General features: G+C 43.8%; 6 protein-coding genes across 10 annotated transcripts; all 6 read right to left on the bottom strand.

Moving 5' to 3' along the window:
- Positions 1–2,966: 2,966 nt before the first annotated feature.
- Positions 2,967–12,793, bottom strand: LOC136054897 (deleted in malignant brain tumors 1 protein-like). The gene is made up of 10 exons (XM_065746402.1): positions 12,725–12,793; positions 11,589–11,900; positions 10,962–10,985; positions 10,220–10,531; positions 8,884–8,907; positions 6,280–6,303; positions 5,177–5,488; positions 4,553–4,576; positions 3,903–4,214; positions 2,967–3,702 (listed from the first exon to the last, which is right to left on the bottom strand). Exons 1-10 carry the CDS (start codon positions 12,786–12,788, stop codon positions 3,689–3,691), a joined length of 1,422 nt encoding a protein of 473 aa, XP_065602474.1. The 5' UTR covers positions 12,789–12,793; the 3' UTR covers positions 2,967–3,688.
- Positions 12,794–16,935: 4,142 nt separating this feature from the next.
- Positions 16,936–23,651, bottom strand: LOC136054890 (deleted in malignant brain tumors 1 protein-like). The gene is made up of 10 exons (XM_065746390.1): positions 23,221–23,651; positions 22,817–22,903; positions 22,070–22,381; positions 21,909–21,938; positions 20,888–21,038; positions 20,392–20,603; positions 19,986–20,158; positions 19,146–19,534; positions 18,359–18,639; positions 16,936–17,689 (listed from the first exon to the last, which is right to left on the bottom strand). The coding sequence occupies exons 1-10, from the start codon at positions 23,381–23,383 to the stop codon at positions 17,529–17,531; spliced, it is 1,959 nt and encodes a 652-aa protein (XP_065602462.1). The 5' UTR covers positions 23,384–23,651; the 3' UTR covers positions 16,936–17,528.
- A 1,796-nt stretch (positions 23,652–25,447) lies between these two features.
- LOC136055030 (deleted in malignant brain tumors 1 protein-like) lies at positions 25,448–30,386 on the bottom strand. The gene is made up of 5 exons (XM_065746616.1): positions 30,323–30,386; positions 28,585–28,626; positions 27,084–27,395; positions 26,195–26,557; positions 25,448–25,917 (listed from the first exon to the last, which is right to left on the bottom strand). The coding sequence occupies exons 1-5, from the start codon at positions 30,375–30,377 to the stop codon at positions 25,448–25,450; spliced, it is 1,242 nt and encodes a 413-aa protein (XP_065602688.1). The 5' UTR covers positions 30,378–30,386.
- Positions 30,387–34,552: 4,166 nt separating this feature from the next.
- On the bottom strand, positions 34,553–47,429 carry LOC136054887 (deleted in malignant brain tumors 1 protein-like). Of its 2 annotated transcripts, XM_065746381.1 has the most exons (15): positions 47,369–47,429; positions 44,027–44,338; positions 43,723–43,767; positions 43,384–43,431; positions 42,118–42,429; positions 41,814–41,858; positions 41,475–41,522; positions 40,207–40,518; positions 39,906–39,947; positions 39,283–39,436; positions 38,862–39,070; positions 37,177–37,349; positions 36,394–36,788; positions 35,503–35,789; positions 34,553–34,788 (listed from the first exon to the last, which is right to left on the bottom strand). In XM_065746381.1, exons 1-15 carry the CDS (start codon positions 47,427–47,429, stop codon positions 34,616–34,618), a joined length of 2,616 nt encoding a protein of 871 aa, XP_065602453.1. In that variant the 3' UTR covers positions 34,553–34,615. The 2 variants fall into 2 exon arrangements, with proteins under 2 accessions (XP_065602453.1, XP_065602454.1); XM_065746382.1 differs by lacking the exons at positions 43,384–43,431; positions 43,723–43,767; positions 44,027–44,338.
- Positions 47,430–60,560: 13,131 nt separating this feature from the next.
- HTRA1 (HtrA serine peptidase 1) lies at positions 60,561–87,211 on the bottom strand. The gene is made up of 9 exons (XM_065746922.1): positions 86,755–87,211; positions 75,637–75,736; positions 75,128–75,332; positions 66,287–66,481; positions 65,596–65,628; positions 64,433–64,547; positions 64,251–64,308; positions 63,287–63,382; positions 60,561–61,268 (listed from the first exon to the last, which is right to left on the bottom strand). Exons 1-9 carry the CDS (start codon positions 87,209–87,211, stop codon positions 61,100–61,102), a joined length of 1,428 nt encoding a protein of 475 aa, XP_065602994.1. The 3' UTR covers positions 60,561–61,099.
- A 4,435-nt stretch (positions 87,212–91,646) lies between these two features.
- On the bottom strand, positions 91,647–117,250 carry PLEKHA1 (pleckstrin homology domain containing A1). 4 transcript variants are annotated; one of them, XM_065746403.1, is made up of 13 exons: positions 117,095–117,250; positions 105,494–105,654; positions 104,862–104,918; positions 103,547–103,592; positions 101,639–101,736; positions 99,978–100,109; positions 99,257–99,400; positions 98,397–98,465; positions 97,865–97,929; positions 97,032–97,095; positions 95,763–95,852; positions 94,612–94,686; positions 91,647–92,083 (listed from the first exon to the last, which is right to left on the bottom strand). In XM_065746403.1, exons 2-13 carry the CDS (start codon positions 105,632–105,634, stop codon positions 91,754–91,756), a joined length of 1,311 nt encoding a protein of 436 aa, XP_065602475.1. In that variant the 5' UTR covers positions 105,635–105,654; positions 117,095–117,250; the 3' UTR covers positions 91,647–91,753. The 4 variants fall into 4 exon arrangements, with proteins under 4 accessions (XP_065602475.1, XP_065602476.1, XP_065602477.1 ...); XM_065746404.1 differs by lacking the exon at positions 117,095–117,250 and adding an exon at positions 116,773–116,868; XM_065746406.1 differs by having other exon boundaries at positions 91,763–92,083; positions 94,612–94,652.
- Between the last annotated feature and the right edge of the window lie 19,009 nt (positions 117,251–136,259).

Below are 136,259 nucleotides of genomic sequence, written 5' to 3' on the forward strand. Positions count from 1 at the left end.
TCTTGTCTGGTGAAACTGGTCCCCACTGCAGGCTGTTTTGTACCATCTGAGGAGTAATGGTGGTCGGTACAGGTGGGAGCAAGGGCAGCCGATACAGCTGTACAGCTAATCCATAGCGTTTGGTGAGAAAGAGTGACCAGCCTCCACAATAAACACTGCAGCTCTTGCCACAGACATCGAAGACACCATTAAAAAGGAGGTGATGAGTCTTCAGTCAAAATCTAAGCAAGCAAACTAATCCTGCATGGCAGGAAGTAGCAGTGATGACAGTAGGGCTGACCTTTGTGGTCATGGAATAGCAATGCTGTTTCCCAGAAAATGTTCTTAAAGAAATCTATCAAAATTCACTCTGAAAACAAAGAGCATCTGTCTATAGTGAAATAGCTTTATGCTGGAGGGAGGGTGTTAAGCTCTCCTTGCAGAGTACTGGAGATTTGCTGCACCTACTCCTCCCTGCAAAGCTTTTTCCAGCTTTTTCAAATACATTCAATTTTCATGGAAATCTGTAGTGTCATACACTCTATAAAGATGGAGTTGGAGGGGCTGCAAGCAATCAGAAAATGCAGAGCTACTGCTGTGAGGCTGCTACCACTGGAGGGCAGCGAGGCACTGTCCTCAAGGAGTAAACACGTTATGGGAAACATGGTCTAACAACTCAAATCTTCTGTAGGGTCTGTAGAGGCCTTAAAGGTAGCAAACACTATAACAAGTAAGCAGAGGGTAAAATAAATGATGCATGAGACAGCTACAGACAGCAGGTAGGTTATTTGCATTCCTTTTCTGCCGAAGTCAGAGAGCCTGTTGGAGAATCTGGCCCTCCGGAGGCAACAACCCATTTCATCTTCCCTTCCAGCTCCTTATTCGTTACATCTTAGCGGCGTTGTAAACCATGACACATCATAGCTCTCATAACTAATATTTCTAGGGAATTTAGTTGAGATTTCTGTGACAGATAAACTAGCACTGTCTGCGTTGCTCCTAGATGTGTTGACTGCACAAATATTTAATTGTATTTCTTCTTCCCTGATTAAGAAAACACTACTGCGTGAGCCCATGGTACGATGCGTGGGTCTCCTTTTGTTTTGGGTCATGTCAATAAATTTTTGGGTCATTTCAGTTCACTCACAGATTGACAAAGATTTTCAGTTATTTCAATTTTTACATTTTTTCTCTGCCAGCCATTCTGCTAAATTCAACAAATTATGAAGTGCACTGAAGGATGTCTAGAGAAAATGGCAAAACTAGGGTGAAAAAAAATCACATCCTTGACAATATAACCTTCAAGTGGATTCTTCACAGTTATGTCAAATTCTTCATAAAACAAAATGGGATCTTTACATGGAAGCCCTTTTCTGTGGACAAAACTGAGTACTGAGTGCTGGTACAGCTTCCAGTTCCCAGAGACCTGTTGTGTTGGAATAAAGGTGTCACCATCCAGTCTCTGGAAGCCCCCCATCCAACCCTGTGAATCCTGTGAGAGAAAACCTTTGTCAGAGATGAAGGCTGTGCCAATGTAAATGAGTAGCAATGGCCTTGGCTCTGCATGTAGAACAACAGGTCATTTCATCCTGTTACCCAGATAATTTAATTGGCTACCACTCCCGGTAAACACAGGTTACTTATCTTGGCATGTGCCACATTCTTGCTGCTTTTCCTTCTTTTGATATTTACATGGTATACTTTTCTCAACATCTTTTTCAGCTTCAGAGAAAATCCATTTAAACTCAACAAGTGCCATCAGTAGGAATCACATAGGGTATCACCAGTGCCCTTTAAACATTTGTTATTAAGAATATGGAAGTGGTCATCTAGTGCATTGGGAGTGCCAGGGAGTGAAGTGTGACTGCAACTACTTATAGATTTCCTTTACTTAGATTTTGACAGTAGGTAAGATCAGTGCAATGAGATACGTGGACCGAAGTCCACAGTTAACTGACTCCTAAATTTGTCCAAGTTTGGTTCATTCTAGAAATAAGATCCATTTCTGAAGGTTATATTTCTACCGAGACCTTTATTTCCTGACTGTCTGGGGAGCTCTGAGTGATTTCTGTGGGTTTTGATTTGTATATATCTTTGAGTATGAATAATCATTACGTTACTGATTAAAAAAGCGAACAGAGGCAACACAAAAAGCAGCACATAAATAGCCAAACCCCAGCACGATCAACTCCCAGATTACATTCATCAACACTCAAATCATGGAATGATTGAGAGGAATATCATGGGTTGATGATTTCACTGATTTCCATTAATTGTCTACTTCTCATGAGTAGTAGTCAAATTAGAAAAAGTCATGATGAGGAAAGTTCCCAAGTTCTTCTCTGGAGAGAGCACTGGGAATTGTGACTGAAAAAAAATCAAGGTTTTTGTGCCATATTAAAGCTCTGAAAGAACTGACCTCACCTGCATCCTTGCAACATTCCTACTGTCCATCAGCCTCAGTGGCTCCCCCAAGGGAGCAAAGAAAATGGGTTTTGCATTTTGTTTTTCCCCTGGAAATTTGTGTAATGCTCTTGGTCTTGGTTATTACTGATTATGGTAGGTGCAGATACTATCAGTATCAATTTGTTACTGGAAATAATAATGTTGAAGAGACTGTCCTTGCTTCAAGTTGCACCAGGAGCGATTAGGTTGCTTTCCACAAGCACTGTGTGGAAAAGCAGATATCCTGTTTAACCGTGACATTTTGGACAAATGACGCAATCAGAGTCTTGGTATGGAAAAAAGAAGGATGAGCAGTAAGCAACGTCATGCAGTGAAAGAGTTTATTCCTTATTTATGATAACAGAATCTCACAGAACTGTAGGGGTTGGAAGGGACCTCCAGAGACCACCGAGTCCAACCCCCTGCCAAAGCAGCTCCCAGCCCAGGTTGCACAGGTAAGCATCCAGGCAGGTCTTGAACATCTCCAGGGAAGGAGACCCCAGCACCTCTCTGGGCAGCCTGAGCTAGTGCTCTGTCACTGCACTGTAAAGAACTCAATCACATTACTTGTTTGCCTTAGGTATGTAAGAAAAATAATTCTGTCTATCCTAAATGCATTTGTTAGTGATGGATGCTGACTCTCTATTTGTGAAAATATTTCTACTGGATCAGATTTTAGTCAGATGCAGTTTCAGTTGATTTGAAGATGTGAATGTTTACAAGCATGAGGAGAGCATTAAAGCTCAAGGATAAAGATGGATTATACAAATAAATTTTCTAAAGAGCGTTTTGTCCCAAATAAACAACACCGTTAGCAAATGTAAAAAGTGCATAAGGGTAGGAGCATTCAAACTGGAATTTGAGATTATTCTGGTTCAGCCAGCAGGCTGTTATGGGTGGGAATTGAACCATTTTTCTCTCTTCAAATTCAGGAGTTGGAGGCATGGAGTGGAGTATAACACAAGCACTGTTTCTTTGAGGAGCTTTGCTCTCATTTCTGCTACATGAACTAAAGTCCAAAAACATGAGTAACGAATACTCAGCCATGGGAATTTCAGGTAAGTTACAGATAAAATCACTGAGGCTTTGATTTCATAACAGATAAAAGTGATTGGAAAGAAGCTGTGCTCATTATTCCTCATTGAGAAATCTGGTTTTCATAGAGACTGCAGAGGGGTACAGTTAAAATGCCTGTTGAGATTTCTTGTCCATGGCTCAGCAATTTACCAGCCTTAAAGGTAATGGCTATCTTTATTTCCTCTGCTTATTCTGCAGGCCCTGTAAGAACAGACAGAGAGAAAAGTGATCAGATGAGCTCATAGTTATGAGATTCATATTTGTTAGGTCTTTAACAGCCCACAGCAGCGTAGAAAGACATGGTTTTGCATCATGGGCTCAGCTCCTGATGATTTTCAGCTATACTCCAAAATATATCTCAAGGGAAAATCTTGAAATGAAGAAAACAAAGCAGAACATACCTGAACAGACAACACTGGCATCTTCACTGTGACCACAGTTATGTCTTGACCAACCACTGTGGGAGCATTCCCATATATAAGCTTCGTTCCCTCTGCACTGCACATCATCCAGGAAAATAATCCCAGAGCCTTCCCCAAACTTTGCAGCTTCTGGTGCTGAGATGGGCTGCCCACAGCCCAGCTGCCTGCAGACAACTCGAGCATCGTTGATATCCCACCAGTCGTCGCAGACTGTTCCCCACTGCCCTTTGTAAAAAATTTCTACGCGTCCCTCACACCGGTTGCCACCATTCTCCAGCCGCAGAGCTACTTCTAGCAAAGACAGAGCAGAAATAAATGTCAAGAGGAATTTCTGAAAGTGTGTCCAAGGTTTTCCCTCCTTGCTATGTGTTGAGTAGCGACACAGACCGGTTTGCAATCAGTAACAAGTTACGAATTTACACACTTCACATTCTTCTTCAAAGTGGCTTCCTGACATTTGAGGCCTCCATAATCACCTATATCTTTTGAAATACTGCAGTGTGGAACTTGTCCATCCTCCTCAAATGTTATCTTTTTCCCCAAGACTTGGCATCAAACAGGAGCAAAATGTCCCTAACAGCAGATACCCGATTTTTAGAATGATCAGTTAAAGAAGTGATCAGACTTACCCGGTGTTCTGGCTCGCCTAGAAGCTGTGGATTAGGAATAAATATGAGAAACTTAATTTCAGCAGCTTCAGTTGTATTTCAGAAGAAATAATTGTCAACAGTAGCAGAACAAATACAGAACAAAACTTTGCATTATCTGGTGAGAATCTCTCTCATATTGTCTGACTTGTTCTAAAATTAAGTGACTTTTTATGCATTATCTTTAATTACCTTGATCAAGACAAACACTTAACTTGTGTTGAAAAGATAGAGTAAGATTTAATTGTTTAGGAATGACTTCTAAAAGTAAATTCTTGTGGGAGTGCTGTGCCCCTGTAGCCCAAAGTGTGATATGTCCACCAAGCCACCAAGTATTTCCTCCTCTGGTATCCTGCAGAGGACATAACACTCCTCTCTGCACTCATATCAGTGTCACTGACTGATCACCAGGAGCATCCCAGACCAGAAGACACATGGAAGAAAACAGAAAGAGGGGGCTGAGTTCTTGATTTCTGCCTCACCATACTTTTCATTTACAGCTCTACTGGCTTTGTTGCTATTAGCCTTGCCTCGGGCTGATGATTAGATACACAATTTACACAACGCAGAGTTTTACTTAAATAAATTGAACCATTCCACTTTTACCTGAGCAACGCACACTGGCATCTTCTCTGTGCCTACAGTTATGTGTGGCCCATCCTCTGTGAGAGCATTCCCACAGGTAGGATTCATTTCCATGGCACTGCACATCATCCAGGAAAATGTCCCCTGCCCCTGGACTGAAATGGGCTTTTCCCAGTGCAGAGAGAGCATCTCCACATCCCAGCTGCCTGCACACAACCTGAGCATCATTTATGTCCCAGAAATCATCGCAGACGGTCCCCCAGCTTCCCTTATAGTAGATTTCCACACGCCCTTCGCATCTGTTTCTGCCATCTATCAGCCTCATGGACACCTCTGTGAAAAAGAAGAGAGGAGATAAGACTCTGAAGGCTCCTGAACTGCAAAGTTAAAATTCTGGAGTAGTTCTGGAGCTGATTCAACATGTTCTTCTGGCTATTGTATTCTGTCGTGGCCTTTCCTCCCCAAGGAAGGTGAAGGCAGCACTGATAAGTGCCAGCTGACCTTGGGTCAACATGTTTGTACTCATGTGCCGTTTCCTGGTTCACCCTTGGAACCAAGGCTCATTGCTGGGCTTGGCAGTGTTTACAGTTGCCTAAATCAGGTTTTCATTCCCAGTTTAATTCCTGTTATGAGATTAATAGCAATGAAAGAAGTAACCTGCATTAGATAAACACTAGTGGGCATTATCTCTCAATTTATTAACAACAGAGTGTTACAAGAATCAAAGTTTTCCTCATAGAAATGGAGCTGTCCAAGATGAGGTTAATCAAGTCAAAGCAGCACAGTGGGGCCATGACTTTCTATTAACTAAATTATCTATTCTCCAAGAGCTTTAATGGCACTTACTGGGTTCTGAGTTTTATTAAAACATGGAAAAAAAGGTCTTTCTGTGTGTGTGTGTGTTTGTGTGTGTTCTGTACCTCCATCCAACAGATGGAATATTAAAAATACTGATTAATGGGATACCTTTTCTTTTATATAACCATGGATTTAAAGCAACCTAGTCCAGTGAAGACTTTTTACACTCCTAAAGTCCAAATCAGAACATGTTCTGTAGTCATCTGTGGTCATGCTTTAGAAAATTACAGACAGAAACTATTGAATAAGTATGAAATTGAAATTACCGGGTATTTCAGTTCCTGTCGAAGCTGTGATGGGAAGAAACAGACAAAATGCACATTTCAGTCATCAATGTTTCCAAAAGTAATTAATTTTTAAGAGCTTCTTTTAAGAACTTTTGATGCTCCAACTTCGTTTACAATGTCTATTTCAGAAAGTGTTCAATGACTGGTTAAATAATCTGTTTCTGAAGATAATAAAAAATGGTGAGACATAAGATTGTAATATGATTTTCCTTGCCAGCAACTTGAAAATCGATAGGGATTAGGATAGAGCTTTGGAACTTCTTATACCATCTGACAGAGGCAGAAAGTTTCCAGGGTTAAACTTAGGTAAGGACCTAAGACTGCCAAAAGTCTAAGCTCATCTTTCTTCAGGGGGATCTAGCAAAACCCTGGTTCCTTCTCTTCCTTTCTTCCTGCCCCTAGACTTAAAGGGTTGTGACTCTACACTTTTAGTTAAGATCCTGATTATCTCACTCAAATAAATAAATTGCAGCACTCAATAGAAGCTTTGTCAAGGAGAGGCGTGTGGGATTAGTCCCTTAAGCTTGTGAGAAATTGCCTATGAGAAAGCTTGTTGGTTCTGTAAGGGCAGAAAGAGCCTCAGGATTATTTTCTGGTGCTCCTTGGTAGTCTGGTAGCAAGCAGAACTGGTTAATATGAATTACAAGTGATTAAAATAATGTGGTGGCAGCGCAGAAGTAGTGACTGAGTGACACTGATTAAAATGCTCTAAAAGTTTTTGAAGCTTTTCTGGGTGGAAGTTTGCAATAACAAATTTTGATCGTGTAAGAAAAGAGGGAAATCCTCTTTGTAGTAAAGGGTCTTGTTCCCAGCATCAGAACCACAGCTCTGTTGAGAAAATTTTTTGAGATCGGGGGAGCAATTTTCAATTTGACAAAATTTGAAATGAAACCCAATATTTCTCTTCTCGATAAAGCAAATATATCAGTGTGTACCTGAGCAAATGACGCTGGCATCGCGCCGGCTGTCACACTCCTCTCTATACCACCCCCTGTGAGAACACTCCCACAGGTAGTTCTCATTCCCACTGCACTGCACATCATCCATGACAATATATCTCGGGCCGTGAGTAAAGGTGACATTTCCTGAAGATGATACAGCATGTCCACAAGCCTGCTGGTTACAGACAACGTCTGCATCATTTATATCCCAGGAATCATCACAAATGGTCCCCCAGGCTCCTTTGTAAAGGATTTCAACACGCCCTTCACACTGGTTCCATCCATTCACCAACCTCACTGACATGTCTTTGAAAGAAAAAAGAGAGTTTCACTGAACCTTCATTGTAAGACAAAATCAGAGGCTCATAGGGGTCAGAAGGGACTTCAGAGATCTTGGGACTGGCCCCAGAGCAGGCTGTTCTAGGTCCTGTCTAAGGGAGTGTGGAGTATCTCTAAGGGTGGAGATCCCACAGCTTCTCACGGGCTCTGTTCTAGTGTTTGCCCATTTCATGGACAAAAAGTCATTCTTTTTGATCAAATTGGATTTTCTCCAATTCTGACGTGCTCCTGTTGTTCCCTCTTAACCTCCTGCTGTGCACCATCTTCTCTATAATTTCAGCTTATTGTAGACAGCAACAAAATGTCCCCTTCACAGTCTCAAGACTGAACAAACCCAAGTCCCTCAGCAACTCCTTGCACATCTAATTCTCCTTCCCCTCGACCATGTAACTGGCTTTGATGGGCTTGCTTATGATAGAACTAGATGATCTTGGTGGTCTTTTCCAGCCTTAATGGTTCTATGCTTCTACAGTTCTGTGCTCCAGGATGCCCTTGACTCTCTTGTACAGAGAAGCTGCACTCTTGCACTGGGCCTGAGGCTACAGGTGTGTCTCACCAGTGCTAAGCAGAGGGGAAGGACTGCCTCCCTTGAGCAGCTGCCAGCACTCAAAGGGCACAGTGCTGGCTCACAGTCAATTTCTTGTCTGCCAGGAAGCCCAGATCCTTCCTGGCAATGCTGTGGTCGACGCAGCTGGCTCTCCACCTGTAAGCTGCACTTCATAACCTCAGCTGACACATAATGTCAAAGACATTTTTTTGCTAAAGAGGAATTACGGTGGTACACAACAAAGACAGATTTCCGTGCCACGCTCATTTCACTAGTTAGGTGTGCACATTCATTTCCAACCTACCTAGAAACTCCTGTTTCTCAGAGTCCCTGGGGCAAAGCCATGCTCCTTAAGCCACTATATCTGAAGATAGTGACGTTCCTGAGTATTTCAAGCTCTGCAACACAGGATCCCAATGCTGATGATCTGAGCGAACTTTAGGTGTGAACTTTCGTGTAACTGTATATGCAAAGACAAGCCTTATTTGTCTGGAGTTAACATTTTGAGGGATATGAATTTGGCAAGTTCTTGACTTTATTCTGCATTTAACATTAACAGAACAAGACAGCTGAGCACATGTTCATTATGTGTGCAGTAGGGGTCTATTATTTTAAGGGGGGGCCCCAACCAACATGCAGAGAGCAATGGCCTGTCTTTTCAGTTAAAATCTATCATTGTTTTTAGCTGTACAAATTCAGTTCTAAAATATCAAAACGTTGACATTGAAGAGAATGACATAAATTTAGGACACCTACCTGTCACTTCAGATCCTGTGGAAGCTGCAAATGACAAAAAAAAAAAAAACAACCTCATTTTTAGGGAGTTTTCAGATACTAAATCTTTCTATGAAATGTCACATTGCACATGATGCTGAGAATAGTACTGAAGCAGTGCTATACAGATTAATTCTCTTTGTGTGGAGACTGTTACACAGGTCTACAACACAAGTTAGATCAGTTCTGAAATATATAAGCAAATGTCTTTGGGGGAAAACATGAATTATGAATTCACAAAGCTTTTTAGTGATAAAAATATGATAAAAGAGATAATGTAATCACTAGAAAAGAACCCCAAGATAAGCAAAGTAGAAACAAAGGAATTGATCTAAGTACTACAGAGGAAATTCTACTAGGAATTAGAAATACTCTGAGAAACTGAAGAGACCACTGATGGCTAACATTTCCCTTTCAATGGTTCCGTACTGGCTTTCAGAAAATTTGGGTTAATGGGGAAACTCATGCAAACAGTAGTGAGAAGAGAAAAACTGAAGGTCTAAGGTATTCTCTGAAGTGCATGACGAATCCCACGTCAAGGCCAAGGGTTTCTCATAGTGTATAAATTCAGAGTGCTGGCTTTCTGTAGGCCTGTTTCTAGCATGCATTTCAGTGCAGTCTGTGCTGCATGACTTCTATTAACTAGTGCAGGATGAGTGCAGAATGACACACAGAGTTGAGCTGATGGGTGATCAAACGGGCTGTTTGTTACTCATTGTGACAGTGAGGACCACTGTTTGTTCCACCTCCAACACAATGGCACCTTTGTGTTAAAGTCCACAAAGGCAAGCAGTGCCAGGTGCCACCAGCACCAGGCTGGACCTGTCCTCTGTTCCTACTCTGGCACTTCTCCCATAGGATGGCTCTGTTTGCTGACCTGCTGGTTACACATTAACCAACAGAGAAGGAACATCCGCAGCCCAAAGGGAGCAGGACATACTGACAGATGGACAGAAGCAGTTGGTAAATGGTTGTACTCCACCTGGTAGTTCTCTTGGAGTGTTATTCTGTTTTTGTGGAAAGACCAACCTAGCCTGATGTATCTATGGGGTGTACGTAGCAAGTTTTCAACTAATTTACAGATTTTTTTTGTAGTTAATTCCTGTAGAAATCATTAACACACAGTGCTGAATAATAAGAAAAAGCGAGTATTAAACAGAACTAATGTTATAGGTGAAAAAATAGCTTCAAACACGAAAGTTGTGCCTGTTTTTTGAGAAGCAGTCATGGTGAGGAGCATGGTGGCCAGGACAGGGCTGTTCCTCATGCTCTGACTGGCCATGGCATGGAGCACTGTGGGTGGGTACATGGAACACACCTGAGCAAACAACACCAGCATCTTCCACGTGTGCGCAGTTATGGACTGACCACCCTCTGCTGGGGCACTCCCAGAGGTAAGCCTCGTTCCCTCTGCACTGCACGTCGTCAAGCAAGATCTCTCCTGAGCCTTGGCTAAAATTGGCATTTCCTGGGGCAGAAACAGCCCTGCCACAGCCCAGCTGGCTGCAAACCACCTGGGCATCCTGCAGGTCCCACGAGTCATCACAGACAGTGCCCCAACTGCCCTGGTAATGGACTTCAACACGGCCCTCACATCGGTTCCTCCCATTCACCAGCCTCAGGGACACGTCTTTGGAAGGCCAAAAGTGAGAGAGTTAGTTATTTAGGAGGGATACTCACATACCACCAGGTTTTAAGTAGGTTATTACACATTTGAGACAATAGTATGTACTATCCAAAGAGAGTGGGCAATTGGCCAAAAATGTTTATCAGTCTTTTTTTTTTTTCGATGCAAAATTGTGGAGTTTAACTGATATGAACACATTAAACACTTGAAGACACAGCACATTCTTAACACAAGAGGTTGTGATTAATGTATGATATGGTTAAATCTTGTGGGGATGCATATTCAGAAATCTTTGATATACATACATCAAAATCATATCCTAACAAAGGTGCTTGGAAATACTCTTCTTCACAAACTGTACATACTGAGAGACTACAGTGGGTAAAATGACTTAGCCAGTAAACTGGGTAAAGAAGTATGAAATGAAAATTACCAGGAATTTCAGACATCAAAGAACCTGAAATAAAAGAAAGAACAGCGTGAGGAAGATCACTTTTTAAACAACCTTTCATGAAACAAAGTGAGCAGAAAAGATCCCTCTTTGTCTATACTGCTCTAAAAGGGAGCACAAAACCAACCCTCAGCACATTGGGATTTTGTCTTTATAAGCTAATCTATATTTTCAAATGTATGGTGCTATGTATTTTCACACTGAGTAATATGTCTCACGAAAGACCTGATTTCACACAACTTATGGAAATCAGTGGTTATTTTCTCAATCATCTTAGGAATAGTTGGCTGATTAATGCTTTAGTTAGGAAGCAATGGGAATGGCCAGATGGACAGGTCTTGGAATGGCATTATACTCTACAGAAAGAAGGAAACATAACTCACTAATTGAGCTAATTATTTGAAGATCTTGAATGTGAAAAATAATGGGTGGGTTATAGTACTCTCTTAAGAAGTATTTGCTGAAATGCAGAGGAATTGTTTGGGGATGCCCTATAGAGCTTGATGATGATTTTTGTAGTTCAGCTCCCTTTTGCTGAGCACCAGGACCTCATTCTGGCTTATACTTAGAACCACTATTGATCACTGATGTCAATAATTCTAAAGTTACCTGCACAGATGACACCGGCATCTTCCTGATGAAGGCAATTGGTGATGAGCCATCCACCATGGGAGCACTGCCAGAGGAGAGCTTCATTCCCTTGGCACTGCACTTCATCCAGCAGGATGTCCCCTGTGCCCTCACCAAACTGGGCTTTCCCCACAGCACTGGTGGCCCGGCCGCATCCGAGCTGGGCGCAGACCACGTCAGCATCATTCATATCCCAGGAGTCATCACAAACTGTTCCCCATGCTCCATTGTAAAATATTTCTACACGGCCCTGGCATTGGTTCTGCCCATTCACTAGCCTCAGGGACAGTTCTTTGGGAGACAAAAGGAAATTAGATCAACTGTTAGAGTGGTTGCTGTATCTTTGGGACCGTGAAGCTACCAGAGGAAATGCGCTACAGCAGCTTTCCAAGGAGCATGTAAGCAAGGAAAGAGTACTTTGTCCTATTCTGCTCACCAGACTTGAGTTCCTGAGATTGCAGACCTGATTTTAAAACATTATCCAAGGATGAGGCATTAGAGCATCCCTGTGGCAGTTACATTAGAGTTATATTGACACAAAGACATCCTCGTCTGGATGGGACTCCAGCATGGCAGACTGTGTTTCTCCTGATCATCAGTGAATGAAATAAGGAAGCCAGCACTCACAATGTAGTAGCAGAAGGTCACTGCCTACAGTATTTCACTTTTCAGCTTACTGTAAGGAACAGATCTGCCAGCCCTGGTGTGTCCAAAGCAATAATTTTGACCCAAGCTGTGTCAAACCTGCCACTTGTGTGCAGCTCACCATGCATTTACCAGAGCTTCTACCTGCTTGCTTGTGTCCTCTTTCAACGCTTCATATTTAGTCTAATTTCAGTGCAATGGAAAACAAAAATTACTTATCCTATGTATTTTCTCCAACAGTACATTAAAATACAACACAATATATGCTTTCTACATTGCATTAAAAACACACATAAGATATGAATGGAATCACCAGCCCTGAATGGCATCACCAGCCCTTCAGTCCCACTAACTCCCAAGATATCTGCCAGGTAGAGTGAGCTTTGCTACGAGCTGCAAAATGTTCAATATTGTTTTTAGAAGAAAACACGAGAGAGGAAGGTAGGGCTGAGCAGCATTAGGCACAGTACCTGACCCCTGCAGACGCCCTCCAAGCAGCAGTAGCATCCACACGATGGTCAGTGTGAAACCCATTTTGACTGGGATCCCTGTCATGCTTGTAAAACCTGATTCAGAATTTATAAGCATGTAGTTTTAAAGGGGTGTGTTCTGTAGCTTGACCAGACTGATTTTATTAAAGTAAATTAGTGCTTTCATACAATAGGGATACTTTTAACTTTTGAAAACATTCTCTAGATTTTTTTTGGCAGGACTTTGTTTATAATAGCTTGAATTTTCTATCACCTTATCATTTCAATCCCTTCTCTTCTCTGGACATACTGGCTAAACTCTCCCTTTCATGGGTCCAATGGCTCAAGAGGAACCAACTGTGTGCAGCCAGGGAGAAAATCAGTGAAACCAAGCAAAAAATGCTGGCAGATTTTCTTCACGTCTCCGTTTTTCCCCTGTCCTGAAGTTGAGGCAGGTGGCTGCTGCATTCCCATCCTCTCTCATCTGCACCAGATGGCCACAGCTGTGTGACTCCGCTTGGAGCACCATTGGAGGCTGTGCCCTCTATCCTCCTACAGTCTGCATTACTGCAGCAGTGGGCTGCATTATCTGCTGGAAAAAAGGCTTCTTTTTTTTTTTAATGCATTGTCCAACACCCATTCAGACTGTGTTTTAGTAGCTACTGGGCATTTAAACTATTAATTTTCTGTATGGTCTGTAAGATTCCTCCTGGCCTCCTGACTCAGCCTTTGGGAAGCTTTTCATGTGATTCCTAGATTAAACCCTTCAGGTTTGGTAGAGAGAAGAGCACTTGTCTTCCTCTGCATCATGTTCCTTAAAGACATCCAACAAACGCTTATGAAACAAAGAAGTCTTGTTCCACACTGGCACAGCTCACCCCAAATATTTACCTGACGTGCACTGGGACAGCTTCCAAAAGCATGCTTCCCAGGTGCCCAGGAGCTCAAAGAGAAAGAGGAGCAGCAGGTTTTGGCCATCCTGCATCTGGGGCCTCACAGTTGGATGACTACATCTGAGGACAACACAGCTAGAGGATGTCACTGGGCGAGTCTGCTATAGCCACCCAGCCAGGGTGATGGCACCAAAGAATTATTCTTTAAGGAACTAAGGAAAACCTCTGGATCAGACACCCTTGTCTTGCTGGTGACTTCAACTTGCCAGATATTAATGGGGAATACCACAGAGCTGATACAAACAGGTCCAGGAGATTCCTAAGATACCTTGATGATAAGTTCTTGGTGTGGATACTAGCTGAGCTAATTAGGAAAGCTTGTAAAAATAGATTCTTATGGGAGAAGTGACAACTATTGGCCATTTTGGCCACAGTGACCATGAAGTAGTTGAGTTTAAAATCTGCTGTGTCAGGTGGGGATTGGGGAAAGGCTCTGCACCAGGGGGTGTTGAGCACAGAACAGCTGCCCAGGGCAGTGGGCACAGTCCCAAGCTCCCAGAGCTCAGGGAGTACTGAGACACCACCCTCAGATATAGGGTTTGGGTGGTCCTGTGTGGAGCCAGGGTTGGGCTTGATGCTCACTGTGGGTCCCTTCCAACTTGGGATATTCTATGATTCAACTATTCCAGCCCTCATAAAGAAGGAGGAGGGAATAAGAAGACATAGAGAAGATACAGTTTCTGAAAAGTTAAAGAAAAAAAAAAAACAAGAGGAAGAAGACAACAGTTATTCAAACTTGTCTTCTTAAGAACAGTGCCAGTGCAATTCATTTCTACTTTGCAGCTTGGGACTAATTCACTTATTTGAGAAAGAACAAGGAAAAAGCTGCTTCGATGTGTACAAAGCAGTCCAGGGCAAAAGAGGTGATTCAAGTGTTATTCCAGCATATGAAAACAGATGTCACTTCCAGTGACCTAGCTGGGCTTCCTCAGCTTAGCATGACTTTGTAAAAATATGTTTTTCATGTCATAGTTCTTGAGCCTGAAATAGAAAATCTCCCAAAATACACAAACGACTGTGAGAATTTCAGTATTGCCTGGGTTTCTTTTCAGCAAGATAAAAAAAACTTGCCCAAATAAATAAATAAAAATAAAAAACAAGTTTTTATTGAAATAAAGAAGAACGAACAAATCAGGAAAACCAGCTATCCCTGCTATCCCAGCTATACCTGACTTGGAACCGTGAGATGAAATTTGAGTTTAATTCTGTATTTCTGGCCACTGTCAATTAATATCTGTGGGCTTGTGTGGTGAGGCATGGGGAGAGAGCAATGAAAACAAGAAAGACTGTGGTTCTCACCCATATTCTGCAAAATCATATTAGCTCTTCTAAGTCTCAATCTACAGAACTTGGGGATTTGTTACAAACAACTGGAAAGTGGATCTGTTTGTTAGCTATGGGACCAAAACAAAATAATGTTTATTTATACCCTTTTATAAATATTTTCATAATATGTTCCTGGGAAGAAGGCTTACAGAGTCGAATTCTCTGCTCCATAATCCAAAATTAGAATAGAAAGATAAACAGGAGAGTAAAGCACGGGAAATTTAGCATACAAACAAGCAAACAAGAGCAAGTTCCTGGGCTTTGCTTTAACCCCAGCACTGGACACATAGATTACATGATTGCACTTGGAAAATCACACTGGCAGAAAGCCAGACTGCTATGGCTCCATCCTCTCTCCACGAAACATCTCCAGATACCACCTTGGGGGGTTGTTGCATTCTTATCAGATCTACAAGCACTTCTAGTTTCATGGGATGTACATACATGGTACAGTTCATTAATTACCTTCTCTCAGCTCAGATCACGCTGCAGAGGCTGACACTCACATTTCAGCACAGTGCTGCAAAACGTTTAGTTGATGCTGGGGCAGTTGGTTGAGTGAATGAGATCAGACTGCATAGCTAAGTACATGCCACTGAATGACAAACACAAGGAAAAAATTAAGTAAACTAATACCAAAGTCAGACAGTTATTCAGAGCAAAGGCCTGCCAAGTGATGGTTGGTTGGTCTTCTCTGAAGGAGGAGCAAACTCCAGGGAGCTCATGTGAACAAAAGCAGCGCCGGATTTTGGTACCACTGACCCACACAAAGCAGATAACCCAACACCCCAAAGAGGTCAAATAAACAGTTTTAGTTTGCATTTTGGTTTTAATTCCCTGTATTTTCAGCTAGGACATAAAAGGCAGAAATCCAGAACCTTGCTTTTCATGTTTTTATGCACCAGTGGTAAATGCTTATGTGGGATTTGGTTGTTTCAGCATGTTTAAATCTGATTTATGAATGTATGTTACACACTCAGAAGGTCTGGGTAAGTTCTGACAAGTCAGACTCCTCACAACCACAAAGCAAAGCAAAGCTACTGTGAGGAGAAAAAAATGAAATAATGTTTTTTGTGATTGGCAACCAAAAGGGTTAAAAAATGAAGAAGGATATTTCTTCTGGAAAGGAGGTGTGAGATTTCTTTGGACAGTGAGATGACAGTTCGGTGAGACCCTAGAAATCCTCTGATTGAAGTTGAGTCTCTTGAATGAGATTTATAGTTTTACTTGGTTTAGGCTGTATCCAAAAGCTGCTGAGTCAGTGGGAAGGCTTCCAATTGATTTGACAAGATTTTAGATCAGATTGTGTAGTTCAAAAATTGCAAACAAAACACCTTCAACAGCTCAGTGTTTTTTAATTTGGATTTCTTTGATGTACTGAATAGAAAATTGAATGAAAAAGCATCAACAAAATGCACCTAAAGAAAAAAGGTGAGAATATTTTTTTCCCATGGCCAAGAAAGTGGGAGCAAGAACTAATGGGTTTGAACAGCAAGAAAGAAAAATGAGAGGTAGCATTTTGAAAAGGTTTTCAACAGTGATGTTAGTTTCATTTGTGGGCCTTGTTTAGCAAGAGGAGAGATTGCCTAGGCCAAATGGAGGTTCTGGAAGAGTTTGGCAAAATTTATTAGGAAGATATAGGGGTGGTGATGATGAGGGTAATACACAGAGACTAGGTCAGTCATCTGCTTTGGAGGCAACACTGGGATGAGGGTACCAACAGATAATTCCTCTGAAGGCCCCAGAACAATGTGAGTCACGTAGTGTTTATGTGCGACACTCAGGAGAAAGTACTGGAAAACCAAAAGAGAGGGCATTTCTACATCAGGCATCACCAGTCTGCTCTCTGGCTTCCTAAGGGCAGAAATTGTCTGTCAATTTGCACATGCTTGGCAAGTTTTCATCCAACAGACCACACTTCTCAGCAGAGCAAAGTATTCATTTGTATTTTAATCACATGGACATTCATTTGAAACCAAAAGAGTGAATTATTGCTTTGTAAACATTCCTTCCTTTGATTTTAGATGACACTCCTCATGCAACAGAATTCTTCAGCTTGAAAATCTCTCCATTTATAAATAAGCACAGATCTATTATTGTTCCAGTTAATTTTTTAGCATTAAAAACAAGCTTCACACAACTAGAGTATAGCTACACCACCAAATGGCCTATTTCTTCACCCAGAGCTAGGTCTTCCTCTCTTTTAATAAACCTTGAAATACTTGTTAGTGTTTCATTTGTGTTTTTTTCTCCAGCTGACAGCATTTTAAGGTGTTCTTAGGAAGACGTGAGAAGATAACTAAAGAGAAATATTATATAATGGCTGCACCAAGCAGCTTGTGAAATGATTGTTGAAACTATTCCTAAATCATTTAAGAGGAGTTAGGATTACAGTTATTTTGCAGCTTGTAACAGGCTAGGATTCATTCCATCACAGCTTCTTACAAATGGCACATATGTGATCGTTGTCAATGAAGAACTTTGGTGGCTCACGTGATGCGATTGTCTTCTAATTGGCCTTTGTTTCATATTATTCTCTGCAAAAGTGGTTTCTTCACTGCACGCTTGAGCAGAAAGCCAGCAAGAACAAAGACAATGACGGCCAGGATGGCAACAGCAGCCGTGAGAGGTCCGAGCACATTAACAGCAATGGGAACCTTGGGAGGAGGCACGGAGGCATCCAGCTCTGTGAGGGAAGAGAGAAGCATTTGGTCTTGTGGTGCTAAGGAGGAGGGCACAAAGAGCTGCTGTGCTATAAATGATGTTTCCTAGATCACAGTCGGAAGGTAAGTTCTAATTTCATTGCCCTTTGGACAGGCTTTTTGATAGCAAGGATGGCAACTAAGCAAGCATCATGAGCAGAAGACTACTGAAGGAATTAAACTTTCTGAAGAAATCTGTGAATGTAATTCTCAGGAGCAGAGCTGGTAATAGGCTCACACAACCAGACTGGAGCTAATTAGTCCAGTGGAATTATGGCATTACACTGGGTTACTGTTTTGGGACATCCAAAGCAGTTCTCATTTTTTCATGCATGGAGGTGAAAATAGTTTGCAAGGTGTTGAAAGAAGAAGGATCTTGTAGACAGAGATCTATGTTCTTGACTCAACAACTCTGCTCATGGCAGAGGGGTTGAAAATGGATAGTCTTCCAACCCAACCCATTCTTTGATTCTACGATTCTGTGATTCTGTGACATTTGAGGTAAACAATTATTTCCTGCTTATGGTGAAGTTAGCATAAGCAAATTTCAAGGACAGATGTCAGAAACAGACAGAAATATGTTGAGTTTGTTTTTTTTCATGAAGAACTACGTAGTGTTAGAGTAAATATGAGAGAAATTTAATTGACTTTACCAGTATTCCTGTTCTGAACATCTCCTTGTCGAAGCTTCAGGGGTCCGACAATGACATCTACTTTTTCCTGGGCAGAACTTGCCTCTCTCTCCTCCCTCTTGGAGCGGCTCAGACAGCCCTGGTAGCAGCGGGAGGAGTAGTCACCCAGCCGGCACACTGCCAGCTCGCACCGCAGGTAGACCGACGTGTGGCGGTGAATGAACTCAAAGGCATTAAACTTGAAGCGAGCAAAGTGGCTGTAGGGGGAGTAGTATGTGGCATAGGAAGAATCCCTGACACATCTGGAATGAAATAAAGAGAATTAGGCTTGATCGATTTACACGTGCATTCCTTCATACAGTAAATTAAAACAAAAGTAATGCTACTTTTAGACTACGTCTAAATATACTTAAGTCCTATGAAGAAGCTAGTGATGGAAGTGTGCCAAGTGATAGAGAGGGGAGAGTGGGCTCCTTGCTCCACGTCTGTTCTATATGAGGCACAACAAATGGGCCTGATACTTGACCTGGTTCTGCAGATTTTATTAAAATATGAACACCTATGACATTAGATTTCTGCTGCCAGGTTTTACCACCTCATCCATCTCACTGCTCACTACCTCACTGAGTTTTGCAAAGTCAGTGAAACAAAACTTTCGTAAGGTTTATATTTCATTTATTAGGTCTTGGTTGTAAAAATAAAAAAATCTAACAGTCCATTGATAATGAGACCCAAACCAATTCACACTCTCTATTCCTTTAAAATAAATGTAGAAAGAGTACACTTAATGACTTGAGAAAGCTCTTACCCATTCTTGATTATATCATAGGCCACAGTGCTAAAATCATGAGGATCAGGTGATGCCATACACGTGTCCACAAATATCATCAGATTTGGGTCAGAGCTGTGAAGATAAGCTTGAAGGTACAAATTTTGATTCAAGTCAATGTAGTATGGAGACTCACGCACTGGCCGCAAGAACGATGAGGAATCATAAAACGAAATGTTCACAGCGTATCTTCCAAACTGATTTTCATTTACATCTACAGTATCATCAGCAACATATGTCACTTGCAGCCATGTGTTCTGTAGCATTTTGCAACTGATATGTATCTGAAGGTCCTTTTTCCTCTTTATTATGTGACCAGAAGACGTAACTTTGATTATGTTGGAATAGTTGATTGTATCATTGCTTTCCTGTAATGTAATTTAAAATGAAGAATTGCATTTCTGACACATTCCATATTCTAAGCTTTGATAAAGTAATATGCAGTTAAAAGGGTAGTTTCATATTAAGTTCTTTGAGCTAAGCTTGATGTTGGTCTTTTCTGCTCAGATGTGAATAAACTTGCTGATATTTAATATAGCAGAAATTAGTGGAAAAGAACTTCTGAATTCATGACAGAGCCAACTTGTTGCACTTCTGTACAGCGACCATGTACAATCACCCCAAACTTGCATGGCACTTACAGTGATGATTTTCCTCCCTGGAAAGTCATTTCTATTAAGCTTAGGAATTCCATGAGGCTAGGAATGCTGAACCATTTAAACCTGCAGGTCTCATTGCACTTGCCACCAAGGACCACAACAGCCCTTTCCCAACTCATTTTGGTGTGCCCCACAGTTTGCTGTGGGGCTGTAAGCGTACCTCTCGTGTCATCCCACAGCTGTCATAGGGAATGTTGAACACGACCTCTTGTGACGTGAGTGTTGGTTCACAGCCAGTGTCGTTCAGGGTGACCCCCTCTGCAGAGTAGCCCTGGGACTGGAGATAGTCCCTGCTAACCACTGCGTGCATGTAGTCTGGGAAACATGTGAGGGCTGGTGAAAGAAGAAGATATGATATATTAATGAAATAAGCTGTTTAATGATCAAAGGGTGCCACTGAACCAAATGCTGATTTTTACTTAAAGCAGTTCCAACCCAGAATATGTTCCACACATCATTTCCTTTCCCTTATATCTTTAAATACATGCACATGCTTATTTTGCAAACAAAATCTATAACAGGCTTGCCTGTTGAATTGTGGTTTTCTGATCTGAATGGGAACTTACCGATGTTGTGGTCTGCTGGAATGGAGGAGTAGTGGGCCTGAAACCCTCTAGATGTGTATCTCGAATCGCTGTGAAAGTGAATGCTCATCAGGTTTGAAGATGACGTGTATGTGAGAAAGGAACCAGCACAAATTCTCCCAAGAAGCGGAGAAGAGTGTGGGGGCCCATCGTAGATTTCAATGTAGTCATACTGGCATCTGCTGCTCTGCATCCTGAGGAACAAACATCAGCACGTGTCACTGTGTACCAGAAGCTCGGACTGACCTGCCTAGCACTTGATAAAAGCCTTCAGCACTTTGAGCTTTTGAGGCAGAGGCTTTATTCATTCTGCATGTAGTTGCAAGCAGAAAACACCTCGCTCATCCAATCTGTTCAAGCTGGATGATACTGAGAACAATTTAAAGTTGGGAAGGTTGCCTGTCTCAAAGATACTTTCAAACTCTTTTAGTAAGTTTTGGCTCTGTTATCTGCCTACAGAATCGATGATTTTACTTACGCAATATCTCTAAATGTGAGCATAACACGGAAATTATTCTCTACTTGTATTTCCCACACACAGTCAGCGTTGTTTGGATAATTTTCAGGGTGGTTCGGGCTCTGCAGAATCCCAGAGGAATTTGAAATTAAGCCACCGCAAAAATAAGGTGCTGCAAAAAGAAGTGGTAGAGAATTTATTCACAGTAACCTCTACAAAATGGAAATTTTGCTTTATGTAACTGATCTGCAGCTGCTGAAAAGCAGTTCTCCTGCTGGCTTCAGGTCATATTCCGTATGTTCCAAATCAAAACAAATATTTGGTTTTGCTGAAGGTTTAATTCCACGTTGCTGGTTCGTTGTCACATCCGTGGTGTCAGACCACCACCTTCAGGCTGCTTTGGATAGAAATAAGCACTCCAGGCAGCTGGGCAAGCCCTTAAATGTAATACCTCTTGCTTTGCCTATGATGGTGACTGCAAAATGCCAGCATGAATGCATTCTTACATTAAACATTCATAATCCTAACGGCTTCCTTGTAAGAAGCCGAGCATAAGCTCTGAACTCAATTCCTGCAGCATGGGACATGCAAAGGCAATCCCCTATTTTGTGTTCGGTGAACACTCAAGTTCTGAATTCTGCTTCTCACTGCAAAAAGAGCAGAATGAAGCCATGGCAACTCTAAAGCCAAACAGGACCCATTGTATGACAGTTCACTGTTGAACTACTGCAAGTGTGAATGCAGATGGTGAACATTTCAACTAAAACTGTATCAATTTGAAAAATGCTTTACAAGCACAGTATAAAAATCATCACACTAAAGAAAGTGTACTACACACAAGCAATTAATGTCAGTAGAGTAACAGCGTGCATGCAGTCTTGGTGTGCCTTGATGACACCTCACTTTGGGTCATTAGTTCTGAGCAAAGGAACGTGAACACCTTGGCAATACAAATACATGCACTAAGGAGTTTGAAATTGAGAACATACTTCCTAAGGTGTGATCCAACCAAAGAGACACAGGAGAGCTTGGAGAGCCTTACCTGCTTCTGGCGCCGGGGTGCTCACGGCAGCTGTAGTGGGAGAATAGGCGACACAGTTGAGCAATGATACTGAGATGAAGGAGCACCAGGATGGGGTGTTGGATGGAGGGGATGGGACATGGTGAGGAGCTCACGGAGCCAGATCCTCACCACCCACGTACCTTGGCAGATGACGCTGGCATCCTCCATGTGGCCACAGTTGTGCACAGCCCAGCCCTCATGCTGGCAGTTCAGCAGGGAGGCCTCGTCCCCACGGCACTGCACATTGTCCAGCAGGATGCGACCTGTGCCAGCACCAAAGTGAGCACTGCCTGGGGCAGCGATGGCGGGCCCGCAGCCCAACTGGTGGCACACCACCTGTGCATCCCTCAGGCTCCAGAAGTCGTCACACACCGTGCCCCAGCGCTGCCCGTCCTGCACCTCCACGCGGCCCTCGCAGATGTGTCGGCCGTTGGCCAACCTCACACGGGCACCTGGGATGTGGCACAATGAACGCCATCAGGGTGTGCCAGAGCTCCCCAGCAGAGCCCATGTCCAGGGAGCTCCCATCCCGTGGCTCATCTCATCGTGCAGAGCAAGTCCACAAAATAATGATGGCGATATCCATGCATGAATTGAGAGGGCAAACACTCCATGACCCTCTGTTGCAGTGCCCCCAGCTGCCTTAAGAAGAGAACCCCCTACTAGCGGTTTCCTTGCCCAGTAGGTTCTGGCCCCAAGATACAACCTCCCAAACTGCTAGCTCCTCCCCATGTTCTGCTTGCATCCTCCCTGCAGACACTGCTGCCAGGACTGTTTAACTGGAATAGCCCAGGGCTGGGGCAGGGAGGACACCTCCATTGCTAACTGAAGTGAGAAGGGACGTCAGGGGTACAAGGGGCCCAGTGGGTGACATTGGGCACAGTTACCTGCTCGGCTGACATTCACTGGGGAGCTTGTCTTTGCCAAAGGTATTTCTGGTACTGGGGAATTTGTCTCTGTGGTGGAGGTCACTCCTACAAATACAGAAGATAATATTATCCAAAAGAGGGCAGACACTGTGATAAGAATAGGCTGCAGACCCAGTCTCCCAGGAATGAAGTCAGGACAAATTAGTCTTCCATTATATTCCACATTGGCACAAGTTAACAGAGAGAATGGAGGTCGGTAACAGCCTATTTAAAATTATTATTAAATTGAAAGTGGTATTTACAGATGGCGATGACAGAGAAGGGCACTACTGTGGCACCTGCCCTGAGGCATGGGACACCATGGACCAGGTGAGGCCGGGGCTCTCCCCTGCAGTCTTTGTAAAAGTGGATTGTTCCAGTACCTGAACAGACAACACCAGCATCTTCATAGTGGCGACAGTTGTGTCTCCCCCATCCATTGTGACCACAATGCTGCAAGGCCAGCTCATTTCCTTGGCACTGCACATTGTCCAGCAGGATGGTGCCTGAGCCTTGACCAAAGTAGGCACTGCCTGGAGCTGCCATGGCCTGCCCACATCCCAGCTGCCTGCACACAACCTGGGCATCAGCAAGGTCCCAGAAGTCATCACAGACCGTCCCCAGCTGGCCTTCATAATACAGCTCTACACGGCCCTCACATCTGTGCCTTCCATTGACCAGGTGGAAGTTGGTTCCTTTGGGAGAGAGGGAATAGAGCAAAAAGTTGGATGAGTTGTTTGGGAATGACCTGTAGAAGTTGCTTATTCCATTCTCCTTGCTCAGTGTACCTCCATTCCCAGTGTGGGCCTGTCTGGCCCAGTCTTAACCATCTGTGTGGACAGACATGGTGGACAGAGACCACATTTTTTCTTCCCAGAGCTGGGAGGTATCCTCCAGAGCAATTGAGTGTACAAAGTTAGATCGAGGGCATTTAGGTTCTTGGTGAGTGGCACTGGGCAGTGTTACCTGCTGTACTGTTTTCCACTGGGGAATTTGTCCATGTCAACAATATTTCGGGTACTGAGGAACTCGTCTCCACTGTGGAAGTGATAGGTGTGGAGGCACTCAGTCCTGCAAATAGAGAAGATAATACCACTCACACCAGGATTGGTTGTATAAAAGGTGTGTCTAATGCAGGCTACAGACTCCATTCCTCAGGAATGAAGTCAGGACAAATTAGTCTTCCATTATATTCCACATAGGCACAAGTTAACAGAGAGAATGGAGGTGGGTAATAGCCTATTTAAAATTATTATTAAATTGAAAGTGGTATTTACAGATGGCGATGGCAGAGAAGGGCACTAATGTGGCACCTGCCCTGAGGCATGGGACACCATGGACCAGGAGAGGCCGGGGCTCTCCCCTATAGATTTCTGCCCTGGAGCTGGGAGCTGTGGGTTTGTAGGCAGATGTAGGTCTTGTTCCCATTAAAACTACTGGAGCATTCCTGCAGCAACACAGCTCCTTCTGAGAAGCAGCTGGGTGCTGGTTGATGTGGAACGTGCTGCAGGGCCAGGGGTGCACAACACACCTACTGGATAGGGCCAATCCATAGAACTTAGTACAGATGTCGGGTAAGAAAAACATGTCACTTAGTACAGCTCTGAAGAATATGTGCATACAGAAATAGACATATCCCAGCAAGTCATATTACTGTCTTGGTGGAAGGATGCCAGAACAACAGTACACTTGAATGTATATATTGGGTATTCTTTATAGAAAAAGACTTTAGAATAGTATACTGTTCCAGTACCTGAACAGACAACACCAGCATCTTCATAGTGGCGACAGTTGTGTCTCCCCCATCCATTGTGACCACAATGCTGCAAGGCCAGCTCATTTCCTTGGCACTGCACATCGTCCAGCAGGATGGTCCCTGAGCCTTGACCAAAGTAGGCACTGCCTGGAGCTGCAATGGCCTGCCCACATCCCAGCTGCCTGCACACAACCTGGGCACTGGCAAGGTCCCAGAAGTCATCACAGACTGTCCCCAGCTGGCCTTCATAATACAGCTCTACACGGCCCTCACATCTGTGCCTTCCATTGACCAGGTGGATGTTGGTTCCTTTGGGTGAGAGGGAATAGAGCACAAAGTTTGGATGAGTTGTTTGGGAATGACCTGTAGAAGTTGCTTATTCCATTCTCCTTGCTCAGTGTACCTCCATTCCCCGTGTGGGCCTGTCTGGCCCAGTCTTAACCATCTGTGTGGACAGACATGGTGGACAGAGACCACATTTTTTCTTCCCAGAGCTGGGAGGTATCCTCCAGAGCAATTGAGTGTACAAAGTTAGATCGAGGGCATTTAGGTTCTTGATGAGTGGCACTGGGCAGTGTTACCTGCTGTACTGTTTTCCACTGGTGAGTTTGTCCATGCCAACAATATTTCAGGTACTGAGGAACTCGTCTCCACTGTGGAAGTGATAGGTGTGGAGGCACTCAGTCCTGCAAATAGAGAAGATAATACCACTCACACCAGGATTGGTTGTGTAAAAGGTGTGTCTAATGCAGGCTACAGACTCCATTCCTCAGGAATGAAGTCAGGACAAATTAGTCTTCCATTATATTCCACATTGGCACAAGTTAACAGAGAGAATGGAGGTGGGTAACAGCCTATTTAAAATTATTATTAAATTGAAAGTGGTATTTACAGATGGCGATGGCGGAGAAGGGCACTACTGTGGCACCTGCCCTGAGGCATGGGACACCATGGACCAGGTGAGGCTGGAGCTCTCTCCTACAGTCTTTGGAAAAGTAAATTGTTCCAGTACCTGAACAGATAACACCAGCATCTTCATGGTGTCGGCAGTTGTGTCTCCCCCATCCATTGTGACCACAGTGCTGCAAGGCCAGCTCATTTCCTTGGCACTGCACATCGTCCAGCAGGATGGTGCCTGAGCCTTGACCAAAGTAGGCACTGCCTGGAGCTACCATGGCCTGCCCACATCCCAGCTGCCTGCACACAACCTGGGCGTCGGCAAGGTCCCAGAAGTCATCACAGACTGTCCCCAGCTGGCCTTCATAATACAGCTCTACACGGCCCTCACATCTGTGCCTTCCATTGACCAGGTGGACGTTGGTTCCTTTGGGAGAGAGGGAATAGAGCACAAAGTTTGGATGAGTTGTTTGGGAATGACCTGTAGAAGTTGCTTATTCCGTCTTCCTTGCTCAGTGTACCTCCATTCCCCTTGTGGGCCTGTCTGGCCCAGTCTTAATCATCTGTGTGAACACACATAGTGGACGGAGAAGAGACCACATTTTTACTTCCCAGAATTGGAAGGTACCCTCCAGTGCAGTCAGGTGTGGGAAGGAAGACTGGGGGAAGGAGGTGGCTTGGTGAGTGGCATTGGGCAGTGTTACCTGGTGTGCTGATCTCCATGGGCAAACTCATCCCCAACACTCCACTTGTCCTTGCGGTGCTTTGTGCTCTGGAGGTTGTTGGCACTTCAGTACTTGTTTCCGGAGCGGTGGTAGGCTGTGCAGTGGTCGTCTCTACTGTAGCACTCAACTGTGACATGCTGGTTGCTATCAGTCCTGTGCTGGTTGTTGATGCTGTGGACATCCATTCTGTTGATGCAGAGGTCATGGGCCCTGAAGTTGTCAAATCCAGAGTGGATGTCATGGCTGCTGTGGTGGTCTCTATAACAGGGGACAGTTCTGAGGTGGGGTTTGTTTCTGACAACCAGATTGCTGGCAGTGGGGTGGGTTCTGTGGTGTTCCATTCTGTGAATACAAATGAAAGACACTTCCCCCATAAAGGACTGTGTTGGATTAATGAGTATGTCTGTATGCAAGCTTGAAACCCAGTTCCTCGGGAATGAAAGCGGGACAAGTTACTCTAGCAGCACACTCCATCTTGATAGAAATCAACAGAGAGAATGGAGGCAGCTAAGTCACGTTTTATAAAATTAATATTAAATTGAAAGGGGTATTTACAGATAGTGATGTCAGGGAAGGGCACTGCTGTGGCTCGTGCCCTGAGCTGTGGGACACCATGGGCCAGATGAGGGGAGACTGCAGCTCTCTTCCAAATACTCCTGCCAGCAACAGATACCATCTATCTGTCTGATAGATACACCTATCTGTCACTTACATATGCACTGACCGCAAAATACACAGAGAAATAGAGATATCACAGTATGTTTTTTTTGATATCTCAGAAGCATGTCTGAGTAATCCTCCACCCAAATGCCCATGTTGGATGCAATTTATAGGAAAAGAATTTGAAAAGGTAAAAATGTTCCAGTACCTGAACAGACAACACCAGCATCTTCGTGGTGTTGGCAGTTGTGTCTCCCCCATCCATTGTGACCACAGTGCTGCAAGGCCAGCTCACTTCCTTGGCAATGCACATCGTCCAGCAGGATGGTGCCTGAGCCTTGACCAAAGTAGGCACTGCCTGGAGCTGCCATGGCCTGCCCACATCCCAGCTGCCTGCACACAACCTGGGCATCAGCAAGGTCCCAGAAGTCATCACAGACTGTCCCCAGCTGGCCTTCATAATACAGCTCTACACGGCCCTCACATCTGTGCCTTCCATTGACCAGGTGGACGTTGGTTCCTTTGGGAGAGAGGGAATAGAGCACAAAGTTTGGATGAGTTGTCTGGGAATGCCCTGTAGAAGTTGCTTATTCCATTCTTCCTTGCTCAGTGTACCTCCATTCCCCGTGTGGGCCTGTCAGGCCCAGTCTTAACCATCTGTGTGGACAGAGAAATGATGGAGGAAGAGGACGTTTTCTTTTTCCTCTGTCAGATCAGAAAGACAGCTGTATGTATTTCATGTAAGATCTGTAGAAGACTTAGCAGGTTAAGAACAAACTATTTTTGTAAGAAAGGAAATTCTTTGATGGTAGGAGACACACAATAAGTCAGGAAAGGAAAGAATTTGAATATCAGAATTAAATCCAAGGAAAACATCCAATAGGAAAAAATATGTAGTATATGAAATAACACTGATTTTTTTTCTCTTTGTTTACATAAAGCAAATGGCATATTTTAGGAACATATGTGTGTGGGAACTGCTGATTCAAAGACTGAGCCACTGACCGAGCACCTGGAGAAAAGATGCAGTCAGCCCTGGGAGCACAGGTGAAGGCATTTCACCTGTGTGACTGGAGGACTTCATTTAAGGGCTGACTGCTCCTGAGAAAGGATCTCTCATTGGAGATCCCTTCTTTGTGAAGTTTTTTCTGTGAGCCTTGATCCTTTGAGGCAGGTAAGCATTCTTTGTTTTTGTAGCCTCTTCTCACTGTGCTAGTTGGTCTGCTATCTTAATGTGTTTATGTTTTTCTTCATTGCCATCTTAACAATTTCTGGTGAAGGATGTGGTGATGGAGTGATTTGCATTCAGTTGTAGGTTAATTTAGGAGGTATGGCATGGCTTTTCTTCCCCCAACCTGTGTTTTACTGGAGGTGTGTATATGTAGCATTTCAATATGATCCAGAAAGAGTTGTGAGCTAGTAGCAGATGCAAAGCAGAGCTGTGGCTCAAGGAATTTGCTGAGGTTTCAGGGATATGGCAAAATGCTGCAAGGACATCCAAGACCACTTCTTCCTAACCCTGTGCTCATGGGGTAGGCACAGCGGTGCTATATAACAGTTACCAGGCAGATAATTTGGAATTCATAAGCCATTCCACACCCTAAGGACACTAACCTGTGTAACACTTTGCTACAAATGACATTAAATGAGACCAAATTATTCATTCTGAAAAAAGATAGGATTTTAGAGGAAGCAATAGATTTTCTTACCTCTTCTCCCTGGTTTATGGAATTTAGATGGAATATGTCTTCCTGTAAAATTGTAAGAGAATTTAAAGATCTAGAGTCCATATATCACAACAAAATCATGTAGTTTTTAGGAGTGATTTTACAGGATTTCCACTAAATGGTCAAAATCTGGACGATGAATGCAATTGGGTTACAAGAATATCAGTAGGAATCCACTGTATTTTACTTTCTTAATAAAAACATGTTGGTGTTAGGCATAAAGAAAAGCTCAGTAACTTATCACGAACACACCTGATAGCATGAAACCTATTAGCTTTTCAGTTTGATATAGCTTTTTCATAATTGAGCCATTCTGCATAAAAAGCCTTAAAATATTGCTTTCTAGATCTATTTTTGGTGAGTTTATTAAAGTGTAAGAAAGTCACCACATAAATGCTGTGGTATAAGATCTCCAGGATTTATACTTTAGAGATCAAACAAGCAAGCTGCATTTGTCATGCTTTGCCTGTCAGTCGAGTAGATATTTTGCTTGTTATTAAGCTCTTTGGCATCCAAAGCAAAAGGCTCTTGATGTTATCAGCTCCAGGATTTCTTCACTTTATCTAATTCTCTGTTGTTGGACTAGAGAACCTATCAAGACAGTGCCCAAAGTAAATATTTCCCTATTTGTGCACTGCTAACTGTCACTTCAGAGTGAAGAGCCTCAAATTTGCCCCCTGGTTTATACGTATCCGAATTGTTTCTCCAAGTATGTACTTGGAGATGCACGTTTATAAACTATACCCACAGGATTTCTTGGAACTGGAGAAGCAAACTTTGGGTTAGGAAACTAAAACTGTTCTAAAACAGTTTTACTTTCACTCAAGCAAAGTAATTAGCTGGGCATGTAATTAGATAAGCAGGATGCAGCCTTACACTTCAGAGGTGCAACAAATGGGAAAGTCTTCAGTGCTACGAAGACAGCACTTACTGTGACCCAGGAAGCAGAGGCAGGACTGGGGAATGAAGGCAAGGGCACAGAGTGTGGAAAGAAAGTGAAAGATAACAAGAAGAGGACAGATGAGGAAAATTGGACTCAGCAGATGAGGGCAATACAAATAGCTACAATGATGCTTAAATAACTAGTTAGAAAAATCACCTTGAATTATTGTAGGATATGCACCATACTGTTTAGCTTAAAGGCTCCTAAGTTGCTTAGGAGACAGCAACTACCATGCAAGGAAAAAAGACCAAAAAAAGTTGAATGAAAATCATTTCATGCCTTTCATTATTTTATCTGTCACACAGTGATAGTTGATGGAAACTAACCTCTTTTATATTTCATTTAACTGCAAAAGATGAAGACGTATAATTTGAACAATATTTTACATGTAGCACATGAATTCACATATGTTCTGCAATAAGTATTTTAGTAACAAATGAATAAATTATTTTGTAATTCCTAGGTCAAGTTTCTGTAACTGGAAGAATCATGCATACATAATGTACTCATAGACACAATTCTAGCAATGATTCAAGGCACTGAAATAAGGACTGTCCATGGCTACAGAATGTATTCTGCTAAAAGCTTTAAATATTTTGCCATTTACTACAATTAAGCACAGTTTTGTTCTACTAGAATTATTGATATCAAGTTGCATTCAATTTGAAGTTTAATCTTCTGCCCAAATCAATACCAGCATGACTGTCATTTCTAATGGAATCAACAGCCTTTGTATTTCATTTTCTATGTGTCCTGGAACAAATCTAAGTGGTTTACCTCGTCTGGCTTCCAGAACTGCTGGACCAAGCAAAAGCAGGCACATCAATATCATAGTGGTACCCATCTCATCAACAGCTGTTGGTAGAAAGAACCATCAGGATATATAATCTCTATTTCTGAAGGGGAGTGGCTTTATAAATCTCTTCCTCCCCAGAATGACAGTAAAATAAGCATGGCATAATAGTCAGAAACAAAAATATTTTTGATTTGTTATTCAATATTTTGTCACATCCTGGTTTTGCTTGAAGATAATATCTCAAGATTAACATTTTCCACTGTTTGGAAGAAAATATTTATGCTACTATGGGTTGTACAATCACCTCACTGTTCAAACAAAATGAGTTCTTACTCCAAGATACCTCTTGATTCTGGCTGATGAATCTTATGTTTTTCTTTCGTGGTGACAATCCTTGGCAAGTCTGAGGAAGGTAGTGGGATCTTGAAATTCAGATGGGCTTACTGCCAAGGAGATTGTTAGAGAGCTTCATACCTTGGTTCCAGGTAGTGAGGCAAGCTCCCTGGAGAGTCATTCATGGGTACGGATTTCACATACTTTAAATGTGACAAAATAGCATCATGTTCAAGAATGACAGGGAGACTCTGAACATAATCCACCAGAAATGTAGCTGTTGCTAAATGTAAAGTGAAGATGATCAGCAGTCACCTCAGCTAGACACTTGGGTCCTATCAGTGTTGCTAGCTCCACCTCAACTTCAGTGTTTCCACCTTCTGCAGCAGAACTAACAAGGAGTGTGCTACACAAGTGCCTGCAGACTCTTGCTGGTCATAGGAGCCACTACAGGGGCAACAAGGTGGAGATATGTGGAAAGGAGATGGGGCAATCAGTGGTCATGGGCTGAGCTACCAGTTGCTAGGTGTAGGGAAACAGAGCAGACCTCAGAGAGGCATCAAGACTTGCTTGTTGGTTTACTTTCTTGAGCACCTCAGCCATAGAGACGCTCTCACACCACTGTGTGAGACATAATTCGCCATGCTATGTGGGCAACCTGCTCCAGATAATAAGAGAGGCTGCTCCAAGTCTTTTCAAGTGAATCACTGTGAGTTATGTGAAGAACTTTGTGGCTCCAGTATGAACATAATTCCCTTTTGATGTTATAAGTTCATGTCAAAATTCATACACTGTGAAACTGTTAATGGCAAGAAAATGTCAAGAGAATCAGGGTCAGCTGATAACTTCTTGTGACAGCCAAACAGGAAAAAAATCAGTGGATTCTAAGCATATTTAAGTAAATTAGGTTTCAAATTTCAGATCAAATTTAAGTTGTAAAGTATATCCAAAGCTTTTCCACAGCATGAAGTGGTGTTTTATTCATTGTTCTCTTATAAGAGGGGCTAGTAGCCTCACAACTACCCTAAGACTGAGGTGCCAAAATATCATTCTGCATCTGATTCTTACCTTTACAGTCATCAAGGCTTGGATGGCGTTATCAAGTCAGAATCTGTGGCACAGTTACTGTGATGTACAAATCTATTGCAACTGGGACAGAGATGGACACTGAAGTCAGGAGCCTGAGGGGAGAAAGGATGACTTAAAAGGTCTTGCCACAAAGGCCAGTGTTATTGGGATGGAAAAAGGAAGTGCAGAACACAAGAGGCCAAAGATAAGGTTGGAACCCTTGAAAGTAAACATAAGCGAAGAGTAAATATATTTATTCTTTATCCAAACAACCACATTCACGTGTAAATGAGGAAATGTACTCATTACTTGGTATTGGCTGTTCATATTCTTCTGTTCTTGATGCTTTGGCAAGAAGCAGGAAAAAATACAGTACACTTGACTGACCAATCCAATGCTGCAGTCAGTGAAGCAAGAGTAATTGATGGACAGCAATTCCCCAAACTCTTGTGATAACTGAAAAGGCGTAGGAGGAAGGGGAACACAGAAGTGATTACTATATGGCTCAATGGAAAAAAATACCCACTAAGCTGTTCAGGTAAAAGAACAACACTGTTTATCTACTTCATCATTAATTCTTTATGAGAAATGTCAAAGTTCTACTTATTTCTAGAGCTCTTAATCATTAGACAATCTGCATGGTAGAAATGGATTACTATGTTCAGATTAAATTGAATTCATTCATTCAGATACCATACAGAGGATGCTTTCAAGCTTCCCATTGGGTAGAAGGTCTCTTGCAAGCATGTATTTTTGCTCTCTAGGACTTTTTCTGGCATCTTTAAGTGTTTCTCAGCATACTACTCTGGGAAAAGCACTTTGAAAACACTTTGTCCTGATGCCTATTAGGAGATTTCTGTAGATGTTTTGGCTTTTGTGATGTTTGATCCCGTGTCCTTTTAGTTTTCATCCAATCAGCTTTCTTCCATGACTACCCAAGTACCTACACTGGAATGAGGGTGTCCACAGACTTCTGCACAAGGGGACAATTGTCTGAATGCCTGCATTATAATTGGATGAGGCAGCTTAGTCTAATTTATCCGGTCCCTTGATGGCCTCTTGAGCTCTGTTGCCTGTGTGACATGAAGTATGTCGATACAAATCAATTTGTTTGTTTTATGGTGAGGAGACAAGTGGATCAGAAAAGCTGTGAGTCACATCCATTGGATTTATCACTAGAAGAGCTCCTGAATGTGGTGGGGTAGGAGGTGAGAGGGGAAAGTACCTAACAGAAGGGCCATTCGCTGAGTACGTTTACTTCAGAATGTGATTATTTTTTTCTTCCTTACTAAGTCTCTCTCTATATATATTTTTAACTCCACAACTCTACAATACTTGTGGATCAAGAAAACTGTGGGGACATAGGGACAGTGATTTTTGGGACATCAAACAGTTGAGCAGTTCACTAGTGTTTTTTTCCACAGCAACTTTAATATGGAAACCTTGGTACTTATACTCTGTATTCTGGTACAACCTTGGTTTATCTTCATCTAGAACCTTTGACACAGATGTAGCATGAGAAAGCAGTCTGAAAAGCACAAGCATGTTGCTGGTTGGAGGCATAAACATCCTGGGCCTAAGATATTTCTTCTAGTCTGATTACAAAGATGCTCTGAGAATGTGAGATGTGGAAAAAGTGCCATCAGGCTATGTTCTGCGAAGTTATGGGGTAGTACAACAGAAGGAGCTGGTGCAGGAGAGAAAACAGTAAATGTGGGAAGAGCAGAGGATGGTCCTTTTCCTTGAATGCTCTGCCCTTCACATGTGGTTGTAGGGTGGTAGGTTGAGAAGGGGAGGACCCTCATTAGTCCTTGCTCCTCATGTATGGGTAACAAAATTCATTTCCACTCTCTGTGGGCATTGCCAGCCCATCCTTTTAAGGTCCCTTCTCCACAGCATGGGGTGGTGAGAAGATCCCTGGGGTCACCTAGAAAAGGCGGGAAGAAATGCTACCAGCTGTAATGACTATTTCTATCTACCCTCATCCTCCTCACCAGAACAAGATATGGCGTGGGGTATAAGTCACTACTTTGTCTCTGGCTCACTTCACAGGTAGTACTTTATGCTGTTCCTAACAAGCTTTCCTCTGTCATTACTTGCTAGAAAACAAAGTCAAAGTCTAAAGAGAAGTATTTTTCAACTAAATAGCAATGATCTTTTCCCTGTAGTAAGTGGATTCTTCTCAGCAGGTTCTTTCTTTATTAGTACAATTATTGTTTTGTTTTCACATGGAGATAGGAGGCTGGTCACACTTCCTTATGGTAACTGACGTACATTTCCCCTTGCTTGGTTTAGAAATGTGTAACAGCTAGAGTACAGATCATTGCTTGGCAAAGTCACTTTCTCAGAAACCATGTCCTTCAATCTGGTAGTGCATTAGCAGTGAGCTCAGACACACAGGCAATGTATTTGCAAGTATGGAGAAAAAATATTTCTCTACAAATGCTTTCCCCCCTGTATTTTTTAATCACACACTTAAATATAGTCAAACCTGTTATGTATCCTCTACACAAAGACTTATAAATAGGTACATTTTTCTCAGAGAAACATCTAAATGTGAAGAACCATGTCCCCCCAAGTAAGTAACATTGTACATGTACAATTCCTTATGTGCAACATCTGTGTATTTTATTTTGACTTATTATTGAGATACTTTTCTCTAAAAGAAATATTTTCCTTGGACTACTCTCTGGAGTATCTAATAACAATAAAACTCCGCACAAGGGTTTTATCTGTACAAAAACAATGGCAAAATCAGTTCTTCTTTCTTAAGCCATCAAAATCAGTCTCCTGAGACAACATCAAAGGAGTTCAGTTGAAACGCTCTGAAATGTCCAAATTTTACCCTCCACCTGTAGGGTCTTGATCACCTCTCACATTATCTGGTAGGGAATGGGTTCTTGCAGTTTGCGCTTCAGAAGAAGTCCTCCCACAGTGAGGACAGCAGCTGCCAGCACTGCAGCAGTCACAGCCAGAGGAATGTGGGAGCTGGCAGCAGGTTTGGGGCTCTCCACCTCCCCTCTCACTTGGGTGTCGGAGGCCAGCTCTGTGAATGAGAGGGAAAGAGGGGCTTACATTTGTTTCCTGAGCTAATTGAGTTCAAAGGTTAAAAAAAATCGATATAAAATGGATCTGATCAGGTCTGCAATGCTGATCTGAACAGAAAACAAATTATCACATCTTGTTTATGAAATGATTCTGTGGTCATACCAAACAAAGACTATGGCAAGAACTTAAAAAGTAGCTAAGAATGACTGAGCTGTAGTTGTCCTTGTTCACTGCAGGGAGTTGGACCAAATGGCTTTAAGGGTCCCTTTCAACTCAAATGTTTTCATGAACTTATAAGAATTGTACTTTATGACCAAAAGATGTAACACCAGTTACAGGGCAATGACATTCTCAAGGGAACCTACAGAGTGGTTGCTAATAAGAGAGATGCTTATCAGGTGAAGACAGCATTGAAAATCTAATACAAATGCAGTAGGTAGATGGGCAAGTCTCATTTCTTTTCTAGCAGAACTAAATAAATTGCTATTTGACATGTGCAGAACAAATAGTTGGTCTAACTATGATAAAATGGGAATTGTTTGTAAATATTATAGAACAAATATGTATATAATCTTTAAGGTTATTTAAATATATATAGTAAGGATATGAATAAGCCAAAGAAATATTTCAGAACTAGGTTCTTGAACCGATATGCAAACATGCAGCAATACACAGAGCCCTACTTTAATTCAAAGTGCAAATAAGCACTCACCAGCATTCCTGTTCTCAGTGGGAGCCTCCTGAAGCTGAACAGGTCGAAGCTGAACAGGTCCAATGACGGCACTCACTTTTCCCTGGGAGGATCCTACACTCCTCCTGAACCTGCTCATGCAGCCTTGATAGCAGCGGGAAGAGTAGTCCCCATCCCTGCACACCACCAGCTCGCACTGCAGGTAGACTGATGGGTATCGGTTGACAAAGGAAAATGCATTAAATGCAAACCGAATGACACTTGGAGATGGTGAGTAGTAAGAAGAGTAGGTAGGATCTTTAATACACCTAGAGAGAGAGAAAATTAACAGATGAGCTTTCATTGGGCTCATTTTCCTAATAAAGATCCGAGAGTTCTCACAGCTTATTTTATACTGCAATGATATCCTAACACCTATGATATTTACATAAGGATTTTACTGATTTTTAGATTTAGTAAATACACTTTCTTTTGACACAGTCATGTGTCAGATGAATAAAAATTAACTGGAAAAAGGACCAGAACCTATCTGACCCATGGCCTGCGTGAGCATCCTTTCTGTTTCTGCTTAATGAATAGTGTTTTAACAGACAGAATTGAAAGAAATCTCAACAAGAGGAAAACCTTCCTCATATTCACTAAACATGTAAAAGGGAGGACACTCATCTCACATTCAGATTCTACACTGCCTCCCAGAGTGAAATTAGAGCCTGGCTGCTACTTTTCAATGGTATTTCAACTGTCATATCTAATTTTATTTAGGCTTCACCAGAAAGTTTTTCTTAAAAGTATATTTGTATTGAGAATAGCAACCAACGCACATTGGTCCTAAATGATATCTTTCATAAAGGACTTGCTTTAAAAATCTCTGTATCCATGTACATTTAAAATCATTTCTAAGGAAATTCTTACCCACTTCTGATCAATTCATAGTTCACTGTTGTAAAATCGTTAGGGTCAGGTGATGCCACACATGTATCCAAAAACAGCACCAGATTTGTGTCGTTGCTGTGAAGAGAAGCTTGAAGGAACAAATTCTGATTCAGGTCAACGTAGTAAGGAAAGTCATATACTGGCAGAAGGAAAGAGGAGGAATTGTAGAATGCAAAGTCCACTTCATATCTGCCATACTGGGTTTCATCAATGTTAGCAACACCATTGTCATCAGCAATGTACATTACTTGGACCCAGGTTTTCTGGAGCATTTTGCAGTTCACGTGCAAGTAAAGGTCCTTTTTCCTCTTGATGATAGAATCAGTAGCAAATATTCTTATCACATTGGAATAGGTGATAGTCTCATTGTTGATCTGTTTGACACATTAGTGCAAGATTATTGCATGCAGTTATGTTCCCACTATGAAGTACAAACTTCTGTATTAGCATTATTAGTATTCTGACTAGTATTATTCAGAAAGAACATCACACTCAAAAACACAAAATATTCTGTATGTGATTGTTCACTCGGCTCTATCCTACGCTTTCTTCTCTAAAGCATCACTCTGAAATAAATACAGATATCATTTAAAATCTAAGACAATTAGGAATGTTTAATTAACCTTAGCCTCCAGAAACACATGCTGCTTCTGTGTGTTTTGAATACAGCAGTGCCCCATGTGATTCTTGACATTTTTTCAATGACCTATTAAGTTTCTGTGCCCAGAAATGAAGATCTCTCCAAAATACATTGACACTCACCTGTCTAAATGTACCACAGCTGTTGTACAGAATATTGAATATAAGCTGGGTTGATGTAATTTCTGGTCTACAAGAAGAGTCAGACAAGCTAGCGTTCCACACAGAGTAACCCTGTGACTGAAGATAGCTTCTCTGTACAACGGCACGCATGTGGGTAGGGAAGCAAAAAAGGGCTAGGGAAGAAAATATGAATTATTAGTGAATTCATGTAATTAATAATGTTTGCATGATAAAATTTCCTCAAATGCAAAAGCTTCTGCAATTTAGGGAAGGTATTTCATTTTTACACCTTATACTTAGATATGGATAATCTCTGAAAATCTTCAGCTGACCTTCAGTTACTCTCCTAACAAAAACATGTAGTATACAATAGTATTCTGCTGACACCTTGATCCGTTACATCACTCATGCAAAAATGATACTGAATGAGTCTTTCCTAAATAGACATCCAAAGGATAATGTGTAAGTTGTAGAGATAAACTTACGTTGTTTGTAGATACACTACTTGTTTTAGGAGGAGACCTAGAAACCATCCTCATGACTGGGTCCATTACATGAAAAGGAATGTTCCCAGGGAGAGTTTGCCTTCTGGCAGAGAATAGTGTCTAAAGACAACAGGTGACTTTATGTGTATTGATGGCCACTATTTGTGCCTGAGGTGACTGTGAGAACACGTTAGAAAGATTCCCCTGCTGGACTGTGGGACAGCAATGGAAGAGGTCACTCAGAGAAGCTGTGGCTTTGAAAATTTCATCCTTAGCTGATTTAGAAGCATTGCAACTGATCATCAGGTCCAACATTTCATGGAGTAAGGAAGCACAGATGAGGTTACGTAGCAGCCTGTCCAATCTCATCGTGAGAAACTCCAGTGACAGGGATGCTAGTGAATGATTCCTCTCACTGAAAAAAATTCTTACTTCTACCATGACCTTTAACAGTGCAACTTGCTCCTGTTCCCTGCCATCTCCTCCATGTGGCCCTTGTGAAAAGAGCTTCCATCCTCTTTTTAGCCACTCTCTTAGTACAGCAATTCTGTGTGAGGTCCTCCTTCTAACTCTTTCTTTCAGTCTTTCCTCCTAAAGCAAGCTCTCCAGCCTTGATCATCTTTATGGACCTCTCCAGTCTGTCTGCATCACTTTAGAATTGGAAGGACAAGAACTGAACAAAGTTCTCAGGTTACTGCCTGGCAAGTGCTGAGTATGGGGAAATGATCACATCTGAGTCTCTGCTAGTAAGACCCCTGGAGATGCATCTCAGAGCCCAACTTTATCTTCACTGCTAGATAAATTCATAATGGACCTGATCTGATGTTGGCAATAGTCCTGTTAGGAAATAGTTGGAGTAGGAAAACTTCAAATATCCTTTCTAATTAATTTTTCTATGATTCTACAAAAAATAGTCAATGAGAATAGAAAAAAAAGTTAAAAAAATGAGGTGATAAGAATAAAGATGAGTTTAGATGGACATCATAAAAAAAAAAGTGTAAGAGGAATTAATTTGATACTTGTAGGTCTTTTTAAAATGAAAAAGTAATTACTGTCTGGAAGTGATCAGTTAATAACCACTTATGAAATTCAAGTGAGAAAGGGAGTGGTTCAACAACATTAGCAAATACTTTGGCAAATAAAATCAGGATACAAAAACCTTTTAGTCAAGAAAATACCATAGAGTGAATGGAAACTTACCAGTGTTCTGATCTGTTGGAAAGGACTGATAATCAGCAAAAAACCCTCTGTTTGAATATCTAGAGTCACTGTGAAATCTGATGGTCATCATATTTGAGGTGGATGTGTACATGATATTATAACCAGAGCAAATTCTTCCGAGCAGAGGAGAAGTATTTGGTGGACCATCATAGATATCAATGTAGTCATACTGGCATCCACCCTGCAACCTGAAGAAGGAACATGAATATAGGGTAAAATGCATTTGGTAAAGTTCAGTATTTTAAATGCTGAATAAACAACAAACAAAGATACTGTACTGACACAATTTCAAGGTAATATTTGTAATATATGCATAACTATTGGGAACAAGTTTGAGAAGTGTGTTTGAAGTTGAAATTTTGGTCCAATTTACTACCCAGAAAACAAGTAATATACTTACTGAATACTTCCAAATGTGATCGTGATGCGAAAATTGTTCCTTACTTGTATTTCCCACAGGCAATTTGCATTATCTGGATAATTTGAAGGATAAAAAGGACTCCGAATTGTTCCAGATGAATTTGAAAGAAAGCTACCACAAAAATAATTACTAACTAAAAAAAAAAAAAAAAGTAAATTAGATTCACGTACACTTCCTTATGAACAAATTCATAGACAGTAAATGGACACATATCATAGCAAACAAGGGCCAAGTTACCAGAAAAGGGGAACAGATGTATTCTTCCTACCCAGGCTATGGATGTAATCATTAAAGAACTATGAATCTTCACTGATACTCTGTATTTGATGGGCTTAAGGCATAAATGTGCATGAGAGAAAGGAGCAGAGACCAGCCAAAAAGACATAAAGCATAAAAATCATCAGAAAATCCACAGAGGATGAAAAACACTCACAGCAGAATCACAGTAATGGAAGACTAAATACTACAGTTTAAACAGATAGTAGACATCATGCAAATTTCTGAATTTATTGAAGAATGTAAAGGACAAAACTCTAGGCCATAAAATAAATAACAATTAGTAAAAAAAATAAGGAGGAAAAAAATAAAAATCACATACATACCAGGCGAGCTGGTTGGTGGAACAGGGGTTGAGGTATATGCACCTGTTGAGGGAGGAAGAGAAAGAAGCAAGTGAGGGACACTGGCATGGAGGAGAGCCAGCAGGTTTGCTCCCAGCACTTATGATGGCAGTGCTGCCCTGTCACGCTGCAATGCACAGCGTGCGGGTCTCAGCAGGGCCATCTCTGCAGGAGCACAGCAAAACACAGGCTGCAAACATGGCTCCACAACATCTCTGAGCCAGGCAACGTACAGCCAATTCATGAACCTGTACCAGGATTTGGGAAGGACAGTCAATGGTACCTGAGCAGATAACACTGGCATCCTCATAGTGGTTACAGTTGTGCACGCCCCAGCCAAGGCTCCTGCACTGAAAGAGGGACGACTCATTCCCCATGCACTGCACATCGTCCAGGTAAATGGTGCCGGAGCCTTGTCCAAAATAGGCACTTCCTGGTGCTGAAACTGCAAAGCCACATCCCAGCTGCCTGCACACAACATCGGCATCATTGAGGTCCCAGAGGTCATCGCAGACAGTGCCTCGGTTCCCGTTGTAGTAGATCTCTACGCGGCCCTCACACCGGTTCCTGCCGTTCACCAAGCTCAGAGAGGCATCTGGGGAAGGAAGGAACAAGTGGGAAAACTGTGCAGCACGCACATATCTAACCTTGAAATTGCACTTTCAACAACACATGTGGTTCAGGCCATCAGGACTGCCACCCTCAGCAGAATCAGGCTCCTCTTTTCCATGGCTCTCCTCTCCTGTTCTTCTCTGTTGTCCATGCTGCCTCATGAGAAGGATATGGGAATTTTGGTGGATAGAAAGCTCAGTATGATTGAGCAATGTGCCTTGTTCATCAGAGTGTCCAAGCCCGTTTCACGGTGCTTTGAGCATAGCTCAGCTAGCCAAGGAACACTATTTCCACTGCACTCAACAGATTTGCAATTGCACCCCAAGGACTGTCTGTGCTTTTCAGCTCCAAAGAATGAGAATATGAAACATTTAGAGTGTGTCCAAAGAAAGGCAAAGAAAAGATGGAAAATTGAATTAGGTGGCATGATTTATGAGGAGTGGCAGAGGTCACTTGTTCTGTTCAGGCAAGAGAGCAGGAGCCTGAGAAGGGATCTGGTTGCTCTCTGCACCTTCCTCATGAGTAAAGGAGATAGGTGTGTTCATGTCTTCCCTCTGGTGACCGGCAAGGGGACAAGAGGGAATGGCTTAAATCTGCATCAGATGGGGATCAGTTTGGGTATTAGGAACAGCTGTGTGCTGGCAGGCTGGCTGGGCACTGCAAGAGGCCCCCAGGAAAGTGGTCATGGCCCCAGGCCTATCAGTGCAGAAGAGGCAGTTGGACAACGCACTGGGACATGTGAGTTATCCCTTTGACCACCCCGTGCCGAGTCCAGAGTTGGCCTCTATCATCCCTGTGTGTCCCTGCCCGCTCTGCATGTTCGAGGACGCCCTGATTGCATGGATTCCTCATTCCATAACACAAACCTCACGCCATCGAACAGCAACAAACACAGCTCTAAAGTAGTGCAGAGAAAAACCAGGAGTAATGCAGACGTACTTGAAGGGATGGATGTATTGACGCCATCTGTGGTTGTGTATGGGGGACCTGTTGGGAGAGGGAGAGAAAGAATCTCCAGTGAGGGATGCGTGATTGAACCTAGACTAGGCAAAACGTATCCCAGAGCTCGAGCTCTCCCCAGAATTGCAGGCAAGGTGAAATACAGCCCCAGGGACATTTCTGGCAGCACCATGTCCTGCCCTCGTATGTGTGCTTCCAAACATCATCCACAGCCCAACAAAACATGTACGTGGTGGCCTTAGATTATATAGCTGGGCTGTTGAGTCATATTGCCCCAGAGTAATGCACAGGAAGGGAACACGGGATATTCTGACTCACGTGTAGTTCTCCATGGGTAGGCAGTTGTGTTTCCATGCGGTGCATCTGTTGAGGGAGGAAGAGAAAGAAGCAAGTGAGGGACACTTGCATGGAGGAGAGCCAGCAGGTTTGCTCCCAGCACTTATGATGGCAGTGCTGCCCTGTCACGCTGCAATGCACAGCGTGGGAGTCCCAGCAGGGCCATCTCTGCAGGAGCACAGCAAAACACAGGCTGCAAACATGGCTCCACAACATCTCTGAGCCAGGCAACGTACAGCCAATTCATGAACCTGTACCAGGATTTGGGAAGGACAGTCAATGGTACCTGAGCAGATAACACTGGCATCCTCATAGTGGTTACAGTTGTGCACGCCCCAGCCAAGGCTCCTGCACTGAAAGAGGGACGACTCATTCCCCATGCACTGCACATCGTCCAGGTAAATGGTGCCGGAGCCTTGTCCAAAATAGGCACTTCCTGGTGCTGAAACTGCAAAGCCACATTCCAGCTGCCTGCACACGACATTGGCATCATTGAGGTCCCAGAGGTCATCGCAGACAGTGCCCCGGTTCCCATTGTAGTAGATCTCTACACGGCCCTCACACCGGTTCCTGCCATTCACCAAGCTCAGAGAGGCATCTGGGGAAGGAAGGAACAAGAAACAGGTGGAAAACTCTGTGGTACACACACACACATTTGCTTGATACTGCACTTTCAACAGCACGTGAGGTTCACACCATCAGGACTGCCACCCTCAGCAGAATCAGGCTCCTCTTTTCCATGGCTCTGCTCTCCTGTCCTTCTCTTCTGTGTCCATGCTGCCTCATGAGAAGGATATGGGAATTTTGGTGGATAGAAAGCTCAGTATGATTAAGCAATTGGTCACCAGAGTGTCCAAGCCTGTTTTACGGTGCTTTGAGCACAGCTCAGCTAGCCAAGGAACGCTACTTAACCTGCACTCAACAGATTTGCAATTGCACCCCAAGGACTGTCTGTGCTTTTCAGCTCCAAAGAATAAGAATATTTAGAGAGTCTCCACAGAAGGGTTAAAACAAAGATGGAAAATTGAATTAGGTGGCATGATTCATGAGGAGTGGCAGAGGTCACTTGTTCTGTTCAGGCAAGAGAGCAGGAGCCTGAGAAGGGATCTGGTTGCTCTCTGCACCTTCCTCATGAGTAAAGGAGATGGATGTGTTCATGTCTTCCCTCTGGTGACCGGCAAGGGGACAAGAGGGAATGGCTTAAATCTGCATCAGATGGGGATCAGTTTGGGTATTAGGAACAGCTGTGTGCTGGCAGGCTGGCTGGGCACTGCAAGAGGCCCCCAGGAAAGTGGTCATGGCCCCAGGCCTATCAGTGCAGAAGAGGCAGTTGGACAACGCACTGGGACATGTGAGTTATCCCTTTGACCACCCCGTGCCGAGTCCAGAGTTGGCCTCTATCATCCCTGTGTGTCCCTGCCTGCTCTGCATGTTCGAGGACGCCCTGATTGCACGGATTCCTCATTCCATAACACAAAGCTCACGCCATCAAACAGCAACAAACACAGCTCTAAAGTAGTGCAGAGAAAAACCAGGAGTAATGCAGACGTACTTGAAGGGATGGATGTATTGACGCCATCTGTGGTTGTGTGTGGGGGACCTGTTGGGAGAGGGAGAGAAAGAATCTCCAGTGAGGGATGCGTGGTTGAACCCAGACTAGGCAAAACGTATCCCAGAGCTCGAGCTCTCCCCAGAATTGCAGGCAAGGTGAAATACAGCCCCAGGGACATTTCTGGCAGCACCATGTCCTGCCCTCGTATGTGTGCTTCCAAACATCATCCACAGCCCAACAAAACATGTACGTGGTGGCCTTAGATTATATAGCTGGGCTGTTGAGTCATATTGCCCCAGAGTAATGCACAGGAAGGGAACATGGGATATTCAGACTCACGTGTAGTTCTCCATGGGTAGGCAGTTGTGTTTCCATGCGGTGCATCTGTTGAGGGAGGAAGAGAAAGAAGCACGTGAGGGACACTGGCATGGAGGAGAGCCAGCAGGTTTGCTCCCAGCACTTATGATGGCAGTGCTGCCCTGTCACGCTGCAATGCACAGCGTGGGAGTCCCAGCAGGGCCATCTCTGCAGGAGCACAGCAAAACACAGGCTGCAAACATGGCTCCACAACATCTCTGAGCCAGGCAACGTACAGCCAATTCATGAACCTGTACCAGGATTTGGGAAGGACAGTCAATGGTACCTGAGCAGATAACACTGGCATCCTCATAGTGGTTACAGTTGTGCACGCCCCAGCCAAGGCTCCTGCACTGAAAGAGGGACGACTCATTGCCCATGCACTGCACGTTGTCCAGGTAAATGGTGCCGGAGCCTTGTCCAAAATAGGCACTTCCTGGTGCTGAAACTGCAAAGCCACATCCCAGCTGCCTGCACACAACATCGGCATCATTGAGGTCCCAGAGGTCATCGCAGACAGTGCCTTGGTTCCCGTTGTAGTAGATCTCTACGCGGCCCTCACACCGGTTCCTGCCGTTCACCAAGCTCAGAGAGGCATCTGGGGAAGGAAGGAACAAGTGGGAAAACTGTGCAGCACGCACATATCTAACCTTGAAATTGCACTTTCAACAACACATGTGGTTCAGGCCATCAGGACTGCCACCCTCAGCAGAATCAGGCTCCTCTTTTCCATGGCTCTCCTCTCCTGTTCTTCTCTGTTGTCCATGCTGCCTCATGAGAAGGATATGGGAATTTTGGTGGATAGAAAGCTCAGTATGATTGAGCAATGTGCCTTGTTCATCAGAGTGTCCAAGCCCGTTTCACGGTGCTTTGAGCATAGCTCAGCTAGCCAAGGAACACTACTTCCACTGCACTCAACAGATTTGCAATTGCACCCCAAGGACTGTCTGTGCTTTTCAGCTCCAAAGAATGAGAATATGAAACATTTAGAGTGTGTCCAAAGAAAGGCAAAGAAAAGATGGAAAATTGAATTAGGTGGCATGATTCATGAGGAGTGGCAGAGGTCACTTGTTCTGTTCAGGCAAGAGAGCAGGAGCCTGAGAAGGGATCTGGTTGCTCTCTGCACCTTCCTCATGAGTAAAGGAGATGGATGTGTTCATGTCTTCCCTCTGGTGACCGGCAAGGGGACAAGAGGGAATGGCTTAAATCTGCATCAGATGGGGATCAGTTTGGGTATTAGGAACAGCTGTGTGCTGGCAGGCTGGCTGGGCACTGCAAGAGGCCCCCAGGAAAGTGGTCATGGCCCCAGGCCTATCAGTGCAGAAGAGGCAGTTGGACAACGCACTGGGACATGTGAGTTATCCCTTTGACCACCCCGTGCCGAGTCCAGAGTTGGCCTCTATCATCCCTGTGTGTCCCTGCCCGCTCTGCATGTTCGAGGACGCCCTGATTGCATGGATTCCTCATTCCATAACACAAAGCTCACGCCCTCAAACAGCAACAAACACAGCTCTAATGTAGTGCAGAGAAAAACCAGGAGTAATGCAGACGTACTTGAAGGAATGGATGTATTGACGCCATCTGTGGTTGTGTATGGGGGACCTGTTGGGAGAGGGAGAGAAAGAATCTCCAGTGAGGGATGCGTGGTTGAACCTAGACTAGGCAAAACGTATCCCAGAGCTTGAGCTCTCCCCAGAATTGCAGGCAAGGTGAAATACAGCCCCAGGGACATTTCTGGCAGCACCATGTCCTGCCCTCGTATGTGTGCTTCCAAACATCATCCACAGCCCAACAAAACATGTACGTGGTGGCCTTAGATTATATAGCTGGGCTGTTGAGTCATATTGCCCCAGAGTAATGCACAGGAAGGGAACATGGGATATTCTGACTCACGTGTAGTTCTCCATGGGTAGGCAGTTGTGTTTCCATGCGGTGCATCTGTTGAGGGAGGAAGAGAAAGAAGCAAGTGAGGGACACTGGCATGGAGGAGAGCCAGCAGGTTTGCTCCCAGCACTTATGATGGCAGTGCTGCCCTGTCACGCTGCAATGCACAGCGTGGGAGTCCCAGCAGGGCCATCTCTGCAGGAGCACAGCAAAACACAGGCTGCAAACATGACTCCACAATATCTCTGAGCCAGGCAACGTACAGCCAATTCATGAACCTGTACCAGGATTTGGGAAGGACAGTCAATGGTACCTGAGCAGATAACACTGGCATCCTCATAGTGGTTACAGTTGTGCACGCCCCAGCCAAGGCTCCTGCACTGAAAGAGGGACGACTCATTGCCCATGCACTGCACGTTGTCCAGGTAAATGGTGCCGGAGCCTTGTCCAAAATAGGCACTTCCTGGTGCTGAAACTGCAAAGCCACATTCCAGCTGCCTGCACACAACATCGGCATCATTGAGGTCCCAGAGGTCATCGCAGACGGTGCCCCAACTCCCATTGTAGTAGATCTCTACACGGCCCTCACACCGGTTCCTGCCGTTCACCAAGATCAGAGAGGCATCTTGGGAAGGAAGGAACAAGGAACAGGTGGAAAACTCTGTGGTACACACACACACATTTGCTTGATATTGCACTTTCAACAGCACGTGAGGTTCAGGCCATCAGGACTGCCACCCTCAGCAGAATCAGGCTCCTCTTTTCCATGGCCCTCCTCTCCTGTCTTTCACTTCTGTGTCCCTGCTGCTTCATGAGTAGGATATGGGAATTTTTATGGGATGTAAAGCTCTGCGTAATTCATCAATACTCTGGCTTCCAAAATGGCCAAGCCTGATTTCTTCTACATTAATCATGGTGCAGTTAAAACACATGCTTGTCTTTCTTACTCAGCAGAGTTGCAGATGCACCTCAAGTGCTATGTGAAGTTTTCGGTTCCAAAGTTTAAGGAGCATATAAAAATATGACAATAATTTAGAGGCTTTAATTGAAGCAGAGAAGTTTTTTGGTAATGTAAACTGAGAGGATGTCAGGCATGATGCATCTCCAAAAGTGTTTTCTGGATATAGTGCATATTCAATAATTCACTCCTGTGAAATAACAGCGGTATTCAGGATGTCCTCAGTGGAGGAAATGATATGTCCCTGTGACTTTGTGATACCATATATGACAGCGGCTTTGTCTTACTACTGTGCTTCCATTACATAATACAAAGCAAACATAGTCTTGCTCCATGTGCATTCTGCAAGATGAACTTTTTTGATGTCTTTTAAAGCAAGCACGTATTACAGTCAAGAAACTACATTCCTCCTTAATTTCATACTAACAAACGTGGATTTATACAAACAAAGCCTCTCATTAATATTTTCATGGTAGTATTTTTTGTTTTTTTGTTTTAATCTATTCTACAGGACACTACCGTAAAAGCTGGAACGACATTGGTTCCACTGCAGTAGATTTAGTTCAGTGTAAATAATATCTAATCACAAAGCTGATTGGTTCATACTTTTAATAAGACAACATAATGCTATCTGTAGTCTGTTTTGTGTATAATCTTTGAACAAAGTTGGTTATATTAGCACACAAGTTATGTGTATGGAATTGATGGAAGAGTAAGCCTTCCCCTCTTCTCTACCTTCCTGTAAGGACGTTTGAAAAGAGTTTTAAAAGACGTTAAGTAGTTTACCTGAGGTTGCATCCAGAAGTGCTGTGCTTAAGAGGAAAAGCAAGATCTTGTTTGTACCCATGTTGCACAAGAGGTGCCAATAAAGCAGAGCATTTGAATTTATACTCTACACCTGTGAAAGGGCGCGGCTCCCAAGTCCAGTCTGTCCAAACAATGTATGATTACGAAATGTAATTTAACAGTCCTTATCCACTTTGTGCCTAGCTTCTTATCTAAAGTTTTATGACTACCAAATCTTTACAGAAAGATAACCTATTAAGAGCAAAGTTTCAATTTCCTTGAAAATTTGTTCTATCATCATTATTAGTAATTATCTCAACTGTATCTTTGACTTGTGAGCAGGTCCAGTATTACCTTTGGAACCAGACTGGTGATCCTAAGTATTTCTTTGCTCCTATTGCCCCAGTTCTATTTATTTGCTGCTTGTAGCTAAAGATTTAATAAAGCAGATTGTAGCACATATTGCAAGACAAGGTAACAAATACATAGCGCAGAATCCGGGTCTCATAGTTGTTTATGTTTCTGATGGCTTCCTCTTGAAATTAGAGGCTTAGATTCTCTGTTGCTTGTTAACAAGCAGCACATAATACATGGGATCAAGCCACGTATCAAAAATAAGTTATTGCAAGTTATTTGTTAAATACCCTAACTGGAATTCACTGTGACTCTAAGCTGAGCTTGCTCTGATTTTAGCAATATCTTTCCAGAATCTACCACTATGCTCTTCAGCTGAATTTGTCAGCAAAACTTCCTTCAATTCTCTGAATCACAAAGTATATCAGAAGAGGAAGAAATGTGGCCTGAAGAAAAATCAGACATTTCTTTGAAATGGTTTCATCAGTTGGTCAGTGTGAAGTCTTAATGCAATTTTAGATCGCTTCAGGAACAACATCCCATAATCCTGTCCTGCTCATTTCTTAGCTAGAGGTTAGCAAAGGTTTACAGTGCTAGAAGAGAGGATGAAAAGACAAAAGGGCAAGGCCCAGAAATAGAATCAGAAATTATCAAAGCAGTCACTGAGAAGAGCAAACAATCAGAGCACAATGGTAAATGCAACTGATTGTATTCATGTACTGATAAAGAAATGTGAGTATGAACATTGCTATTCACAGCTCTGCTGCTTCTGACAAAAGCAAAAACACCACCATGTGCTCAGTGGAGTGATCACACACTGATTGGGAAGGGGCTATGGGTCGTATTCCTTCCTCTAAATTCCTGAGAAACTACCATGAGATGGGACAGCTTCTCACTCTCTAATGGAGAGTGCCTGTATGCCCCCTACTGCCAAAACCCATGTAAACCCAATGCAGTGAAACCCGCCTGAGGTGCTGATTCCAGTCCTGGGTTACTCAGCTTCTAAGAGTTATGGACATAGCGGAGTAAGTCTAATGAAGATACTAAAACGATTACATAGCATCTGGAGGATGGAGCACCTCTCTTAAATGGAGAGGGTGAGATAATTGAGATTGTACAGCCTGGAAAAGCTCGGAGGGATCTCATTAGTTTGAATAAAGACCTGGTGGGGTGGAGTAAAGACAGATCTGGACTCTTCTCAGTGGTACCTGGTAGCAGGACAAGAAGCAATGAGCATGAGGTACAGTAAATTCTCTTTCAACATAAAACATTCAGGTTTGATAACAAGCACATTTGACTTACATCTGCTAAAACGTCAGCATCCTCTGTTCAAAAAACTGTACAAATTGCTGTACAAACTGAAATCACAGCAGCAGGAAGTTTGATATAAAATAAAATACCATAAAAATTATAAAACACCCAATGTATTGCGTTGCAGTATCGATAACTTATCAGCAATTAGCTGCTGTTCTGAAAGCAGAGCTCAGCTCTTGGCCATGTAACATTGAGACAAAATACGTGAGATCGAGCGTATGTTACGACAAAGCAAAAATGCCAGACGTGAAAACTAAGAGTTTGTGCATGAAAACCTAGCTGTTGACTCAGGACATCTCATATCAGAGTTAAGCTGCTTACTAAAGCAAGTGTTCCTAGAGTACTTCCACTTGGGATAAAGACAAAATACTGCATTTCTTATGCAGTTTTAATAAAATCTATGTCACCCTGTAAAAATGCAGGTCCAAGCTACCAAAGACAGAGTTTTCTAACCCAGCTGGCATTTTTAGTGGCACTAAGAGCTGATAAGATTACAGAAATTTTTGCCACCTCGTGTGATTTTTTTATTTATTTACCTTTTTTAATCAGTTTGGGAAAGACAAACATTGAACGGTTTTACTTGCTCTGACATTTTGAGTTCTGGATCCATGAGGTGATTTTCTGCAGTGTACTTCCTTGTAGGAGGGAGTCTGAAGCCATTGGTCTTTACATCAGTCCTTTGTGCTTAGAAGTGCTCTGCAGGAATTCAACTCTTAAACATGCTCCCATTAATCACATGTTGCACGCAGGTGGGTACTCCATCAGAAGAGTAATCAATATTTCTCAGGTTTTTGTTCTTAGCCTGCTTTGCTTTGAAAAAATAACATGAGAAAAAAAAATATTAGCTGTTATAGTCTAAGAAAGCAACAAAATATAATATCAGAATTCTTATGAAGAGCTATATATGGATGAAAGAAATCTATCTGCCATCTGGGCTCCAAGTAAGTCTAACATTTGGATAGTGCCTGGCTGGGTAGGCTCTGACATCCAGCAAACCATCTGGGAGAGCTTCAAATTGAGAGTTTGCAGCAATGTCCCTTTTCTCAAATGCTGCTTTCCATTTTGAACCTGCTCTTCCAGACTGTATCAGAAAAGTATATAGGGAACTATCACACATTCATTGCTTCCTTTTTCGTATGTAGTGATCTTTCAGTATTCAGAAGAAAGAAATCAGCCATTTAGCTGCGTCACAGTAATTCCCAGAATCGGTTCACTTAGAACGTGTTGCTCAACAGCTTTCTATTGCTTATAGAAACTGTTCAACATCAAAGTCCTTCTAGAGAAAGCTAAAATTAGCCTACTTACATCATTTTGTGTAAATGACAGTAGCCATTCCAGCTCCTTTGAGGAGCACATTTCTGTGCATTTTTAACTACCTGGGTGTTCCTGACCCACCTGGACACCGAGCTGTGCAACCTGGGCTGGGAGCTGCTTTGGCAGGGGCTTGGACTCCATGATCTCTGGAGGTCCCTTCCAACCCCTACAGTTCTGTGAGTCTGTGTTCTCACAGCGTAACAGCAATAATGAAATTCCAAAGGCCTTCAATGCCTCGTGAACCCCACAAAAGCCTTTAAATCAGATTATCTCACTGCAGTACGACATCTTTATCAGAGACTTCCTCTTCATCCTATATACCTGCCAGAATTTGTCACCATCTAAAAAAATATCATGTGATTAAACATAAAAATGTAAGGAGAAATATGAATTGTGTTCCTTTAAAAAAATGTATTTACACTGAATTAAAAAAAAAAGTGACTTTTTTTTTTTGAGGAAATTCAAACATAAATAGAATAATAATTCCTTTTTGTTGACTCTCACAATGAATTCCAGCCCCATATCTTTGTCTCAAGTATATATTGATGCAGAGAATACTTCCTTTTCTACATGGGAAAAAAAAAAAAAAGCACTGTATTTACTTAATGCTTTTAATCATAAAGAATCCAACAGGATTAAAGGTGCTGATTCCCTTAAGATAGTGAGCACTCATTCTCATGATCAGCTCAGCTTGTACAGGAAGCTTTCCAAGCTCTCCTACCTGGTGGCTGGCGCAGCAGATGTCTACGTTGTGCTGCACAGAAGAGACTCTTGCAGGAATTTAATTTTATTTCAGAGGTTAAAAAGCAGAAGAAACAAAGAGCCATAATGGAAAAGTCAAGGTTTTAAATACTTCCAACAAGGTCTGCAGGGGGAACAAGGAAGACTTCTGTTCTTGCACATACTAAACATCAGGAGGGCCACCTGATTTCTGCCAAGGCAACAAGCCCTTCCATCCATGCAAACAAGAGTACCAGAGAATCCCACAAACAGACCAGAAGAGCTATATATGGAACTTCCCATTATCCTCAAGAAAAGAAATTTGTCTGCTGCTCTAAGATAGAGCCAAAACACAACTCCTTGCCAACACCTACAAAATCCATGCATCTAACACTTTTATAAGAGTTGATTGAAACGTGCTACTGAGGAGGCTGCTCACAGCTAATGCTATTCAATGCACAGTTCTCATATGTTTCTGTCACTGAAACAGCAATATTGCCTGTTGTGAAATTCTTGGTGATTTAGAGAGTCTTATCCTAGCAGAAGAACAATAATAGAATAATTTTAAGGTAATACAGTTCTACTCTAAAGGACAAATCAAAGCTGCGTGCCAAAATAGTACCACTAAAGAACTGTAGGGGCTGAAAGGGACCTCTAGAAATCATTGAGTCCAGGCCCCCCATAAATGTTTCACTAAATGTTTGATTTCATTTCCTGTGGCAGTTTGACTTAGGAAAGTGTGCTTTTAATAGTTAAAATCTGCACAGAAGAAAACATTTTCTGTTAATAAAAACAAAATATCCAGTCCAGCTTGACCCTTATTTCTGAGCTGTACCTATCTTTTATTTTCCCTGTACTACCCATGGCAAGATAGAGTGAAAAGTACAGTACGTTCAATTTTTTTTTCTTTCTGTTTTTTCTTCCAACTAAATGTTGGATTATTTCATTTATCATTTCCACCAGTGCAGAGCTGTGCTGCTTTTCATCATAGGAGGAGTGTCTTACATGCGATACTCTGTAAAGTAACAGGAGCATTGGACTTAGTGAACAGACAGGTAATTACAGATATAAACACACCCATCTTGATCCCCCACCTGTCTTCCCCATTGCTATGCATTATAAAAGGAAAAAATATTCAGCATAGCTAACTGTTTGCCTATCTTTCTGCAAAATCAGACCTTCAATACTTCCCCAAATCCACTATGAAGATATTTGCTGAATTGCTTTTGGATCAGGTGATGCCTTCCATTCATGCTTTACAAAGAGGGTGCATTTTGAGGGCACCGTACCTCAAAATCCACACTGGAAAAGGTCCAGAGGCCCAGCCAGTTTATGCAATACCTTCCTACAAAGCCCAGCTTAATTGGAGCATGACCATAGCGATGCCAAGCAGTAGGTTTTGTTCTTTAGTATGTGAGAAAACACAGGAATGCTCTCAGGTAAGCTGAGCAAGCAATGAAATCTGCCCAGATAGCTCCAGGCTGTTCTTGCCTTTACATAAATATCAGCCAAGTGCTATTTTGAAGAAGAGAGCCTAAAAGCTGGCTGCAGCATAACATACAGCCAAGCACTGTCCAGCTGAGTTCATTGGATGAATTACACCAAGCGGCCCATGGCCTGCTGAGGAGACTTCAGCTTTCAGACCAAGTCACTTAGCACCTTGCAACTGATCCTTGTTAGATGAAGAGCATTATATCCCTCTATTTGCTTAAAAAAAAAAAAAAGAAAAAAAGTAGAAGGGAGGGAAAGGTGATGGAGGAAGTGATTATAAAATTTCCTTATAGTTTTAACAGGCATTCGGTTTCATTATGTTGATAGCAAACTCAACATGCACATTACAAGAACAGTGCAAATCTACAGAAGTGTGTAAAATACCCCAAAATGAGTATGCCTTGCATTTGCAAGTTGTATTTGGCAAGATTCTAATGCATCTCTTCCTCTGTAAGATCTGTACTTTTGTCCTGAGAGCTTCAGTTGTGCAACAGCCTTTGGCATTCACTTGTTCGTGTGAATACTGTAGTACAATGAATCTACTCTGTCATGCATCTCATAAGGATGCAAGAACCATCCCTTTAAAAAGGAAAAATACAAAAGCCATTGATGTATTCCATTGTGCACTTTCTAGTTGCCACCCCACTGTGCAGTAAGAGTGGTGTAATTTCAAACCAAGAGCCAGAGCTAAGAACAGTAGTACAGGATCTTACTGATCAAAAAGTGGTGAAAAACAAATAAATATTACCACCGTATTCCATCAAAAACATTCAGCAGAAAAATTTCCCCCACTGCATGCAGCCTCACTAAATCAGTGGTAAGTCAAGACCTGATCTAGTTTGAATCACAGAATAGAATCACCAAGGTTGGAAAAGACCTCCATGATCATCCAGTCCAACCATCCTCCTACCACCAACAGTTCTCCCTAAACCATATCCACCATGCAGAATTTAGAACATGCTCTGAAACAGGAGGGCTGTACCAGTGACTGTGCCAGTGACTGTACCAGTAACCTTTTACTCCTTCCCCTGATTACACCCAAACTGCTTAAACTTAGCTGCAATAAAAGGCAGGGCTCTGCTTCTCTTTTAAATGTTGCAATAAAGGTACATAATTTCTATTGACTCAGGTGAGACTGCCCACTTATGTCCACTTCCACTGCCTTGGCTGCAGTACAGAGCCAGCCCTGGACACACACAGTCCATTGCTAAAAGACAAAAGCACACAGTACAGAGACCAAGTCCTCCCAGCAATGAGAGCTTCAGTAACACGCTCTTGGTTGCTAATAGCATTACACTCTGCCTCTGGTGTCCCATTTTGTACCAAAGACACTGGAGGCACAGTGGCAGAGCAGGCAGGGGACAAGCACAGCACTTCCTGGATAAACCAGAGTCTCCAAAGACCTTTTTAGAAACCACCTCCTGGTGGGCTGCCAGAGGCAAATCTCCTGACATCTCAGCCCAGCACCTACCTTCCACACCACCTCTTGCTGTTTGAGAAAGCTAAAGGAAATGAATTGCCACAAACCAGATTACAATGTAGGCCAAATATCCAAAAGTTAACCTCTTCAAGTTCAAAAGGTTCCTCTTTTTGTTAAGTAGGAATGTTTGGTGGATTGCTGGAATCTTTAATGAGAGCAAGTTTCAAGTTGTAGTAGTAACAGCAGCATAATTAGCACAATATAACACACCGTTGTAACCTTGATTAAAGGGGTTTCAACAGCCAATTTCTGTATTTGAACACTATTATTCATTTTTGATTCTTAAAAATGGGACTTACAATTAGCTAAGTGTTTAATACCACCTTTTATAGTCCTTTGATGGTTATATGCTAGTTACTTAAAGATTTCCCCACAATAACATCTGGATATTGTGACATTCAGATTGTGTTAAGATAAACAAATTAAATACTATAATTTGTATTTGCACAGTCTGACCAAGGAGATGGTACAGTAGCCAATCCTGGAGGTGTTCAGGAACCATGGAGACGTGGCACTAAGTGTCGTGGTCAGTGGGCACAGCGATGATCTGAGAGTCCTTTTCCAATCTTCATGATTCTATGAAATATTATGCTATGTGATGTCACTCCACTCTGTTACCTACAGATTAATAGATGATTGCTCTCTGATGAGCCATCCCTGGGAGGTGCAGCTGGACCACAACACGTGGGTCTACTGTGTCTGTGTGGCTGCAAGCAGGGCCCACCAGCCAGGCTGGACAGTGACTTCAAGAGCAAATTGGATAAACTGGAAAGAACCCAACAGCAACGAGGCCCTGTCAAGAAATCTGACCTGAGATAAAGAGCTTAAAATAAGTGCTTAGTCTCCAGAGGACGGAAGTCCAAAGTGAAGATGTGACAATTGTCTTCAAATACGTAATAGGCTGCTGAAAAGTGGAAGCAGAGAGTGTATGATGTCTGTGCCAACAATACATAGGTTAAGTAACAAAGTCATTCATTTACAGCCTGAAAGATTATTCAATATCTGGAAAAGAATGAACTGTACAGGTGATGGGAGTCAACAAAGTTGTGGACATCTCAAGAAGGGCTGATTCCAGTTCATAGAAGCTGCTGTGCACAGGAGACGCATCCCCTCTCTAAGTCTGTATGCCAGGAAGATATCTGTGGTTACAGGAAGACCCCTAGCTAAAAAAATTCTCCTTTGCTCTGCAGACAGTAAAGCAAATCAAGCAGATGATGCCCTTACATACGGTGGCAATGTTTGCAATGGCCCTCATTCCTCACAGGAAACTGTTGCATGGGCTGGAGCAAAACCCAACAAAGCTCTTCCTTCTGCACAGCACTCCTTTCTCTTGTGAAAGGCTTTTCCTTTAAGCAAAGCAAAAAAACCAACCAAACAAATAAACAAAAAAACCTCCTTAGTTGAGAAGAAATAAATAGGTTGTAAGAAAAAAATAAGATGTGCATCATAGCTTCAGTACAGTGTTGTCCTTTATGGAAAAGGACAAACTGGAAGACAGTTACAACTGACTGGTTCTGTCTAGACACCAGGCAGCACTGCTGTGCTTTGAGTCCTGGCACAGGGACCAGGAGAGACTGTGGGGTTTCTTCTTTGGAGATGTCCAATCCCACCTGGACATGGCCCTGGGCACCCTGCTCTGGGTAGGGCTGGTGGGGGGAACAGAGGGATCCAGAGGGTTTTGGTTTTAAACCACTCACAGCACCCTGGAACTTCATTTTCGTTCCAGACTATGCACTTTCCTTCCTTGGTGGACACTTGAAATTACATGAGATGCAGACCAAATCTACTCTTTCCTCATCAGAGATGCTCAGCCACTCAAAAACTTAAAGTAAACTGTGCTGATGAAAATAACTTTCAGCTCTCATTGCTGAGCTCCTGGCACCCACTTCCATGCAAATCTGTTTTTCCCATCTTCTCTCCCAATCTTAAGCATGAGCTTTCCCCCATACTCAACTACAGCGCTGTGATTTTTGGCTAATATTCGCCCCCTCGTGGTCTCACCTGAGCAGAGGTGCCCATAAGCACCTATTTTATCATACTGAACCAGGCTGCAGTGCCAGCCCCATGGGCTGCTGCTCTTCTCAAAGCCATTGGGGTGTTTGGGAGATGGGGACAGAGCAAGACCCCGCAGCCTAAACCACAGCATCCACAAAGGTGCCAGGCGTGAGGACTGTGAGCCAGTACTGTTCTTATTTCATCAGGAACAACACACTCCTCTGCAGAGATGCGATCTGTACCATCATCTCAGTTCTGCTAGCAGGGGAACTGGGGCTGTGCTGCCCCTGGAAGCAGCCATACCCCAGAGACAGGAGACAGAAGAAATGCAGCAACCCCACACGTGCTGTCAGACACAGAACATCCACAAAGCAAGCAGGACAGTGGAAAACTTCGCCTGTTGGCTGCACAAGTCTCCAGCTGGAAAGCATACAAGGTTACCTTGGAGCTCAGAAGAGAATGAATGAGTTGAATTAGTCCTAAATCACGGGGCCCACGCTCTGCATGCAACAGGGCTTTGAAAGAAGGCAAGGGAGCATGTTACAAAAACACCATTACAGGATCAGATTCACTGCTTGTTTTAAATAGCAGTCAAAGTATAAAGCTTAGGGAAAAAGAAAGCATTGAATGTGAACTAAAGTGATGAAAAGGCTGGAATGGAGGAAGAGAAGGGAGATGGGTCTGGTTTTGTTAGCAACGTGGATCAGGGGCTCTAATTATTCAGGCTATGTAGTTTATTTAGATAATGATTATGGAAACATAATTACTAGATTACTTCATGTCAGTTAATTATTCTGAGTACAAACACATAAATTAACTGACATGGAGTAATTTAGGTGTTTCCATAATCACTATCTCAGCCTACTTTGAAAAAAAAGGTTCTGTTTAGTGTTGTCTTTCATCAGAGCCGTCCCATTGGGGCCATGCCCACACCACCACAAGACACAGCTGAAGGGAGCAGCTGCCATTGCTGTGCACAAATCCCAGCGGCTGAAGCAGTTGCATTCCCTTTTTGATACATCAGCAGCTCTGTGCCCAGACCGTGGGAAGGTGGCAATTCATGCAAGCAGTATTTTTCTGGCATGTTCAGAGAGGGCAGTGAGTGCTGCTGCTGACACCTGACGAAGCACAGAGCAGCACCAGGGCTGCGTGCAGTGCATTCTGCATCCCTCATACTTTCACATTGCAAACGTTCAGAAAGTCACTCCACTCTCCCTGCACAAACACTGAGCAGAGAGGGAATGAAGAGAATACATAATTTCATTCTCCAGCATGTTTAAGCAGTACTTCTGAGCTACTGAAGTTAATTTGTCATGAAATCCAATAAATTTGACTCCTGTTCTTTAGCTCTGACCTCATTTTCTCCCTAATCGATTCCACTTCAGGAGAGAGTTTGAGAAGACAGATGCTACTGTGCCATGACTACTGAAAAAACCACGACAGCAACCAGAATTGTTATGGTTGGAAAAGACATCTCAGATCCCCAGGGATCTGAGACCCATCCCCACCATACCCACTGCCCACGTCCCTCAGTGCCACATCTCCAAACTCTGGCACACCCCCAGGGATGGTGACCCCATCACTCCCTGGGCAGCTGTGCCAGTGCATCACTGCTCTTTCCAAGCAGAAATGTTTCCTAATATCCAACCAGAACCTCCCTTGGAGGTAATGCTATCAGTCTCCACCCCCCCCCCCCCAGTTAATTTTATCTGATGCTGATCAAATTCTCTGGGTCCTTCCATCTCCTTGGGATGTTTCTGCTTCTCGGTATAAAGAAAGGTTCACAATAACTTGTTGACAAGCAACTGCAAAGCTTCAGTGTCAGCCCAGGGTGAAGTTGTGGATCCCTTTCTTGGACAGTCACCAGCAGTACGAACAGAGAAACAGGCAGAGAAAAGGGAGGGGAAGCTGAATAAAGGATGCCAAGGCACGTCTGTATTTTCTGAGTAGAAGATACAGTAGAAAATAATACAGAAACAATCTCAAACGAAATTCAGTGAAGAAAATCCTTGGAACTCGGAATGAACATTTCTTGATTCTTACACTGGGGGTTAAAAGGACGCCTGCTGTGTCACACAAAACAAACCAATATTCAATGCATGCAGACAGACATTGGGTGCCTCTAAAAACTGGAGTGGTGGGTGCTCCTTGACCAATGACAACTGCAGTTTTAATCACCTGTATTCTTCCTGTATGTAATAACAAGGACATGACCTCATGCCCTGCCCACAGCAACAAACCTCTAGTAAAACAAAAAGATGGGTTTTAAAAGCATTCTCAGCTCCCTTAATATAAAAGAGAACAGGCACTGTGAAAAAATACCTTCTGGTACTGAAAACACAGGAGCTTACCACTCACTGTATCAGCCACTGAAACCAGACAACTCTTAGCCATGGTTATTTCTTCTTAACAGCTCTGCAGACATCTCCCTCATGGAAGAAGTGACTTTGCTGTACTGAACACCATCCGAGCGCGGCCGCATGCAGCAGTGTACTCAGCATCAGAGATGCAGGAGCTCCACTTTCCATTCAGACATTCCACAGCACAGCAGATCAAGCCAGGAGGCCCGACCTCCCTGATTTAGTGTCCAACGCTTGCTAAAATTTCCAGGAAACTGGTATTTATGCAAACTGTGCCAGAGTTACTCTGTACAAAGTATTTTCAATTGCACTTTGGAAAAAACTGTGTTGAAATGAAAGCATTTCAACTCTACAACTCAACAACACACCCCAAACTTATGCTAGCTGCATTCATTAAGAAAAATGCCACGTTGTTGTCTCTGTTTATCGATAATCTTAAACATTTATAAAACATTCACAGACATTCATAAGAAATCTTAAGCTGCAAACGTGGCTGAACACCAGAAGAGAATTCTTAACCTTTGCCAGGAGGTGCACGCTGTGGGATGTGGTTGGTGGGCATGGTGGGGATGGGTTGATGGTTGGACTTGGTGGTCTTTTCCAACCTTAATGATTCTATGAGAAAAACACCAGCTGAATGAGACCAGCTGGCATCCCACTAGGTGGAGCTGTGGCCTCGAGTACACCACCTAGAAATGTGGTGGAGCCTTTCTGGACACCGGAGGTGCAGGAAAGCAAATTAGAGAGTTTGAATTTTCTTGCCTTGAGTTAAATTTGTTGTACTGAGACCTTTGTGCCTTCCAACAGTATGCAAAGCACAGGTATGTGCTGTGCTCACTGTTGGTGCAAGGACATCAGCAGCAAACCCAAAGTAGGTAGGTAAAAACCATGCTAAGGACAACAACCAAGGGGTTTCCTATTGAGATAACACCACTAGAATCACTAGGAACACAAAGAGAATCGACCCACTTTTTAAATCATACAACCCTTTGTTCTGAAATAAAAAGGCAGATGAAATATAACTTGTTTGTGCCACAACTTCCCAACTTTGGGGCTTTGGCTCTTCAACTGGCTGTTGAAGTGGGGAAGGTAGGTGAGACATTTTAACTTGCTTTTGCTGAGAGCCATTTGTGACCATGCTACAAACCACGCAACGTCTGCAAAATACATTACTTCAACAGGAAACTGAAACATTAATCAACACCAATAAAATGAACATCCATTGCAAACATATAAGAAAAAACAGCTCTGGAAGATTTTCTAGTATCAGAGATGCTGTAAAGTGCTGCAGACCTTCAGCACTTGGCACTGTAGCATCCTGGCAGATCTTTGGGCATGTGCATTTTTCTACACTGACCCAATTCCATGCGATTGCCCACTGTTACCTAGGTAAATATGGGCAAGTACTAACATGTGGGGATAAACTTAGCTGAATCACGACTGGTAGGAGAGAGAGCACTGCCAGGGACCTGGCTCCAGAGGATTTCTTGCATTAAAACTCATAAACTTGCCAGCGACGAAGCTGAAGAGTTTCACTAAGAAGTAGTTGCAAAAAGAAGAGCATGTTTAGGAATGGCAGCCACTGACATTTGCTGACTGACCTCACATTTATCCTCTGAAATGCATATTTCGTCAGGGAAAGGAAAAGCTGCTTATCTTGCTGTTTACCCATGAGTAATTATGCTGTGATTTAATTTAGTTGATTGATACCTTGACAGCAAGATTATCCCATTCACTCCTCAAGCTTCAAGGGCACCCAGAAATACAGATTTAGCTTTTATGTTAGATTAATGCCCAGTATCCCACTCAAAACCAGTTCTTACCATACACACACCAGCACTCAGACTGTTAACAGAAGAGCCTCTTCTAAAGAGCTCCAGGGCAGCCAGATCTACAAAGCTTACTCATATCCCACCATCTGAGATGTGCTCTGTGAGCACGATGATTTCTGCAGTAGGCAAACACTATTTCAGGCAGCGTTCTGAAAACTGGAAGGAAAACATGCTAACATATGGAAGACGGGCAACACTGGAGATCCAGTGTGATGCACATACCAAGAAGCAAATGTTTTGCTTTATGATTAAAACGAAGACATCCTTTTAGGCAGATGTTCAAAGACAGAAAGCTCTGTAAGATGCAAAATGAAATCACTCACAAAAAGAAGTACTGTTGAAGTCTTTTAATAACACTAGGAAAATATAATATTAAAATCCTGTTCTCAAAGGGTTATTTCGGCTGGGATATCTGTGTTTATAAACCAAACTTTTGACCCGGTTGTGTTTTTCTTTTGAACCAACTACTCCTTTACAATGGCATTTCCAGTTAAAACACAGCTAACCTATAAATACCTGAATACCACAGCACACACTGCGTGCGTGGGTTTTGTTTAAATCTTAGTGGAAATAATGGTAGATCTATTCAACACAGGGAAGCAAATGTCGATCTGTTAAGCGGGGAATGTAATAGCCAGTAAAGAATACATTGCATATATAATACAGAAGGAAAAATTATCATCTGGAGTATGTGAAATTACACGGATCTTTGCACCTTACACCTATTAGAAGTTACTCGGTTGGCCAATACTAATCTGCTGAAGAAGCAGAACGTTGGTCAGAAGTCTAACGTTTCCTGTACCAGCACAGAGAGAATATAAGCAGTCCAACGCTGTTAAAAGAAAACATGAAATCCAGCTCATGTTTCTGGTTAGGGATCAATTTCTTCAGGAATTACTGTTAACATAACATCTTCGTTACCCCTGCGTACAACCATGTTCAAAGTACTGTCCTTTTTAATAATGTCACTGACATCAGAGGCTGAAGTTATCGACTGTCCATTGATGCTTATAATCACATCACTGCTCTTCAGGCCACCACTGAAAAGACAAAGGGACAACAAATTACTACTACGGCCATTTCATTATCCTCACCGTACTTCTGAGCAAAACCAAAAGGCACTGGATATTTCTGATTTCCCACCTGACAGCAGTTAGACAGAGACACAGCAGGCCCCCTGAAAGCAGTCTGAATTAATGCAGCAGTGCTGGTTTAATGTACTGTGCCATTTTCCATACGGTGCCTGGCAGCCATTCGCCCTACCTTCATATTTTAAACACGCAGACATCTAGCCAGTCACCAGAAGCTCCTAGGTGCCTATAGAAGCCAGACCCAACCACCACACACCAATCAAACAGGGCTGGCCCAGCATGGCTTTTCTGCCCGGGGCTGCTGCTGAGACTGAGAAACGGGGTGCTGAGGGATACCATCAACCACAGTGTCTTGCCTGGTCTTGCACAATAATCTGGCTCCAAGTCATGGAAATATTAACCAAGAAACCAGATCAGACATGATTCAGCCCTTCAGCATAATCCGTTTTCACAAAACCACAGACCAGTCATAGACCTCTTCCGCCCGCAGAAAATGCCTTACACGAGTGCCTCTTGTAAGCAGGATGCCTTGGCCAACGCTGTCATCCTGCTAACAAATCTGGTTGCCTACTTCTAGCTGTGACTTTCAGCATGTTCCCCCACAGAATCCATCCCTGATCACCAGGGTGTCTCACGCTGGTAGGCTCCTGCTCCTGACCCAAGTCCCACATAAGCTGCTGCAGACCCCCCTGAATACCTGTCTAGATGGGGCATCTTGACTCCAGTTTGCCTTCAAATCGCAAGGCTTTGTTACCTCACTGTTTTCTACCTAACGTCCTGCTCTCACCCTCTGCTAACTATTGCTGTCACTGCAATAATGCTTTTTCTGTACCTTCAATTTGGACCCGTGCATCAGGGCAGTGAGTGCATGTTATTCACAATGGAGCAAACAGCTGTGGTACCTTTCCACCAACAGAAGTTCTGTTTCATGTTACAGACATGCACTGCTATTCCTGTTAGGTTGCTAACAAGAATTGTCTACAAAAAGCAGCAATAATTTAAAAACCAAGCTAGCCAGCTTACATTACATCTTGTAGTGACAGAAAGGTATCATCCAACCATCCTCTTGGTCTCTCAGTGTGATAAATCTGGTAGCACCAAGCAGCTTGCTGTCCTCATCTGTGGTGCTACGTATGCTTCTTTGCTGCCACAGATTTATGCCCTTCTTAAATGACCTCCAGTTCCAGAAAACGGACAAAGTTTCCTATTTCCTGCTCTGGATTGCTGAGTAATTTCATCTTAACCAAACTCTGGACAGTAGGTGCTGCCAACAGGAGCCAGCCAGCCCAGTCCCACTGACTGGAGGCCTTCAGCAAGGCACCCCATGAAGCATGGCACTGAGCAGCCTTTGAGGCTCTGAGCAGTGCTGAGTAACAGAGGAAAATATCAGCTGGTCAAACCCAAAACCTCTTCCCAGCAGCATGGCTCCTGGAAAGGTCTCACGTAGAGGAATGCTCCATGCCAAAAGAGGACCTCACCTCAAACAGAGGTGCACCAGGAGAGCCAGTGGCTGCCATTAGCAAGCACAGAAGCGTCTGGGATAAGCCAGCCACATCCTTGCAAGGCAGGAGCAAAACATCTCCCCTTGCCCTCATACAGCAGTGACCTGCAGGGCTGCAGGAGCACACACGAGCCATCAGCTCCAGCTCAGCCCTGGCACTGGTACAGCAGATGTCTTGGAAGCGATGGCTGAGAAAAATGAAAAGTGAGCTTTCACGCTCCCTGACTCCTCGCCCTTTCAGCTGGGAACTCTGACAGGGCTTTGCAGCAACGTGCTGGCACGTCTGCGTTATTGCTGATCAGGGAACGAACGAAAACCACAAACTGATTTCGAGCTGACAACCTAATAGCTATCAGATGGTCACAATTCTGTTCATTTAGCTTAACCAGGATAGCCAGCTAAGCATGGAACATTCTCTCCTTCAGACAGTGGCAGTGGTTTTGAGAAAAGAAGTACTCCAACTTACGCTTCAGCTGGTGTTTCTGGAATTACATCAATAACGAAGGCTCCAGAGACAGCGTCAGGAAAGTCTTTATGGCGATCCTTCAGCTCTTTAGCTTTGCTGGAAAATGAAGAAGCATCCATAAGAATACTGTGCCAACGTGGGGGAGAAAACCATGGATTTTTACTCTGTTAACATTTACTAGCTGGGATATTTTACACATGTTGACGTGACACCTCACAGTTCATTTTAACCCTTAAAAGATTATTTCAAGAATTACTGCACTTTTCCACACAAATGGCTTTTACTGCTTATTTCTGGCAAAGGCAGTCATTTCAGCAGACAGAGAGACCAGCTTCTTCAAAGCTTGGACTTCAGTTCTAGAAGATTCAGAGCACCTAAAAAAACCCCTCAGTTTTCAGTGCTTTGTCACATTGCTGACCCTCAGTGAAATGCAAACTGCCTGCTTGCTCTACTGCACAAAGTAGTAATGCTCCATCTATTGTAGCCTAGCACACACACACACAGTGTATGTTGACCATTTCTATTAACATAATCTGCTATTTTCTGGTCTGAGTTTGAATAAGCAAGTCTACATGAGAGCTTCAGTTCACATTAAGGGAACTTAATCAAAATTATTTTGTACAAATGAAGCTACGCGTGGAGCTGCTGTGATCCTTGAACCTGGCGACAGAGCAGGATAGATGGCAGCAATAGCAGTTGAGCCCCAGGACAAGTTAACAACTACTAGTTCTTCTATTCTGAAATGATAAGGGGAAAAATAAAAGGCAGGGAGTTGTTGAACCACAGCTCATACAAGAGCCCACAGTCCAATCATGTAACGGATGCAGCAACAGAAGGCAGCAGAAACTGGGAGAGCTGGCACCAGCATTTTCCTGCCCCTTTCTGTCAGCTGTTAGCTCCAAACCCATGTGAAATGATCTCAGTTCAGCAAGATTAAAAAAAATACTTTCCTACTTTTACTTACCTAGGAGTTAGAGACATCATTCTTATGCCAATGTATTTCTTTTTGGTTATAGCTTTTCCTACAAAAAGTAAAAGAGGCCTTTACCAAATGCTCTTAGCAGAAACAGAACCTTGGGGGCTGCTGGCTCTCTGGTGGATCACCTGTATTGCACCTCTCTCTTTCAGAGCAGTGGGATACATTACCTTTAGCTTGTCTGTCATGAGATTCTGTTAGGAACTTCTTGATTTTATCAGATGGAATAGCAAATGAGATCCCAGCTGTAACTTTCAGTGTGTTAATTCCAATGACTTCACCATCCTGGAGAAATCAGAAATGGTTGTTAACAAATGTGAAATGTACATCTCAAAGTGAAAGGGATTACTTCTTCTGAGCAGTCACAAAGGTGCACAATTCTGCAGCTGGACTTCACTGCCTTTTAGACCCATTTCTCTGAATCACCTACTGATATGAAAAGTATTTTACAAGTTCTGGAAAGGCAAAGGCTCTTCCCAGCAGTGTGGCTCCTGGAAAAGCTCTCACGTGGATGAGCGGTCCATGCCAAAAGAGGATTTCACCCCAAGCAGAGGTGTACCAACAGAGCCAGTGGGTTTCCCATTGGCAAGCACTGACGTGCTGGGGCAGAGACAGAAAAAGGGTTTGGATTGAAAGAGCTAACTATCCAACCACAACTTCTAAACAGCAGGTTACTAGTGCTGTAGATTTTTGGGGTTTTTTTGCAAGTTGAGTAGAAAAAAGTTGCCAAGTTTCCAATGCAGAACCTCTGAGAAGCTCTTTGTTCCCACCTGGGGCTGTCAGAGCTCCTGCACAGCCAGCTGGTTCTGCAGCCTGCTTTGTTCTCCTCTAGCTCTCCTGCAGCTGCTGTAAGAAAGCTGAATGCTTCCTACAGAACCAGCAAACAGCCCTAAGATACCTGTAAACGTGTGGGGTTTCCCACCCTGGGATTATGCTTCGAAATAAAGGGGGGCACACATTTCCGAACCATTAAACTGAGCTTCAAGTTTGCAAGAAACAAAACCATTTTCAGCTGCGTGGTGTATATAGTCTGTGTATAGCGAGTGCAAACACCTCCCATCTAAAACACACTTTTTAATTCTTGCACAGTATGGGCAAATTATTTGGGCATGGCACCCCAAACTATGCAAAGTGTAAACACCTAGATACTGAAATCATAGTGTAGTTTGTGATTTGTCAACAAAAACACAGACAAATAATTAGTAAGAACCATGTGAATTTTGTGTAGTCAGGCAAACATCAAAAGCTCTGAATCGCACTTATGGTGCACGTGTTTTTGTTTTCAGACCAGAAAGTAACAGGCTTCACACTAAGCAAACAAAGAAACTCTTACCAGGTTCACTAAGGGTCCTCCTGAGTTTCCGTACTGCAAACAAACACGGAAAGAGCATGTTTTAATATTGACCTTTTAATTCACAGTCAGTAAAATGTCCAAGGGATTTATGAAATGTTACTGTAGAAGTTCTTCCATTATCTATACAAGATATGCAATGGAACACTTAAAAATCCAAACCACTACTTAACATGCACTTAACATCCTCCATCTCTTGCAAGCACTTCATTTTCCTTCTCTTGCCAGAGTAACCTAGGGGTTGTTTTTCATTGGTTTTAATATTAATACAGCTCGGGAGCTGTGAGTGAAGATCCCTTACAAGGCCAAGAGTAGACAAAAACTATTGTTTCGCCTTAATGCAGGAACAATCTTGAGTTCTTAAGCTCAGCTTGGCTTCTTTCTAGAAAGCATGACAGATTCTGAGAAGACACTTGCATGCTGGAGAATGCTGCCTCCTCCCTTGCAAGCCATAGGAAGCTGAAGGGAAGGCAGCACACTGTGCTTGGTGCAGTCCCTTTGGGGTTTGGTTTAATAACAATCAAACACTGCTGCGCTGCAGATGTCCGCATTTGTGGGGATGGAAGAAAAGCCAGCTATGCTCGCTGTTCTTAAGAACTGCATTAGTGGCGAAACTTTCAAAGCAACTATTCCAGAAATCTCAGAGCCCGACGGGCTGAGGCTGAAGACGTACGTTGATGATGGCGTCCGTCTGAATGTAGTCCATATCGGAGTTGCGGAGCCCCAGCTCCTTTCCTCCGCGCTGCGTGGTGCTCACAATCCCCGTTGTCACCGTGTTTTGGAGGGAAAATGGACTTCCAATGGCAACCACGAACTCTCCGGGCCTCAAGTCTCCAGACTGGCCAAGCAGAAGGACTGGCAATTTACCCTGACCACAGAAATAAATTCAGAAGAAAGGAAAATTCAAATGTTGTCACGACATTCCTACACGGGTAGAACAGAAATAACCGTTCTTTAATGGAGTGAGGGAAAAAACAGTGTAAGAGTGCTTTCTTCACAACAGGTACCCACATTAAATCAGAAACAAATGAAGACCAAAGGAATATTTGTGCACTGCTGTACAAAGCAAACATTTGGTGATACCAGGAAGGAGCTGTTTCCAACAGCTTCTTGAAGTAATTAGCCAACAGCTGCTGATGTAAAAAATAATATATTCTTTAAGAGTGAATTCTAAAGGGAGTCATGAAAGCAACAGCCAGAGTGTATCAAACAAACATGTGTGTAGTTAAAAGCATTTCATATTCCCATCAGACACGAGCTAATGTTTCATCTTTTTGTTCAACAGACAACTAGATTGCCTCCTACGTACTCTAGGTGTCTTCTGAAGATGTGGGGATTTAAAGACTTCCTAGTATTTTTCTTTTATGACAGAAAGGGATGCTGTTATTTTTTCCTTTCAAGATCTTATCTCTGAACATTAACTATCACATAATTGAAGATTTTCTCCCCCGAGACAGAAAACATTCCTAAATCCAGCATCAACGCAGAGTGCCGCAATTTACAGCAATTAAAAACGAAAGAAAGAAAGAAATTAAAAAGCAAAGGTTGGATCTAACACCCTTGCCAATGCAGTGGATCAACTCAGCATTGTTTCTCCAGGACATATGAAGAAGACGGCCAGCAGATGGTTCAAACTAAGCCAGTAACAACCCGAGAGCAGCGAGCAGATAATAGCAGGGAAGTCCCTGGGGGCCTCCTGCTCACAAAGTAATTAAGGGCATTCAGAAACAGAAGATATTTCAAAGAAACGCTCTGCATTGATGTATCATCTGCCTGCACGAAATGTGTTGGGTTTGCTCCACGTTTTTAAAAGCCAGTCTTCATCCTTCGGTACATCTTTTTAACCCTTTCATGTTTAACCTGTTGATCCTGACTCTTTCCAGGTACTTATGGTACCGTGGCACCAGATCGTTTCCATTATTATCAGGATTATTATTAGGACATGCATCACTTGAGGCTCCAGTGTAAGAATTTTGCAAGATTAGAGAGGTACTGAACCCTAAATGGAAACAGAAGTCTCCCAGGACAGATCGTTTGCTTGATAAACTGAACTTCAAATACAGGTTTCCTCCACACCACCCAACTGCAAAATCCTTTCCTCTGTACAACAAGCCTAGCCTACAAAAGAAAACAAACTTCCAAAATAGGTGATGCAGTGGATGCCCCACCTATGGATTAACTTAAACCAGTTTCCAAGAAGCAGATAACATAAACTCTTCTAACATAAATGGTACTTTTAAGCTTTGTCCCTAAAATGAAGGTACAAATTGGCTCAACACCTCTTGCTGCCATTTATTTCTTGCTGGAAGCCAGCAGAGGTGCCTTTTTAGTCTGTATTAGTCTGTATTGTTCCAAAGCACGCAACTTACATGCCTATAGTAGAAGGGATTATAAAGGCAAACTGTGTGCTTACAGAGCAAAGAGGCAAGGCAGCATTTAGTATGTCCCGATTATTTGTACGTACCCCCAAGTAGTGATAAATTTGCTTTATAAGTTAATAAAACCTGAATCACAGCTACATTCTGGCAAAAAGAGAAAATATTACACGTGTTTGATTTGGAAAACAAGAGCCACCCCTTTAGTCATTTTCTGTCAGCAGCAGCTTGAAAGACTGTACCAATAAATCACCCACAGGGACAAAAACCCACTGAGAGAAACTAAACCCATCGCTTTGCATTTTTCACCTCTGGTTTTATGTTCCTCCTTCCTAGGAGGTGCACAGTGCCCATAAGCAAATGCAGGAGACACCAGTCACATCACTACGTGCTGCCACATACACAGTAATTACTGCTCCAATATTTAACCAGCTTCATTCTGAGCATCCTTTATCCAGCTGCGTTACAATCCCACCAGCACAGCTATGATCAGATGAACATATTGTTTTCATAAAACTCATTGCCAAACCCCAGACGAGATCAGATGCTCTATGGAAACTTCATCTTTTGGACTCAAGACGACATGAATTAATTAGCCAACTGCCTGTTAAACAGAATCAGTTGGGAGAGCAACAGAACAGGCAGCGTGATAAAGAAACATCTCCCCTCCCATGCTCTTTCAGAGGAAAGCCTTCACAAGCAGCAGTGCCCAATGACAAATAATAACTGCTTGCACCACTGCTAGTGCCACAGCCAACAGGGAAAGCCATCGAAGGCTGTGGTTTGATTCTGAGGATCCAAGGGTGATCCCAAGTCTGCAACCAAGCAGCACCACATCCCAGCTCAGCTGGGCTCAGCTGTTCATAACCTCAAATTGCAGCCCTGACTCCGAGGGCTCCCCCAGCACAGGACAACAGCAGCACGAGGAGCTGTGCTGGAAGCAAGCCGTGCATGCAGCACACAGCTCCATATGGGTATTGTTTGGACAGGAGGAGCACCCTGGCCCTCCCTTGCCTCCAGATGCTATTAAGCTTACGCAGCACGTGTTTTCAAGACGCCGCTGATCCAGAAGTGCATCGCTTTCTGGCTCTGCTTTGAAAGGAAAAAGAAAAAAGACAAAAAAAAAAAAACCCCAAGAAGTGGCTGATGCACGGAAAGCAGATGCTTTATAAAGAAGGAGGGCATTTAAATCAATAAACGAAACAGACAAGGGACTATGAAAAAAAATCCCTTTCATTAACAGAGACAACAGATCGGTCGCACGCAGAGTTAAGATTTACACAATGTTTCTCAGTTACAAAAACAGACACAAAGCCAAAATCGCGTTTGGCGGCAGAAAGGAAAAACATGCAGCAGCCTCTGACTAACACAATTATTTCTGATTGTGCTGAGTTTTCAAGCCTGCGCCTATACTAGTCAGCCCTCTGTTCAAAGCCCAGCGCTGCACGGACTGGCGTGGGCCATCTGTGTGATTCAGCACGCCTTCTGGAAAGAGTTAGGGCTAACCTCTCATCTGCTAGCAGCAAAAATCTGCTGCGATCACCACCTCGCTCTGCACATTGTGACAGTCAGCTGTGCAGAACGTGCCCTCCGCGCAGCGTGTTTCCAGAAGAGATGCTGCCTCATGTAAAAACACAGTATCTGAAGTTAAGTGCAAGTGGAACTAATGCAGCATTCACAAGTTTCTTTTTTCCTGTTTTGTAGCCCTGAGTCAGCGCACCTCAAGAACAAGGAGGATGCTGAGCACACCTCTTGAACGAGACCCAGCAGTCTATGTGCTAAAGCAAAGGCGGAGGGACTCAAGCAGGTTTACATAGAATCACTGAATCATGAAGGCTGGAAAAGACCTCTCAGACCCCCAAACCCAACACGCCCATCATGTCCACTGCCCACATCCCACAGTGCCACATCCCCACATCTCTGGAACACCTCCAGGATCAGTGATCCCACCACACCCTGGGCCCAGTGCCGGTGCTTCACCACTCATTCTGATAAGAGATTTTTTCCTAACATCCAACCCAAACCTCCCCTGGCAAAACTGGGGCTGCATTACCTGCTGTCCTATCAAGCATTTTCTTATCGTGTTCTCTGCAGAATTAGCAGCATTTGCATGTAAATAATCACATCAGCACCTCTGTGAGTACATATCAGGGAGAACTGGTAACAGTGAGTATATCTATATCGACACAACATATATTCCAGTGGTTTTAAATGTGTGTTTGCTCTCTAACAGCATGACGCAGCTGTAAGTCACAATTGTCTTCACTCAGCTACAGATTTTGCCACAGCAGTTAATTAAAAACACAGGCCAACCAGCATGCCCTGCAGTGCGTGAACAGAGCCAGAAGCATCCCAGTGCCTAAGCCCAGCTTTCCCAGTGACTCACTGCATGACCTTGGGCAACACATAACTTGCTTGCTCTCCCTCCATCTTTCACTGGATTAACCCTCGGGCGCCTGCTGGGATCGGTGTTGACTCAACGAGACAAATCTGCGAGCGCACAGAAATAGGACTAAACATGCAAACCCATAAGTGGCACATGACTCACTGTTTACACCCAGATGGAGAGGGAGCCATTAATTAGCACTAATATTTTAAGCCTCTCTCATCCTGAAGTGCTCCACACATTTTAATATAGGGTTTTGACTCAAGCCCTGGGTAAACAGAACTCCCACGAGATGTGGCTTCATCCAGCACCAAAATGCAGCCACTGCATGCAATGAAGAGCAAAACACTCAGCCAGATGTTCACCAGGGACATGTCAGCAGCAGAGCTGGAGTCAGGCAGAGGAGAGCCACCAGCACTGTCAGTCACCAGTGGGTGTCCAATTCGCACTTCTCGTGTTTAGGTGGAAAAGAGGCAGGTGTTTGTATGGTGCACCAATGCAGCTGTAAACCAACCCTGGCAAAGCACGCAGCTTCCCTGGGAACTGTACTTCTCCTCTCTTTAACAGACCTATTTAACTTTCAGAATACATTATGGCAAAATAAAAACACAGGCTGTGAGCTTATGAAAATGTGGATTGTCATCTACGGTCCTGAAGCTATTTGACAAAATGCCAAAGAAAACGAAGAACCCAAACTGAATGCATTACAAGTCTCCAGAAGTATTTCATCGACAGTTAGAAAAACAAAACCAAGTTGCCTTATCTAAATATGGAGCATGGGAAGCTTGCAGGAAAAAAAAAAAGGCCAAGAGCTGTCTCGCCATGTCTCTGGGACTTCAATGGCCTGGCAAGGCACTGCTGCTGGCCCTCGAAATAAAATGTAGTAATGATGAAAGCTCTGTCCCTTGCAACGGATGTTCTCAATGTGTGTGGAAGGAAGCACATATGGCAACGTCCTCTGAACTTAAGTTCAGAGGACGTTGCCATATGAACTTAAGTTGGAACTTCAAACAAAAAACTCTTCCAGGGGCAAGAGAGGGGGCACAGGGCAGACAACCATCCCCATGCTGCTGCCCAACCCAAGCAGCCAGGTTTTTCCCATGCTGCCTCACTCCCACAGGTCCAAAATGCTTCTGCAAGTGAGACGAGGACTTCCTTGTGGGAGATTTGGAAGGAAGCAATGCAATATCCAGTGACAGATTTCCAAGTCATAGAGAATTGGAGAAAAGCCACTTGCATCTGGAATTCAAGTAGTTTGGTTTCTGAAAACGCAGGCTATTAAAATACTGATACGTAAACAGGAACACTTGCTTCCCAGCTTCCTGCAGTGTGTACACACAGGGAGGGAGGCAAATCCCCTCTGACCACAGACATACAGAGGCTGCATTGCCTCAGAAACCACCAAAGCAGTGAGGGCAGGAGGTCCTGTTGACTTAAGAGCACTGAACCGAGTGGCTGTTAGTAGATGCTAGAAAGAAACACGAGCAAAGAGCTGAAACATCACCACAGAGCAGAGGTGCAACAGCAATTCGCCGCTGTTGTATCACTTGGGTGCCAAACCCTTTCTAGGAATATAGAAGCATGTAGATTTGGTTGCACTGAGAAATGAAAGCCTTCACATCTTGGCATGTTTTCAGTGATTCAGGGGCTACGTCAGTCAGTGGCGAATGCCACACGGAAGGCTTTTAAGTGTGCAGAAAGAAGATATGCCCCAAAAGTGCCATTCATAGGGAACAACCCATGGGGAGAGGAAAATCTGCTGGGTGAAATGGGTCCCCCATTTGGAAGGATACTCCCTCCACTGCTGTAAGCCACAATGCCTTCAGGTTTAACACAGATGACCCCAATGAGCTTCCTGCTTTTGAGACTTCAGCAAATTGCTGTGGTTTTTGATGGACACAAGAAGTCACAGAATGGCTTAGGTTGGAAGGGACCTTAAAGATCATTGAGCTCCAGTCCCACCCCGCCATGAGATGGCTGCCCCCAAACCCATCCAACCTAGGCCATAGGCACCTCCAGGGACACAGAGTGTCCCTGGAGACTGTGAATATAAATCTCTTTGAGAACTGGAAGAATGATCCCAGTATTTCTGATCCCCATTGACTTCAGTATGTTTTTAAATAAGGACTTCATCAGGGAAACTGTTCACTCTGCTAGTTTATCAAGCACTGTTCACTTAAGCATTTTATCATCCTCTTAGATTCCCCATTCCACTGAGCAAAACCAAATTAGTTCTAGAGGTCCCTTTGGCCAGATGTCCACAGCTTAAAGAAAAACACAGTGCATGCTGCTGCATAATCTTAACAGTGTTAGGAACACCAGCTGACAGCCTCAGTTCATACTTCAGGCCCAGCTCTGATCATAACCACAGAGGCATTCTTCAGCCTTCAGATCCTGCCTTAACATGCCACAGAAAAATAGGAAGAAGAAAAAAATTCAACATCTTTGATGTCACCTTCAAATAACTTGTTCATGAAGGACTTCACCTCTCACTTCAGAAAAATCGGGATGGCTTTTATGCCTTATTTAGACTTGTAATGGGTTAATTGTACTGTCAGCACTGATGTTTTCAGTCATCAAATAAACCTGAACTCAACAGCTTCTCCTCAGATGAAACGGGCAGGGCCAACGGGGACCAACACACCAGGTAGAGCTGTACCACGGACAGGATGCTCACCAGGCAAACACCAAACTATGGCTGTCAAGTTTTACTTTGCCCCATTGACAGAAGAGACATGACAGTTGATCTCCTGCTGCCCAGATGGACGTGGCCCAGTTGCCATCAGACAATGAAGGCAGCAGAACCCACTCACTTCCTTCTGTGTCCAGGCATCAGCTCCCCACAACGCTTCATTGGAACTGATCCTTTCTCTCATAGACAGTAATGTCAACGCGTCGATCCCTCCCCCAGCCCACGAAGAAGAAATCTCCTGCTGATGCAGTGCTGGGTGGTTCCAAGACTGAAAATGTTCCCTGCCTGAGAGAATCTGCAAACATGTATGAGTGAGCTGGGTTGCAATGCTCACAATCTGAAGCATGCGCTGTGCTGGCAGCTTCAGAAGCCAACACATCAAGCCAAAAACACCATCTTGTATCCTCAGTTAGCACGCTGCATTCAGAGAACTGTGAATAAATAATACCTCTAAAAGACACTGTTTGGCAGATCAGAATTGTAGATTTTTGCCTGTTCTGACAGAACACTGGAAGAGAAGTATACCTTGAAATGATCTACTCATGTAGAATGACCCACTGATGCAGCATTCTCAAAGGAAAGCCACAGTTACATCCAAAAGATAAAGGGATGGAATAAGACTGTGATCATCACCTCATTACATATTTGCACTTAAGGGAAAAAAAAACAAACAGACAAGTATCTGTCATCTTGAAGCCCAACCAGAATCACCAGTTCCAGTCCTGCTTAGCAGCACTTTCCACTATGGACAAGAAATCTGGCTGCCTTCCCTTTTTTCCAAGCCACTCTCCAGCCTGGAGGCGCCCAGCTCTCCCTGGGGCTGTGCCCACTGCAGCTCTGCAGAAGCTTCCCCGGGTCCTTAAGTGCTCACTGTTTGCACAAGTGAGGTCGATTCGTTTTTTTATAAATGTACTCGGGCTCTTCCATCAGGCACTCCAGTGCCAGGGAAGTTTTGGAGTGATTTCTTCAGGGTGTCAGATAACACAAAACTCGGAGGTCTGTTCCCTCCTCATGGCCTCAAAACAATGTGTTGCATCAGCTCAGTGCCTCCTCCCTCTCTATCTCTGAGTTACCAGCTTCTCCCTTCTCTGAATCTCGCTTTCCTAGCACCTTTTTTAATCCTCAGCAAAGCAGGAAAATATTTTGGGGATTTTTTTTTCTGATCATTCTGCTGAGAAGAAGCTTTTAAATAAGAAAAATCTGAGAGAGCCTTTTAAAGACAAAGGTGGCGAGGGAACAACCCTTGGGTCATCCAAGAGTTCTGCTTTAGGCATCTGATTTAGTCATGAACTCTGGAACAAACACTTCTGCCTCGCCAGGGAATAGGTCTGAACTGAAACAACCCTCAAGGTCTATGTATTTCTGAGTCACGTGTCTCAAACAACAGATGATTGCCCGTCAGCTTTGGAGGTCGTTAACAAAAAGGCCAAACAAGGGAAACCAATCCGTGCAGCACCTCAAGCCATCACATGCATCTGCGTTGAGCAGAAGTGTTTCAGCACAAGATTCCACCTGCACTCTACGTGCAGAGCCACAGGACGACTGCTCTGCTGTTGCAGGAGGTGGAATAGCACTGAGATCCACAAGTCTGACATGGCTGAAGACTGTGGGAGGGGACTTCCATACCCATTTGGTTTAGAAAACCACCTGCAGGGGAATCTTACAACATCAGCTTCAGCTTGAACGTTTAAGAGACTTCCTAAGACACTTCTGCATTTTGCTGTCTACATCTGCGTGGTGCACATCTCTTTGCCAACATCATCCCACATCTCTTGGAGCAGGAGAGCTGCACTGGCAAGGTGTGTGATGAGCCAGCGAGCTGTGCTGATGTTCTGTTTGTTTTGAGGACTCACGCTAAAGTGATAGGAGCTTGTCTGCATGACACGGAGAGGTCATAAGATAAACCACTAGCAACCACAACCTTGGCTTTGAAGGCATGCACACCCACCACGATTTGTGAAAAACACCAAACCACTGCTCTTCCCTTGAAGTTAGCAACACAGCATCCTCTTTTCTAAACAAAGAGGGATAAAACGCATCTTGCCCACCGCCCTCACTCACCTGAGCATCTATTTTAATTAGTGCAATGTCAGCTTTCTCATCAACGTCTTTAATTTTAGCTTCGTATGTTTCCCCATTCTTCAGCTCCACCTTCACCCTGTTCTTGTTGGTGACCACGTGTGCATTGGTCACTATCAGCCCGTCCTCCGAGACGATGAAGCCCGAGCCACTCGCAACAGGGATCTCCCTCTTCGAGTAAGGAAGTCTGAAACACACAGGGAATAACAAATGCTTATCCCTGCAAAAGGTTGCAGGCTCACACACAGTGGCTGTTTTCAATGCTTTAGAGTATCAGCTATTGCTTTCTGTTGCTAATAAGGTAATGCACATGCATTACTTTAAACTAGGGTTTGTTTTTTCATGCCAGGACTCTTAAATTATCCTTAATTCTTCAGCATGACGTATCTATCAGCTCAGAGCCCTCTTTGCTGCTGTACATCATGAATCTGCTGCTGCTTGGAGTCAGCTGCTTGCAGGAATACAAAATCAAAACTGGGCATGGTGTTTACTTGCGGAATAACTCGATGTGAACCACAGCAGGAGCGATCTTCTCCACCACATCTGCTATGAAGTTGTACTTGTGCCTCAGGCTATTAGGGTGTTCTTGTCCTGAAATAGAAACAGAACACATGTCATGAGTTCTTCAAGTGACAGGAGAAGGATCATTGCAAAACACCTGAATTGAAAGCACTGTGTGGGTCTCTCTCCCTTCCTTACAAGTCGATTGCAGCACAACCCTTGCCCTGCAGTTTCCCTTCTGTCTTTTGGCACAGCAAGCTCTGCTGTTACAACAGGAAGCTCCACACAAACGTCTCATTTCCAGTGCACGCAGACAGGCTATGGGGCTGCAGATCTGCTGCACTGGTGTCTGTGAGCTACAGCACCCTGCATGGAGCAGCCCCAGATTCAGCTCACAGATAAGGTCCTAATCCCTACCTAAGCCTGAAGCAGCTGCTGGGAAAGAATAAGGTGGGTAGAAGGTTTGTGCTGCCTCCCAGCGTGTCTCAAAGCCCAGCCCTTCCCAGGCACCGAGACACAGGAGCTCCATGCATTGCTCCATGCATTGCCTGCAGCCCCATGGAGGAGCAGACCCCATGGATTTTGGAGCTATGGAACCACCCCTGAAGCTATAAAAATAGATACGCACACACGAAAACAATGCGTCCACAAAGCTTTGCATTCCTGGGCTGTATTTAACACAAAGGCCCACAGTCACAGAGCATTCAAGAGACGTCACTGGGATTTCCAAAAGCAACTGGATGCTGAGCTCCTATTGTAGCCAACGGAAAACCTGTCTGCAGCATCAGATGTCCAAAAAACTCCGGAAAAGAACAGACAGGTCTGACACAGCTCCCCCTTCTCGCAGTTCAGGGACAGAACTTATGTTAAACTGGGAGCAACTAAGCAATCCAGCACCCTAAGGAGCACCAAATATCACATTTCCCTAGAAGCAAGAAAGAACATCCCGTTTTCATCAGTACCCCCATTTTATCCAACACATCTCGCATGTAAAGCACAAAGAGGATCTGTGTGACTTCCAGATGAGCATTACGTGCTGTGCTGCACTGCCCATCCCTGCCATTTGGCTCCCAAATCTGCAGATTAAAGCAGTAAGCAGCTTGGGGATGCTGCAGGTGCTCGTGACAGCTTAACAGGAGGATTTATTTCCAGAACCCCGGGAGACGTGGGACTGTGCTCCAAAACCATCCCATTAGCCACCTATAAACCACTTGCATTAACTGTTAACCAGACTACATAGATATGAACATTTTCACTTAGGTGATGGGAAAGAAAAATAGCTTCAGCTGCAGAGGAATGGTTTGGGAATAAATCATTGGTACTCTTAACCAGATACTGGTTTGCTTCAGGGTGAAAACCAGGTTTCAGGGGACTCAATAACACCAGCTGGCACATATCGCCCTTAGGTGATGCTCAACTCAATCCAACACAACCCACCACTCACAAACCTATCCATCTCTCCATTCACACCCTCCGAAGCACCTGATTGCTCCTAACGAGCAATCAATGAGCAACAGCAGCAGCAGCCACCTAATCTACTAACAGTTTAGACATGTTAATCTGCTCAACGATCCAAGTACATTGATCAAAAAAGCAGTGCTCTCGCCTACTATTTTCCTCTCAAGCACCGTCTGACTTGTGCATAAACGGTGATCCTTGGACTTGACACCCAGTATGACACGAGAACAGCATCATCGCCGCGCATAAAACTGGCAATGGGGGCTGTGGGGGAACCACGCTGAGAATGAGCTCGAATCCATTTGCTCCCATGAAACGGGAGCTCAGACAGATTATCAGATGGGATTAACGTGACGTGGGGATAAAACGCCACGGGGCACGGCCGGATCCATCAATTTGCTCTTTGATCACCGCTCCCCGAATGATCTGGTCTTAGTTGCAATGCTGCAGGCATTTAAAGGTCACATCCTGCCCTTGGAAAAGAGAGCTGCTGCAGATGGGGGGGGCAGTGCACGGGGAACACAGCTTTTTTTATACCTTTTTTCTTTTGGCATTTAGCTATGTGAGAAGAGCTGTGCATGGTGAGACTGCTAATACTCCATCACTTTGAGCCTTGGAGCTGCGAAGGCCAAGAGCTGAGCCGTGATGCTCTCCTGCATATAAACCAGCGTGGGCAGACCCAGACGAACCACGAGTTGGGAAGGTCAGAATTTCGGACTGTGAAAAAGTTAGGTAATAAATACTGATTCATGGCATACTGACCTAAAAAGCTTACACCAGCTCACCACGCCTGTCCTTTGCTTATGTATTAGGAATTCTTGCATTGTGTAACAGGGTTTTGCAACAGCTCTTGAATGAGTGCCCACTTAAATGGAAAACACACCTTTTTTTTTTTAAGCAAATAAACAAAAGTCAAAGTACTATTCAGATGAATTCATTGAGGAACACCAGTGGGAAAAATCCCTAAGAACTGCTCTTTAGCATCGTACAAAATAAACCCCATAAAATCTAGGAGAAGCAGTAGAAGAATGAATATGCTGAAAACTTCATGTATATCTGCAGAATAGGATCATGGGGGGAAAAAAAAGCAGACCAAAATGGACACCTGTGTGCATGCAGCTTACCATTACACACACACTGAGTGCTCACCACAGCGCGTTGCTCTTTGGGATTACTAAGCAATACATGTGTGAGCTGACAGCTCTTTCCACCGAGAACAACCTCCAGGCCAAATTTTACCTTAGATTTGAATCACCAGCAGGCACTCACTCCTTCAGGGGAGCCTAAACTACCTTGCAAATTCCAGCAGTACCAACCTAACACGAACAGATGCTCATTCCTCAACAACCACGCCGTAGTGTGCAGCCATCAGCAGCCAAGAGAAGAAAGCAGTGAACTTCAGGGCTTCCACAGGAGATATGTTCCTCTTCTGCCTAACACATACATTTGTCAGCTCTGGTGATGGTTCAGAAGAGGCTGAAGAGCGGAACAGGTTACATTCAACATCCTCTGCTTTCTGACTTACCCCAAAAGCAGGTCACAGAGTCATAGTGGCGTGAGTTAGAAGAGACCCCTAAAGGTCATCTGGTCCAACCCCCCAGAAATGAACAGCTCCACCAGGTGCTCAGAAGTAACTCTAACCCTAATCCCACTCCCCAACCTTGAGTGTCTGCAGGGATGGGCACCACCACCTCTCTGGGCCATTGCCTACCACCCTTATTGTAAACATTTCTTCCTTCTATCCTGTATAAATCTTCCCTTTCATTCCATATTTCAACTGATCCCAAAAACATACATTCCTCTCTTAATACCCACTTCTTTGGGATAACCACTGTTGAATCCAAATGACCATTTCTCCTCAGTTTTGTGGATCTCTATTTTGTTTTCTAAACCATACCCTTCTGGAGTTAACATTCCTAATAGGTTCATTTTATTACTTCAATGGTTGGTTGTTCTTTTTTAAATATCAAGAGTTGGGCTCGAATAATGCTATAGTTCCCAAATACCTTCATGCTTCAGAGTGTTCAGATCTCTGCAGCCTGTTCTCTGCCTATTTATATGCTGTGATTACTTGTTTTGTATCGTTTTTATTGAACTATTGCACAATGCCCTAAATGCCCATGAGCGTGGTTAAGAAACTTTCATTAATGACACTAATAGGACGATTGTTGTGAATTCAGTTAATGACCAAAAGCTGCCTAAGAAAACATAAATAGGTTACAGCATGAAAAAATCCCAAGGCAACTACATTTTGAAGGACTTCAAAAAGGTGTGCTGGCTGCCAGCCCCTGAATGAAAGGGAAAATCCTCTGCCAACATTAACGGCAGTAATATCAGTAAACAAACTGCTGAAAGGAAAGGCTGAACCCCAAGACATGGAAAAAAGGCTGTAGACAACTGAAATAATGTGGTTTCGTACAGAGGAGCCAAAAAGCATGCTAAGATCTAGGTTTTTGTTTCACAGTGGCAATGATGCTTTAATGCTTACGCCTGGTACACGTCACCTTTGGTAATATTTGGAGCTAAGCTGAAAAGATGCTTTGGAGATAGAGATCTCATGGAAGTCATCTCTCTCCTTCAGCTGTGAGAGCTGCATCTGCTCACGGAGGTCCACATCTCATGATGGACTCTTCATAAGAGACTCTTCATAGGGAGTTGCAGAAATGGATCTTCTTCCCATGCAGTTTTCCTGAGTTTTCGAGGGGACCTGACAGCTACGCTGCTGATGAGTTTCAGCTCTCACTGGTATGAGATCGTCTCTTGGCCATAACACAGCTAACCTGTGGGCAACCATCAGCCATTTTCTGCCTTGCACACCCCCTGGCTGTGACCCAACCTGGACATCTTCACATCTTTTCCAAGTCAAAAAGCTCAGATTCAGTTTGGAGTAGAGCCTTCAATTTCTTTAAAACCTTAATTCCCCTCAAGATGAATAAAAATTCCCCTGAAACAAAAGTCATCTAGACAACCACCAGGAACAGCATACACATTGTAAAGATGGCTGCAGAGGATGCTCCCATGCACACTGCAGGGCAAGTAGAGCAACACGTCCTGGTTCACCCTTTAAAGGTGCTTCACTGAACAAGCCCTGTGCTCCATCCTTCCTGGGGAGCCAAATTAAGCAGTCCTTTGGGCTTGCTCCATGCCAGAACCAAGGAGTGGTAGGACTCTGCTCGATGCCAGGAATGGAAGGGGCTTTTGGCAACCTGGTCTGGTGGAAGGCGTCCTTACCTACGGCAGAGGGTTGGAACTGGATGACTGTTAAGGTCACTTCCAACCCAAGCGTTCCTACAATCCTACGACTCTGCATCCCATCCACCACACTCACTGATGCCACCCTGAGTAGTGACATCTTGTGGTCCCAGGATCCAAAAGCAAAGCCTGAATCTCCCTATGGCCCAACAGGGCTCGAGCACCACAAAAGAAACCTCTGGGTGTGCAGAACCAGTGACTACTGACACAAAGCTATCAGCACCACTGGAAAAAGTGATGCACAGGACCCTGCTGCCACTTCTTTTTAATGTAAAACTGCAAGCCTAAATATCCCACTTCCTATTCAAGGGTAAGTTGTGTAAGACTCCAAAAAAGGATATTACGCAATGAAAACACTAGGGAAAGAAGAAACAACACTCTACGTATTGCAGGCAATCTGCTCAGGAACATTTCTGAGATCAGAGGAGGGAAGTTTGAGAGGTCTAAACCACAGAACCACGGTAACAAAACCACCATTACATCAGTATTATTTTTCCTGTATAATCAAAGGAGAAAGAAACAAAACGTCACTGATTTCTGAGAAGAAAGTCTACACAAGCATGACATCCCCAACGACAACAAAAATATTTTCATAGCATTATGTGAGGGCGATTTCAAGCACCTGACTCTACCAAACAGTAATCTGAACAAATCTAGCATTCACTCAACACATCTCCTGCAGCAAGAACCATGACAAGCCTGAGGTGAGGATGGGAAGTGAAGCTGTTTTTTTGGCATGAATGCATCTTGCACCAGGCTGGTCCAGGCTTTGAGCACCTGATGGAGCTGTGGCTGTCCCTGTTCACTGCAGGGAGCTGGGCCACATGGCTTTAAGGGTCCCTTCCAACTCAAACCATTCTACGATTCAAAGGTGAAATAAAGAACATAAATAAGCTTTGTTACTTATGTACATTAACTATGCAATATATTTTATATGTGGAGATTTCTCTTGATTCATCCTGACCCCAGCAAACCAGGCCGTGGTGCACCCATGGCCACTGTCCCATGGGAACAGCCACAGACTGAAGCCCATGAAAGAAATAGTGCACCCATAAATCTCCCATCTGTATTAGCAGAAAGACATGACCAAAAGCTCTGCAGCTGGTGGGGATAGAAGCAAGGGAAAGCTCCAGCAGCCCCATCCAACACAAGGGGAAGCTGCTGTCTGTAAACACAGCCTGAGCGAGCCCAGCTCCTGCCAAGCTGCTGCAGGAACATGCTGTCCCAGGGCACTGCCACACACAGTCACACAGTGAGGACGAGTGATGGGCACAGTGATGCACAGCAGTGTGAGCTGCTTGGCCGTGCCCCGTGTGAAAAGCTCACGGCAGACACAGCACTGGAAAAAAAAAAATAATAATCGGATTCTTTAATTTTTAATTAATTTAAATAAATTAAAAAATAAATACTAAAAAATAAAGAATAAAAATAAAAAAAAGAAGAGCAGCAGTTCAGGATGAGGACAAAAAAAAAAATGCTAAGCTCAAAAACGGCATTAACAGTAGTCCTGTCTGTGCTGGAAACACTAAGGAATATAAGTCAAGTTATGGAAAAGAGTCTGCCTTATTTCCTGCCGACAGATGAAAAGATTATTTCAGGCAACGGGTTAAGGCGGCCGTGGCATCCTCTCCTCTGCAGAAGGCAGAAAATACAGCAGATGAGTCAGGAATTGCTTCCCCGCTCCTTTTTCCAGCACTCAGTCCCTGGTGCTCAGCTCATCGCAGGGACAGAGCCCCGCACAGCTCAATTAGGCAACAACGAGGCGGTAATTCCTGCACCCCTCCGGCAAGCAACAGCTGCCAGGTGCTGAGCATCCCCTCCCAGTCTTACAAAAGCTTCAAAGTCTTATTCTTGAGTATGTGAGAAACGCTCGCGATGGGTGCCTAGGAACAGAGTGGAAGAGAGGATTGCTTTCAGCTTGTAGAAAGCAATGGGCAGGAAGACACGAGAATAAAATGTTCTTGGGGTTTTCTGTTGCGTTTTAAACTACATTTTCTCCACCGAGTAACCTTAAAAACCCTTCGTTAGATGCAGGCCTCTCCAGCCAGAGGCATTGGGGGCTGCGTTCATTCTGGGGTGGAATAGTGAGACCTGGTTGAGCTTCTTGTCCCCTTCCCAGCGCTCGGTCCCACCACGTTTGCCTTCTCCAGGATCACTTTCTGCAGGAGCAGACTGACATCCATCAGTGCTGCTTGCAGACCTTTGCCCAAACGGCAGAAACACTCATGGAAAAGAAAAGTCATGGAAAATGGAGCTGCAGAAAAACCAGCAGGGACTCAGAACGGCTCTGCCTGCTCTCAGCTCCGCTCCGGCTCACTGGTGACCCTGAGCAAAGCTCTCCATCTGCCCCTGCCCTACCCACTGGTTATTTGTCTAAAAATCAGTGCAAACCCAATTGCTATCAGAAATAGGTAGCTGAGACCTTCCCTATTATCGACGCTTTGAAGTATCACTGTTGGAGAGCCACGTCTCATCTTTAAAGCTAAGACATCAGTCTCCTGCTACAGATACGAAGGCAGCATCTTCAACCCGCACACAATCAAAGCATCACACTGTAGCCCTTCAAACCGGGGTGGTCAGGAGTTGGATTTTAGTTATGCCCTGCTCTCTGGGGCAAACTGGGAATCCCAAACTGTACCCAGGAGGCAGAACCAAGTCTGACTGCGTTCCCCACATCCTGAGCACAGTCTCCATGCCCACGCTGCACACCTATCTGGGGCCCTGGCAATGCACAGGAGCAAGGAATTTGCTGCTCTGATTTACCCACCAAAGCCACATTCCACAGCGTCCCAGTGCCTATTTGTAGTGTAATTTTCTTTTGCTCTCAGTGCACATAAACTCACATTTGAAAAATATTTTCCAGCTTCTCCTATTTCTTGGGCAGCAGATTCTTTCCTCTGACTGCTGGGGACACGAGGCCCTGTCCCATCCAGACTCCTTAATGGGCTCCTCCTGTTTGCTCACAGGTACCCTTACATCTCAAAGCCCAGCAGATGAAAGCATGGAACCCTTCCTCATTCCAAGTCCACCCTCACAGACCTGTTTGAAGTCAGAGTTGCTCCCAGCTCCTGGGAAGGAAATCTGAGCACAGGAGAGGGAAGAGGTGAGACTGCAGCTCCCAGTCCCCCCCCCCCCCCACCCTTCCCGGAGCACAGCACTCAGCTCTGGAGCAGTTTTTCATCCCTCACTGGGGAATTGCTTCTCTTCTGGAAACATGCAGCTATTTATTTCCACTGCGCTCAGCTGCTTTTCCCTCCCTCCCGTCCTGCAGAAGGGGAGCAGAGGACGAGGCCTAGGACCACCCAGCCGTGAGCACAGAGCAGATGGAAGGGCCCAAAGTCAGCCCTGGGCAAAAGCACATCTCTGTGCACCCAACCCCTTCCCAGCCCAGCTCGTTTCACACGTGCTGAGCAACCTGCAAAGCTCATAACGTTTCTCCAGCACGCGTGTCCAACATCATCTTTAGGGAAACAGCTGGAGCCTGATTCACAAGAACAATATCTGCTTTCCTCTTGATACATCTCTGGCTTCTTTCCTGACATCCCCAGATTGCTGAGTCTCCCTTCCTGCCCTGATTACTCATCGCTGCTCATCGCAACGCAGCCAGAGCACTTGGCCCTACCAGCACTGCAGGCAGAATTTAGGCAGCTCCTACTGCTTTTTCCCATTCTTTGCTGATGTATTTCATTCTAGTCTTGCTGTGTTGTGGGTTTTGTTTGTTTTGTTTTGTTTTTTTTTAAAGGGCTCAATCAATGTCAACCCTAATAATCTGGGTCACAAACGGCCAGAGGAAAGGCAGGAGGAACTGAGAGCATCCACAGAGAACTTTTCTGTTCCTCTGGTTAAAGGTTAGAAGAGGAACGTGGGTTCATCTGTGGGCAGCTCCCAGAGCAGGACACAGAATCAGGCAATCAAATCATCCTTTAAGAGTTGGAAGGGACTTCTGAGGGCCATCTAGTCCAACTCCCCTGCAACAAACAGGGACAGCACAGCCAGAACAAGTTGCGCAGGGCCTGATTCAGCCTAGCCTTGAAAGTCTTCAGGGATGGGGGATCCACCACATCACTGGGCAACCTGTTCCAGTGCCTCATCACCCTCACTGTGGAAGATTTTTGGAAAAGGCTTTTAAGATCACCAACACATCACCACCACGCCCACTATCCAAGAGGAAGGAGCACCTGAACCACAGAATGGCTTGGGTTGGAAGGTGCCTTAAAGATCACCGGGCTCCCACTCCTGCTGGGGCTGGCTACCCCCCCCCACCAGCTCAGGCTGCCCACAGCCCACCCATGGCCTCGGGTACCTCCAGGGATGGGGAACCCAAAGCTCTGGGCAGAAGTGCTGGGGCCTCACTGCTCTTAGTGCAAAAAACCTTTTTCCTTTTCTGCTCTATGTCTCCATCTGTTATACGAACGGATAAAAATCGAAGACAACCCCATCTGTAAGTAAAAAACACACTCTGAAAAATGGACTCAAAACTAAAAATCAACAGCTCTCCAGAGCTGCCCGTGAGGCATTGCCTTTCACCCCCATGGAAGCACAGCATTGCAGTCTGCTCGTTTATTTCAGGTCCTTTACATATATAAAGCAACTTTGCTGAGCACTGGGCATAACCACGCGCCCGGGCTCATCCTCCATCACCTTCCTTTTGTCCCTATTTGACAGGGGAACTGAACAAGAGCTGCTGTCCCTGTGCCAGTGCTCCTAAGGAAGGTGGTCAAGGAGGTGGGCAAGGTCACCCCCAGCATCCTCCTTGAGCTCAGACAGTGCAGAGCAAGGTGTAAGGCAATGCTACTGGTTCCCTGAACCGAGAATCCAGGGAGGAGAGGGGGGGAAGACAACAAAACAACGAAATCACGAGGCGTTATGTTACATTGCAGGTCAGGAAACCGTAATGTGAAAGCTGTGATTGTGTCGGGTGCTAAATGCCAGCAATGTTTCGAGGAGAACAATGCAGCCCTTACACGGAGGAGGAGCAGCGGGATGGAAAATGGGCAGCATTGATCAGAAGTCGGGAGTTGGAGCTGTACCCTTCCCATCCTGCTGGAGAGTAGGGGGCGAAAGGTGGAGAAAAGATGACAGCCAGAAGGTGAGTGCTTAGGGAAACGGCACTACTCGAACCCTTCTGCTACTCAGAAATTGGCTTAAACTCCTGTTAATTAATTGGGCACGTGTGCAGAGTGGCTCAGAACGATCACGCAGCTGTGGCTTAACGGATTTCATCGGAGCAGTGTTAGGACACCCCAGTGGCTCATCCTGCCGCACTGAGCAAAGCCCCAGCTCAGCTCTGCTGGGCACACAGCCCCGAGATGGGGGTGTGGGGGGAGCTGACCTGCAGCACTCCATCCAGTACAACCAACACAACAGCAGTGCCCAAGGAAAACCACACCACTTGTTGCTGCCGGGGATGCTCTTGCTTCTGGATGGTCCTCCAGAAGCGTCAAGTCGGACACAGTGCTATTCAGCTCCGAGCTCCCTCCTCTCCAGCAGTGCCGTTATTAATGAGCAGTGCTCTGCTAAATCGGGCTCGGGTGGACACTGCAGCGCTGCTGCAGCCACGGGCTGTGCTCAGCTCTAACGGAGCCCGCATTCCTGCTCGGATTCCCTACGTCATTACACGGACGCGGCACGTCCATGAAAGTACACTCAGTTATTTCATAGCATCACAGGAGCTGGAAGGGACCTTTTGAGGCCATTTGGTCCAACTGCCCCCGCAGCGCACAGGGGCACACACAGCTCTACCAGGTGCTCGCTGCCCCGTTCTCTGACCTTGTGTCCACAGGGACGGGCCACCACCCTTACGGCAAACAGCCTAAATCTCACTTTTGGTCTGAAACCATTTCCCAGCGTCCCATCACAACAGACCCTGCTAAAAAAGCCTGCCCCATCCTTCTCACCGCCCTTCGGGCACTGTCAGGCCGCTCTGCCCAGAGCCTCCTCCGCCCCACGCAGCCCCAGCTCAGCCTGACCTCGCAGGGATGGGTCGCATCCCTCGGGTCACTTTTGTCCCCTCCTCTGCGGGCGCTCCAGCGGCTCCGCGCACTGCGGACCCCAGGTGAGCTGTCCTAGCGCAGAGCAGAGGGGCAGGAGCTCCTCCGCGTCTCCCCGGCCGCGCTGCTTTGGACGCGGTGCGGGATGCTCTCGGCTCCAAACGCCGCCGAGGCCGCACAGCCCCCGACCCCCGCTGCCGTTCCGCAGACCGCTTCTCCCCGGGCTCGGAGCCCGGCTCCCTACGGCATCCCTAATTTGGGGCGGAGGAAGGCAAAGCGCAGCGGCCGGCTTTGGGAGCGGGACGCCGGATTCCTTCCCCCTGACGCTTGGCAGCCTCGGAGCGCCGCATTCTTGCTCCGCTCTCCGAGCAAGGCCCTCCCCCGCCCCCCTTACCCTCGGTCCCTTACCCTGCCCGCAGGCTCCGCGCTGGATGGCGATGACGGGCGGCTGCCGGAGCCTCTCCGCACGGCGGCTGGCGGCCCGCAGCTGGCAGGGGCTGGCGTAGGTCACGGCGTCGCTGCCGCACACGGGCTCGCTGCTGGCGCACACGCAGCGCCCGACGGCCGCCCGCTTCCTCACCGTGCCCGAAGCGGGCACCCCTCCTCCGGGCGGCACCGAGCAGCGCAGCCCCTCTCCGCACGGCGGGCCGCCCTCCCCGGCCCCGCACGGCTCGCCCTCCTCCGCCCCGCAGACGCGGCAGCAGCCGCACGCGTCCGGCACGGGGCCGCCGGGGCACGACGAGGGCAGCGGGGGACAGCGGGAGCGCTCGCAGCGCTCGGGACACGCGGGCGGGGGGGGGGCGGCGAGCAGCGGGGAGGGGAGCAGGGCGAGCAGCACCGCGATCCGGCACCACGGCGGCAGCATCGCGGCGGTGGCGGAGGAGAGAGGCGGAGGAGCGGGATTTAAGCGGAGGAGAGAGGGCGGCGCGGGGGGCGGGGCGGCCGAGGGCACGGCCACGGGGTGATGAGCCCCCCTCGTCCGATCGGGGCTTGGGGGGGGGGGGGGGGAGGTTGGGTGATGGGGAGGAATTGTTTTAGGCTGCGGGGGTTCGGGAGCTGTGATGTGGCGCGGTGGGGTCGGACTTGGGGAGGGGTGTGAGAGGTCTCGGCCAGCCTTTGTGGCTCTGCGATAGGAGAAGGCACCCGCTGCGCGTTTAATATGACAAATACCGCCACCACTCAGAGCACAAAACACGAGGGGGGTCGACGCTTACTTACCGAGCTGCCCGAGGGTACCAAGCACCGTCTGTGCTGCTGCAATCAGAGCCGCTCACAGCCGCTGCCACCAGCGCTCCCTACACAGCAACACGAGAGTTTTCAGGAGAAGTTATTGCAGAAGCGACCGAAAATAATAATCTGCCTCAATTAACAGCAGAACGCCCCGACTTGCGTCTTTAAAGTGGTTGTAGTGCTAAAAATTATAAATACTTTGGAAAATGTCCACGCACCGATTTTTCTTGAGAAATCCATACAGATAGGAGTTGGACTCTGTGATCCTTATGGGATATTCCCTGCTACATATATATGTAGCATAAATAGATAATATAGCAGCAGCTCTCCCAGTTGTTCTTTACGTATCGCATTACTTATTGGCTACTTCTGATCAACTCCCAGTTTGAAACAGAGGCACGACTCTGAGATGAGCAGTTACCAGCACAAATATGTGAGAAATTCAAACGCAGAGCGAGTGTGTCAGCTCCGATCTGCCCCAGCAGCGCATTCCTCCAGCTGCCCCACCCAGGCATCGCGCATGGCATCGCCTACACCAGGTAACTCACCACGGCTCCTGGAAGCCGCAGCAGCCGTATCTCTGCAGGGCCCGCGGGGTTACAGCGTGAGAGCTCCTGGCTCCTCCCCGCACGGCTGCGGGGTGATGATGGAGGACATCATCCCCCGAAGGACAGAAATACACCTAGAACGGGCAGAATTCGGTCACAATCCATCCCCAGACGCGTGCGGGTGAAAGCCAGGAAGGAGTGGCTCGCTTTCAGCTAAATGGGGAATATTGAAGGCCTCCTGCTGTCAAGCACAGGAGGGATCACAGAACCACGAAGGCTGGAAGACACACCTCTGAGACCGCCAAGCCCAACCGCAGCCCACCCCCACCAGCCCTGTCTGTGAGTGAAAGGCTGCGTGCTGTCACAAATCCTAGCTTTTCTTCTCTAAATCCTGCAGGTTTCACATAGATGCACCCAAACACGAAATCAAACACCCCGTTCCCCAGAATGACCGATGGGTTTGTGTGGTTTAACGTCTCTGTTTGCTGACAGATTTGCCAATTACACCTCTGCGTAGAAGCACCCAGCACTCCCAGGGCACTACGACCCCAGCCACGGCTGCTGCTCCCCCCGACTGCTTCCACACGAAGTAGGATCCAAAGCCGGGAGACACCTACCGAGAGGGGCTGTCTGAGACTCACCCGTACCGTCTCCTGCTTCCTGCTCTCTCCCAGAGGAGCACCTCTGATTTGCAGACGTTGGGTTAGCAGCAGGACAGTGGTGGCAGCAGGAATGTGGTGCATCGGAGTGCTCTGGATTCCAGACAGGTGTGCTCACAGATACGCAGAACCGCAGCGCTGATGGACGTTTTAAATGCAAAACCCTACATTAAAAAGCCAAAGGTGCCACTCGGCAGAGCAACATACCACTGCTGCTCCATTAATTACCTTCAGCAATGAGTTCCAGGTGCTTTCTTATTTCTTCTTCCCTGAGAGGCAGTACAGCCAAGCTAAAGCAAAAACAAACACAAAGCACAAGGCAGGCATTTGGGACACGAATCACCTTTGAAGCAGCCCTCATTACTACAGCACATCCCACTCACCGGCCTCAGACAGCTGCACAGACTGTACTAAAGCACAGGGGGGAATTACAAGGCTGAGCAAAATTAGAGCACGGAGCAATTCCGTTTGAAAGCCCGAGTGTGACCTGCAGGTGGTGCTGGCATCCTGTCGTTACAGGAGATCAGACTGACGTATGTACTGAACCATACCCCGGATCGCTGCTGACTCGAGCAGTTGAACTGCAGGTTTAGCAGTCAATACTCGAGCAAGAAGCTCGAGGAAAGGTGCAGCCGTGAAGAACAGCTCAATTTCCTCCCCAATAAAGGAGAGACGATAGAAAACGCTTAACAAATGAATGACAGATGCATGACACAGCACGCAGCAAGACCTCTCACTCACTGCAGTGTAGCACTGAAAACACCACAGAAACAGGCTGCGCAAGGAAACAAAGCCAGCTGTTACTTTAAGTTACCCAAAGTGATTTATTGACAATTTAAATGTGACATATTTACAGCACTGTTTCTAAAATAATTTAACAATTTCCATAGATTTATAAAAGTACTGATAAATAGGAGACCCTGACAATTACAACCACGAAAATTTCCCTCTTCTACTGAGCTACATCAGTAGTTCATTCGTTCTTTCTTTCACCCCCTCCCCCTCTTTTTAAAAGACCCATAATGGAGCTGCTTTACCTCCACCCTATGTGTGAAATTGCCAATACCAAAAATACAGTTAAAATGAACATGCAGTGTGAAAGCTGTACCAGAGCGAGTGATTCCAGATGTTAGCTACAGTAAAAACATTTTAATGCAAAGTGTCTTCCACACCGAACGTACTCGTGATAAAATAAGCCTTTGAAGAGCTATTGTTTTGTCTTGAAAGAAGTTAAAACCTACAATACTAGTTTAGACACTTACAGAAGCTTCCAATTCTGTGCTAGCTTTCACATGTATCTAAAGAGTCAAAGAAAACCAGTAATATACAAACACCACTGCCTTAAGGCTGTGGTTAGTTAGCTTATGGATAAAAAGTGAAGGTGCTGACACAACTTAAGGTTCTGAAGTAAGATTTCACTCTCACATGACACCAATTATTCCATCCCCGGATCAACAGATCATCACAGTAAAGCCATCCGTATCTCAAGCAGGAAGTCAGTCTGGAAGTCGGAGAGGAGATGGGTTTGTATGATATGTCTCTTAGGTCAGCGTAGACAAAAAAGTAACACAAAGCTGGACTATCTGAATCACAGTAAGCAGCAGCATGAGATATGTGTGGGGTTTTGATTAAAGCAAACACCTTTTCAGCACACACTCCATCTCATCTTTCAATGCTTGAAATGTAAAGGTTTTTCCCATTTGCGCCACCGAAGCCTCATAACACAGTGCACACAAACGACAAATACTAATACTCTCTTTCCCAAGAACACATATTGCACAGCTAGTAGATGCACTACCAGAACACTGGTATCCCTAGCATAAGTTCTCTATTTTTAAACCACTGTTTCAAACAACACGATCCAGAACAACTCCCAGCCTGAGGTTCAAAGCCATTAAGAATGGTTTGTGCACATACCTAACGTGAACGTGTTTCAACAAGGTGAGAAAAAACACAGGCACTTAAAGATCATTAGTGCACCAAAAGTTATAGGCCACGATTGCATGACTGTGAACAGTTCAGTACCAGTAAGGACAACACTAAACGAGGAGGCCTTCCACTGATCCAGCACAGAAACAACTGCTCACAAAGCACTGACACAAGAAAACCATTCTCAAATTGGTCATCAAACGATACGTTTAGACACTGAATAAAAATAATTACTGCAGAGCCTCATGTAACACAACAGAAACCCTACTTGGTTCAAGAGGTTGAAAGCATCCGAATTCAGAAGTCCCATTTCCCTCCTCCCCCACTCCAAAACAACGTTACATGCAGTCCATTAAAATCCAAATGTGCAAAAAGTTACAACCCACCTTTAGGAGTGCATCAAAAATAGACTATTCAAAATATTATTTTAGTGGAAATTTTTCAGCACCATAATTAGAATTCCAAGGGAGCCCAGAATTCCTATTCTGATAACAATTCAGTTGACACTGTTGATCCTAAAGAACAGAAGAAACATGTTGTGCATTTCCTGGTATCTGAAAGCTATGAAACAATTCTCATATATGCATAAAATCTCACTGTAGTTCAGAATGAAGTTAAGTAATCACATCTTTTGGCAACAAGGTTCCCACAACATAGCATTAACTGTAAAATTTAGTTTGCCAGATCAGGAATGAAAGGTTGCTGGTACCTTGCTAACTTGCAAGCTAACTTTTGGTTTTGTCTTTTGTTTACTTCGCTGTGAATTGTGCAGTTTGGCCCCTCCCTGGTGATTTACTATCAGGCTTTGAGAAAATACACGAGGTCCATTTTTGACCCCCAGCTGAAAGGCAATGTACAAACATATATATACACACATATGTGTACATAAGCACACATACATATACATATATATGTATATATATAAAAATCAGTGTTTGTTTTTATTTTTGTTCTTATTTCCTGTAATTTTCTTTGGTTAAAAGTCTGAGCAAGGAAATTAGAGGACCGAACAAATGGATCATTCTCCAAACACTTCCATCATTACACATCACTAACTGGAAGGCTTGCATCATCCAGATCCACAAGGCCAGGATCCTGTTCCTGAGTGCCATTTTTGCTTTGGGGCTCCGAGTGGCCCTGTTCAGTCACTTTGGCAGCTGATTCTCTTGGAGTGACAGCCTGGATCTTGTAGCTCCCTGGCTTGGCCTTGGCAAAAGACTCGTGAAATCCTCGCTTCTCCAAGGCAGGGTGTTTGGCGTGAGGGTTTGGGACCAGAGGGCTGCTGTGAGTGGCTGTGGAATGTGAGGTGGCTGGGGCTGGGAAGGCAGAACGGAGAGCATGGTTGTGTTCGGGAGAAGACTCGGTATGCTCCTGGAAAAGAAGAGCACGTGTCAAATCAGATCACTGACATCACACCAAAAAGATGCTGCTTCAGATTGCACACTCAGAAAAATCAGGACAGGAAACGCAAAGCAAAGCATCAGCCACAGCAGGAGGAGGCAAGTGCTTTCCCAAGGCAGTGTATTAAGTGTGAGCCTACAGCAGTACGTGACAGCAACACCCATGTCTTCATTCGAAGAAACAATCTCTCCAATCAAGCTCAGCAGCTTCTTGAACTGTATAATGTAGCCCAGCAAACTGAAGCTTCTCATTTTATTAAGACTTAGACAACCTTTTGAAGATGTGCCATTGAAAATGACATCTTTCAGAAACAAATTTATAATCAACAGGCACTTGCACCCTAAATCTGAAGTAGCACACATTTTCTTCCTCCCTCTTCTTGCAAGTACAGGTCCTCCTTTGTTTATTTTGGGGACCAAAGAGAAAGGGCAACTATTCTATGCTATCAAGTCTACGTAAAAGCTCCAAAGGTAATGGCCCCAGAAAAAAATAATCTTATTCCAACTGTCAACTTACAGTCTTGTGATAACTGTTACAATTCTGTTGGCCTTAACACACCACTTTATCAGATTAATGTTGTGGAAAGTCATTTAACATCTACTTAAGGAAGGAAACAAGTTACCAGACCACCTAGGTACCACTCAGAAATCTAAGGCACAGGATCAGACTGCACTTTTAGGCACTTTTAGACATCCTAGGTGGTGGGAGCAGTAACAGAGGTAACTTGACTACAGCAAGAAAATGCTGACAAAAATGGCTGCTTAATACTGTCAGGAGAAAAGCTCTGCAGGCCTGCATAGTCAGTCTCTGGCTTGGGATCCAGGGGCATCTTTGAGCACTGCAGCTGGCATCCTGAGAAGCAGGCACTCTGAATGTACCTCTGACAAAGGCAGAACAAAAGAACCAAGGAACAACTTATCTGAGAAAAGCTGGAATCGTTTGGGATTGGCTATACTTCTACTACTTACTAAGCATATATTCGTACCCAGGCAATACCTACAACAGCTTTTATAGCTATATCTATCCAAATCTGCCTTCTTAATCATAGTATACTTCCTAGTGGTGATCTACAATGAACAGGGGTGCTATTTTCTAAAGATCTCTGTGCCTGTGAGTGTTGTGGAGTCCTGCAAGCCATCATCACAGCAACCTCTATGTACCAGATTCTGCATCCTATCCGTCAGTTCTGCAAGGATGCCTCAAAGATCTAGAGATAGCTAAAACAGCACAGGAGGTTAAATGATGCCATCAGAACAATGTGCAATGATCCACTGAATACTTCACCACATGTATTAGGAGCTGTCGCTGCTGCCACTTCTGCAATGTAATTTTCTGTGTGTTTGCACAGAAAATTTTCTGTGTTAGTGCAGGAACTACAGAAATTGGTAAACCCACGTGTGTACACAAACCAAGGCATTTCTCAAGCACTCCATTAGCAAAAACCCATCACAGATGTGTCCAAGATGCAAATAAACATCCCAAATGAAATACTTTTTTTCATATATTTTTTTCATAGCAGTTATTTTTAGAATGCTATGACAGTGATTCACAAATGTAATAATGGATTCTGCCAAATAATATTTATTTTTTAATATAAATTAATGCTACAGGATGAAGGAGCTGTTCATCTTCTCTGGACTTCAATTTTGTGCTCAAATTCAGCCAATTATTTCAAATTAATTACACTGCTGTATTTCATACCTGACTTGACAGCTCACTTTAAGAAAAACCATTTGCTTCAGGAGATTTTGTGATTCAGTATATTACTCCTGCTCTTCTTTTTAACAATAAACACAGATGAACAAACAGGACAACAATTAGGGAACTTAGGACAAGACCTCTACACAAAACTTTCTGATTAGATCAGCCAAAGGATACTTGGATTTTACTACCCACATTGACTAATTTCACATTTAAAAGACTTTGCTGCTATATTACTCTTAAGGTGTACTGCTCTGAACAGCAATCATATGTTATAACGCTTCTAGGTTTGAACTAAATTTCATGCAGACCCTTACAAGCCATGCAGATCAGGCTACAGTATTATCCTTCCAATAGCTAGAGTTAAGACGTGCATTTTTAATGTGCACGCATCTGTATTAGTTTGTGGGTAGCTGAAGTTTAATTTTGCTTTTGCACAGTTTCAAATAAATGTAAAGTAAAATGGAAATATGAACTCTCATGCAAACTAGTTTTAATACTTTCATTTCTGAAATCCCATTACATAATTTAGTGTGTTTTAATACACATTATAGTTTGAAGTACAAATAAATGTTTTTGTCACTTTTCAATTCCAGTTATTTCAAAAGCAAGAAAGAACAGTGCAAACCTGTAAGGGAATGATAGAATTTGAGTTAGTTTTCAGTAATGGTAACAGGTAGCATTATTTTTAGTTTCTTAATAGTGCAAATCAGCCTCTAGCTCCAGCCCTCTGTTAAGAAGGCAAGTTTCCATGAGAGCCCACATACATGCTGCATTCACCAGTTCTTGATGTATACCTCTGTATACAAGGATTCGACAGCCTTCTGGCCTGCCGCATCTGGAACACAGTGCAAAGCTAAGATTAGAGTAACCTATACTTGGGGAAAGAAAGAGAGGGAAAAAGAAAAGTGCTGCAGACAGTAACAGCGAGGTTGCTCAGTCAGCCCCACAAAAGGAAAAAAAAAAAGCATACACAAAGAAGTTATCTGCATATTTTCATACCCCCCAAAAGAAAAATGATTTACGATAGGAAGTGTTTAATTTAAAACCAGCTCTCAGCTGCACATTGAGAGCTTAGGCTTGAATGACAGAAACATCAATGCAAATGTGTATTCAGGTACCAGATTTAAGCTACTGGATTTCAGATTATGGGGGTGATGACATATTCAGCTTATTACAAAACATCCCATAGCCAGAAAGTGAAAAAGCATATCCTGCAGCATCTGAACTGTCCAGTATTCCATTTGTTATATCTGGACATACTTGGGGACACTGTGACACTGCAGCAACCTCGAGCACAAAGCATGGTACCTTGTGAATGCCTAATGCAGTTTCATCCATGCTTGCATTTATATCTGGCATCCACATGGCCTCACAAACACGAAGGTTTATCACAGTGCCTCAGGTCAGTAATGCTAGATGGTGTTCATACTAAGTTTCCAACAGCAAAATCTAATTCATGCGAGCAGACATTTCTTCAGAAAGTATTTTAAATGTGGATCTGTATCTGCACGTACAGTGAACTACCAACAATGGGGAATGATAATCCAGTAGCAAGAGTTGTTGCAAGCACATCAGGATTTTCTCATTTGAATGCAAAATTAAATGATTAAAAATGCCTCGCAGGAATTAGAAATATTTGAGTTTACTCATAGCAGCATAGCAACAAAAGATCCAACTGAACTCAGAAGAATTGTTCCAGGTTAGCACTTGCATTACCTACGTGTTCAAGACAGTACAGTGCACGTAAAGCAACATATAGATAAGACTATGGTAAGTGTCCATTAAAAACACAGAATAGTTTATGCCAGTCTGTAGGAAATTTCATGCAAGGATGCCACGTTACTATAGGACAGAATAGAAGACAGACAAAAGTAAAAACCCAGGACTTCATGTGCAGAAGTAAACACCAACTAGTTGCATTTCTCTAAGTTTCAGAGTGACATACGGAAGCTGCTGATCTTCCAGGTCCCCGTTGTGCTACAATGGCCCCAGAAATTGCTTTTATCCAACTGTGCATGTCTTCTGGACTGTCCGCCTGGATCAAACGACACGAGCCATGTTTATCAATCAGCTCTTTTTGCAGTGTGCTGACCACCTGCATTAAAACCAGAGCCTTATCCTACTTGAGTGGTCTCTTATTTAAAGCCATACAGACTTGTATTTCTTAAAGCTGCCATTTCTTAAAATTTTGCCTCGAATTTACTATTATATACATATACTTCTATACAATAATAAGCAGTAAGTGTGTAAATATATACACACACAATTTACATAATCTAGATTCAATTCTTGCTCAGTTTAAACAAACAAATTAAACTACCCACATTAACTCTTACAGGAGATCTGCTGACCTCCCTGAGGGGACTTTGTACAAGGACAACTTCTGCACTTTTCAGTCACTTCTTTGCACTTTTATGAGGTAATTACTGAGGAGCTACAGCAAAATAAGAAGCAGTCTATATTCAGGGTCTGCTGTACATTTACATAGAAGAAGTCTGGGACATATCTGGGATAAAGAAAAAGCTAAAGCTCTCTCAATTAGGTTGCATTTGATTAAACCTAGCATATGCACCATGTCAATTAATTATGCTCAGCTGTGAGGCAGCTCATAACTCAGCATTTGGCTCCAAAACTAGTATCAGATGATACAGACCATACTGATCCTACAAGAGAAAGATGGAAATGATCTCCTCCTCCAGAGACAGGAGAAATAGCAGTATAAGCATCACATGCCCACACAGCTAGACAACACAAGTCTTTGTGGTTTTCACTAAATAAAACATTAAAAAATAACATGGTAAAGATGCAGTGAATAATGTGCATGCAGATACATACTGCCAAAAGCATTTCCAGATACAAAAACTAGATGTTCCTGTGCTCTTGTGAGTAACTTTTATCTGAGAACGTGATTACTATAAATAAAAACACAGTACTTCAAATTATGAGATTTAGTATATTGAATAGATAGTTTGGAATTTGAAGACCCAAATACCAACCAAATCACATAAGGATTTATTCCTTATTCAGTGCTTTTAAACACTGTCAACACCAGCTGTTATTTAGAGCATCTCTTATACACATCTTCTGAAATATAATGTGTATTCCCTCTGAAAACCATGGAACATTTAAATACAGCTTTGTAAGCCAAAGTGAAGCAGCAGTGTCTTTTGACTATCCCAGTCTCTTGGTTTCACCCAAAGTTTAAAGAAATTACCTGTACATAAAAGGTTCGAGAAGTAGTTACAATTTCAAAGAGATTGTCTCTCATCATTATATCGCTGTAAATGAAAGAAAAGAGTTCAACAGCAAGTTCAACTTATCCAGTTCATTCTCTTAATACTCTGTAATGTAGAAAGAACCAAAGCACATGCTGTCTGAAGACCTCTGCAGTCTTCAACACCCTACTTTTTTTTTTTTCCTTTTTTCAAAAAAAAAAGAGTAGAAACAAGAACAGCAACTCTCATTCAACTTACTCTTAAGACTCTTTAGCTAATAAGTGACGTGCATGCTTGCTTGGTATTTTTAATCTGAATGTTCTAAATCATATTATACTAAGTTTAAATAAATACTGTTTTAGTCAGATTTTTAAAAGACTTCATGCTTATATTTTTGTTTTGACTTGGCAAAACATTATTCCTAAACAGCAGCCTGCTTAAAAGGAAAACACCACGCTATCTATCTCAACAGTGGCTCGAGTGCTTGAATAAGGCAAAAGTCTAAAGACTGTAAAAGCAGAAAAGGGACTCTTGGAATTGTTGCCCCAAATCAGAGAGCACTTATGCTTCTCTGACTCATGACTGTACGATATGCCTTTAGTCCACCCTTGTCCAGTATATTTGCATTCTACAATAGCTGCTGAACACTGGACGTTTGGAACACAACCCAGCACTCATGAACTACATGCCAGATATACAAGCTGCTAACGAAGAGTATCATACATGCATAAGTGAGCTGAAGCTACTGAAAGTTTCTCAGTGCTTCCAACAAGCACTCTAGTAAGGACAATGCAGCATACTACATCCCAGGCACCACCTCTTCTCTCCTCACCTTTGTTTGCATTCCTGAACTTTATGGACCTCTTTAAGTGGTATAACTCTGAGAGGTTCCTTCTCCTGAAAAAAGGTAAAAACACCATTTTTACTAAACAAACAGCACAACTTGTGAACGTAACTCTTTGCCTGCCTTTGCTGCCATGGGGAAAGATCCCACCATTTGTATGATAAACATCCCATAATCCTAACTTCAGATCAAGAACTGCAAGATTACAGTCACGTCCCTCCACATAATGGCCTGTTGTTTCAAGAATGAATTATATGTGAGAACAAAGTTAACAAAAGATATTAAAACAAAATAGAGGTGATTACAGAATATACCCCATTGCTGTTCTTCAGTGCCATACTGACAGAATCCTAAAAAGAAGACTGAAGTCTGGGTTCATAGTAACTCTAATCATTTTTTTTCTTCTTCCCAATCGTGAAAAGTTATTATAAGAAAGCGCCAAAAGTTTCAAGAGTAGAATGCCACATTTCTCAAATACAAGTGCATTTGGGACATTGGTAAGAAACAATCAGAATCTTACCAGTTCAGACTTAAAATATCCTATTGTGTTTTCGTCCAACTGAAAGTATCTTCTTTTCCAGTTCTTCATCTGCAAAAAGAAAATAACTTCACATTTATAATACGTACACAATTATATATATAATCTGCAAGAGCACCTGTTAGCAGGGGAGAGTTATTGGTAAAATTTTATTATAGAAAATACAAGCTTCTAGATATATTTTTTTTTGAGCAACAACCTCCACTTAAAATTGTAACAGACCTGTAAGAAATGTTAGAAGACATGAAGTTAAATGCTTCTAGTTAATTTTCAGTGGAAAATGAAATATTACAAGAAGCTTCACAATCCAAGACAAAGTGAGTCTGAGGACTCACAGTATGTATCTTGCCTAATCTGAACAGTTTATTTACTGTCAGTCAACTTAGCAAGGCTTCACACAAATAGTTCCACTTGTATTAATCAGTCTGACAAGTGGTACAATTCTTCCTCTGAACTACACTAAAGTTAGAGTTTTCTAAACACCTCAGTGATTTAAAAAACAGATTTCTAATTCAGATGCTTCTAGAAAACAAAATAAGGATCCTAACATAATTGCAGGAGAGGAATTTTCAGTTGAATGCACTACCCATAATGTGAAAATCTATACACAAACAAATTTTCCTCCACAAAACATCAACATTCAAGACCATGAACACAACAGACAAATTATACTCCACAGGAAGATATTTTTAGCTTTAATCATCCTTAATACTGGCAGTAATGCTACAATTGCTGATAATTAGTCTTTTTTTTTCCTTTCCATCTGTCTACTTAGGAAGTAGAACTACCACATAGGGACCTCTGTTCTTGACTAAGGAAATAAACTTATTTCAAATGCTCACCACTGCTCCTTGCTTTACACAGTAGCCAGCTTTGATAATAGCATTATCTGGGGGATGTTTAGCAGTAAAATAAGGAAGGTGACTTTGCGATCGTTTCAGGTAACTCCTATCACCCCCTTCACTGCACTCGTTGACTTCTTCTTTCTAGAAAAGAAAAAAAAGAGAAAAGCTTCAGAATATTTTCATTCTTTTTTCTAATGGTCAACCTATACTGTCACACTATAAGCAGGTTCTGGGCAAAGACAAGAGAAAACACCTTTGCTGTTTAAATATTTTTATTGTTGCCCTACTAACTCCTAATGATCCTGTGTAGATTCCCTCCCTCACCACCCCCACCCCCCTCCCCCTGTGTTATTGAACATCAAGGTGATGTTTTCATGTAAGACTAACTCTTATGTCTCAGTCAAGAGGAAATGGTTATTTCAGAACCTAGTATTTCCTAGGAAAAATGAGGACTATTTCTCTAGGAATCCCTTACCTCCTAATTTTACTGAACTTCACTTGCTGTCTCACATGTTAATTTCCTAAGGCACTTCTGCAATAGGCCAATCTGCTGCCATCCTTACTACCTCTAACAGCACAGAATAATCAGCTGACAATCAACTCCTTTCAATCCACTTTTCCTGCCCTTTAAGATGACAGAACTTTGGCATTATTAACCCCAAAAACTCATTTCAGACACATAAAAAAAATAACACTCCACATTTTTTAGGGGTCTTACCTGGGTAGGTGTAATGATAGGAACACCACCAACAATTTCTGTCCTGTAAGACACTTGCTTCTTTCCACCTGGGCTTTCAGCTTGACGGTTTGCATTATCCATTTGACACAGAGGATCAGACTGCTTTGGTACCTTCAAATTGAAACATATTCATATGAAGATATATAGAAAAAAAAAAAACAAACAGCCCTAAGAATTACTTTCAGTTTGCCACCAGCAGGAGTTAAGAAATGCTTCCTAACTGTACAACACTACAAATAGTTTGTGAAAATAAGTTGCAATGGCTATGCTTTAGTCCTCAGAAGAAGACTAATGCCAATTAAGATGGCACCACATGGACTGAAACCCAAAAATCAATTCCAAGCTTTGCCATAATTGCTAGACTATCTTCTAGAAGGATGTCTAGTTTGTAGAACTGGCTCTTTATTTCCCACTACCTTTCAGATTTCCTAAAATCAGTAATGAGTGCTGAATGGAGACTCCTCACTGACCACAGAGCTTACACTCAACTATACTAACTAGCAACCAGACAGGTACTTATATAGCTCAGCCAAACTCCTTCAGGAAGAAGGGACACCTACATTCTCTTCTTACACTGAGTTTCCATGCAAGTCTCTGGTACATTCAAAACTTTAAATTGAATGGATCTAGACAAGAACACCAGCTACTTTATAATCTGCTGTGATTCTAGTCTATCATACCCAGGATTGCAAATCTTACAAATAAAAGAATCATACAATGGTTTAGGTTGGAGGGGATTGTAGAGATCACCTAGTTTCAACCTGTACAGAAACATGAGCAGTCCTGAGAGCACAAGTGTCAGCCTAGGATAGCTTCCCCCTGATTCTCTTCATGGAAAACAGAAAACCAAAAAACCTTCTGACTCTGGCTTTATTTATTATTAGAAGTGAAGTTTCCATCATTCCAAAGAAACATCTGCATTAGAACCATTCAAACTCATAGAAATATCAAATCCCTAGATAATCCCCCAAAATAAGAAAGCTACTGACAAAGAAAGCTCCTCATTATAGCCTTTCTTGTAAGGGTATGCTCTTAAAACAGTTCATATCATCACTTCCCTAAAAATGGACAGAAACAAAACCATAACTTCTGTTTCTCAATAGACTGAGGTAATCCACAGATGTTTTCCATGACGTGATAACCAGCTGCCCTCCTACAAACCAGGAGAGTAATTTATCAGTTTTAAGAACAAAGTGAATGGCTCCAATGCTTCTTTGAAGAAATATTACTTGAAATCAGGTAAGAGCCTCTGTAACACGGCATCATGTTCGTTATTTCAATAACAATTTAAGAATTATAAAACTTTTGACATCAGGATGGATGCGTACATTTCATTGCCTGCAAGTATCTTCAGGATATTTCAATTAATGACATGCATATGTTAATTTAAAACCATTATTAGAGACTATTACGTGTTTTATTAAACTCACATATCTTTTGCTTTGGGAATTGGACAAAATGTAAGTAAAATGAATTGAAGTTTAGGAGGGAGCTCTGTTTGGTTCCTTCAAGTCTTGGAGATCAGCCAACACTTGTTTATAGAGATAAAATGAATACTCCAGTGTAAGAGCCAGAGACATAAAACACGCTGACAAAGTTGACATTTGAAAACAGTGCTACACAGCAATGAAACCACTTACTGTGATTTTGGTAGCTTTGTTCAGAACGTTTACCCATTCTACTAGGTCTTGCTGATCATTGGCTTGTAGAAAATATTTTCTCATCCCTGCATTCATAACTGTTAAAAAGCATTATGAAAAGTTAACAATACTGAAATAATCCTTGGCAATCAATTCATTAATGTGATATAATCACAGATTTTTAATTACTTCTGGAAAAAATCAATATTTATCTAAGTACACGATGGCCAGGAACAAACATCTCTAAGAGTCAGAATAGAAAACTTCTATTTTATTTTAGTAACTTGACAAAAAACAAAACGAAACAGAACTTCAGTAATTCTGTATTTCGTCCCATGAACACCTAACAGACTTTTATCCAAAAGGGACAAACATCCTTCTTTCCAAGTCGAAGTGAAAAGCCATTACTAAGGGACCACACAAATTAAGAATTTATACTGAAAGAGTGTTAAGATAACCTCCAACTAAAGCATTCCCAAAACTGGGAGGCATTTGCTGCTTTACCTCTAACACCACAGTTCATCACTAACACACATGCTAGGAACAGATACTTTTACATAATCTCCACCACCTCCCCACCATGTGGATGGTTTAAAGCAAATAACAATGGATGCAAATATTAACTCAAAATGCAGAACTGTGGAATGAATCGACAGGTACAATTAACTCCCCATTTAAAAGAAAGACAATAACAACTTCTTTTCCCTCTCCTAAAAGTTTCAAAGATGCCTTAATAAGCCAAGAATATTACAAGCCATAAGTCAGCATCTTGGACAGTTAAGGCTTCTTAGAGCTGGCCCACCACTAAATGCAACTTTACTGGTGATGAGGATAAACATCTCTGCGTGTCGATATGGAGAGGTAGCTGTAGATGGCACTGAACTGACATATGAGGTACAGAATCCCTGCAGCTTTACATGCAGGGTGATTACCGAGTGTTTCATTAACACAGACACCTCAGAGAAACCCAGTGCAAAGTACGCAACTTCCTCTAGGGAGGAAATGATAGGCTGCGTGGTTCACACTGTGTTAGCCTTGTGTGGATCTGCACAAAGCCCAGCAAAGCTGCCTCCTCTGGGCCTGTGTGACACTACCCATGGCAAAGGTGCCACCTAACTGCCAAAAGCCCTGCAGGCACTATCAGCACCTTCAACTGAGATAAAGTTCTTATGAGCATGCAGCCATAAAGAAAGGTTACTTATGGGCAGACTGGTGGCCAACAACCATCTTTATGTATCCTGTATCTTTTTGTGAGTGTTAACTGCTCGCTATGAAATTCTGGAATCGTATTAAGTCTGGACAAGTGATTTACTGGTAAGAAAAAGTTAAAGAATAAAAAAAGTAAGATTTCTTGAGCCACCAAAGCTCTACCCAAGTTTAAACAATCTTAGGCATCAAGAAACCTAGAAGGTACCCCCAAGCAAATTATTTCCTTCACTGAAGCACCACAGGCAGAAACTAAACCTAAGAGCATTGGCAAGAACTACGGTGTTTTAATATCAATTAAATGAACTCCTTTATGAGCAATATAGATTAAAATACCTAAATGACTTGCCTACATAGCTGACAGGCATGTTGGATCTCTGAAAACAGCCATCATTTTTAATTATCTCATTACTGTCTCAAGAACTTCAAATATCTGAAGAAATACCTCTTACCTACTCCTCATTTAGCTGAAATACAAGAAAGCCATAAAAACACAGTATGAAGAAAGCAGCATCACACCCGTATTAAAGAGGAAATGGTGAGCACAAGCTATTTCTAAAACAAAAAAAAAAAAAAAAAAAAAACACCAAAAAAAAAAAAGCACACTGCCAGCTGTATCTAGTAATAGAATTGCAGAACATATCTTTGTTTCAAGTTTCTGAAGAACTTAACTTGGCATGCATGCTGCACACAAGAACTTACCAAAACAGAACTCTGCCTTTGGCCTTAGCTTTGTTGCATCGCTAACCTAGTAGGAAAATTAACATTTTAAGTATCATTGAGTAGACAAAATGCACATCAAACATCACCACATTCCCTTGTAAATGGCTGAATTTGAAGATCAGCAACATAGCATATGCTGCAAACAGCCACGATGATACACAGACAAAAGGAAAAACATGCAAAATTCAGTTTAAGGTGTACATCCCACACTACGAAGACAGCTTATGCCATATGCTCCTATTCCTTAAGTTTCAGGATTCATTACCTTTCTAAAGAAACAGACAGAACACTGAAGTTGCCAAATGGAACGCTTCTATTTGCACTTTTAACTTCAGCATCTCAAGGGAACTCAAAATTTAAGAGCATTTCCCACTGCCAAGGGCTTCAGTTACTTTGGTTCAAAACAGTAAGAAGGATAGCTACTTTTCTGGAGAGTGCTTCAGGGATTTACATTGTGACAGAGACCTCCATGGAGGGTGCAGGAAAATGCTAAACAGTCTCTCACTTCAAAACCTTTCTTTGGCCAGAAGCCAACGATACATACTACATAATTACAAAAGTTATCCAAAGTTATACAAGGTAAATGTGAGAGAGAACAAAAGCTACTCATGAGTCCTACCACTAGATGTGGCACAGGGCTGGGCACAAATACACTGCCAGTGAGGCCAGCTCCAGCAGTCCTGCCACAACTGAAGATTTGTTTTATTCAATAGCCTAATTACCAGCACAACACTACTGTCACTGCAAAGGCACTGGTGAGCACCACTGCACCCACTACAAGTGAGATAGAAGACTGCAGCTTTTTGTGAGGTTTCACTCAAAGAAGTAGGAAAGTGAAAAATAGGAAGGAGACAGGCACACCTCTACAGACATTTCTGTACTCATGATACAACTAGCCACATCTCTTACAAGAATAAAAAAAGTGATAAGATGAAGTAAGAGAACAAAATGAAAAAGTTATATGCAAAGAAAGGTTGAGAAAAGAGTAGAAAGACAAAAGGGCAAGTATTTTTTTCCACTTATTTGTTAATGCAATATCCACTATGAATTTAAGCATAGAGACTCTTTGTTTTCCTGTGCAAGTAAATGACTGTAAAGAATTAAGTATTTTCTAGAAATGCCACTGTTCTGTCCACTGACGATTGTTACTGCAAACTATCACACCCAGTGACTTATCTCCCACCTCATACATTACCTAAGAGGCATTTAAAATTGCCCGGAGTTGAGGTGCTTTTGTCATTTGGCAGTTACCACCAATATTTAGCAGCAAGTGTCTAATAGCATATCATCTTACCTTTGAAATATAGGTAAGTTTAATGACTCCAACAGGCGGAGACCCGGAGGGAAGGTTCTGAAACGAATCAGTGTGACACAGTGAAACTAAATTATTCTCACTTCACGTTCGTTGTTCATGGATAAAAAGTGAATAATTCAATTCCACAAAGAGAAAATCGTACAAGTTTTTATAGACAATACACAATGTACACTTCCAACAGGATCTAAACTACTTGCTTATTACACACACATTTGGTAATAAACTAAAAACAGAAAGACTGCTAGAAACAATACAAGCAGTAATTGTTTCAGAGGTTTATGTATTTCACTAGAGGAAGACGGATTCTTGCAGGTCTGCATCCAGGAAATATGGAAAGAATACTTTTTCCTTAACAGATGTTGGCATCTTGTGTATTTTGATCAGGGCAGGAGGAAGGGACAAGAAGTGACATTCAGCTATTATTCCAGATGCATCAAAGGCTGCCTCGTGTGTTTTCTAAAAATTACTGAAAATCTGTAGTTTTATCTTCTTTTTTCTTCTTTTTAAAGTTCCCAGGTGGATAAAACTAATAATAAAGCGCTTTTTCCTAAAATAAACTTGTTAAAAAGTTGAAATAAGTCAAAATAGATAGATACCAAAGAGCATCTCACCTGGGGGTTATCCATGTACCAGACCAGACTGTCTTCTCTCGTGTCCAGAATGAAGTACCGCCGCAGAAACTTCCCGCTATTCTCATTTTCCTCAATGTCTAGGAAACCACAAATGCGATTCTGACGATCCACATAAGGCATTTCTGACCCAGAACATCACACTGCAAAACAAGAGTTAGAGAAGTAAAGCAAAGCTCCTCGTAACTGACTTTAAGAACATTCTGTGCCCACTCAGTGTTGTTAGAGAAGTTTCAGCCCCGTACCCAAAAGATTTCTACAGAAGAATAAGTGATGTGCAGCAGTTTCCTCCCACTGCCACTGAATTTTCAGATGGCTCATTCTTACTTCCTTGAAGCACATACTCAGGATGCCTAAGCAGTAAGCAGAAGTGCTTGTTTTTACATCATCACTAAAGAATACACAAAATTGAGATAACGTTCAGTTCATGCTTCTGCCTTAAACACTGTCCTTCATGATCAAGAAAGGATCTTTGTCAGCAGCATCACCACCCAACATGGGTTTTCTTCTCATATTTTGGTCAAGCAAGATCAACAAAAAGGCTTTTGGAAACACTGACCACATGTTTTCTTCATTCCTAAAGTAAGACCTTCAAGGCTGATGATGGTACGAACAGACAACTCTTCATCCTCATACACCAAACAGTAAAAGCAGAAATCTGAACGCATTTCCTAATCTCTAAGCATAAGCCCCAACTCCCCACACCCAGGGTTTTGGTGTGCTGATTTAATCAATCTGTACTGCCGACCACCCATTCCTACTGTGCTTGCTTTAGCTTTTAGGACTCCACTTTTTCTGTTTTTGCCTTCACTTAAAGGACAGTCATACAAGCCAGCCTCTAAGACCAGAAGGAAATTCCCATATTTAAAAAAAAAGCCAACTTAGATAATGAAATTGGGTCGGATCTGCACCCGATCAGGACCAAAACAATTCAGTCTTCTTTCCATTCTGCTAAAACCAAAACACAACACGCATCAAAAACATTTAGTTGAGGCATAAAAGGTTTAAGCACCTCAGGCTTTCTAAAACCTCTCAGCTTTCACTGTGTAATTTGAAAGTTTAATATTTATTAAAATTGTACTCCATTTCCTTGCTTAAAATTACTTGATTTAAATAGATATATCTGCACACAACGAGGCAGACACCCGATAACTATCTGTGTCTGGATACTCACACACCACAGTAGAACACAAGACACCGGTACATACATTTTGAAGTGCTCATGTTTGGCAATCAGATGTAGACATAAGCACGTACTTCTTTCTGGGTATCAGATGCACAAACACGCAGACATAAGCCTGTATTTACAACTGTCCCTTTATACCACTAGTTAGGATTTGAATAGCATTCAAATTTTGCACCAACCACCGAGAAATAATTACTTTTTGTTGTATACTGTATAAGAAGAGTTTCAGTTAACCAGTTCTAAGGCAATTTACTCCACCTGTCAGGTAACCAACACCACACGAACCTCCTGGTGCCCATTCAACTCTGAAACGCTGCCACTGGGACCAGAGCACAATTCCATTCAGCAGCAGTTGCAAAAAGCTGAAAAGACTGTAATATCAGAGATAACAGGCTATTAAAAAAAATCTAGTTGTTCTCGTTACTTTTTTAAACTGTTTAGTAATAAAGTTCACACTCCTGCTGGAGATGCAAGATATACTCTCTACATAGTGGCAAGAACATGACTTGGGTATAAGCCTGCACTGAGTACCTGACCAATACATTCTTTTCACCTTTAAAAGGTAAAGGAGTGCCCACATTTAAGATATGCAGTGGTGGTTTAAACTTCAGACACGTGGGTATGATCTCCAATAAAGTAACAAGATATCCTAAAGGTGAATAAATTCTCTTACCATGTCCCTGCAATGTAAGTAGCACAGATCTCAGACAAACTCTCTAACACAGTTCTGCCTGTAACCAAGCATGAAAGCAGACACTTGGGCACTCCCAAAACTGTCCTAACAGTAACCCCTCTGGCTGCAGGGATCTCTTTACACTGGAGTAACATCTTCTCACTGTGAACCTTACACGAACAGCTGTAGCTGGGGCAAGCCTCATGGTGGCTGATCTCTAAATTACATTTCTGCACTGGCAGAACTTGGCATTACAGAGTTTTAATTTAATTAGATTTAAAACTTGTCATTTACCACTATTCTCCCAAATAGTGCCAGGCACCTCAACAAAACACACAGCACTTCTGGGACACAAGTCCAGCTTAACATCAAGTGCTGAAACCCAGAAAAGCAGATGAAAAGTAAATATTAGTGGGCAGTTTCCTGCTGGAGTAGGCAGAAGCTGCACTCTCCAGATGTGAAGAAATGAAACAAGGAAAACATGGTTTTGAAATAAACAAACTGATTGAGAACTATGGAATAAAACCAATGAAGACTCAAAGCATCTCTCCCCTGTAGGGATATCTAAGCTTTAAAAAAAAAAAAAGACAAAAAGCAAAAGTGAGAGGAAGGTGTTAAAAATGCTCTACTGTGTGCATACAACTAGCTGGGGTTGAACTGCAATACTTTCTTCCAGGACAACAGACAAAATTCTGCAGCTCTCCCACATTTATCTGCGATACAGATTTTCTATTTTAAAGTGCAACCAGCTAATGTCTAGCCTACACGATATTATTTGCACTCCTGATGACAACAGAAGATAACTGTTATAACTAACTCCTAGTATTCAGTCATTTAATCAATGTTTGCTTCAGATTAGCTCAAAATTCTTTGTAGGATTACTGACACCCACCATGTGCTAAAAACAACCTTAAGCTTCGTTATAAAATTGAAATCCAAAGTAAAATCACACTCTCATCCTCCAGCTGCAGAGCTCCACTTCCATCCTATTACATCCTGGCAAGAATCCACCGTCAATTAATACCAATTCTATTCAGCTTTCATTAACAAACCATAATTTGATAATACACGTAACAATCAATTTAGGCCTTTCTTTCAGTTACAGAGCAGCTGAACACATGATAAAACTCCACTGCAGCACCCTGCCTGGCAGCTCCAGGCAAGCAGTGAAGCACCAAAGGCAGAAGAACCGCGTTAGTAATATCGCTGCTGTCCGTACCTCAGTGTGGAAATGGAGCTGGAGGACCAACCCAGCAACTCTCCAGAACTTCAGCTTAAAACTGCTCTTCATAATAGGATGAACGTATGTAACAGATACCATTTACTGTTTGTGAAATTATTGCAGGGGAGCCTTCCATTCTGCAGTCTAGGATTATGAATGCTTCACAGCTCTCGATTCCGTGCACACAATTATCTTCTGCAGCTTTATCGAAGCACAGAGCAGAGGAAGGCAACACAGCAAGTCTTCAAAGCTAATACTGTAACAGGAGTACAAATGCTTGGAGAGCACAACCTGAAGGTGTCAACCCTGTAGCAGATTACATACTACTTCTTTTGCCACTCCTCCCTCCCTGGAGCGGGGACATGGGTCAGTACACAGTGGTGGCCCATTTCCTCCTGGTTCCTTCACCATAACTGACCAGAAGCTAAAAGTGTTGCCAGTACCTATTTTGTGGTGCACTTTGACACTCATAAGGAAAAACTCAGAAAAGGCAGCTCTTTCAGCCTCTCACTGGGAGGGCCATGCTATAACCCAAACAGGACGTCTTGCTTATTTCTGTAGCCTTACATCCCTTTTTTCAGCAGCAGAGCACTAATTTAAGAAGGTACGTACCTCAGCCCAACTTCTCTCGGATTTCCCCTCTCACCACTCTCTTCCTCTGTGTACCAACACTCCTCAATATTTTTATCTCAGCCAAAGGCTGCCTGGCCTCCAGGGCAGCTCAAACTAAAAGTTACAGAGCTCCTTGTCCCAGCCTGCAGCCGTGCTGCTCGGTTACATGACCACAACCCCAAGCACTCCAGCACTTCACCCCCACCAGCTGCAACAGCCTTTTCAAACTCTCCTACAGTGTCTGCTGGTTTTAGTTTCACACCAGCACCTGCTGAGTTCACCTCCTTTACAGTTCGATGACTTCCTCCACCTTTTCAAGTCCAAATTCACTGTAAGACAAAGAAAGCAGCATGCAAAGTAAGATTTCAATTATTTCAATTCCAATGAGGATGAGGAAGGGGATGGGGGTTAAAGCAGTTGTCTGTTTTTCCTGCAACTCCAGGAACAGCTCAATCACTGACAGCTCTTCGCTTTTGCCTCAGCAATTACTACCAGCTTACTGCTGTAAATCAGCAGCTCACCAGTTGGTCATCACTTTTACTGACCATTTATTGACTCCCAAGGATAAGGGATGAGTTCAGATTGTCACAAGTATATCCTGCAAAACACAGCAATGGAAGTTTTCCTTCTTACACGCACAGAGGATGATAAAGAGGAGAAAATCCCGTGACAACCAGCTATGAAGAGCTTCTGAAAACAAGGCATGTAATCTTCCAGTACAGTTGTTCAAACTTTTGATTTTCCACCCCTTGAAATGTTTTCCAGCAGGAAAGCAGAATGCTGTATTTATTACATAAGCCCAGCAACAGCTTCTCTCTCACCTCTCACACAGCTCTTACATTTTTCTTAGAAGTACCCAAAACACAACAGAAAAACAAAACAAAACCCCTAGGAGCTAGAGAGACAGATGAGCTGGGGACTATTTCAGTGATAATTTAAGACTGACTGTTCCAAAATGAGATGCTAAGCTTCCTTATTTCCCAAAGATCCATCACTGTTTCTGTTCCATTTCTGTCCCAGACAGCACAGCAAACTGAGTGCTTCTGTTAAACCAATGACATGATTGATTTGCTGGAAGCTTAAGAAGCTATTAGCAGTGTTCTGCAGATGAGAACTGGAAGCTCCAGGATATGCTGATCCCTGCATTTAGATTCCTTCTCTAAAGTGGTCAAAAAAGAAGGAAAAAGCAGCTGCACCAGGCTGGTATTCATCTGCAGAATTCTTTAAGACATGAAGCAATGCAAAAGAGTTAAAAATTAAAAAAAAACCAAAAAAATCAGAAGCATCAGAAGCCTCTTATCTCTGATTAAGCTGAGGCATGTATAACAATACAGCCCTCCCCTAGCATCTAACCCAACTTCCAACCAAGCCACAATATAGAAGCAGCATTACTTGCACTGATGAATCACCTCTGAAAAACAGCAATCTTATCTCACACTTAAGCTTTAGTCAGTCAACACCATCTTCAGAACACATCAGATCTGTTGTCTTCCAGGACCTGTTAAATCGCAGTAAACCAACCATTCTCTCCTCTCCTTACCTCAATAAGACAAATGCCTGTTGTTGTATTCCATATTATCTACAACTTCAATGCTACAACACTAATCCTACGTACCTTAACGCCCACATACAGCAGATGTTCATTTCAGTAGAAATACATCAAAGAGTACAGTGTGATAGATCTCTTTCAGTACAGACTGAATCCTATAGAGTCCCCAGCACCCCTGACACCCCTGGTATTACAATAAGCCAGTGTGACACATGGCAGTAATGTCACCTGCCTCCAGGTGAAACCTCCTGTATGCTTTAAGGAAAGATTAGAGTTGAAGGAAAAGGTTCTGATGTTTCTTGAGTCTCTCAGCTATTATTTATAACACTGACAACTAGCTAACCATTCATTTTGTAAGGCTTTGTGTAGGTCAGAAGGTTGAAGGTCTCCTCCAGAGCCAAGCTTACTTACCACATCCCATTAGCACCACTTGAGGATTCACAGTGGTGAGGAGCTCTACGCTAAGAGCAAATTTAATGAGAGCTCTTCAGTGAGAGCAAGGCTTTGTCTGCCTCATACAAGCTAAGCCAATATTCCTTTACAGAATGTGTGCCAGATCTCCAACTGTCAAATGGCAAGGTTTTCAGGTCACTGCCTTCCTTTTCCTCTCTTTTTCCCTTATCAAATTAAAAAAGTGCCATTCTCAGTAAGACAGAAGCAAGCTGTGAACCTACCAAACATCTCTGTGTCAGGCACAGCCCTCAGCTGGCTGCTGACTTTCCTCCTCACCCACTGTATGTGCCATGTCACAAATGCCAGCTTATGGTGCGGCTGCTGGCCCGCGTTGGCACCGGTGTTTCTCACAGCATGAATTACAAAGCGTGCAAAGAATAACTACACTCCACCTACAGAGTAATCCTAATAGTACCAGGAAGCCATTGGGCTCCTGGCATTTTGCAGGATTGCCCCATGACCTACGCACAGCAAGACGGAAATACTCTGGGAGAATCATAAATCCTGTGTATGTGCAACAACATGCCTGGAAATGCTGAACTTACCACGAACAGGCAACAGGCTGCTTTACAACCTGCTGCACCGCAGCCTTCCCCCCCAAGGAGGGAGTAGATGGACCTCTCACAAAGCAACGCTGCTCCTTCACACTTCCCTCCACAATAGAAGAAAAAAAATCAGAGCAACAGGACAAATAGAAAGATAGTATAAATGAAGAAGTGAACTTCATTTAAGGAGTGGGGAAGGTTAACGAACTAAAAACATAAACCTAAAGTTGTGAATAAGCAAGAGTCTTCCAGCTACAGATATTAATTTGCCAGAGGAACTATCAGCATAGCATCATCCACCCATCACAAGCTTCCCTAAAGAGTTAACCAATAACTGAACACCATCCTTTGAAGTGCAGTGCTAAGAGGACTGCTCCCTCTCACACCAAACCTGGCGCGTAACTGTTCTAGCACTTAACGGAAGAATGCTTAATTAAATCTCCAGTCTGAACAAGTTCAAATATTTTATTGAACAAGGGATGTAAATGTGATGGGGACCAAAGCACTCAAGAAGAACATACACATCAAAATAACTGCATATTAAACTGATGAATTTATCACATCTCTGTCAGTGCAGACTGCTCCTGGGGGCGTAGGCTCTCCGTAATAAGAACTCATGTTTGCACAGCTTGATAACTGCTGTCTAGTCTGCACTTTCAGTTTACAACAGGGACAATTCCATCTTAAACTTCCAGCAGAAGAACTTTAAACCCGAAACACTTTTAGCTCAGAACAGTGGTGTGGTGGAAAAGCTGATCGGTTCCATCTTCACCTGAAAAGCCATAAAATCAAAAGGAATTTAGGACATCCTACCGTGCCAGCAATAACTAATAAAACTGATAGCTAAACCATTCAGATGTAACGCTTACCTAGAATTAATGGCATTTTCTAAATGCAAGAAGAGTTGACAGTGGAACAGAGCTTTGCTATCGCTCCTTGTGCAGCAGGACCACAACAGAAAGGTCTGGCTCATTCTGGTTTTTAAGCACCGCTTTATACTTTTGTTTTTAATTGAAAAGCAATGCAGCTCTCCTCCAGCTTTAAGCAATCTGCTTTCTACCTTCAACTGACCCCAAAGGTAGGAAACTGACTGAACTCCGTTTTTCCCTCTTGACTGTCAGCAGGGAGCTCGCCCACCCTCCGACTCCCAGCATAAGGAAACCATGCACACTGTGCCTGAGCACCTCAAAGCCTACCTGCTGTACCTTGTAACACGTGGTGATGCACAGAGCTCCGCAGCTCAAGCTGAATGCAGAGGGACAGAGCAGCAGCTTGTCCCAGGCCACACAGAGAGCTTCTGGCAATGCACAGAGCTCAACCTGTTTCCCAAGTCTCGGCGCAGCAGACTCACCATTGAACCACCTTTCTTCTACATAAAACACCTGAAACTATTCAGATTTTCAAGGCAAAGGCATATGTTCAAACCTGAAAACTGTTTCAACTGTTAAATGCCACAAATGTCGACCAGTCCTGCAACTCCCTACTCATGCAGATAACATCTGTTAAAAGTAAGTGGCTCATACAGTTCTGCACCAGAAAGCTTAATAAGTTCCTTCTCCAAGATTAAAGAAACACCTACACATTCTAGATGTTTCTGCAAGTCCTGGGAGGGAGAAAATGCTGCTCAGTGCTCAGACAATGAGCCAAGCTTCCTTCCTCAGCAGCAACAAAACCCTGCTACTTTACCTAGCACTAACAGGAAGGTGTTATTTATAAAACTGAGCCATACACAAATACATATCTAAGTGTTTCAAAATTAGACTAGTGCATATAAGGCAATGACCTTTGACTTACAGATGTACAAAGCCCTAATAACAGAGAGCAGTAGAAGAGTAGAATCCTTCTTCTAAGTAGTTCAGACATCTCTCTAATTTCAGTTGTTTTGTGCATTAACATATGTAACTTCAAAACCTGAACTGGAACAACACTTGTTTCTCCAACCTCTTCAGCATGCTTTTTTTTTTTCTTTTTAAAGAGAATATACATTATTTTTGGCAGGTAAACTCATCGGGATTTTGATGTTTCTGTTTCTTAAGCAGTTCTATAAAGCACTGAGAGCAGTATGTCCCATCACGTCTCGCTGCATTTAGACTCAACCAAGCCAGAGAACAGACATAGATTTATCTCTTGTTCTGATCTACTTCACATTTTAAAAATGCCATACGCTAAATCCACTTTCCCAAATTCACCCATCTTGGCACTGAAGCAAATCACTACCCTCTATTTTCACACCGCTGTACAACTGCACAAAGGTTTACTTGGCTCCAAACCCCATGAGCATTTTCAGTTTTTATTGCTCCTGACTATCAGGAGAAAACAACTTTAGCAAGAAGCATGCATTCTCTTGTACCACGAGCCAATGTTCAGACCAGCACTGACACAGCTGGCTACAATGGAGCACACAGCACCACACACTAGGGAACTTCACACTTCTAACATGTTCTCACTTACCCGTGCTTCAAGGCTTGCTGCATTTTGAAGTGACTTCATTTACTGTGATGGGTGTCAGCTCAAATAACCAGGGCCATTTAGTAATAAAGACACTGATGGAATTCTAAATCTACTAAAATAGATTCAGAATTTTGCAGGCCTGGCATTTTGGACTCTGTCCAACCGTGCACTGTATTGCAGGCAGAGATCAGGTCATATTTTAGTAACGTCCTGAAGTTTTTTTTCTAATCTGCTACAGTCAATAAAAATGGACTTTTGTACTTCCTCTCTTCTACATTAACACTCTGACATGCAGTCAGCCTTTACTATTCCTGCTGATATAACTTCCTTGTCTTCTGAACCAAGCTACTTGAAAAAATCAACGCCTTTTCTTGCATTCAGCTTCTTCTCCTGCATATCTGTACCCACGATGCACACCTTACCTCCATCATTCAGTCACTGCTCCTAAAGGATAAATACAGGGGAGGGGATGGAAAGGGAAAAAACCCACTAAGGTGCTTCTTATTTTCTGTACACACTACTTCTTTTGTCCTCTCTCAAGTTTATATGTAAGCATCTCTTCTTCCATAATACTCAAATGCTGCAGTATACCTCATTAGTCACCTACTGCACATCTTTCCCTTGATTTCCATCTTCGAAATGCACACAATGAAGCTGAAGCCAGCTGCAGTTATGTAACACAGAAACAGCTTAACAGATTTCATCTGTACATTTTAATACCTCAGAACTGACTTTTCCTACAGTAACAAAACTGCAGCACTGAGTGACTGCAGACAACACATTCACAACAAGTTTTACTTTTTTGATCCAAAGCTGCCTCTGGCAGCCCACTACTCAGTGATATCATGTCAAGTATTAGCTGTTCGAATGCACAGAACCCACTGTAATCCCTTGCATTATTGCTTTCTGCAGCATCAGGGCTTATTTACCCCTGAATTACACAGCTCTCTTTCAAATACTGACAAGGCTAACAATCCCCCCACTAAGAGAGGCTCCAGCCCACCCCCTAATGCTTAAGGATGTGACAAACAGGAAAACAGAACTTCCACACTTCTCTGCTTTAGGAACCTGACAGTGTCATGCACATTATTACTTGTGTGAATCCATCAACATGTAAAAATAATAACCAGGAGACAAAACTGCAGGAACCCAAAAGGCAATCCACTGTTCCAAACCCACTGTTAATGCAGTGATTTCCTCTCAATTTATCCAACGTAGTACTTCACTAGAAGTTATGACTAAGCTCAGAGAAAGAACTCTTCTCGTAGATGAACAGATTCCTGCATTTACCTGAAAGGTTCACTGTAACTCACTTGTGAAACGAACTGACACAAGCCCTCATTATATTTCGTAACTAGTTTTACAACAAAAGTATTAAAGAAAATCCTGAAAAATGCAGTCTATTAAGTTTGTTAAGATAGCCAGGAGTATCTTGTTATGCAGCATCCAGTCAGAAATGCCCCCACACAGCTCTATCTCAGTAAAGAACAGGTTCATGCTGTATCATAATGAATGCAGTCAAAAGTAGAAAAAGGAAGTGGATAAAGGAAAAAAAAGACAAAAACCCATTTGGGATTCAACAATGCAAAGCTATTCTGACACCTCACAGAGGCAAACTGTGTGATCAAATGTGGTTCTGTCTTCCAGCATCATGTATGGGATGGGGTAAAGGAGAAGAGAACACCACATGCACCTCTGCAGACACAATGGCCCTTTCTTGGTACAGTAACAGTATGTCAGAAGGCAACAAAAAGCTTATGGCATCCAGCAATCTGGACTCCACGTGCGTCTTTGCATATGTGGCTGGTAACCTGTGTGAAAGCACAATGCCTTCGTAAAGTGAACCATGAAGAAATCTAGGTCGTAACATCCTGAACAAAAAATGTTATCCTCGCTCTCAGCTTTACTCAGACAAACGAGAGCACTTTCTACCTAACGATCAGCCTAATAAGTTGTATAACTGAACTTTTCCCTATTTGAGAATAAAGTATTTCTGTTAGCACATTGTTAATCCCCCCTCCCCAATGAACCACGAGGGTTAAGACAGAAGACTTCTTAAAAACAGGCCTCAAAATAACAGCCTGCTCCCCAAAGACAAAACGCCGTTCTCTTGAAGTCACTTGGCAAGCATGTTATGCAGCAGCACAACACCTTTGGTGAACGTTATGCATTAATTACTCCCAAGGCAACTGCAGAACTTAAGTCTTAAGTTAATAACACACATTTAGAGTGGTTCCTGAGCTGTACAGTGCAAATGTGATGAAGGCAGAGCTTAACGCTCATTCACAGGCAAGTTATCCGTTCAGAGACGTTCTTGTTCGAGGAAGAAGGGGCTCAGGTGGCTGAGTAGCTCATTGCTAACCTGCAGCTCCCTCCAACAGCCCGTGTGCAGCCCTCAGCATGAGGGCTGGGGGCTGCCACAGCCACCGCAGCTCCGCACCCCACGGCAGCCCACGCCCAGCACCAGCACTGCGGGCTGTGCACTGATAATATCGTGCTCAACGCTGCAAAGAGGGAGGGGAGAGGTAAAAAGAAAAAGAAAACTGCGGGTCATGAGCTCACCCTCTTACCTCCGGGGATGGGACCGAGCCCCAAACGCGATCGCGCCATCGCCTCCTGTACGCTCCACTCGAGGTGAAGCGCTCGGAGATCCCCCCACCGAAGCCAAAATTTCAGGAGGAAGTTACAAAAATAAAACGATATTTGAAACCAAACAACAACAACAAAAAAAGAAAATAAACACGAAACAACAATAAAAGAGGGAGAAGCCTGAAGGGATCAAACGAAGCGCTGCGCGAAGGCGGACAACGCCCGCCCGGCACGGCAGGAGCAACGCCGACCGCTCCCCGGCCCGGGCCCACCTCGGCCCTCAGCCCGGAGCCGAGCACTTACTGGAGGCCGGCGCAGTCGAGGAGCCGGGCCGCGCGGGGGTCCCGTTCCCCTCGTCCCGCCGCGCTCCCGGCCCGTCACGTCGGCGGCGGCTCGGGCTCGCTCTGCTTCTGTCTTCCCTTCCCCTCCCCGCCGCTTCCCGCCCAGCTCAGGAAACTCAGCCGCCCGACAGCGGCGACGCCGCCGAGGTCTCCGCCCCGCCGTGCGCATGCGCCGCAATTCGGCCTCCGCAGGCGGAGCATCCTGGGATATGTAGTGCGCGTGGCCGCCGCGCACTGCATGGCGGGAGTTGTAGTCCTCCGCCGCGCCTCTCCTGAGGGAGGGGCGGGCTGTGTCGTGAGGGGAGACGAGCCAGATGACCTGCAAAGCTCCCTTTTCCAACTCAAACCGTGCTGTGATCGCTGCTGTGTGACACGGTCTTCGGCAGCGGTTATGAAACGTGATCAACGGCACCGCGGCCATGTTGTCCCTGGGGAATCGAGGCAGGGAATGTGCAAGTCATCGCCAGGTTGGGCACAGTGCTGGTGGCACAACCTCTCCGACCCACACAGAGCTCTGCATTCGGAACAATTAATTGTTTGGCACATAGTTTCCTCTGCTACACCTTTCCCCTTGGTTCCGGTGCTGCCTTTTGAAGCCAGGAGGGACTATGGTCCGAGTGGCACATAACGATTTCCAGTAGTGATACTTAACCAATTAGAATCTATTTCTGTTTTATGAACGCACTGAACTTGTTCTAAATGTTTTGGTTGCTTTCCAAAATAGTAATACAGAATTTTATTTTATTTTTTCCTGGCTCAAAGCAGTGATATCTCCAAAAATAGAATTCATTTGAACTCCGTTCCTGCATGTAAATGCGTCTTTGTTTCAAGCTGGCATTTAACAACTGTACTTTACGGTCAAAGAAAAGCTGTAATCAGAGTACAACAATAAAAGTTGAAGTCAGCTACAAACAATGCTTTACAATTCCCATGGCAACTTTCTCCTATCAAATCCTTGATAGGTCACATAACTCTGCAGCTGCACAAGCCAAAAGCTTTTCAATCTGTACTCCATTCACAATTATTCGTACATTTTTTGATGATTTTCACTTAACAGTGTTTTATTGGAGCTAATGTAAGACAATCGACAGTAGCCAGCGCAATGCTGTCCCTCTCCTGCTTGGTCCTGGTTTGGCATTTCTGGGGCTAAAGGAATGATTTACAAGCATGGCAGTTCCCTGCAGGACTCCAGGTTGCAGCTTGACATTGCACCATGCATGGAAGAGCCCTTTGCCAATATGATATGTTATTTCTATCACCAGAATCCGTGCAGTCAAAAGCTGTTTCATAACACACGTGCAGAAGGTGAGGAGAAAGTAGTAAGGTGAGGAGAAAATCGTGTACATAAAGAAGTATCTTCCCTTAAGTTGAGGTACAAACCTTTAGAAATAGCCATACGCCCTCTGTTAGTGACACAGGTTACAGAAATTTTGGAATATGCATGTGGGGAAGGAAGAGATGAAAAGCACTGTCAGTGTGAGATGGGAAAGACAGTTGCTACTTACACCCATCCCTCTTTAGCCAGTGTCCTCACCTTGTGTTAAAACCTCTAATTCCCCTCTTATAAGGAAAACCTCCTTTTGGTAGAAGGTTGCTTTGGTGTTATAATATTATATGGGATGTTGCTGGTACATAGGCAACTTAAAGCTCTGCTGCACTTACAAACATGGAGGCAATTCAGTATTCTCATTTTCTATTAAGTGTGCCAACATAACAACTGAGAGAAATTGTAGTGACAAAAAGTTTAACTTCAGATATGGCGTGATTAGGTTCCTCAGATAGTTTCCTATTCTTCTGCAATACAAAGTGCATGTGCAAAGATTACAGAAGACAGAATCTATTTTTACCTACCCTGCAATTTCTAGAAATTTTCAAGAATGAAGTTGGCACCCACTTACATCCTATGCAGTGCCATTGACTTTCATTTAAAAGTTGGCTCCAAGCCCGGCATAGTCCAGCAGAATTGTAAGGCAGGCACTTATTCCCTCTCCAGTTGTCTCTGTTCATACTTTTCAAAAGCTGGCAGGTATTCTTGTAACAGTCTTCAGACCTGTGAAAAAAAATGGACCTTTTTGAACTAATCCCTTACTCAGAAGCTGCTTGTGATTCTCATCATTGTAATGTAAGACAGTTTGGACATAAATCCCCATTGGAATTCCAGCTACTCAAAATACAGTGCCTAATAAATAGTGTTTGTTTGGTGATATATGGAATTACACACCTGTAAGAGTAAGCACAAGGAGTGATAGAAAGAGAGCTAAATGTCCTTCTGTTTCCTAACCTCACCATTTTTACTCATTTGAAGTTCCTTTATTCCAAATGTGGCATTGCCATGAGCTGTCCCTGTCTTTCTGAATGGAGTATTATTTTCTCAATCTTAATTCTTTCTCTTGGAAGGAGAGTTACCAGGAAACAGCAGGTAAAAGGCTGCTGCTTCTGGATTGGTTTCTTCTTCCTTGTAAATAATGACATTTCCTTATAGCAGCCCACCATTATTATGTGACTACACCTGAACTGTGGGCTTTTATTCTTGATTCACAAGGCGTGTTATCTCCATCACCTCTGCTCTTTGGCATAGGTTTGCTTTGAAGAGCGTTAAACCAAGAGCCCTTCTCAAGTGCGTAGCAGATAGATTCAAGCACTGCACTTGGGTGAAGAAATCTCATTCAATTCATGCATACGTGTTCTCATAGTCATCAAAATAGCAAGGCTGAGCTAAGTACTCCTTTCCACTTTTACTCAAGGGCGGTTTTTACAAGACGAAAGGAATTACAGCTTTCACTGAAGGTTTGCTGGAACATCTCATTCTGATCCTGCAGTGCTGTGCAGTTCAGTTCAAGTCAGGTTGATCATGACTTATAAATGAGATCAGAGGCGGAGAGAATGAGAGAGTCCTCACGCATGTTCCTTCCTGCTGGTACTAGCCAGGACCATTAAAACCCCATATTCACACAAGTGAGCCCCAACCCATGTCACTGCTGTTGAAGAACTCTATAAATTAAATAAAAACCAATCTGCTCTCAGAATGGTAAAATAATGTTCAGTGAGCCCACTGTTCTTTATGGTGATTGTGTTTAAAAAATGAAGGAACTATTTTATTTAATTAATTTTGTATTTTTTTTTATTTAGTTTACACAGGTTCCCCATATAATAATTGTATTATAATTTTATTATATTGCCATTCATGTCTTCAATTATAATGCAGGGTGCTATTCTTTGAAGTGTTTGTTTCATAAGGTAGGAAACTCCCAGTAGAAGATGGATCTGTAACAGTAAAAATAAAAGGAATAATGGGCATATGCACGTACATAGATGCATACATACAAATACAAATACCTTATCACATGTATATCCTCTATGTAGAAGTGGACACGGTGTTCCAGTGAAGAAATATTAAACGATTCCAAAACAGCACAGTTCTAATTGTATTTTCATGATGGATAATTTTATCCAGCAGAGGAAGTTCAGCAACTTTATATACGCACAGAAATAAAGAGCTGCGAACAGAACCTCGCTTCATTGCTATGAAGAAATTATTCTCCCTTGGACAAAACGTTTTTGTTAAAACTAACAGTTATGTTACAGTGGAAAACAGGAAAAAGCCTGGCCAGCGAATTGCTAAGTGTCCAGCAAAATGCTCTCACTATATTCCTTTTCTGTGGGTTCAATGCTGCAAATTCCATCCGCAGGCAGTGGGTCTCCTGTGTGCTATTTTAGAAGGGGTGTTACTGGGATCAATGGGATGCCTCTTCCTAGAGGTGATGACCAGGAAGCTGTGATGCCGCTGACACCACCTTCCCCATGACCACCTGCATCTTGGTAATGAAGGGAAGCTTTCCAGTTGTTAAATGTTACCCTAAGGGTGGAATTTATGAGTTTTCTGCGGTGGCACGGGATTGATTTGGTAATTAAGTTATTTGCTGGGATGTAGAGAGTCTTGTAGAGTTCACTGAGGTTCTTGTCAATGTGACCTGGGCAAAATCCACCCTTTGTGCTTGGGGTTTACTGTGACTTCAGGCACGCGAGCGAGGCCATCCAACAAACAGGTACTTCTCCACCTCAGAGCACATGGCTGCTCATCCTCAGTCAGGGCAGTTTCTGAAGCTGGAGAACGTAACAGCCAAGATCCCCAGTCTCTTGCTAGCTAACAGATGGGGAAAGGAAAATGCCCTCCTGATTAGCTAAAGCTGTGAAGCAGAGGTTTGCCCATAATCCTTGCCTTGCAGCAAGACTGTGTGATTAGCGCCTTGAGGGGAGTGCAGACTCTTCCCTCCTGAAGCTAGAAAAGGAGCAGGAACCATTAAAATCCCTGCACGTATAAGCAGAGGCTTTAATTCAGAAGCTCCTTTACAGCATGGATAATATGCATTCTAAAGCCTCCGTGTGACAGCTAAAATTTCACCTCTTCTGATAAAATGGCATTGACAGAGCTTGGAAATTAAATCTCTCGTGTAGGTTGGATTCACTCAGCTTCGGCTGCCAGTCACTGGATGTTGCTGGAACTTAGTGCTGCTCTAAGTGCAGGATGGGAGCTGGCACACAGTGATGAAGCGAGTTCTCAGCCTCCTGAGCAAGAACTCCATTCCCCAAAAGTCATGTCCAAAGGTCTTTGGGTTGGTTAGCACTGGATGCTTCGTATGCTTATTTTGCAGTAACTTCACTCGTTTGTATGTACACTAAAATTTACATGACGATGCTTCAGTTTCTATGAGATTATGCTTTTCTAATTTTCTACCTTTTATACATACATATAATCCTTATTATTGAAAACCAAAAAGCTCTTATTCTTCTTCAGTTCAGAGTCATTTTGATTAAAAAAAAAAAGTGAATTTTCTTTAAAATAAGCGTCTACAGTAAATTTTGAAGTGTTTCATACAGTTGCAGACTATCTCTTTTTTTTTTTTTTTCCCCAAAGATTAAAAGATGAAAGCTTAATCTTCAGAAAAGGGCGTATTCCACATGAAATCTGTGCAAACCGCCAGGAGGGCTCTCAGCTTGCCTTGCTGTTGCTGGCACTTACTCAGCTCAGAACTGTGCAGTGCCTCCCTTTGTTCCTGTGCCCAGAGATAGGGACAGTCACAGCCCTCTGGGTGGAAGTATGAAAGCTTTCAGTTTGTTACAGCAAAACCGTGAAGGCATTTGCCATGTCCTGCCCTTAGCACACCCCTCTTGCTTAGCTGTGGTTGCAATCTCCCATGCTGGGAAATCCCTAGATGATGGCACTCTGGGTGTTTCCATCCTTGTGTGCCAGGCAGCAGAGGAAGGCAGCTACAGTCCCATTGATGGTACCTAATACCTTAGTGTGGTTTCTCTGCAGGTCCTATAATGCAAGGTCTCCTGGCACAAGTACCCAGAGAGGCTGTGGGATCTCCTCCTTGGAAATCTCCAAACCCACCTGGGTACAGCTGTGGGCATCTGAGTGGAGCTGGAAGGGGGGAGGACCAGCTCACCTCAACCGGTCTGTGGTTCTGTGAGGTTCATTAGCACCTCATCTCCATGATGCTTTCTTGCTTTCTGCATAGACAGCTCAAAAGTTAGGAAAAAATTACTCTTTTCTGAAAGAGTGGTGAGGTGTTGGCACAGGCTGTCCAGGGAGGTGCTTGGGTCATCATCCCTGGAGATGCTTGAGAGCCGTGGGAATATGGCACTGACGGACAATCCTTTTGTAATGTCTCGTGTTGGTTTCTGAGCAGAGAAGCCCTGAGCATGTAACTGCTGCCCAGGATCAGGCTGGGATCCCAGAGGTGACAGATGTTGGCAGCTGTTTGCATTCTGAAGGCCACCTTTGCCATTGGGCTACCATGCTCATCTCCAGCAAGAAGTTTTCAGCCAGGTCGCTTTGCATTTTGGAGGTACAGCTTCCATTTCCATGCCAACTGGGCTGGATCTTTGTTTCCCCTGATATCTGGAATGACAACATTTCTAAAAGATACATTGGGCTGTTCTGTGATGCTCTGGGATTTCATTATTACTATTATTACGTAGGTATTTGGGCTATGAAATGCTTCAATCTCTTTTGCTCTCCAACTGTGTGCAATTCTGATATTAATAATGAAAATGTGGCTGGTTCTGTCAGTCCTGCTCTGTCCCGGGGACAAAATAACAGGAGTGCTTTATTCTTTGAATTATTTGGTAGGCTTATCACACTCTTAGAAACATCTAAAAGCAACTGTAATGGCATGGGCCATGTGCATGGTCTCAGTACCATGAAAATACATCCACAGATGTTAAATAATGCGTTAGGAACAACCGCACGCAGGGATGAATTAAGGTTAGAAGGGAGCAAGATAGGATGATGCTGGGAAAAAAATGGTAAATATTTGATGGCAATGAAGATGCACAGCTCTCATTTTAATAGAGGTTAGTTAAGGTTTCATTAAAAGCATCTCTCAGCTTTGTTTAAAGAAACTCAGTGTGCTGCTGGTAGTTTCTGGGGAACCTCAGCGTGGCAGCTCCTGCCTGGGGAAAGCTGGGCTCCAGCCACCCCCGAGCTGCTGGAATGGAGAACTTCAGCACTGTAGTGCTGCCCACTTACTGAGAAATCAAGGCTGTGAGAGGAAGCCAGTTTATTCCACAAAATGAAAGAGCTGAGATAAGGAAGAACAAAGAACAAAAGGAAAGAAAGGCAGGAAAAAAAAAAAGATGATGGCTAACGATTATATGACTAACCAACACCCCCGCAATGATTAAACATTAAACTCCCACAAGCTAAGTAAACACAAAAATACCCTCCAAATTCCCCAAAGGCTTTGTCTTAGTGGCAAGGGCGGAACTTGAGGGAAGAGCACAGCACGCAGTGCCTATGGCTCCCATACAGTCCCTATAAGTGGCCAGTAGAGTCCCCTTTCCATGGCTGGTTTCTTGCCCAAAGAGGCAACATGGTGGTATTTTTCACCCTGAAGGAGTAATTTGGGGTTATGCATCCTTAGCGTTGGAGGCTTCAAGGCAGCAGCTTCCCATGCAGCCCTGGTACCGCAGCACGCACGGGCACGCTGGGGCAGGCAGTGCTCGAGCACGACTTCCTTGCCAGGCTCCTTGCTCACAGAAAACTTCACCTTCCCACCTCCTCTTCAGTGTGCAGCCATGTTTGTGTTTCAGGCTGGAAGCGGGGGCAGCAGGAGGGGCTGAGTGGTGATTCAGTGCTGCTCCGAGGTTTTTCCTGTGGATGGCATTGAGTCACCACAAGGAAGATGGGATGAGTTGTTGGCAGGGAGGGCTGGGGCCATGGGAAGTGTGCAGCACCATTCCCAGTCACCTTCAGGCAAGTGGAGGAAGTACACAGGGATGCCTTGGCTGCAGATGTGTTGGAAACACACCAACCTGCTTAAAGCTTTACCAAAAATCCAGGTGGGCAGAAGGTCAGATGTGCCAAAGGGATTTCTGTTTGCAAAGTCTGAAAATATTCCACTCCTAAAGTTCCCCTCCGTCACTTAGAACAAAACAAGGCATCCGGAGCCAAACTGTTAAATGTGGTGTAATAAATGTTCATTTCTTCAACGCTTCAAAAGAAGAGTGCAAGCCCATGTGGCACTGAAAGTTTGCCTCACGCAGAAGGAGAGCTGCAGCACAGCATGACTGTTTCTCAGCAGAGCAGAAGTCGTGCCTAGGCAGATGCAAGCAATTGAGTTATTGTGGCTAATAAATTAATTCAGCCGCAAGGAAGTCGAGTTTTATATATAGATATGTTTATATATACAGGTGTATATATGTGTGTGTAGATATTTATGTATGTGTATGAATGTGTGTAGATATATTTTGTTATGTTTGCAGAAGGCTATGGCCTGCTTGCTGCCAGGAAATATGGCTCAGTGAGTGAGGAGTGGTGTAGAAAGCTCAACTGGCTGGACAAATATCCGTGCAAATGACAACAGTGAGTTAAAAACTCCATTTTAAGGAACGTGGAGCGCCAAGGAAGTTGGCTACGGGAGAAACAGAAATGGGAATAAGAGGACAGAGGAGCAAAGGAAGATCACTTCAGCTGGGCTCTGCTCACAGCCTGGCAAACCCAGCCTGGCACAGCCAAGGGCAGAGAGCCGAGTGCTGCTGCCCTGCTGTTTTGCTTCCTTGGACGGGGGCCGTGACACTGCTGTTTTCCACTAGGCTGGCCCAGTTTGGGTGCTCAGCTGTTTGTTTACAAACAGAGCAGTGTCTCCCACATCTGTCTCCTTTCTCCTCGCAGCTACACTATGTTCTCTGCGAGTTCCCACACTGCTCACTGCCCTTTGCAGGACAGCTACTGAGGTGGTGCTCATCATGCACCCTCCAGCTTAGCTCACCTAACAAAACTGGGCAAAAAGGGCAAACTCGCACCTGATGAAAGCTGTCTTAGCCGTGATGTAATGTTTTGCTAGTTTGAACAGACAGTTTGAGAAGGTTGAAGAGCAACGAAGAGATGACACAGTGGGATATTTCTGGAAATGTCTAGATTTCTACAAATACAGATGAAATCATAACCAGAACGGAGTGCAGCTGTGCAGGAAAGAGGCACCTCTTATTTCACCTCTGTCCTCAGGCCAAAATGAGCCCAGCCTGGCTGGAGAAGGGCCGTGGCTGCTCAGCATCACAGTGCCCGAAGCAGCCTTAGTTCTTCTTTATCCTTGGGTTGTGAGCGTGAAAAATCATAGTGTAGAACGGCTTAAGTTGGGAAGAACCTAAGAGGTCATCCAGTTCCAGCCCCCTGAAGTGGATCCCCCCAGCAGGCTGCCCAGGGCCCAGCCGTGGCCTTGGGCACCTCCAGGCACAGAGCATCCACACTTCCCTGGGCAATCCTCTAGAGCCTTCTGCCTACAGGAGGTATCTGCTAAAGGATATCCCCAAATGTTTTATATTTCCTAAACGATGCCAGTTATAATTACACAAATAACCAAACAGAGGTTTTATTAGGAACAGTTTGGACTTACATACTCAGCCACCTGTTAACTGCTAAAACATTGGCAGAAGCGATGGCCTTAATTCCCTTTCAGGACTGTGATTTAGTGCAAGCACGCCGCCTTTGTGTTCATAAGCAAAAAATAAATCTTATGCTGAAATGGGAATGTGGTGCTTGGCACAGTGTTTTCTTGACCCCAGAACTACCACGCATTTTAACGTTGAGAGTAAATGTATTTACAAGAACGAAAGTGCAACTGCATTGATAGGTGAACTGGGTTTAATCAGAAAAAAAAAAAAGCGGTGTCCTATTCATAGCTTCAAAGCAGCAATAATTTTGCAGAGGTCATTATGTCAGGTTATATAAAAAGATTGTTTATAACGAGCAGAATGCGTGTGCTGATGTCAAGGCAAGCCCTCTCGGACACATGTTTTTCCCATAGCTACGTGACTCTATTCCCAGATGGCCTGGAGACAAGCTCTTTTCCATCTGTTACCATTGCCCTACCCCCTTTGGGTGAGAGAGGGCTGGGGAGCACAGTGGGAGCTTGGAGGGACACGAGAAGCTGCAGCTGGGACTAAGTTCTCTTCTTAGCATGTCTGAGCCACGACATTCACACAAACTTTGCCCCATCCAGAGCAAAACCCACTCTGGTTCTAGGCAGGGCCCAGTGTAGCTCTGGCACATCCACACGTGCCTCCCATATGCTGGGAAGTGCTTGTGCAGAGGATTTGCTCTTCTAGAAAGTACATTTGATGAAATAAATAATCTCCATCCTTTATAGCAGCGTAAAACATCCCAAATCACACCTCTGTTGTATTAAAGCAGATTGCTGAAGAAGAAGAGTGGGAGCCTGATGGCCATGGTTGACCAGTGTAGGCCCAGAGCTCATCCTGCAGTGCCAGGGGTGGTCAAAAGCTGTGGACTAAAATTCATAGTGCAAAAGCATGGGAGGAGGAGGGGACGTGGGATGGAGGTCAGTGAGGGCACACAGCAGCATGTAAACCTGCAGCAATTTGCAGAACCAGTTCCACAAGTTATCTAGATGAGGCTCACTCATGGCTTTTATAAAGCCATCTCACTTGGAAAATATTATTCAATTAAAAAGAAATTAGATAATATGTGTGGAACTGTGGGAAAGCTGAGATGTGAACACCTCCAAACTTTCTCTTCCCGTAACCAAGAGCCAGTTTTTGTCATCCGAGCCCATGCCTAATGCAGAGGAAACTGCCAAATTTCAGTGAGAACCTGTGGGTAATGGAAACAGGCTGCTGGTCAAGTTTAACCTTCAGATGAGCGTGACGTGAGGACAGGCTGCTGTTGTTTGTTTTCACTGTGACAAAATGATTATGGGGCTTCGCCGGTCCTATCAGGTGCTAAAATCAGTTCTCAAGTGAGGAAACAGAAGTCCTTATTTACTTGAGAAGGTGGTAGATGATGAGCATCTGTCATACAGACTAGGAGAGATGGTGTCTGTGCTGCAGCTCCTGCAGCCCAAACCAAATGAGAATCCATATTGCAGGAACTGTTTTAATTTGTTACTAATTTAAAATTCTAATGGGACTTCTGGCAAGGTACTTGGGTCGGCAGAACAGCTGCAATCTCACTTTGAACTTTTCCAATGACAGAGAGGTAAGCCCGGGCCCTTTGCTTTCCTGCCGCGAAGCAGACAGTGCGTAATCTGTACCTGAAATCTGAGTTTTGCAGACAAGGTAAGAAGAAACAGTCTGACTTCTGAGTAACTCTTCAAAAGTTCTGAGATGTGCACAGAGGAACCACAGACAATGTCTGTGGTTCCTCTAAATAATAAAAAATAATCTTTTGCAGCAGCCACGCAACCTATTCAAAGGCTTTCACGAGAAGCTGGCATTTTGCTGGGGAGCACGGCCTCTTCTGAACACTAAGTACTATATTTTAATGAGCTCTTTCTTGTCTGGTGGTTAAACCACAGCTCTACAAGTCCAAGAACAGGGGTCCCATTCCTGCCCTTCATTAGCTTCCTCTCCAACCTCAAACAAGACCTCTGCACCATCAGCACGAACATTTTAAGTACTCATCCATCTCTGCTGCTCAGCTCAAGTCCCTTTGCAGAGCACTTTGGCTTTGTCAGATGAGAGACATTATTCTTAGTGTAATTTCTGATTTCAGTTCCACCCACACAATCTGCTTCTTCATGCGTAGCAGCATCCTTTCTCTGACTTCCTTTCTGCACAAAGGTTTGCTGCTATCTGCATCAGGAAGTATGATTAGGGAAAGAAGTATGCTTCTTTATAAGAGGTTTTGCTTTAATGCTGAAACATCTGAAAACTTGCTTCAGCGAGCTGCTTTGCTGGGATAACCCACTGGTGCTTCCCATGGAAGTTTGATTCCATGTGCCGCCAACATTTTCCTCAGGGCACTAAGCAGCCACTTTTATCATCAGTTTCCATTCCCACTCGTTGAGAGGAATGGGTCCAGTAGAGGTTGTACATGCTCAGGCAGGGATTGCACAGAGCACCCGTGCTCGGAGAGTTATATTTACAGATCTATGCTTATCAGCCATCTGGCTCACTGTCACACTTGAAACACTGCGCTGCTCCTACGAGTCAAGTTGTGTGTAGATGGAGGGATAAGTGAGCAAAAAACCCATCAGCAGCTGTTTGAATCAGCTCTTTGAGCAAACTGCTACAAGCTGATGTAGACAGTTCAAGTGCTCTGTGCTGACAGGCCCTCGTGTCTGCCTGTAATTGCATTTGTCATCGACACTGCACAGCAGTAATCGAAGCCAGCTCTTTGCCATTGACTCAGTCGGTGTTGCAACATGCTGGGCATTTATCCGGGAATCTTGGTTTGCAACCACATTTGAAAATTCATGGACTATGCCTTTTAAAAATTATTTTTAATATCTTGGATTCCAAGATCTTCTCTTACAGTAAACGTTTCCTTGCCACAGATACCACACCAGTGCCCAGACATAGCAAGAATAACTGAGGTAGAGTTCATGCTTTTCCAAGGGGATTGCATGGATGCAGTTTTGCGTGAGCTATTCAGTCCTGGATCTGTGGGTCTGATTTTCTGAAGAGCTACTGCATAAATTCAGTCAAAACTCTGTAATGTGTATGGGAAAGCCAACTGCCACAATGCTTTTAGTTTTGTGCCAAAAATGGCCTGCAGTTCTGTTAGAGGAGAAAGTGTCCTGTGGGCACCGTGTAAGTGGTGGGTGACGTGGCTGATGAAGTTCTCCATGGCAGCAAAGAGAACACTGAATTTCATGCCGAAGCACCCAAGAACACACCTGATTTTCTTACTTCTTTTGCTTGCTTTTCCAAGTCAATGGGATTTCACTAGCCCACAGCCATGGGATCTTGCAAGATATGCAGCGAGCAAATTGCAGCGCAGGCAGATCGCTTACACACTTCTGGTTCAAAATGTGCCTCCTCTGTGCTGGAGCTCTGCTCTGAAGGCCCCTTCCAGGCTGTGTGGGCACACTGCACCTCGGTGAACATTTTGATTATGAGAAGTAGGTGTGCTGGAAAGCCCCAGCATCGGGCTGGAGGCAGAACCTGCACGGTGCAGGAAACCCATGTTACCACCATCCCCAATATTATTAATCGGCCCACGGTTTGTTCAGGCAGGAAATTGTTGCTGACCACTTTAATTTAACTAAACAAATGAAACCACCCCATTAGTCATTCAAATCTAATAAACCACAGAACACAGAGGAGGAAGTGAGCGCTTTAAGATGGCTTGCAGAGAAGTCCACACGTTATTTTGCCATTTAATTAGAGCCAGACTCTTTACAGGAAAGGGAGTAATTAAATGGCAGCAACGTGTGCATGATGATAACCTTCTCAGTTGGCATCTCAATGTGCAACTTTCTGCTGGAGGTAAAGGGACTTTAAATGCTCTCTACACATTCCCAGAGCATTTTGTGTGCTTCGGAAGACAAGAATTAGAAAACACACCAAGTACCAGGATGCACCCATTCTGTAAGACACTGTTGGGTGATACAGAGCTTCCCTAGAAAGTGATCCTGACTCTTCAGCCACCTGAAGACTGGCCCTACAAAACATCTGAGATCCATGTTTTCTGACTGTCTTGGTGTTTGCTGATGATATTGTGGCTGTCCCATTCCTGGAGGTGCATAAAGTCATGCTGGATGGGGTCCTGGGCAGCCTCAGCTGGTGGGGCAGCCAGCCCATGGCAGAGGGGTTGGAGCTTGGTGATCCCTTCCAACATAAGGTCCCTTCCAACATAAGCCATTCTGCGATTCTGTGATTCCATGAGTCTACAATCAAGGTTTTCAAGTATCGACCAACTATTATTGCACTTACAATTGTTGCAGTCTTAGTGTTAGTTAAATAAGTGATACGATTTGTATGCGTATGTAAATATTGTCTTCGCAGTCAGGAGGCAGAAAAAGCACGAAAATACTTGCACTGCAGGATGAGGTTACAGTAATTGTTTGCTTTCCTTCTCAACATCAAATTACTCCTCCAAATGAAGTTTTTCACAGACAGCAAAACGTACCTTTATTTTTTTTTTTTGCTGTAGGAATTCTTTCTTCAGCATCAAAGTACTGTAATGAAGCTTTGAGTACAATTTCTTTCACCTGAAAGAAGAGTTTGTAAGTGGAAAATACTTCCTTATGGTATTTTAGATGCCAAGTACGAGCACAGAGAGACACAAAGATAGTAGCAAGCAGATATTTTGTAAAATGCCCTTTCAGTCGCCGTTAGAATGAACGTGTCCCCTGCGTGGGCTGCCTTACCTGCATGGCACTTGCCTGTCTTCCCCCTGCCACAGGTAAGCTACCAAATGGAATGCAATCTGCTGTACTTCCCATCCGTCAAAATACTCTCCCCACCAGCCTGGCTAGTCACACATAATTTGTTTTGCTGTTTGGAAGGGGTTCTGGATTTGACATCCTAGAAAACAGCTGTAACACTGACGGGAAAAAGAATGTGATTCATGAGTTTCCAGAAATACGCATTTGTAACGTATTGGCATTCCCAAGGCAACACAAGTTAACTCCTAAAACTCCTAAACGTTGCTGCTGTGTGCACCTGTTCCAACAGCACAGTGAGTGCCCCAGCCCTGGGCTGAAGCATGGCTGGTGGAAGCAGCCCATCACGGCAAGGTGTGGGGCAGCAGTGTGATGGGCAGCTCTGCTGGGCAGGACAGCTCCAGCTTCCCCCTCGCTGCTGTGAGAGGTGCAGCTGCACACAGAGAGGAACAAGCTCGAAGGGACTTGAAAAAATATCAGTAATTAAATACAGTGACTGCCTGAGTGTGACTCAGTCCCAGAAGGAATAGTTGGATGTTTTGAATAATGCACTCTTTGGAAACTTCCAGAAAGTGAAACGAAAACGATCTATAAAATGCACGCAAGGATAAGAGCAGTCAATCCACTAGGCTGAAAACGTATTTCCTTCTGTCCTCATCTACACCACTGACAGGGTACCTGACATCCCGAGGCGTGTCAGCAGAGCTATTTCACACCTGCAGCAGGGAAGGACAAGCTCTTCAGTTCAGAGGTTGCTCCTGACACCCCTCTGTACAACTTCTGGCAGATCACAACCCAAACTCATCCAGCCCTACGAGCTGCCTCCTAAGGCCTCTGCACAAAAAGCACTAACTCCATTTCCGAGTATAGAGTTGGATGTTTTCTGTGTCTGTGTCCATTGAATAGTGCTGAGGGAGCTGGGGAGGAGCTGCCCCCATCAGCCCACGTGTGCACGTCACAAGAAGTGATGGCAGAGCCTGGTTAAACAGAACAATCCAAGACCCCAACGTTCAGAGCATGCTTCGAATCCTTGCTGCTGTACCTCATGCTTCGTGTTTACTTAAACAACTGGTTAAACAGTTTGGGTTTGCTTAAGCAGATAGATTTATGTCCTGGATTAGTAAATAAACGTGTAGCGGTATGTTTTGCTGCCGTCACTTCTAACTCTGCCTATTGCAAAATAAAACAGAACTAGTAGAAAAGATGATGTGCGTACACAGAGCCACAGTACCTAAATCGACATCTTTAGTGAAAAATATCAGAAATGTTAGGTCTGGTTTGGATGTAAACAGCCTGCCATTAGCAAGCTCTTAGCTCCAGGATCTGGGGTCGGCAGCATGACTCCAAGTGAAAGCAAAACAGTGCCAAAGTGAAAATCTTAGGGCAGATGCTCAAATGTGAATCCAGAAGCTCTGTGGCTTAGGGTTGACTCTGTTTTTGTTGGTGCTGCTGGATTCTGAGCAACTCTAGCTTAGGTGCTTCGTAGCAGAGCTCATCATTTTGCATCCATTCTGCAGCATCATTCCGTGATAAATCTAAAGACTGGATGAGAATAATTCCTTTTTTTTTTGGTAATAGACATTTACATTGTCCACACCTGTGAGCATTCAGAAGAAAACCCCCCCATGGGAGCTGTGCTGCACACAGACCTGGTACTGGCACACCAAACCCTTCTGCTGAAAGGAGCTGGTAAGGTTTAATTACAAACACACAGTAACACACACTTGAAATAGTGCCTTGTAAACGAAGGGATTGAAAAACAGCTCTGTATCTCTGTCCTATTTCCCTTTCCAGGAAGGAACATCTCTTGGGTAATCTAAAAACAAAACAAAGTAGCAGAAAACTTTACTTAACCTCAAGCTAATTTCCTATCCGGACTAAATTTAGCTGCTCAGATTCTGCTTGGTGTGTGTGCCTCCCAACGCACTGACTTTATGGGGTTGTTTGCCTGCTGCAGCTCGGGGCCCTGTGGTACAACGGGTTGGCTGCATGCTGTGCCTCTGTGCTGGCTTTACCAGCAGACTTCCCAATGTGGGGCAAGCAGCAGTGGGGCATGGCTGGTGGAGCTTGGACTTCTCTCTGGCAAAGCCCGAGCTCTGTGTAGTAAACAGCTGCTGAGAACACACTTGAGATGGCTTCTCCTTCTCAAGGAGCAGGCAAGAGGATGAAAACATTATCATAAAAGCTTCTCCACGCTTCTTTTGAAACAGCTGTTAATTTAAGGAAGATCGAGTCTGCGGCCAGCCCAAAACACTTAGATTATTTTTCCGTGAGTCAAGAGTTGTACTCAAAACAAAAATCAGCCTATCGACACCAGGGCCGTGCTGATGCACTGAGCGTTTCCCAGCACAGGCTCCTGCTGCAGGAAAAAAGCCATCTGACAAATGGTCTGGAAAATGTGCAAAAATTTATTCATTCTGCCCGTCTCTGTCTTTCCTAAACCTTTAAGGCCAGAAATTATTGTACCGTTGTCAGCTCAAAACGTGTACAGTCTGGAAGGACCACCAAAGAGTGAAAGGTGCATTTATAAGGACTGTGTAAACCTGAGAGCACGTCGCTGTTCTGGATGCAAGGGTTTGGGGAAGCTGAAGACCACAGGCAAGCCCTTCTCTTATACCTGAGAAATGCATCTTCTTCAGGGTGGCAATCTGGCCCGGGTAAGGATGTGTCAGGTCACCAACACGTCACTGAAAACAGCACTGAGTGGAATCTGCTGCACTTTTGGTTGTGCTGGGAGCAGGAGTGGCTGACAGGTATTCCAGCATGGTGTGCCCTTGGCAGTAGCAAACGAACACAGTCACAGGCAGGGCAAGCAGAAGCAGGTGGTTATTTTAGGCCATGAAGTGGGAAATGCTTCAAACAATTAGCTTTAGGAAGGAAAGTATTAGAAACTGTTTTACTGTAACAGTCCCATTTTACACCCAGTAACACCCTAATCTGGCTGAGGGCTGTGAACACTGATTCAGAGCTGGTGATGTGCAGGTGATGTCAAGGACTTGAAAAAAGAGAGCTGTGCCTGATACATAACTAACCACTTCTGTTGAGTAATTAGTAATAGGAAATAAGTGATTCAAGATAAGTCAGTCATAGGTGGCAAAATGTGGTCGTGTGCTGCCAGTGGTGGAGAACACAGTCCTGCTGAGGTTACTGATCCAGGGCTGAGGTGGTGCACTGCTAAAAAGGAAATCTATTTTCCCCGTTGTTTCCCCCAGACAGTTGTTAGTGAAGCAAATCGTCATCCACAGAGGAGGAGAAGTCTGTTTCTGGTGTAAAATCCCATACGTTTCCAATCAGAAATTTCCATACGCTGCCTTTTGCTGATGCATTTTCAAGCCATCTAAATGGACTGGTTGCAAAGGGCATGCACACTGAACACTGCCCTACAGATTCTAAAGGAAATGAAAGAGAAGTGTGAGTCCTTTGACTCTCCGTGCCTGTGAGCCCTGTCTGTACTGAGGCGCAGGGACAGCCTTGCAAAGGGATCACTTCAAATTGCAAAGAGCTGCAATTCCTTCACTGTCATCCTACGGGCAGCACCAGGTCCATGTCATAGAATCGTAGAATTGTTTTCAGTTGAAGGGATCCTTAAAGGTTATCCAGTCCAACTCCCCCACAATAAACAGGGAAATGTCATTGCATCTCACCTCAGAAAGTGCTAAAGGGTCTGAAATGCTGTTTTTCCAGCCAAGAAAAAAGTAATACAAAAGAACAATTGTATGCTCCTTCCATTTTCTGAAGAGGATGTGGCCATTTGTCTCAGCCATGCTACTCCTGGGAATCTGGCAGCCTTTGGTGGGAAGGAGTTAAACAGCGAGTTCGTGCTCACTGGGAAAAAAAACATGTTGTTGGAGCTGCTCCTTTCCAGGGTAAATAAGCAGTGGTGCTCTGTAGCAGCTCTTCTCTTTGAGCTGCTGTGCCCATGGCTTGGCTGGTTTTCATTGAGTCCCAGCTCAGGTCTGACACAAATAATGCACCACATCTGGAAGATGTGGAAAATACCAGCCTGAAAGAAACAAGAAATTTGGGGCACTTGTTCTGTGTTAAATTAAACTCAAGTTAAGCCAGCACCACGAACCTGCAATTCCATGATACCACTTTTTCCTATGGGACACCCACCTGTTCCACCACGATGTCTGGACCTGTTCTGGGCATGAACCAGACTTGTTTAGGAATAGAGTGGGTTGCCTATAACACCTGGCCCCCTAGGTGAGATGGACTAGATGTTTATCTCAATTCCCCACTGCTGCTTTGGCAGGAGCTTGGACTTGATTATCTCTGGAGGTCCCTTCCAAGCCCTACAATTCTGTGATATCCAGTGTCCACTTGGCAAGACTGAGGGGAGAGTTGCAGTAAACCTGATGGAGACGTTAACTATCATGAGTTCAAAGAAATGGTTAAACAGCATATTTCAAGATGCAGCTGGCAACAAGAAGCAAAAGGGACATGCAGAGACCTCGTATTTTGGATGCTTTTCTACTCCGAGGTCTGATGACAAAAATGGTTCTTTATATGTTTAGTACAAGGCTTCAGTATGAGCTCTACACAAAAGAGTCCGGGATTAAGATTGCATAGGAAGTTTTAATCATGTCATCTCATTGTTTCTGTGGACCTACTCTGCAATAAGTAATAGTCTTATCACTAATAAGTAATAGCATTCTTAACCATACTGTGCATCCTGTGCTGACAGAGCACTTGCTGGCAGTCAGCTGGTGGCTTTACAGAGGAAGCTGTGGGAAACACTGTATTTTCAACTGCCTTAACAATGAACAAAACCATAACTTACAGTACTAATGTATGTACAGCTCTGCACATTGTTCCTGCTCTGAAAAGGAAGAGGAACGTGGTCGGCTTGTTCAGAAATGAGGCAGAAATGCCATAGAGATTTCATTTCCTGTAAAGTAGCTCGCAGAAGCTGCAGTCACTGCAGTCCTACCAGGGGTTTGAGTAGTGCCCTGTTTTGTAATGTCTGCCACGTCTTTCTGAGATCTCTCATCCAAGGTTAAAAAGGCTTAAAAAGGGTCTGCTTTTAATTAGTGAACTAACCCAACAGCTCCAGCAGATCAGTGAACTGGTTGGGCTGAGGTCAACACCTTTGGGTGAGGAACAGTGATCATTTCCCCTGATCTGTCCTGGTGAGGGGTGGGAGGGAAGTCTCAGGGCTTCTCTGCAGCCACCACAGCCTCGAGATGTCTGGTAATTAAGAGAGTCATTAAATAATCATCCCTGGTGCGTCCAGTGATGGTCAACAGGCCGCTGTTCTTGCCACAAGCAGCAGCACACGAACCCAGTTGGATGTTAAATCCTTCTGAAGTAATTGTTTAAAGTACACACAGCCAAGCGAAAATAGGAAAATGTTACACGTTGTTTCTGTGCTAGCTGTACACACCACCGTTCAGGCTCATTAATCAGACTCCAGAAATCATGGGATGGCTCAAAATCTTGTTGTTTGGAAATCATCCTTGAGGGGCTCCGCTTGTTTAACTTGGGCTTTCT

The sequence above is a fragment of the Cyrtonyx montezumae genome, unplaced genomic scaffold (genome assembly GCF_038088225.1).
Source record: "Cyrtonyx montezumae isolate F1298 unplaced genomic scaffold, pur_monq_1.0 scaffold_4, whole genome shotgun sequence".
NCBI classification, from domain to species: domain Eukaryota; kingdom Metazoa; phylum Chordata; class Aves; order Galliformes; family Odontophoridae; genus Cyrtonyx; species Cyrtonyx montezumae.

Excerpts from the sequence above, each read along its gene's own strand:
- LOC136054887 (XM_065746381.1), bottom strand. The coding sequence starts at position 47,429 with ATGGGTACAAACAAGATCTTGCTTTTCCTCTTAAGCACAGCACTTCTG. Across the intron at positions 42,430-43,383 it reads CAATACATCCATCCCTTCAA|ATGCCTCTCTGAGCTTGGTG; the intron begins GTACGTCTGCAT and ends TTCCTTCCCCAG. Across the intron at positions 40,519-41,474 it reads CAATACATCCATCCCTTCAA|ATGCCTCTCTGAGCTTGGTG; the intron begins GTACGTCTGCAT and ends TTCCTTCCCCAG.
- LOC136054897 (XM_065746402.1), bottom strand. The coding sequence starts at position 12,788 with ATGGGTTTCACACTGACCATCGTGTGGATGCTACTGCTGCTTGGAGGG. Across the intron at positions 10,532-10,961 it reads TTTGATGTCTGAAATTCCTG|ACGTGTCCCTGAGGCTGGTG; the intron begins GTAATTTTCATT and ends GGCCTTCCAAAG. Across the intron at positions 4,577-5,176 it reads TGCCAGTGTGCGTTGCTCAG|CTTCTAGGCGAGCCAGAACA; the intron begins GTAAAAGTGGAA and ends CCTAATCCACAG.
- LOC136055030 (XM_065746616.1), bottom strand. The coding sequence starts at position 30,377 with ATGATATTGATGTGCCTGCTTTTGCTTGGTCCAGCAGTTCTGGAAGCC. Across the intron at positions 27,396-28,584 it reads CCATAAACCAGGGAGAAGAG|GAACCAACGTCCACCTGGTC; the intron begins GTAAGAAAATCT and ends TCTCTCCCAAAG. Across the intron at positions 26,558-27,083 it reads TGCTGGTGTTGTCTGTTCAG|AATGGAACACCACAGAACCC; the intron begins GTACTGGAACAT and ends TTGTATTCACAG.
- HTRA1 (XM_065746922.1), bottom strand. The coding sequence starts at position 87,211 with ATGCTGCCGCCGTGGTGCCGGATCGCGGTGCTGCTCGCCCTGCTCCCC. Across the intron at positions 75,737-86,754 it reads GCGCGGAGCCTGCGGGCAGG|GACAAGAACACCCTAATAGC; the intron begins GTAAGGGACCGA and ends TTTCTATTTCAG. Across the intron at positions 65,629-66,286 it reads AGACGGACGCCATCATCAAC|TACGGAAACTCAGGAGGACC; the intron begins GTACGTCTTCAG and ends GTTTGTTTGCAG.
- PLEKHA1 (XM_065746403.1), bottom strand. The coding sequence starts at position 105,634 with ATGCCTTATGTGGATCGTCAGAATCGCATTTGTGGTTTCCTAGACATT. Across the intron at positions 97,096-97,864 it reads GTTCAGGAATGCAAACAAAG|CGATATAATGATGAGAGACA; the intron begins GTGAGGAGAGAA and ends TTTCATTTACAG. Across the intron at positions 95,853-97,031 it reads CTCGAACCTTTTATGTACAG|GCGGACAGTCCAGAAGACAT; the intron begins GTAATTTCTTTA and ends CGTTTGATCCAG.
- LOC136054890 (XM_065746390.1), bottom strand. The coding sequence starts at position 23,383 with ATGGCAGCTCCAGGCAGTGCCTACTTTGGTCAAGGCTCAGGCACCATC. Across the intron at positions 22,904-23,220 it reads TGCTGGTGTTGTCTGTTCAG|GAGTGACCTCCACCACAGAG; the intron begins GTACTGGAACAA and ends CTGTATTTGTAG. Across the intron at positions 20,604-20,887 it reads CTCACATTTAGAGATATTGC|GATGCAGAGCAGCAGATGCC; the intron begins GTAAGTAAAATC and ends TTTGTTCCTCAG.